We start from the raw sequence: 144179 nt of genomic DNA on the forward strand, positions 1-144179 counted from the left end.
CTGTTGTCTGTGGTCTACAAACTGGTCACTTGAGTCATCCTGAATAGAATTGGCAGAACACTAGATGAAGCAAAACCATGTGAGCTAGCTGGGTTCCAAGAAAGATTCAGCATGATCGACCATATCCACATGATAACCAAGCTCAGTGAGGTTTCTCAGGAGTTCTAGATGCTATTCTGTCTAACGTTCATTGATTTAAAGAAGGCCTTTGGCATTCAAACTCAATACATCAGGATCCTCCATGAGTAGTATTACGGATTCACTACCAGGATCTCACCATTTACAAGGAAGCGATCATCCATGTCAAGACAGGGGTTTGCCAGGGTGATACCATTTCATTGAAACTCTTCAGTGCCACCCTCAGGAACGTCATGCAATGACTGGAATGTGAAAAAATGGGAGTGAAGATAGATGGTCGGCAACTACACCACCTCCACTTTGCTGATGACTTTGTTCTAATAATACCAAACATTAGCCAAGCAGCACAAATGTTGGCTGACTTCGACCATGAGTGTGGAAAGGTTGGACTACAGCTGAATCTCATGAAGACAATGTTTATAAGTAACGGTCTCATTCCTGACCGCTCTCAACAGAACGACCATCTCCGAATGCAACAGTTATGTGTACCAAGGTCGAGAAGTCAACATGATGAATGACCTGGTATCTGAGTTGCACAGGAGGAAGAGAGCAGCTTGGAACGCCTTCCAGAGCTTAGAAGAAATAGCTAACAGGACAAAGAACCTTGGGCTCAGGGCACATTTCTTTGGTTCCACTGTTCTTCCTGCATGAACGTATGCTTCAGAGACCTGGACCCTATAAAAACAGAATAAGAACACTATTTGGGTCTCCCAAAGAGGAATCAAAAGAGCTATGCTTGGAGTATCACACTTCACTCCAATGAGAGAAAGAATCTGGAGTTCCAACCTCTGTCAACGATCAAGAATCAGGGATGCAGTTTTGTTTGCCAAGGCGTCGAAAATCAGATGGGCTGAACACATAATGAGATTTGGAGATGACCACTGGACTAGAGTTATTACTGACTGGATTCCACGGGACATCAAAATATTGTGTGGCTGCCCACCTATGAAATGGCCAGACTTCTTTTTCAATATCCTGAAAGATCAATTTGAGGCTCTTCATGTTCCTAGAACGAGGAGATGCCATTGGGCTACACTAGCACGTGACAGGGACAAATGGAGACATTACTGGCTCCCGCTCAAGCAAATTTATGAGTAACAGGATGTCAAGTGATCAAGTGATATTCATCTAACTTATTTACACTGGGATGTTCTGGGTTGATGTTCTGGTTTCTTTGTACTCTAATGAATGCACTTACTAACATATGCTCTTAGATTACCAATATAATATTCACGGGTGAAAATATCAGATCTCCAAAAATTCCAAGAAAATATCAATTTTATAATTCATAATTGTTTTCTAATTAATCTTAGCTATTAACAAAATAAAATTAAATTGCATCAAAGTATTTAATAACTTTATGCCAAGGTTAATTTTTTTATACATTATGATCAATATAAAATGCTTATCCTTTTTTTTTCTTTCTGGGTCACACTCAGTGATGCACAAGGGTTATTCCTAGTTCTGCATTCAGGAATTACTCCTGGAAATGCTTGGGGGACCAAATGGGATGCTGGGAATCGAACCCTGCTTGGCCACGTGCAAGGCAAATGCTCTACCCGCTGTGCTATCACTCCAGCCCCAATGCTGTATGTCTTATAGAAAACATTTGTTACCAGTGATGAACAAAATATAGCTTTTATACCCACATGGCCTGCATTCTCAGTTACTTTTCAATCTTCTCCAAAAGACTTGATTTTCCTGTGTTTGCTCAAAAAATATGTTTCCTGCTCTGCTAATGAGCTAACTTTTAGAAAACATCCAACTATGGCCTCTGTTCTGGAATATTTTGGGAAACTAACAGCTTTAAAGATGGAACTTTTCTAGTTCCATCCCTTTAAACTTATGGAAGGACCTGAATTAAATTCAGCTGCCAATGATTGAACAATCATGCTTGTATGATGAAGTCTGTATTTTCACAGAATTAAAGGAGGGGATTTTGGAGAGCTTAAGGTTTGGGGCTGACATGGAAAACAGGATGGTGAAGCTGGAGAGGTTATGGATACATCCCCATCATGTCTTCCTTTGTCCTTCTAATGGATCCTTGATTCATACCTTTGTAATTAATTTGTGACATTGTGAGTAAGCAGGTTATCTTACAGACACTAATAAGCACAGTAAGCACAGACACTAATCTGGATTTTCAGGGGACATCTATAGATGGGGAGGAGGGACATCTGTAGTCGGTCAGAAATATGGTCATGTGAGGTGGAGAATTGTGTGCAGAGACAAAGTCTTGAACCTGCAAGGCTTGATGCTCTGTCTCAGAGACAATATCAGAATAATCTGAATTCAATACTCTCTGCTGGTATCAGTTCTTAGGAATTGAGTTCAGGACCCAGCAATGCAAAACATATATGGAAAGACTTCCACTACTATTACAGTTAGATGGCAATTCCAATATGGGTCCCATCCAAAATAATCAAATCATAACAGTAATAAAAAATACAACAGTTAAGACAAAATTGTCAAACTGACAACTGGAATGCAATGCAGTAAAATTTTTCTTATATTATTCCTAGAATATCTGCAAGCTAAAACATGTTATTCGTATGATATACTGTAGCTAATAGTTTTTCTTTATTAACATGTTCAGAAAATGTCTCCTTAAGGTTAATGCTAGAATTCTCATTAGATAAACTTTGTCCTTAGCCAGCTTATAATGTCAGGTCATGTTTTGGTTTTAAAATGTTATTCAGCAAAGATAAATTCTTTACTTTGTGTCTGCATTTCTAGTTAGAGATAGATTCCAGAGGAAAGACACAAAATTAATTTCCATCCAAAAGTATAATTTAATCTTTTTTGAAATAAGTACATTAACATTTAAATTCATTACAGCATTTGTTACAATATTATGCTTTACAGATTTGAGAAAATAAAAATGATATACTAAGGAGCTTCCATTTATAACTTATAACTTAAGATTTGTAAATACTACTCTTTTTAATGTTCTCCAGCTGAACACAAAGTCCCAGTTTGACACATGAAAATTGGTAAAAGCAGCAACTGAAAAAGAAGCTTTGCTATAGTATATATTAGGGAATAGAATTTTGTAAATTATGATTATTTTTCTGAACTCTGTTTTGATGTTTCTGAATCATCTATATATAGCCAACACAATAAATAGTCCATGTAAACAAATAGAATGAATTCTAATTCCTTAACTATAAGAAATAATACAGTTTTATCATACATGTATAAAGGTTGATTTTGTAAAATTGTATTAGATACTCTGTATACTATATATATGTGAGTTTTATTAAATCTCACCCTTTTTGGTGCTGGAGAGATAGTACAGTGACTAAAGCACTTCCTTGGATGTGGTAGACTGTATGGGTCCACTGAGCACAAGGTAAGCCGTGAGATGTATTTTTCAGCCAGTTTGGCTTATTCATCTAAGAACATTGTTTATCATTATTGTCACTCAGAAATGTTCTTAGTAAGTACCGTGTGGATGACCCTGATAATTATTTGAGTGCTTGTCTAGGACAATATTGTCTAGGACAATAAGGATCTGTCTGGAGGAATAAGGCTTCAAAAGTCCATCCATGTTTTTAGGATAGTATCACGTGATCAGTTTTTATCAGTAATACCTCCTTTCACCAAGAATAGTGTACGATTTTAGGAGTGAAATACTAAGGGCAGTCAAGAACTCTTGGCAGCAGCTTCGTCAAAACAAATACTTCAGTTTTTTAACATGGTTAAAATAATTATAGAATTTTGTCCTATATTTTTTATGAAATGCGATGGAGCACCTTGTCTAGTTTTTGGTTAGACAAGTGTTGGTCTGATACTCTGGATTTCTACTTCACAGTCAAATTAGGATTTTAGAATTTGATGCTTCTGAAGACTAAAAGACAGGATAAAAGCAGCAGTTAAAGAGTCAAAGTTTGGTTGGGGTTAGGCTGCAAAGTCTTTTTTTTTTTTTGGCCACACCAAAAAGTGCTCAGGAGTTACTCCTGGCTCTGCACTCATGGATCACTCCTGGCAGTGTTCAGGGGACCATGTGGGATAGTGGGATGCCGGGGATTGAACCCAGGTCAGCTGCGTTACCTGCTATACTATTGCTCTGGCCCCAAGGCTGCAAATCCTTGAGACTCAGGACATGGAAGGATTAAGATTGACTCCTGTTTGGAGACTTTACCTCCTTTACTAGATTTGTTTTTCTGGAGCTGATGTAGACAAAAGCTCACTATTCACAATCCTAAATTTTAGTCACACAACATACATCTGAGAAAATACTGTGTATCTGTATTACAAGGCTTAAATATGTACTTGGATACTGGATAATATTTGACTAACCTCTCAGAATTTTTTTTCCTTTTCCTCAAATAGAAAACCTATAACTGCTAAGATTGCAAGCAGAAAGTAGCATGGGGGTGAACTGGAAAAAAAGGGAAAAGGTGATTAACTAATGAGAATGTCATCTGCAATCTTGCTAACATGTTGCTAAAGGAATGTATGTGACTTGCCATATATTTTGAGAAGGAAGCTGAGAATAAAATGTATAAACACACATCATCCAGTACAATCTGACAAAGAAATAAATTTAGATCTTTACTTTTTTTCCCAAATGTTGACATTTAAAGCATGAAAATTCTGATGAATGGATAAATTCATGCTGGTATCTGTATTTTTTAATTTAATGGCCAAATATTAAATCAGAATATAGCTAGATAAATGCTTTCTATACAATTCTAAAAATCTTAGAGTAGAACATACAATTTTCTGATTACACTAACACATAGGACATAGTTCATAGAGACTTAGTAGATTATGAACAAATGCATAAAAATATAACTTAGTATGCTGTTGAGAAGCAAATTCTAAAATCAAAATTGTAACTCAAAACAATAATACTGTTTTTAGAGCAAACCTCTTGGTTACTGTGAAGTTAGGTAAATAACTTTCATAAAACAGTATACATTAAAAAGTAGTGTGTATTTATTTTATGGACCAAATATTGGGAAAGGACTATACAGGTAGTATGCCTAGAATTCATTAACCATTACCCAGGGTGACATACTTGATCGCATTTCAATATTTAATCATCCAAGTACAAATATTTATATATTATATATAATATATACTTATAAATATTATATATATTGCTCCTCATTCTTGGGTTTACTTCCTCCATATCTGATCCTGTGGGGCCTTTGCATGTTTTTGTCCAGAATGGGGGGTATTAGAGGTTTTTTAGGTGGTTATCAGCTTCTAAGAAGGCAAGGCAGTAGCACCCCAACCTGGCATTGGCTAACTATAATTGCATCATTTTGCCATACTCACTTGATACAAAAATCACAGACCAGGCAAGATTCCAGGGGAGTCTCACTCAATGGGTTTGGTAAAAACTGCAGACATCTTCAATCTGTCTCTCTTTCTTACTCCCCAAAAGTAATGACTACTCTTATAAGATATTTTTTAATTTTTTTTAATTGTTACATTAGATACTGGGAGATGACTCAAAGCTGAGTGCTCGCTTTGCACACAAGAGACCTGGGCTCAGTGTTTCAGCAACACATCACCAGGATATTACTGGGTGTGAAACAAACTTCCCACCCTTGTTATACTGTTTGATAATTTTTACAAAAAGTAGGCTGGAGCAATAGCACAGTGGATAGGGCATTTGCCTTGCATGTGGCCAACCCGAGTTCTACTCTTCCGTCACTCTCAGAGAGCCTGGCAAGCTACTGACAGTATCCCGCCCACACGGCAGAGCCTGGGAAGGTTCCCGTGGCATATTCGATATGACAAAAACAGTAACAAGTCTCAAAATGAGACGTTACTGGTGCCTGCTCAAGCAAATCGATGAACAACAGGAGGACAGGGCTACAGTGCTACAGTGCTACAGTGATTATTTTTTATGAGACTGTGTTTGTAGAGACGTTGGCCAGTCTAGCTTGTGTTTCAATGTGAAGGCCCAAGGATGCACTTATGCTCTAATTTTTGTCAATGCTGGGGATTTGACTGAATTTTGCTGAATGCACGGTGTGTGTTAACCCCTTATAAACTGTTATAGATGTATTTTTAAAATAAGCAAACATATCAGAAGCATTCATTCTGCTTTACAGTTGTTCCACTACAGGCTAGTGTGGACAAAAAACAATTCGGGAATATAGAGCTTTGCTTTCATTAATTCCATCTTCTTGGGTTTTAATGTTGAGTTGACCTTTTGTTAGCACAGTCTAATATGTATACTTAATAACACTGGATATTTTTCACTTAGTCATAAGTTATTCACTAAAGTCCTTAAACTGTGTGTTTCCTTGCCTCATAGTTTTCATTAAAACATAAATCTGTCAACCATGTTGAATAAAATAGTTATTTCTCAATCGATTATAACCTAGATAATTTATTTCCAGTTCTGAAAAAAATAAGTACGTCAATTACAAACTCCAAATACAAAGCTATTTCCATAGCTATAGAAAGACACAGATTTGCAGTCATAACTGCTGCACACTTCATATGAAGAGCAACCATGCATGGAAAGAACAGGAATGCAGTGAAGCAAGACATCGTTTAGGCCACAGAGTGTAAATGCAATTATTTTAAAAAGGCAGTTGGATGGAATGAGGTGAAATAGTCAAATCCCCAGTAACATAGTTCTTAAAAACATAAAATACAGTGTTTTCTAAAATATCTACAGCTATAAAACAATTAGTGAAATAAACTGTTAATCAGAAACAAGAAGAATGTGTTTATGAAATGGGGTAACACCAAGTGCTGCAAGAAGCAGCCCAGTTTGCTTCATGCACTAAACTCTTTATATCATTTGAGATAACTTACTGTAATTTTCAGTGTAGTTCACATGATTCTACAGATCCTCTTTGGATTCCTGTAGTCATTTAGCTTGATTTATTCCATGGGAGTCTGACTTTCAGATACCAGGAAAACAACAGGTAAAGAAATGACCCATCTAGCCACTAGAAACACAAACTGCAAATCTTCTTTAAGTGGTTCTGTGCAAAGGACCTGAACATATTGAACTAATTAATGTGTCATATTTCTATATTTGAAAAATAGATTCAAAGTAGAATACCAATCAAAGAGGTTTAATACCAGAGAATTGGGTTTGGCCTAATCCTCAAAATGCAGTGAAATCTGCATTTTTTATTAAATTCTCCTTATTTACAGAACAGTGAACAATATGTAGCTCTGAAGGGGCTGGGCTGAGGCTTTATCATAAATTCTTATGCCTCAATCTTCAAGGATCATCTCCAGAGAGGTGGTGGCAACATTTCCAAAGCTAAGAGAGAACCCTACAGCAACTTCAAATTTTGGATGCTTGCAATGTAATCAATATAAAATAGTCATTCCAGGCCTTATGAGACAGAAAAGGAAACTGTGACAGAGAGGAAGAATATGGAAAATCTCCATATGTGCTTCTCAACTCTTATAAAATCTTAAGAAAATCCCCAAAATGGTCAATCCAGTAAGTTTCCCATTTACCTCATATCTTCCTTTGCCCACTTGGCATCATTTATTTCTCCTATATTTATTGTACTTCATCATTCTGTAAAAATATAATCAAATAATAAAATAAGACACAAAAAAACTTACCAGTAGTAATTTTAAATATATATTTATCTAATAATTTGCCTACATATAATATCTAATATGTAATTAAAATTTCAACATATAAAAGATGATTTGAAAGTTTTACAATTTAACATGTATTTTAGGGAATCGATGGATTTTATAACCCTGATTAAGATTATTTAAAATGAAAAATAGAAATGATAGTATTTTGAATTTTTTCTATTTTTCCATTATACATCTGAGATTAGAATAATTGCAGAAGACTATATTGTAATTCATAAATTCAGTAGTATTTTTTAAAATTACCGAAAAATTTCCTTGTAACTATTTATACATCAAGTAGGCTAATGACTGCAGAGGAAACTACTTCCCCTGCTTTAACCACATTTCAGCTAAAATGCTTGAACATATTCTTCCTCAAGCACAGCATTAAGGCAATTGCTCTGTGAGATTCAAAAATCAATAGACCTCTCAAAATGTTGTAAGTGCAGCATTATGAAAAATACTATTCTCTGTTGGATGGAGTCATAAGATTTCCTGTATTTCACCTCTGACCAAAATTATCTTTAGATCAAAAATATTTCAAGACATGCTTTGAACTTTGCTTTCAAACAATTACACAAAATCTGAATACCACTGAATGGAAATAAATATATTCAAGTATTGGCAACTAATTTGAAACACATTTTAAAATAGTTTTCATTATCCATGCAGGAATGCTATATTATTTTCATGTGTATAATTCTAATTATAGTTTATAAAATGTCACAGTACAACAATTTCTCACATTTTGTGGTAATGATGTATTACTGGCCTTTCTCAAAGCCTTTTCATTTTAAGCAATATTCTTTATGGCTTTCTATGTGGTACCAATTCTCATTTTTGTAACCTCCCTGATTTCATTCAACACCTTACTTCCACTGAGTAATTGCCTTTTTCACAAGTTTTAGCATTAAAAATTTGGTAGTGAACATTTTTCCCAGTTACTAATAATAGCTAAAAAGGTTTTCCCTTCCATTCTATTCTTCACTGATCTTTGGCAGAGGTATATCTGTAAAACTATTTTAGCCTTTAAATATATAGATTTCTCCATCTTCTCTTTTTTTTTCTGGAGTTTTCCTTTCTCAAAAAGTATATACTACAACTACATGTAAAATTATTTTTAAATTATAACCAATTTTCGTGATGAAAAGTTAAAAGTTATTAACAATACTATGTATTGTAGGCAAATACTGAGCTCATCAATGAACTACCTAGTGTTTACACTTTAAGTAGTTCCTTTTATATGGACTCTAGTCTCTGTTTGCTTTTGATTCCACAATGAAAATAGTGCTCAGGGAACTCCTAGGGGAGTACTGATCGAACCTAGGTTGGCTAAGTTCATGACAAGGGTCCTACTTCTTGTTTTCATGGACACAATAGAGGAAGTCACAATTTGATCCATTTTAGGTTCAGGCCTTATCTTGGAAACTTGTGCCCATTTATTTTTGTATTTACTGTTTAAGTCAATACTTTATAAATGCATTCTTTTGTGGTCTTTGCCAGCCTGTATAAAACCCAGACTTATTTCTGAAAAATGGCAGCAGAAAATGAGACACTCTAGCGGAGAGTCGAGGAAAAGCAGTAGGATGCATTCACAACAAACACTGCACCAATCATGGCCCACCTACCTTCTTTCTCTGAAAGAAACTCTAAGAGCAAAGGTAGGCCGGGGAGAGTGATCGAAGGGCTGCTCCGCACAGAACCCAGTGTTGAATCCTTGGCACTTCTTGATCTTCCTAGCACAGCCAGGTATAGATCTCTGTTACCCCCACCTTTCCAGAGATGTTCCTCATTCCCCTCCTCCCCCCCAAAAAGAAAACATTCTCCTGAGTTCCCAGTAAACCCAGATAATCAGTTGTTCTGACTACAGCTGTTTGCACAATCTTTTCAGAGACAAACTGACAACACAGCAAATGGCCTTAATCTGTTCTTCTAACTTTGATACCTTGGGCAGATGCTCGGTAGAACTGGATGAGTCTCAGGGGGAAGAAAAGACGAGAAGAACAATGACCCAACTGTTAATCCAACCTGGACTAAAACTCAAGTCATGTACCCTAAGAGCAGTTAGCAAAACACCCACATTATCAGGGAATGTTTCAAGGGAATCTAATGAATTTGTGAATGGGAGTAAGATTCCTGAGAGGACACTGCAAGATTCACACAATTTCTTCTAGTTTGATACTAAAGATGGGCCGGAGAAATAGCACAGCAAGTAGGGTGTTTGCCTTGCATGCGGCCTGGGTTGGACTCCTCTACCCCTCTTACAGAGCCCAGCAAGCTACTGAGAGTATCCTTCCTGCACAGCAGAGGCTGGCAAGCTCCCCTTGGTGTATTTGATATGCCAAAAAGAGTAACAAGTCTCACAATGGAGATGTTATTGGTGCCCGCTCGAGCAAATTGATGAACAATGGGAGGACAGTGCTACAGTGTAATCTGTACAGTGTACAGATTCTCTTTTTATTGTAATCTTGGCTTGAGGACCACACTTTCCTGTGCTCAGGAATCATTTCTGGTAGTTTTTTGGGACCATATGAAGTGCCATGGATTGAACCTGGGTCAGCTAGATATAAATGACCTACCCATTACACTATCTCTCTGAGTCTGCAAGATGATCTTTATAAAAGGTAAAAGGACATGCTTAGTTTCCAATGGAATTTCAAGGAAATAACCCAGGACTTTCTAGATTCTAAAACAATATTATTTCCCATTCAGAACCCACATATCCCAAAAAACTAAGAATGTCTAGGAGAAAATTTCTTCAAGAAAAAGATCAAATCCAAAACTCTTGAAGTAAGCATAGCCTCAAGGTCAAGTTCAGATAACCCCTCAGTACTGCAAGCCATAATGCAGAAAAGCATAAGGAAGGGGAAGGAGGAAAAGGGAAAGATAGAGAGAGGGGGACAGGGAGAGGGAGAGGAAAAGGAAGAGGGAGAGGTAGGAAAAGTTACTGCCACAGAAGCAGACCATCCATGGTAACTCATAATTCCAGAAGGCCGAGTCTAAACGTTGGACATGGGAGTGTCCCGGTGGATGGTTCCAACAACAAAATTGACCACATCATATTCAACTGATGGTTTTGCCTGACTTATGTTGCTGTTGTTCCAAAATTCCAAACAAGATCAGAACACATTCTCCTTTGTGAAAATTCTACTTAATGGAGTGGGGGAGAAAGGGCTGCAAAGTTTAAGAAGAGAACTCCCAGAACGACCACCAAATGGGAGCTCTTTGGCACTATTGCGGCAACATGGGAAGATGCCATGTTGTTGACAACATTGATGACAAATATGATCAACTGGTTCAGCACCTCCATGATTGTGCGAGGAACACTAAGAGAGAGATAGAAAAAAAACCCACAAAAAAAAACCTGTCTTCGAAAACTCTTGAGCTTATTTGCCAACTTTGCTTGGTGCAAGCCTCAGGCAACCACAAGCGAATGTCCGAGCTCACAAAGCAGTGCAGAAAAGCGTTAAAGAAAGATCTCAAAGAGAGAAGAGCAGCAGTGCTAGCAGATGATGCGGCAGAAGCCAGGAAAAGCATTCGTAATGCCCGCCTGTCGTTCGCTAACTACAAGACCAAGACTGCCGTCCAACGTCCTGATGGATCTATCATATCTTCCAGAAGGGCAATGGACAAGATTATCCATGACTTCTACTTGGATCTCTTGGATAGCTATGTCCACCTGTCCACATACCAAATTCCGCAGGATGCATATGCAATTCCCAATGTTCTCCCTTCTGAAATCCAACACTCAACATTGTTGGTAAAGAAGCGAACAGAACCTAGCCCAGACAAGGTCAGACCCGAACACCTGAAGAACCTGCCATCAGTACTCATAAATACACTGGCTTGGTTCTTCACACGCTACTTATATGAATGCAAGTTTTTGTCCCAGTGGAAACCCAGCAGGACTGTACTACTGTACAAGAAGGAAGACATCTATGACTTTGGCAGCTATCACCTTTCTGTCTGTTGTCTGTTTTCTACAAGCTGTTCACTCGAGTCATCCTGAATAGGATTGGCAGAATACTAGATGAAGGACAACCATGTGAGCGACCATATCCACACAATAACCAAGCTCATTGAGGTTTCTCGGGAGTTCAAAATGCTGCTCTGTCTAAAGTTCATTAATTTAAAGAAGGCCTTTTATTCTGTTGAGACTGAAGTGGTCTTTGAGGCCCTAGCCAAACAGGGTGTTCAAACTCAATACATCAGGATCCTCTGTGAGCTGTATTGCGGATTCACTACCAGGATCTCACCATTCTACAAAGAAGTGATCATCCATGTCAAGAGAGGGGTTCAGCAGGGTGATACCATTTCATCCAAACTCTTCAGTGCCACCCTCAAGAACCTCATGTGACAACCAGAATGGTAAGGAATGGGAGTGAAGATAGACAGTTGGCAATTACACCATCTCTGCTTCACTGATGATATCATTCCAATAACACCAAACATTAGCCAAGCGGCACAAATGCTGGCCAACATTGACCGTGAGTGTTGAAAGGTGGGACTGCAGCTGAATCTCACAAAGACAATCTTTATGAGCTATGCTCTCATAAACATAATGTTTATGATGCTCCATTTGCTCTCAATAGAACAAACATCTCCAAATTCAACATTTATGTGTACCTACATCGAGAAGTCAACATGATGAATGACCTGGCACCTGAGTTTCACAGGAGGAAGAGAGCAGCTTGGAATGCCATCAAGATCGTCAAAGAAATAGCTAGGGGAACAAAGAACCTCTGGCTCCAGGCACATCTCTTCGATTCCACTGTTCTTCCTGCATTAACATATGTCTCAGAGACCTGGGTCCAATGAAAACAGGATGAGAACACTATTCAGGTCTTCCAAAGAGCAATCGAAAGAGCTATACTTGGAGTATCATGCTTCACTGAAATGAGAGAAAGAATCCGGAGTTCTGACTTCCACCAACGGTCAAGAATCAGTGATGCTGTCTCATTTGCCAAAGCATCAAAAATCAGATGGGCTGGACACATAATGCAATTTGGAGATGACCGCTGGACTAGAGCCATTACCGACTGGGTTCCATGGGATGTCAAAAGATCGCATGGCCTCCCACCTGTGTGATGGTCAGACTTCTTTGTGAATACCCTGAAGGGTCGGTTTAAGCCTTCTTGTGTTCCAAGAATAAGCAGACGCGATTGGGGTACACCAGCCCATGACAGGGATGAATGGAGATGTTACTGGCGCCCGCTCAAGCAAATCAATGAGTAACGTGATGTCATGTGATAAAGTGATTAGTCATTTACAATTAAATGCACGGTATTTACCTCTCTTATTAATCAAGTTAATCCTATGTAAAGCTCAGTGGAATAATCTTTGAATATATTCTCAATATAATTATAGTTAAAACCATGGTAGTTTTCACTCTCATTTATTAGGTTACTTTTATAACAGATTTCAAAATTCAGTGCACAAAGTAGAAAGGATGTCCTGAGTAATGTTTATGTAGGGACCTCATTTTGTGATCAGTAGTTTTATTTTTACTTTATAATCTAACGCGTTAATGTTATTAAAAACATTTTTTTAATTTTTATTTTTATTACTGAAACACCTTGAGGTATAATGGTAGACATTACAAATTTTTGTGCTTGGGTTTTAATTATACAATCTTTGAGTGCCCCTCCCTCCACCAATGCCCATTCTCCACCCTCAGTGATCCCAGTATCCCTCCCACCCCTTCCATTCCCCCATTGCATCCAGTCTCTGTGGCAGGGCATTCCCTTTTGTTCTCTCTCTCCTTTTGGGTGCTGTGGTTTGCAAAAGAGGCATTGAGTATCAATCATGTTCTGTACATAATTTACTTTCAGCATGCATTTCCCATGTTGGGAGGATCCTCCCAACACCCTTTATTTGGTGCTCCCTTCTCTATCTGACCTGCCTTTTCCCCTAGCATCAGTGGCTGGCCTCCAAGCCATGGAGTGAACCTCCTGGTACTTATCTTGGCTATCCTTGGGTGTTAGTCTCCTATTTTGTTACTCAATGTTCCCCAGATGAATGCAATCTTTCTATGTCTCTCCCTCTCTTTCTGACTCATTTCACTTAGCTTGATACTTTCCACGTAGTGCCACTTTTATGTAAATTTCATGACTTCTTCTTTTCTAACAGCTACATACTACTCCATTGTGTAGATGTACCAAAATTTCTTTAACCAGTCATCTGTTCTGAGGCACTCAAGTTTTTTTCCAGATTCTGGGTATTGTAAACAGTGCTCCAATGAACAAACAAGTGCAGATATCACTTCCACTATACTTTTTTTCCTCTCTGAGATATATTCTCAGAAGTGGTATTGCTGGGTCAAATGGGAGCTCAATTTCTAATATTTTGAGAATCGTCCATACTGTTTTCCAAAAGGGCTGAACCAGTCGGCATTCCCACCAGCAGTAAAGGACAGTCCCTTTCTTGCCACATCTGCATCAACACTGGTTGGAATAGTTTTTTGTAGTTTTCATTGTAGAGGTTCTTTACCTCTTTAGTTATGCAATTTCGTGGTCTTTAGTTTTCAAAGGCACAATTGTGAAAGGTTTTTTTTTTTAGTCACTTTCCTCTGTCCCATTATTTGCATATAGGAAGGCCATGAATTTGGGGGCATTGATTTTATAGCCTTTGACTTTACTGTACAAGTCTATTGTTTATAGGAGTTTTCTTGGTAGAGGATTGAGGGTTCTCGAGATATAGTGTCATATCATCTGTGAATAGTGTGAGCTTGATTTCTTCCTTTCCTATATGATGCATTTAATGTCTTTTTCTTTCCTAATCCCTATTGCAAGTACTTCCAGTACTATTTTGAACAGAAATGGTGATAGTGGGCATTCTTGTCTTGTCCCTGATCTTAGAGGAAAGGCCCTTAGTTTTTCCACATTGAGGATAATGCTTGCCATGGGTTTGTTGTAGATGGCATTGACTATCTTCAGGAAAGTTCCCTCAAAACCCATTTTGGTGAGAATTTTTCATCATAAATGGGGGCTGTATCTTTTCAAAAGCATTCTCTGCATATATTGATGTTATCACATGGATTTTATCTTTACTTTTGCTGATACGATGGATTATGTTGATTGATTTCCGAAAGTTAAATCATCCTTGCATCCCCGGGATGAATCCCACTTGTTCATGGTGTATGATCTTTTTGATGAGTTGTTGGATTCTATCTGTAATGTTTTGTTGAGGATCTTCACATCCGTTTTCATCAGGAATATTGGCCTATAGTTTTCTTTGTTGGTGGTGTTTTTTTTTTTTTTTTTTGCTTTTGCGGGTAGGGCATTCGCCTTACAAACGGCCAACATGGCCGACCCGAGTGCGATTCCTCCGCCCCTCTCGGAGAGCCCGGCAAGCTACCGAGAGTATTAGATATGCCAAACACAGTAACAACAAAGTCTCCAATGGAGACGTTACTGGGCCCGCTCGAGCAAATCGACGATCAACAGGAGGGCCTTTACCTTTACCTTTTACCTTGCTTTTGTTTTTAGGGAGATTGTGCCTCATAGAAGCTGTTTAAGGAGATTACCTGTTTTTTCAATTTCCTGGAAAAGCTTGAGGAGAACTGGCAGAAGGTCTTCTTTAAATGTTTGGAAGAATTCACTCCTGTATCCTTCTGGTCCTATGCTTTTGTTTTTGGGAGGACTTTTGATTACCACTTCAATTTCCTTGATATGAATGGGTCTATTCAAGTTTCCCAAGTCTTCTTGGTTCAATCTTGGGAGATTATAGGAATCAAGGAATTTATCCATTTTTTCTAGGTTCTCTTGTTTTGTGGCATACAGACTCAACATAGACTCTGATGAACTTTTGAATTTCATTGGTTTCTGTTGTGATGTCCCCTTTTTCACTTCTGTTTTGGTTTATTAGGGTTCTCTCTCTTTCTTTGTGAGTCTTGCTAGTGGTTAACAATCTTGTTTATTTTCTCAAAGAACCAGCTCTTGGTTTCATTGACCTTTCAGATTGTTTTTTGGGTTTCCGTGTGGTTAAATTCTGCTCTAAATTTTATTATTTCTTTCCATCGGCCAATTTTGCGTTCCTTTTGTTGGTCTTTTTCTAAGATGTTGAGCAGTGCGGTTAGGTTATCTATTTAGACCCTTTCTTCTTTCTTTAGGAATGCTTGCAACGCTATAAATTTTCCTCTTAGCATGGCTTTAGCTGCGTCCCATAGGTTCTGATTGCTCGTGTCTTCATTCTCATTTGTTTCCAGGTATCTTTTAATTTCATCCTTGACTTTCTTCCTGACCCACTTGTTGTTCAAAATTGAGTTGTTTAATTTCCAGGTGTTTGATTTGTCTCTCAATGTCTTTATGTGATTTGCTTCTATCTTCAGTGCATCGTGGTCTGAAAAGATTGTTGATACTACATCTATCTTCCTGATTCTATTGAGGTATGTTTTGCAGCCTAGCACGTGGTCTATTTTGTAATATGTTCCATGTGCACTAAAGAAGAATGTGCATTCTTTATTTTTGCGGTGTAAAGACCTGTATATGTCTTTTAGCCCTCTCTCTTCTATTTATTCCTTCAAAGCCAATATTTCCTTGCTGAGATTTGTTCTTGTTGATCTATCCAGACGTAATAAGGCGATGTTGAAGTCTCCGACTACTATTGTGTTGCTAGCAATGTCCTCCTTAAAATCTGTTAGCAGTTGTTTTTAAGTATTTAGCTGTTCCCTCATTAGGTGTGTATACATTTAAGAGTGTGATCTCTTCCTGTTGTACGTATGCCTTAATAAATAGAAAATGACCTTTGCTGTCCCTTCTAATCTTTTTCAACCTGAAATTTATGTTGTCGGATACTACTATGGCCACCTCAGTTTTTTTTGAGGGAGCTGTTTGCTTGCAGGATTGTTTTCCATCCTTTAACTGTGAGTCTGTGTTTGCTCTTATTTTTCAGATGTGTTTCTTGTAGACAGAAGAATGTTGCTTTCAGTTTCTGGATCCATATTACCACTCTGTGTCTCTTGATTGGTGCATTTAGACCATTGACAATGAGAGAGATTATTGTCTTCGAGTTTTGTTCCATCTTTCTGTAGGGGTTGGTTTTGTTTATAAGTGTTTTCCCTCTTATCTTACAGGAATCCCTTTAATCCTTCTTTTAGATTTGGTTTTGAGTTTATGAAGTTCCTGAGCTATTGTTTATCTACAAAATGGTGTATAGTTTCATCGAGTTTGAGTGAGAATTTATCTGAATAAAGTATTCCTGGTGATGCACTCAGTTCATTGAGTTTTTTCACTATATCCCACCATTGTCTTCAGGCTTGGAGGGTTTCCTCTGATAGGTCTTCTGTAAACCTAAGGGGTGCTCCATTGTATGTGATTTCCTTTCTTGATCTTGCCACTTGCAGTATTATGTCTCTGTGTAAAGTATCCCTCATTCTGTCTATGATATGCCTTGGAGTGTTTTTATTAGGGTCTCCTTTAGGTGGCACTCTTATTGCTCCTTGCATCTGGATGTCTGCATTTTTTAACTCTGGAAACCTTTCAGCAATGATTTCTTTGACTGTGGCTTTTTCATTGGGGTTGCCTCCCTTTCCTTCTGGTACTCTGATGATTCTTATGTTGTTCCTCTCGGCATCATTCCCTAGGTCTCTGATCCTCCTCAGAGCTATTTTGAGATCTTTTCCCATTGTTTGTTGTTCCCTATGAGATTTCTGTTGCTCATCTTCAAGCTCACTGATCCCGTGTTCAGCTGTATTCATCCTAGTGTTGTGGACACCTACTGAGTTTTTAATTTTATCTACTGAATCCTTTGTGACATTTCTTTTTGTTGCTTTTTTATTTCTGCTCTTATTTCTTCCTGTATTCTCCCGACTATCTGTTCTACTGCTTCTTTCGATTCTTCCTTTCATTTTCTGGATATCTCCTCTATTGATTCTTTGAGTAGTTCCTTGAACATCTTCTGCATTTCATCTCGGAATTCTTTATCAGAGAGAGCATATTTATGGATAATGTCAGTTGAGAATTTGGCACTCTTTTCTTTGTCCTCTCCTTGTAGTGGAGATGTGCACTGTTTCTTCATGTTGTTTTGGTTGTCTAAAGGTAAAACCCTGGAATTCACTAGCACTGTTCCCTCTTATCATGGGAAAGTATTCTGGATAATGTTGGTTGATGGTGATCAAGCTTCTCCCTTTCTAGAATCTGACATTTCTCTCAGGCATTATTTTTTGTCTATGACAGGCATCTAGTGAAGCTTTGGAGGAGGTGCTCTTTAATATTGAGCTTGTACAGCTTCCTGTGTACTGGTCTTTTGTTAGAATTGGAGTAGGCCAGTGGATTATCATTGTATTGTACTTGAGGCAGCCAGGATTTTTTCAACAGAATTAGGTGATAAAGGCTGGGATGTGAGTCAAGAGTGCTGGGAGTGGGAAATGTAACTGTGGCCACGTGAGCGGTCACCCACCTCGGAGAAGGCCACACCCTCTTCTGGCGAGGCCATGCCCCCTACCTGGAGGCCATGGCTCCAACCTGTCCCAGTGACTTGCTTACCGGGGAATCTGCAGAGGAGGGTGGGGCCCTGAATAGGTGGGTAGGAGGTCTGGCGGAACTTGGGCAGGTGTTCCCCAAAGTCTCCTCTGGCTGCCATGCAGATGGGGTCCAGTGCTGTGGGGAAAGGGGGTACACATGGGGTACAGGAATGGGATGTGCTCCTGGCTCCCCTACGAACCCTAAAAACTTTTCAATACATTTATTTTTCAGAGAAACGAACTTGAATGTGGAGTTTAAAGTGCATTCCTTTTCTTATAAAAACACAACCTTTGAGGGTGGAAGTAAGAGGAGGATGAGAAATAATGGGGATGGGTTGGGGACATCAGGCACGTTGGTGATGTAGAGGTAAGGCATATATATTCATCTAAGCCTGGGAGCTTGTAACAATGAAACTCAAACAAAAATGTGTCTAATTACAAAGACAGGCTGGTGGTTGGGAGGGACCCTGGGGACCCTGGGTGTGATGTTGGTGCTAAAACATTGTGTGCCTGAAACTCTATTATGATGAACTTTGTAAATTACCCTGAATAATATATAAAAACTAAACACAAGTAAAACCTTTCTGTGGTTCAAGAAATTGTTGAGTCCTCCTCATTTTTCTCCCTTAGTGTTCTAAACAAATGCAGTATTTTAAAGTACATTATACCATTCATTCAGTATTTAAAAGAATACAATTTTGCCTGGAGCTTAAACTGTCCAGTAACCCATTATCATTACAAATATAAATTTTTGACATTACAAATTATAGTTAGTGTTTTGTGTATAATTATGGGTGTAAGAGTTGTTTTGGGGGGACACACCAGGTGAGGTTTGAAGAACCATATCAGATGCTGGATGTAACCTAGCTTGGCTGCATGCAAGGCAAACACCTATTAGCTGTACTCTAGCTTTGACCTGGATATAAAAATTTTTGACTAGAAATTCTAGAAATGTTTTGGCTAGATGCCCATAAGTTCATTTCTCAAGATTTATCTCTAACAGTATTTTATCACGGTATCGATCACAATCCTCCCATTGTTCATCGATTTGCTCGAGCGGGCCCAGTAACGTCTCCATTGGAGACTTTGTTGTTACTGTGTTTGGCATATCAAATACATCATGGGTAGCTTGCCAGGCTCTGTCATGCGGGCAAGATACTCTCGGTAGCTTGCTGGGCTCTCCGAGAGGGGCAGAGGAATCGAACTCGGGTCGGCCATGTTGGCTGTGTGCAAGGCAAACGCCCTACCGCTGTACTATTGCTCCAGTATTTTATATTTAAAATATGATTTTATGTGCAGTGTTTTAAAGGAAATGGGTTATGTCTTGATCCACCTTGACCCCAAGGTACAGGGAAGAGAAGGAAAGAGTGCTGGGGAAGGGAAGAAGAGACATATGAAAAGAACAGGGGAGTCAGGTAGGTACTTACGTAGTGTTAAGGAATGATAGAGTCAAGTATCTAAAACACACAGTCAACAACACTGACACCAAGAGATCCAAACACTAACAACCAAACTTACAAAGATACCTGTTCAGAGGGCAGATTGGTGGGTGGGAGGGTTAAGGGCAGGAACCTGGGAACATGGAGGACGAAGTTGACAGTGGTAGTGGGATTGGTGCTGCAATACTGTACCTCTAAAAATCAACTATGACTAACTTTGTAAATCACAGTGCTTTAATTTTTTTTAATGTGGAAAAAGAAAAGAAACATTTTTTTTAGTTTTAACTGAAATTCTTTTTTCTAGATCATTTTCAGTTAATGTCCTATATTAATCTGCACAAACAGATATCCATAACAATGAAAGTGATTTTCTTCTATACTCACACACTAAAAACAATTAGAAATATTTTAATGATTAAATAATTCTTTAGGTTTTTTTCTTTGGGGTGGGAGTGTTGGGCCACATTCAGTGGTGCAAAAGCCCAGGGAGTTCATCACCCTTCATGATGAGTAATTATCTCTTACTATAGCATAAAAGTTAGAGGTGAAAGCATTAAACTATACTGAATATATACAAAATTAATACATATGAACTTTCTGTATAGATTGGTTTATAGTTTGAAAATCTATCTTACTTTGATTTAATCATATTGTGTAAACCCTTAAATTAACCTCACACCCTCAAAATAGTTACAAAAGTTAAAAGAGAAATGAAAAGAGAAGTGAATGAAAGATTATCAGTAGAAAGAGTCAATAAAACACAAGATCAAGGCGTTCCAAACACAATACCGCTACACAGTATAGTTAAAATGGCAAGAGCCATTAGATAGAGGTACAACTCTAAAGCGGAAAAATGAAGTCACCAATAATGGAAACTTCCCTCTTCCCATATAATACTCACATACATCTACCAAGTGAAGATATATGCTTTATCCCCTGAGAATATTTTTTTGAATTGAATTTATATGAATATTTCTTTATATGATTTTAAATTAAAAAATGAGCATACAAGTCAAACACTCCAGCTATATTTGATAGCTATAATTTTTCACCACCTTACTTTAGAAAGAGAACAGGAGTAAAGAAAAGACACTTACAGTGGTGGATAAACATTGGCACTCTAGTGGCAATTGGGACACAGCATTGTAAGCATAAAACAATAATTTTAGCGTTCACCTGGCACCCTGATTTTTAAAATCACCTTAAGGAGCTGGATAGTACAGCAGATAAGGTTCCTGCCTTGCAAGTGACTTCTCCTGGGTTCAATTCTTGGCACCCTGAGTCTACCAAGAGTGATCTCCGATCATGGCTGTGTGTGCCCCTGAAAAAAATGTACTAAAAGAATTTGCTTTCTAAGCCTGAGAACATGGCTCAACTGATATAAGCATGTACAGGATGCTGAGTACAATCTGTGGCACTTAAAGGCCCTTGAATACTACCAGATGTGTATGTGGTGATTCCCAAACATTATTGGGACCAACAAAAGAAATAGATGTGCTATATGACACAACCTATGGAAATTGATATGACCGAGAAGTTTCAAATCATATCAAGCATCTCTGCTGATTACAATGGAATGAAACTATCAATAGCAGAAAAAGGTGGAAAATATGTGTACATTCCTAAACAAACTGAAAAAGAAGCAATGTACACATGTTATTTCTAGACGAACCAACAGGAACAGTACAGCACATGCATTCCTACCTCAAATATCTATTAATAATCAAATAAAATGCTAATTTTATTTTGAAGGATCAAAAGTTATAATAGAAGGTAGGAGATAGGACAGATCAGAATATAAACAACTGCAACATTTTCTAAAAGGTATAGAATTTTAAAACCAAGAGAAATCCAAAAATCAAAAATAAAAGGAAAAGCAATAATAATTGAGTGGGGAGGGCACTTGCTTTACATGAATCCAACTAGATCCCTAAAACCATAATTGTTCCCTGAATCCCATCAGGAATGATCCCTGAGCACAGAGTCTGGAGTAAGGACTGTTGGTTGTGACCCACCAAAACTAAAATAAGAAATAAGATCAGTTATAACTATGAAAACAATAAATGTAATAATCTCTTATAAATAATTATATGCCAAAGTTTATAAAATTTATTAATCTAAAAATTGATAATTATTACAGATGTACATGTCAAGGCTAAATTACGAGCATAGAAAGCCTTAACATACCTACAATTAGCCAGTGATTGTATAAACCTCCCAACAACCACCAAAAAACCAATTCCAGTACTACATAGTTTCAATGATGAATGGTTAATTTTACCATAAATATAATACAATTCTCCTCCAATTCCATAAAGAAAGAAACAATTCCATCGTCACTTTATAAGGTGAGTGTTAGCAACATCAAAGCAAAGATGTTAAACTACATGCTAAGGTTCCTGATGAACAAAGATGAAACAGATAATCAAAATTTTCAAGCATTTGTTGAAAAACACTGTCACTGTCACTGTCTCTGTCACTGTCTTCCCGTTGTTCATTGATTTGCTCCAACGAGCCCAGCAACATTGTGAGATTGTTACTGTGTTTGGCATATAGAATACGTCATGGGTAGCTTGCCAGGCTTTGCCGTGTGGGTGCTATACTCTCAGTAGCTTGCCGGGCAAACACATTCTTTCAAAAATACATGGAATTTATCTCTAGGTTGCATATATGTTTCAGCCTATTGAAATTAATGGGATATACCACATTAGAAAAATAAAGAGAAAGATCATTTAAAAATTAAATAAGCTTACGGCAGAAAATTTTATGAAACTTTATTTTAGGTAGGTACAACTTGATAAAGGTAAAGGTAAAGGTAAAGGCCCTCCCGTTGTTCGTCGATTTGCTCGAGCGGGCCCAGTAACGTCTCCATTGGAGACTTTGTTGTTACTGTGTCTGGCATATCGAATACATCACGGGGAGCTTGCCAGGCTCTGCCGTGCTGGCGGGATACTCTCGGCAGCTTGCTGGGCTCTCTGAGAGGGGCGGAGGAATCGAACTCGGGTCGGCCATGTTGGCTGCGTGCAAGGCAAATGCCCTACCGCTGTGCTAGTTTTCATTTTTATTAACTATTTTACTTCACCTAGAATTTATTTTTTGATTCTTTACATGAAAGGCAGGGCAACTTGAAGTACATGAACCTCCTTTTCATTTCACTTTATTTATTGTAAGTCAGCTGCCGTTACTTACTGCTTAAATGCATCTGTTTCATTAGCAAATCCTATAGCAATATATTGACTAAATTATAAATATAGTTTTTAAATATATTACATCTGGTTGAGAAGATTCTGTAACTTTTCATGAAAGTGTAAATAAAATCTGTAATTATTGAAATATTAAAATAGTAACTATTAAAATATTTTAAAAATGTAAATAAATGCTCAAATGTAGACTTCCCCATATCATATTTGAAATACTAGTTAATGATTTTGCCATTGTTTCAAAATTATGGTATAAAAAGAGCAGACAAATATTTTATGTAAAGGGCTAATTAGAAATATGTCAACTTCATAATCCACTGTGTGCCACAGCTTTCCAAGTTCGTTGTTTATCAGAAAACCAGTCATACACTTTTTTAAAGTAAACCTTTATGTGCAATAATTAGAGTCATTCAGACTGTGGCTTATGCCATTGCAGAAATGCGGCATAAGGAGTAAAGAATCATTTCCAAAATGTTCAGTTAAGTATCAGAAACTGAACATCTAATATAAAATTCTAAGAAAGTTAAAGGCTCAAGAAAATCTGACAGAAACACAAAGATTTTACAATTTGTTTCTTTTAATAAGCACTCATAAATGATTCGATTGCTAATGAGAAAACTTGATAAGAACAGAGAAATTATGGCTTTGCTTCTAGAGAGTTTTGACTTTTAAGGACTGGTATTGAAACAAAACAGATGTCTTTAGGGCACAAAATAACTTGCACACTATTCATTAAACAGAACACAAGGAAAGTATTTTAATGACTGACTCAACAGTCAATGTTAGAGAAAGCCTTGTGACAAAGGATAGGGATGGATGATTAAATAAAATAATTAAGAATCATGATTCAATCTTAAATACCCATTTTTAGAGTGTATTTCTTTATTTTTGAATAATCTTGGTATGTAAATTATAAGAATCCATAAGAAGTTTATTTTGATATTTTAATTAGTGGGAAGGAAAATGCTCACATTCATAAATAAAAAGAGTGACTATCTGTAATCAAAAGGGTCGAGTGAAGAACAAGAACTTAAGTGCTATAGATAGAATGATACAAAAATGGTCCAGAGAATTTAAAAGAAAATGAAATTATATAAACCAGACATATCATATGGAAAAGAGCAAATAAGAGGCAAAATAAAAAGTAAAGTAAAGGCCCTCCCGTTGATCATCGATTTGCTCGAGCGGGCCCAGTAACGTCTCCATTGGAGACTTTGTTGTTACTGTGTCTGGCATATCAAATACTCTCGGTAGCTTGCCGGGCTCTCCGAGAGGGGCGGAGGAAGAGGCAAAATAAAATATGTATATAAGGAAAGTAAATGATTCTGAACTTACTTGAAGATTTTTTTTGGGGGGGGGGGTTGTGTGTGGGAGGGACTGGATAGATAGCACAGCAGTAGGGCGTTTGTCTTGTGCACAGCTGGCCTGGCCAAGCTGGGTTCGATTCCTCCCCCCTACTCAGAGAGCCCAGCAAGCTATAAGAGTATCTCGCCCACGTGGCAAAGCCTTGCAAGCTACCCATGACGTATTCAATATGCCAAACTCAGTAACAACAAGTCTCATGATGGAGACGTTACTGGGCCTGTTCCAGCAAATCGATGAACAACGGGAGGACTGTGACCGTGACCGTGTGTGTGTGTGTGTGTGTGTGTGTGTGTGTGTGGGAGGGCTACACATAGCAGTGTTCAAGGCTTACTCCTAACTCTGTGCTCAGGAATTACCCACAACAGTTTGTGGGACCATATTCTGTGCCAGAATATAGAACCCAGGTCAGGGTATTTAGCTTCTTGTAAACAGGAGAGTCTCAATCAATTAATGAAGTAAAAAACATATTAAACATATTAAGATAATGAATTCATTTTTAAGTGCACAATTCAGAAGCATTAAGTACATATGAAATGTACAACACCGGGGCAGCAGGAAGGGCATTTGTCTTGCTTGCGGCCGACCCGGGTTCGATTTCCAGTATCCCATATGGTCCCCCAGCATCGCCAGGAGTAATTACTGAGTTCAGAGACAGGAGTAACCCCTGAGCATTGCTGGGTGTGACTCAAAAAGAAAAAAAACACAATGAAATGTAGAACAGACCTCTATATTCTTTTCATCATGGGTTGTGGGAAGTTTGTTTCTGCTAAGTACTTGCCTTTAAAACTTTGTGCCCTGCTTCTGTGGTTTGACTACTTTAGATGCTTCCAATGAATGGACTCATAGAATTCTTGTCTTTTTGTGAGTGGCATATTTTGCTTAAAATAAAATCTTGGGGATTCATTTATATTGCAACTTGTATGGGATCTACTTCCTTTTCAAGACTGAACCACATTTTACTACATATTAAAGTGCATGTCTTCAGAAGTTATCAGTTCTATCATTGTAGGCAGGTTATAAAAGTCCGACTTTTGAGAAAGATAATTCTATGTAATAGTACATACATAAAGAGTTTATTGACCCAATGTATTAAACTTTATTTTTGAAGATATACTAAGAGCATTAGAAATGAAATTAGAATGAATAAAAAGGCTTTTATTTTTGTTGTCAATTAACATTATTAAAAACACTTAAAATGAAGTAAAATTTAAATTTTAAGATTTATGATTTTTTAATTTTAAAAGAAAATCAATTCAAGGACATTCTCAGAAAATTGCACATAATGAAGTAATGCAATTCAATAATAAAGTAATATAATTCATACTTCCATTTGCCTATTTCCCACTGAGATTCTGTTACTCGACCTCTGAGATATAAAGCTGCATTGACCAACTTGTTCTCAAATCCTTGGTTCTATTTTTAATTTTGTAATTAACTAGCACAGTAATCACTCATTTGCTTTTCCACCTCAGCTCACACATGCTGTTACCCTCTTTCAAAACTAATTACTCCTGGAAGTTTGCAACATTGACTGAGGTAGTTCTCCATAAATGTGAAAACTGACTGGTTTAATTCCTCTCTCATGATTTCCCTCATTTTCGACAAAATAGTCTTTTTTTTTTATTTTATACCTCTGCTGGAGCAATAGCACAGCAGGTAGGGCATTTGCCTTGCATGAGGCCAACCCAGGTTTGATTCCTCCACCCCTCTTGGAGAGCCCCGCAAGCTACTTAGAGTATTTCGCCCGCATGGCAGCCTGGCAAGCTCCCCATAGGGTATTCAATATGCTGAAAACAGTAACAACAAGTCTCACAATGGAGACGTTACTGGTGCCTGCTCAGGCAAATAGATGAACAATGGGAGGACGGTGCTATAGTGCTATATACTTTATAAACTAGAGTTACAAAAGTACTTTGCTTCCATTCCATGAGGATTCAGTCCAACATAAAACTAAAGAAACAAAATTTGTCTCACCAATTCTGGTTCTGGAGACTGGGGAGGAAATGAGTGGTGGGGACAGTCTTCTCTGTAGCCAAAGCTTTCTGGGAACCCCTGGGCTGAGGTTACCTGCGGAGCTTTGAAACTCACCTTTAGTGCCAGAACTAAGAAGACTTGCACACTGGCTCTGCTGACAAAGCACGTGTCCTCTGTGGCTTAGCCACTGTGTGGTTTTCCAAATAGCCAAATATAATTTCTAGAAATTCAACGGCAACAAAAAATACCTTGTCACACGAGCTCCACATTCATATAACTCATTGATAACAGCAAGATGACAAATCTTTTCCCCATCAATTAGCATTTTCCTTCCATTCTCATTGCTCAAGAACAGCCTAACCTGAGATGATGTATTTTTCTTCTTATTGCCGCTGCTCTTGTTTTACTTGGAGGCCACACCTGGCAGTGTGTTCAGGGGACTATGTGTGGTGCTGGGGATCAAACACAGGTAAGCCACATGCAAGGGCAAGTGCTATACTTGCTGAAATATAGCTCTGGCCCAAATCAGAAAGCTTAGTCCCATAAGAAAAACATAAAAATTAACTTAAGTGATTATATTATGTACAAAAAAATACCTTCACACTTTAAGGGATAGTTCAATTTGAAAATAAATGTTAGCATCTTCAAACACAATGATCTATGATTGTGGTTTCAGATAATTAAATACTTAAAATTAATTATTGAATTAAATATATCACTTCAGTGTTACTGCTATGAATCTTACATAACATGGTATCTGTTTCTTTGTACTCTTGCTAGCTAAAATGTGATAAAATTTTGTAATTAGAAATTCTTATTCTTTTTAAAACTTGTCTTCTTTAAGAATGAAATTATGTATTATCTCACCTAATGTAAAAACAGCATGGAAAGTTGTTCCAGAATATATATTTTTGATATTGATTTCTAAAGATAGAATTGTTTTGAGGAAGGAATTGAATCAAAAATTATATGGTGCAATCTATAGAATTTTTTATAATTAGATATCATAGTAGTTCCAAAAATTCTAATTTATACAGTGCATTTTATGTAGTAAATAATCATAAATAAAAAAGTGAAATACTGCCAAGTGATAATTCAAAACTTTAAAATCTAATTTGTTGTTTGGGGTATCACCACCATGTTGTTTGGGGTACACCACCATATTGTGATACTGAAAACATTATTTTCTTATTCTTTGAATGCATCTTCTACCCTCAACTCTGCTCTTAAATGGTCTCTGATATAATTCATAAATCAGACTTCAGACTGTGAATTCAAATTCTTGCCTGAATTGCATAAAGGACAGAAATTTTGATTTTTTTAAAACCTAACTTTAGTGCCCAAAGACAGTCAATACGTCATCCTGCAATTCTCAGATATATATGAACATTTCCAGAACATAAGATGTATATATGCAATGAATATTAAAGGCCGTTTGTTCAGAAAAACAGTATATAACTATGGAAACTTGGTGCACTATTTCCAGAATCACACAGCTAAATAAATTCTTGTCATCCCCTCAGGGAATGCTCCCTCACTTTTCTTAGTTACTCCCTCTTTCATCCTAGAATTAAAGCAGCAGCATCTATAGTCAGTTCACAAATGGTTAGATTTATCCTCTCAACAGTTTCATTTATTAACAATGCATATAATGTTTTACATCACTTGTTATATAGTATGGTTAGACATCTATTATTAATATACATATTACACATTTAATAAGCTGACAACACATTATACTATAGTGATTTAAAGAATGATTCCATAACATAAAAAATGTTTTATCGTAAAGAAGTCCATTATGGCATTAACCCGCCCTGGACGATCCAAAAATGTGCTAGTGTAGGTATTTCAATATCATAAATTGCATATAAAGAGGAAAAGATGTTGGAAAAATTCATTTCTTAAAGCATATCGTTTCTAACAATTATTTTCTGAGTTCATCTGTTGAAATAAAATTATGTCCATTCTTTAAGTAGAAAATATGCAATATATAGTTTGAAATAATGAGAATAATGAGAATATATTAGGGTACAAAGTAAAGAACTTCTTTCAATTACATTTTATGATTATGACATTTGTTGTGACAATTTAGCATTTTAATTAAATCAGCACCTCCATTTCAAAAAGATGTCCTCTTTCCTTTAGTATTAAGTTCATTAAATGCCTTTCCATGGCAAATCACTATAGTTGTATATAGATTTTAATCTTTTCTTCGTGATTTATATTTATAATATTAACCTACTATAAGCTCGGACTACCAAAAGTTTTGAAACAGTTCATACCTTTATATTTACTTGACTATATTTTAGGTATATGTTTGTTCTTAAATATGAAAGTTTTATTCAAAGTTTATGGCACAAAGAATAATATTTTAAAACACCTAAGGAGCACTACATAAAATCTGTATCATTTTGGTAGTTGTTAGCATTTAACAGATATGATAAAAGACTGGGGCAATGGTATGGTGGGCAGGGTGTTTGTCTTGCACACATCCAATCCAAGTTCAGTCCCTTATACCCTACTGGGTCTCCCAAGCACCACCTAGAGTGATCCCTGATCATAGAGCCAGGAGTAAACCCTAAGTACAACTGAGTGTGGCCCCAAATCGACATAAAGTAAACACACACATAAATAAGTTTGGGTAATCAAAATACACATCAGACAGTATTTCCCTTTATAGTCTCCAAATATTAAGTCAAAATTAAACACTAGTATTTAGTCATATGCTCACATATGCATATTTGCATTACATATGCATGCAATAAAGACACATTTCCTTTTTAACTAAATAAAACATGTTTTTCTTGCAATTAATATTCTGGGTGAACTTATGTTTAAGGTGACTTTCAAAGATCTCCACCCTCCACATATTCAAGTCCTTGGTTTTTTTGTTCTGTTTTATTTTGCTTTGGGTCACACTAGTGATGCTCAGGTATTACTCCTGGCCCTGCTTGGGGAACCAAATGGGATGCCAGGAATCCAACCTGAGTCGGGTCGACTTCATGCAAGTCAAAATACCTTATCCACTATACTATCACTCTGGCCCTCAAGTCCTTGTTTAATCCCCTTTTTTCCTGAACGTGGGTTGGCTAGTAACTTGCTTTTCAAACACAAAATGTGATAAGGAGACCACTTTGGGAGTTATGTTACAGAAGAGTTATGTTTTAGTCTCCCTGGCTAGCATATATGAAGAAAGTTGCCACTGTCGGTGAGTACTATGTGACAAGGAGGGTAATAATCAGATGAAAGACTGGTAGAGAGTCGTCAGTGGCTCATAGTTCATTAAAATTTTTCCTACAAAAAAAAAAAGAAAAGAAAATGAAGCCTTCAGCCCAGCAGCCACTAACAAAGTGAATTCTGGCAATAGCTATCTGGATGAATTTGGATTTGAATCTTTACCTATTCGTGACTTCAGATAGAATCTACGGCCTAGTTGGCACCTTGAATGTGGTGTAATGAAAGAACCCAGAAGCAAAGAATCAATCTAAAGCATGTACAGATGCCCAGTTCACAGGAATATGAAAGTGTATGTACACTTAAGTTCTTAAGATTAACATGTTTTTGAACCGGAGAGATTGTATATATAGTGGTTAGGGCATTACGTGTCCAGCGCATGGCTCACATCAATTTGATTCATGGCATGACAGATGATCCCCTAAGCCTACCAGGACTATTCCCTGAGCTCAGAGCCAGGAATAAGCCTGAACATAAACCAGCTGTGACCCCAAAACAAAACAAAAAGGAATAAAAGATGTCACATAGCTCAGGTGTGATGAATAGGAATATGCATTTTTTACCAGTTTTAGGAAGAAATATATCAGTTTATCCATTTTTCTCCATTCCCAACCTATTGGTCACTTGATCACTTGACATCCCTTTACTCATCAATTTGCTTGAGTGGATGCCAGTAACATCTCTGTATGTCCCTGTCACATGCTAGTGTAGCCGAATGGGGCCTGCTCACTCCAGGAACATGAAAAGCCTTAAACCGATCCTTCAGGATCTTGATGAAGAAGTCTGACCATCTCTTAGGTGGGCAGCCACATGATCTTTTGAAGTCCCGTGGAATCCAGTCAGTAATGGCTATAGTCCAGCAGTCGTCTCCAAATTGCATTATGTATCCAGCCCATCTGATCTTCAGTGCCTTGGCAAACGAGACAGCGTTCCTGATTCTTGATCGTCGATAGAGGTCGGAACTCTGGATTCTTTCTCTCACTTGAGTGAAGCGTGATACTCCAAGCATTGCTCTTTCTATTCCTTTTTGAGAGACCCAAATAGCGTTCTCATGCTGTTTTCATAGGGCCCAGGTCTCTGAGGCATATGTTAATGCAGGAAGAACAGTGGAATTGAAAAGATGTGCCTGAAGTTGGAGTTCTTTGTCCTCTTAGCTATTTCTTTGATGCTCTTGAAGGTGTGGCAAGCTGCTCTTTTCCTCCTGCACAACTCAGGTGCCAGGTCATTCATCTTGTTGATGTCTCACCTAGGTACACATAACTGTTGCATTCAGAGATGTTCGTTCCATTGAGAGCAAATGGAACGTTAGGAACAAGACCATTTCTCATAACTACTGTCTTTGTGAGATTTAGCTGTAGTCTGATCTTTCCACTCTCATGGTTGAAGTTGGCTAGCATTTGTGCTGCTTGGCTAATGTTTGGTGTTATTAAAATGATGTCATCAGCAAAGCGGAGGTGGTGTAGTTGCTGACTGTCTATCTTCACTCCCATTCCTTCCCACTCCAGTCATTGCATGACATTCCTGAAGGTGGCACTGAACAGCTTTGGTGAAATGGTATCACCCTGCTGAACCCCTCTCTTGACATCGGTGATCACTTCCTTGGAAATGGTGAGATCCTGGTAGTGAATCTGTAATACAGCTCACGGAGTATCCTGATGTATTGAGTTTGAATGCCCTGTTTGGCTAGGGCTTCAATGACTGCTTCCATCTCAATAGAATCAAATGTTAGACAGAGTGGCATCTTGAACTCCCGAGAAACCTCAATGAGCTTGGTTATTGTGTGGATATGGTCAATCGTGCTGAATCCTTTTCGAAAACCAGCTTACTCACATGGTTGTCCTTCATCTAGTGTTCTGCCAATCCTATTCAGGATGACTCAAATGAACAGCTTGTAGACGACAGACAACAGACAGATCAGGTGTTAGCTGCCAATGTCATGGATGTCTCTCTTCTTGTACAGTAGTACAGTCCTGCTGGTTTTCCACTGGGATGGAACCTTGCATTCAGACAGGCAGCATGTGAAAAACCAAGGCAGTGTATTGATGAGTACTTACAGCAGTTTCTTCAGACGTTCGAGTCTGACCTTGGCTTGGCCAAGTGCTGTTCCCTTCTTTACCGATGAAATGCCATTTTGGATTTCAGAAGGGAGAACATTGAGAATGATATATCTATCCAGCAGAATTTTGTCTGTCGGCAGGTGGGCATGGCTATGGAAGACATACAAGTAGAAGTCATGAATAATCTTCTCCACTGCTCTTCTGGAAGATGTGATAAATCCATCAGGACATTGGAGGGCAGTCATCTTGGTCTTGTAGTTGGTGAAGGACAGGCAGGTGTTAAGAATGCTTTTCCTGACTTCTGCTGCATCTGCCAGCACTGCTGCTCTTCTCTCTTTGAGATCTTCCTTGATTGCTTCTCTGCACTGCTTTGTGAGCTTGGATGTTTGCTTGTGTTTGCCAGAGGCTTGTTCCAGGTTACATTGGCGAATGAGCTTGAGAGTTTTTGAAGACAGGCATCTTTTTGTGGCTATCTATCTCTCGGTGTTCCTCTTACAATGCTGAACCAGTCTATTTTAATCCTTGTCAATGTTGTCAACAATGAGATCTTCCCATGAGGCCTCAATAGTGCCAAAGAACTCCCAGTTGGTGGTCGTTCTGGGAGTTCTCTTCTTAAATTTTGCAGCCCTTGCTCCCCACACTGTGAAGTAGAATTTTGCACTAAAGAGGCGGTGGTTCAATCCCGTTTGGAATTTTAGGACAACAGCGACATTGGTTAGGCAAAACCATTGATTAAATATGATGCGGTCAATTACGTTGTGGATCCGTCCACCAGGAGACTCCCATGTCTAATGTTTAGATTCGGCCTTCTAGAACTGTGATTTACCATGGATGGTCTTGGTCAACACGATGAACTCAGATAGTCTCTCACCCTGTTTATTCCATCCCAGGCAATGGGTCTGATGTAGAGTTCTTCAGCTGATCTTCTCAGTCCTATCTTGGCATTAAAATCACCAACAATGATCTTGTAGAAGGGGTGGTCTTCTTTATAGAAGATAAAGAAGATCCATGATCCATGTAGAACTTCTCAATTTCTTCTTCATCATAATTGGATTTTGGTGCATAGCAAATAAAAAGATAGAAATTACTGGCAGTGAGCCACATCTATTCAAGTATAATCATCCAATTCAGGTTGTTAGGCATTCACATGAATCAATGCTCATGACCAAGTTCATGTTGACAAGGACACCAACACCACCAATGCCTCTTTTGTCACATGTTTCGAGAAACAATTCTACTCCAGTGTTGAAAATGGAGTGATGTGATTGATGCCTTCTCGTCTCAGTCAGAACAACGATGTCGTACTTGATCTTTTGTGCTTGTACCATCAGGTCCTCAATGGATGCATTTGATGCCAGCATATATACATTGAAAGTTCAGTCATTTTTGTCTTTCTTCATTTTGGCAGCCTAGTTCAGCCTTGAGATTTTATCAGCCTCTCCTTCCTCATCCTTCTTAACGCTGTCATATTGGTGGCTCTTTCAGGGTCAGGGGAATGAGACCCATTGTATTTACTGGTTTTGACACAGCAAATATGCCACAGATAGCTTGTCAGGCTCTGCCTTTCATGTGGGATACTCTCAAATGTGTGCATTTGTCAGATTCCTACTTAGATAACCTATTGCTATTCACTAATTTTCAAATGGATTGCATCTCATAAACTCAAAAAAGTAGTAAATAGTTATACAGAATAATGTTTACAGTTTATCATCTATCACTGTAATTGAGTTTATATGAAATATGAGCACTTTGACAAATATTAAATAAAAAAGGTTGGTCTGATTATGAGAATTCAATTTACTGATAATTTATAGGTAGTAAAAAAATATTTCACCTGAATCAAAATAGACCCAATCTCAAATATTTATATTAAATGAAAAGGGAAAAATATAGTATTAAGTTCTTTCAGATGTAATAGCATTTTTTACTGTTAATATATATCTTCATAATGTTGAATTATGTTAAGAATGTTGAATTATGTTAAGAATGCCAGTCACCATGAATTTGATTATATATCTTTATAATGTTAAATTATGTTAATGTTGAATGTTGAATTATGTTAAGAATGCCAGTCACCATGCATTTGATTACTCAGAAGAGCCTTCAGAGTATTAGGAACCATGAATGCTGTTATCAAAGTCGACCAGTGTTGTACAAATTAAATACAGTATTAATCGAAAATGCTGAATCACTGATTTCTTTTTATTTCTGTTAATCTGCTAAATGCAGCCTTGGTCCCCTTATCATAATTTCTTCTGTCATTGATAGATTTAATACTCCATTTGAAAATACATAAAATTTTGAATGAATTGAATTTCACAATTCTTTATTCATTTAGTGGTTTTTAAAAGGAGGCACAACGAAGTAATCACACTTGGCTTCAGCACTGAGAAAATCTGACTCAAGAAAAAAGAAAATACATTCCTGCGTAGCAAAACTGCTTATAACATATAAAGTAAATAGTCTTCTACAAGGAAAAACATTTTTAAAGATGAAAGTGCTTACCCTATTAAAATGAAGAAACTTGGTGGCAGCAAAGGTCAGAAGGACCTGTAAGATATTTATTTGAACATTCAAATTAAGTGAGGCAGGTCAAGTGATTTGCATGTGCTTGAATGAAATCAACTACTTGGATTTATTCTTCACCCTGGATTTTGGCCACCTTGAGTATTTTTTCCTCCTTTGGAGAAACCCATGTTCTCTCTTGAATATGCCTCTCTCTCTGTCTCTCTCTCTCCCTCTTTCACTCTCTTTCTCTGCTCTTCCTTCCCATCGCATTTCTCTAAATTTCTCTAAATAAAAACATTTTATTCACTAAAAAGAGTAAGCAGTTGTTCACCTTGTCTGTTGCTAGAACATTATATAGGCGAATTGTATAGACATTATGTTAGGGCGCAGATCGTGATCTCCCTTTAACGACAAAGAGACTCCAGAGACTGCAAACAGCAAGCAAGGTTTATTGTAAGACTGGCTAGCCAGGGTCAAGCCGCCTACACAGACACGCAGGTCAGTTAGGTGAGGCAAGACCCCGAACTTCTTCAAAGGGGATCTTATATAGGCCTTCACTGGCCGTTACAGCAAAGCCCGCGCATTTCATAGCCAATAGATTTGTAACAACATATGCTTTCTTAACCAATCCGTGTAGAAGTACATCACTCCTTAGCCTATAGATTCAAAGATCAGCATTTACGTACATAGGCATTGTGACTAGTGGGCATCAGGTAACTTGGACATTTGGTTATCACCTTGCTTCCTCTGATTCTCAGCCCTGCATTCCGGAGGTGGATAAGGGAATAGTTCTTAAGGGAGGTAACAGATAAGGAGGGCAGGAAAGGGAGAGTTACTAATTTATAGAGTTTTAACTCTGGAATCTCCCTCAGGGTCCCTAGGGACCTAACATTCCTCCCTTTCTCTACTTCATATTGAGGAATCTTCCTCAGTGGGCTCTTCATACAGAGGAGTAATTTCCTCAGTGGGCAGGGTCCAGTATTGTTACCCAGAATTAGGAGGATTTTCAAGACTCAAACCAATTCTCCCAGGCCTCCCTTTCTCTCCGACGTTGTTCAAGGCCCTCCCCGAGCTTGGCCGTGAAGTCTCAGACCATTCCTGTGTGATCAGTATAGAGTAGCAGCATTTTTCTCCCAACATCACACATAAATCCCCATTCTTCATTGCCTTGGGAGGGGGCCTTCCCTATCTACCTGCCTACATCCTATTGCCCACCCCCCCAGAGATTCCACCACCTTGAATCTTTAAGGGAGAATGGCAGAAGGTCCATCTTCTGGAGCTGCTTCATGCTGACAATGGGGCGCTAGCCCTGCCTACACAAGGGGTGAAATCTCATGCTACCTCAGCTTTTTAGTGGCCCTCAGCAATGAATTGGTTGGGTTCCTGAAGTTATCTGAAAGAAAAGATCAGTTCGATTAGACTGAGGGATATCACTTTGAAAGGGTTAGACCCTGGAGGAGTAGAAGTTCCTTTCTGACCCAGTAAGGACAGAGTTCTCTACCCACAGGTTTGGCTGATAGAAAAATGACTTCCTGTGTCCAGATTTTTCTACTGGACACAGAAACACCAAGCCATTCTCTGGCTTTCTCAGTGCAGATTGGAAAAGCTTCTGCCCATACACTGAAGCTATCAATAAGAACCAACAGATATTTATACCTTGAACATATGAGCATTTGATCATTTGCATAAAGCCAAGCTGCGATCCTCCTCTAAGTTCCTTGATGCTGAACAGGTGTTAGGAGAGAAGGATCAAGATTTCCACTAGGTTCATTAATGGCACAGAAAGCACAGTTCTGAGTTACTTCTACCTTACTTGCTATTGAGTCCCTTTAATAATATTCCACTGCATTGGTCCAGGAGTTAGCAACTTTCCTTGTTGGTAAATCATCCATCATCTTCCTTTTGGAAACCTCCAATGTCCATCGTTCCTCTTCTGCAGAGCATTCTGGCTTAGAGGAAACATTCTCTGGTGTTAATCCCATGATGCAACAAAAATTAAGAGCTGTTAACATCCTTGTTCTCTCCAAATGACTGTTCACAGAAAATGAGATGCAATACAGAAAGTATAGAAAGAAAATTCACAGTATTTTAGAACTAGATATAAATCCATTCTAATTTAACCAGTTTAGATGCCCTTTCTTGACACTTTGGCCAATTCACAGACTGGGGGAAAGCAATTCTGCACTTTGAGATGAGCTTCACCCTAGTAAAGCTCTGATCGAACTAGTGACAGCATGCATAACATTGAGTTCCTTTATACATTAGGCTGTTTACCTACAGAGAGTAACCAAGTTTTATCTAAATTTCCCAAAGAGGGGTACCTTTTAGACCAAGATTAAATACATTTATTCAATCACCTCTGTAGAATTAGAATCTGATTCTTAAAAAAGCATGTTACTGAAACATGGTTTTCTCTCCACCTTCATTTTAAAACTTTGCAAGATAGCTTAACAAATCTGGCTTGTTCTTTTGCATAAACACAGTAAGATTAGAGAACTCTCCATTTGGGATACCCCATTATTTACTGAGAAGTCCTGGGGATTGGCTAAAGACAGGAGACACACCAAAAGTGACATTAATCTTATCTGGCACGTCAGAGCTACCCAGGCCTGGCCAGAAGATGTCCCACGATGAACTGTATTGATGGCCTTGAGCCTTCGGGCCTCATTTTCCACAGAGATGTCCTGGCAGAAAGGAATCCATCCCATCCCTTCTTCAGGGCTGGGAGAAATCCTGGTTTCCAGGTTTTTCCTTGACGCTGAGAGTAGGCCCAGACTGAGATAGTCATTGCAGAGTCCTGGATTCCTCATTCTCCATAGCAGTGGTGATTTCCAGTCTTTCCTTGAGCTGGCCTGCCTGTAGGGTCGCCCTGAGGTTTGTAGGGTACTTGAAAACAGTACCTGTTAAATCCCTGCTCCTGTCATTTAGACAGATCCCCTGACTGTTCCCTTGAAGAGGGCTTTGGGGTCCCATAGTTGGTTTTTCCTGTCTGCATGAGGGGTAGACCCTATTACAGAGAGGAAAGACTTATCTGGATTTATGCAAACCAACATAGTGCCATGAAACATCAAAAAAACATACTGAAGGTACAAAAGAAGAGAAAACCAAGCATTTCACTTTACTCACAGAGATGTAATACACCCGTTTGCTGTGGGTCCTAGTCAGAGAAGCTAAAATCTGTAGAGATAAAGCATACCGTTTAACATGTTTTCAATCCCACATGGAAAAACTTTAACTTCCCATTAATAAGAGCACTGTACCAGGAGTCCAGTGTACAGTTTAACATGTCTAATTCATTTAACCCCATGTCAAAAACCCTTGATGTCCTGCAACTTTTGAAAAATTCAATTATCTAAGAGCACTGTAACAGGAGTCCGGATAATCCACCTATCGTCTTTTCCATAGATCTTACTGAAAAGGTATTAGAACAATTCTGCATATGATTTAAAGAGTTTCTTATAACAAAACAATTTGATCAGTTCCTTTTCTTAAACCAACCTCAAACCTCATATACACATTTCTTTTACAAACATTCTATAACTGAATTCCTTTTCTTTTTCCCACTGATATCTCCATCAATTATCTTTCTGACTTAAGACACACATCTATATTCCTAATAGTCATCCCACAAGTTTAACCTCTTATTTTACTGAACTTAGTACAACATGATCTTCCAAGTTTAGACACTAGTTACCAATCATCTCATTTAACATTGACAAAAATACTCTGAAGTACCATTTCAAAAGCATTATATCAGTTCTATAGGTATGCAAAAGGCTTTAGAGATGCTCACAACTAAAGTTCTTACAACATACATTCACTGGGCAAAAGTTCACTTCACATTAGAAATTAACCAAGAGACATCTTAGAATTCTGATTTCTAGGAAAACACAAATACAAAAAGATTAAAACACTCATAGATGACCATGAAACAGAAAGAATTTCACACTTAGGTACAAAGTTCTGTGAATGTCAGGACTAGGTTGATACCTGGAGACAAAGCTTGGCATGAAATAAAATTATCAAAATAATAGCATGCACTTTTAAGCACTAGACAGGCTGATTAACAACATAGTAAAATTTCCCACATTTTCCATGCAATTCTCCATTCTCAGAAACTATTACAGAAGGCTGACATCTGAGGTGAACCCATTTTATAACTCTTAGTAGTTCTAGAAATTTTAGTTACCAAGAGTCTCAGAGATCATATAGAGCACTGGTAGGACAAACTTTGCAATCAATTTTATAACTCTAGAAACTCAAGTTTAAACTAAACCATTATTTTTTGAACCTGTTTTCATGTGTCATTTTAACTCCTACTATGTCAAATATTCTAATCCAATCCAGATACAAATATGTACATTAACATAACAGCAAAAGACCTATAAACAATCAATTTTTATAGAACATGATAAAACTTTCTTTGGCTTAATTTCAATAGTTCTTGTACCTTAATTATTTAAAATCATGAGCTCTCTATACCAGACATTTTTAACAATTCCACAAAAATACAAACATGCTTTCAGACACAGAAAAAGCCCTTTGGATTTTTTTTTTAACCAAACTTTGATATCAGCATAAGAAATATTTGAATTGCTGTGTGAGCACAAAAAGGATGGCAACAATCTATCTTTCCCACCGCCCGCGTTCGGTAGTTTCCCCCACTCCAGGGAGGTAGATGGAGATGGGCAAGAAAAGGAAGGAAATCTTATGGCCAGGTTGCTTGATCTTAGTTGCAGTTTATTCCAATCCTCTCTCCATTCACTCCCGTATCTCTCCTGCCTCTCCTAGCCACCCATTCTTACAGTCTCATTATATCCCATAAAAGGAACTCAGGTTCTCTCAAGCATGTTTTCCCCTGTTCTCTCAGACCTAGTAGAGAGCCCCAAAATCTCATGGTACTTCTAAAGGGGCAAAAAGGAGAAAGAACATTGAGGCAGCAAAACATACATTGCTTCTTTACATCTGCAGGCCAGTACCAAAGACTAGCCTGGCTAGAGCTGGGAATCTACATCCCAAAGATCAGGCCTGGCTAGCACCTGAGATCTGCTCTGTGAGATAAGGGAAGCTGCCTCTTGCAGTATACTGAAATTATTTACTGAAGGCAGTTTGAAAGGGAAAAATGTTTAACCTCATCCAAACTAGTCAGGACATTCTTCTAGGACAGATTCTTACTTAACAGATCGACTCACAATTTACAATACAAGTTCAGTGTCCTGGAAGGATCTGATCTTACAAAATAACAGATTCTGACTAGGGTGAAAGCTGATTATCTGGTTGGGGAGGAGAGCATAGAGAAGTGGTTACAGAAAAACAAAGGAATGGAAGTGACTCAGGAGCACTGTGATGGGTGTAACATGATAAACCTTAGCTCCTTCTGTCAAGGAGGAATGGACAAGTCCAATTGTTATCCTATAAATTGCCACAGTTTAGGAAAACAAGGAAACTTAATTTTAATGGCTTCTGTACCTCTGTAGTTTGTAAAAGCGGCCTAATTTTTCATTAAAGTTAGCTGAGGCTTGTAAGATAAGGTCTTGCTTTCTCTGAACTCTTATTTCACTTTAGTTTCAGTCTCTAGTTCCATAGCTCTTCTAAATAGAACAGGATTCTTAAGTTCAAAAGGATTTCAACTGTTAATCACATAATCATTAACGTTCTTCTAATAAGAAATCAAGATTGAGAATTCTGCTTTCTCTGTAGGCTCAAACTTCTGATAAGAAATCTTCGTTTAAACCACCTTGTCTAGCAAGTTCCAAAAACAACTGCATTCCTTAAATCACTGAGTTGCATATCACTGACTTCTCTAGAATTTCTACTTCTGATTTCAGCCTGGTCCCAACACTCTAGCGTTTCACATAGAGAGACAGATAGACAGACACAGACAGACAGACAGACAAACAAGACAATGAACTGACTAAAACACCACACATACATGTGCACATATCTGTAGTTGATCGATCAATCTGACCCTTCAAAAAAATGGCAGGGAGAAACTGATGGACTGAGAAAGGAAGGGACTGTCCCCAGGGCGAAGAAACCTTATCGCTGATTGGGAACTCTGCTCCCCATTTCCCAGTCTCCCGCTTGTTAAAAATGGGTCAAGAAAGCGCTTTTGTTGATATAAGCCGGCAAAATAAACTATGACAAAGATGTTACCATATTTTGGCCAAGGCTAAATCTGAGGCAGGGAGCTAGTATCATGATCTTGCATTTTCCTGCCTCCTCTGCTTTGATAATCCTATTTCTTTTGTTACCTACAAAGATCTGACTGCAGAATGATCTGGTAATGCAAACTGCTATTCACTGTATATCCTTCCCAATATTCTAACTTATACTCAGGCCACGTGGTGTTACAGAGGTCAACAAGATATTCCTTATCTAAACTACCTACTTGGAAGCTCTTCCGGTGTTTTAAGAGCAACCCAAAGGAGAATATTTAGGTACTGATGTAGAATTTCCCATATCTCAGCAATATCTCAGCAATATCTCAGCCAATATCTCAGCAAGAGTCAGCAATAACCTATGAAAGGGAGGGAAAAGAAAAATCCAGGGTAGGATAAGTCCTTAGCAAGCTCTCCTCCTAATAGTTTCTAGTGTTGTGGTTCTAGAGAGAGCACGGACACGACCACAACTGCATGCCAGCCCATCAGAAAAATCTCTCTTTAAAGGATGTCTCCTTTAGAGATTTCTGAGTCACCCTAGGAATCCCTGGGTCCTGCCTCCCGAGCGTCCACACAACCATGGCTTGCACATGTGGAGCCATACCTAGAGTGCCATGGGTTTCCAATAAGCCTATTAAGGGGAGAAGAGAAAAGTTCTGCCTTTCTTAGCTTGCCACATATTCCAATGTACCCTGCTGGCGCTTTCTTCCACAAACTTCTTGTCTGTCTTTTTACCTTTTTTTTTTTCTCTGCTTCACTTTGCCTAGGGCTAAACCTGCTGACTGCCTCCATTAGCATTTGAATTGACCTCTAGCTGATTCTGCTGGTTAGAATGCTTAAGAAAGGGATTTCTAACTAGAAATTGATCTGCCTTAGTTTACCAGGATCTTCTCACTAGTGGGCTCTCCTCCCATTCCTCCCATAGTGGACGGTGACGCGAGACAGACAAAGGAGGGGTGCCTCTTTGCAGAGACCATTCAGATGCTTGCCTGGCCGGAGGAGAACTTAGCCTTAGTGGTTCAGCATTGTGACTTGCGACTGGCAACTATGCCAGTGCCACCATTGACCGTATGTTCTCCATGGAATCTCAGGCAGCCCACTCGAGCTCCGTGACTTTAGAGGGACTTTAAGAGTGCCAGGTCGTGGAGCTACAAAATCACGCCCGATAGGAGGACCTATCAGGGTGCTTAGACACACACACATTCACACAGAGGTTATCACATTCCTCCCCCAGTCCCCCTAGAGATTTCCAAGGGAGCATACCTTCACAGCAGATCTTCCACAGATTGCCTCCTTTATCCGAGCCACAAGGTTTGGAGAGAAGGAACCTCCTGGGGGCCAATCCACACCAAAGGAAGGCCATTCTGATGAACAATAATTGGCAAACTTACCTTTCTTGATCATCAAGCCCAGATTCTGAGCTTTCCTGTGGATCTCAGAGAAGTGATCAAGAATTAAAGCTTTGGGGGTCGATTGATTCTGACCCATATTAAACAATCTCAATAAACAGAACTAAGAGAAGGATAATAAGACAAATACACACACTAAGGACACACGCACAGATCACACTCCTGCACTCGCTCGGACCGGTCCACTCTCTCACACGGGTGCGCACCACACTCACCAGTCACCCTGGGACTCCCGAATATGCCCAAAGGGCGTGCACGTGATTTTCACCTCCGGAGGGTTCAGCTCTTCCAGGTCTTCTCCCGGCGCCGGATTTTCCAGAACAGATGAGGCCTCCAGAACAGACAGACGAGGACCCGAGGAAACCCTATGTCCCCCCAAGTCCTCCCAGTCAGGGTTGGCCACTTCCCTGCCGCGGTCCAGAACAGACGAGGCCTCCAGAACAGACAGACGAGGACCCGAGGAAACCCTATGTCCCCCCAAGTCCTCACAGGGTTAGCTACTTCCCTGCCGCGGTCCAGAAGGGGACACTGTCCCCCCACAGAACAGACGGAATATTCCCCAGAAATTTTTTTTTTTTTTAAGGCCTTTTCAAAACCCGCTCTCTGGGCCCGTTTGCCGTCGGGAGATCTCACTGGGGCCTCCAAATGTTAGGGCGCAGATCGTGATCTCCCTTTAACGACAAAGAGACTCCAGAGACTGCAAACAGCAAGCAAGGTTTATTGTAAGACTGGCTAGCCAGGGTCAAGCCGCCTACACAGACACGCAGGTCAGTTAGGTGAGGCAAGACCCCGAACTTCTTCAAAGGGGATCTTATATAGGCCTTCACTGGCCGTTACAGCAAAGCCCGCGCATTTCATAGCCAATAGATTTGTAACAACATATGCTTTCTTAACCAATCCGTGTAGAAGTACATCACTCCTTAGCCTATAGATTCAAAGATCAGCATTTACGTACATAGGCATTGTGACTAGTGGGCATCAGGTAACTTGGACATTTGGTTATCACCTTGCTTCCTCTGATTCTCAGCCCTGCATTCCGGAGGTGGATAAGGGAATAGTTCTTAAGGGAGGTAACAGATAAGGAGGGCAGGAAAGGGAGAGTTACTAATTTATAGAGTTTTAACTCTGGAATCTCCCTCAGGATCCCTAGGGACCTAACAATTATATAGACACAAGTCAACTATCAATAACTTTATAAATCACTGTTCTTTAATAAAATTTAAAACTATACATCCTCCGCATTCATGGCTATGGCCCATATTAATTTATAATCTGTGAAGGGGTTATCAATTTGGAGGGAAAAGTATAAATGTTTGTATGAGCAAAATGAGCAACAATAGGTGTTAATTTATTTACAATAGGGAACCCTCCAATAATACCCATTCAAATTTAAAGTGGGCTGAGTTCAAATTGAGTGTGCTTTCTCTTCACAATGAAGATGAAGAAAGATTCCATTAAGCACATCCTTCCACAGGATAGGTCAACTCTCCATACAATTGGGAAAATTTCCTCTGCAGGGACCTCCAAACTGATCTACTTGACAAAGACTGAGTAAGGAAATGCCCACATAAATGGGATGCTAGAGGCTAAAGGAACATTTTCACCATTAACCCCACTTTAAGCACCATGGTCCATGATCACACAGTCAATAAAAGTCCCCAGAGGGTTTGAAACTCACATCTGGTACTGTGCTTAGTGCATCTAAGATGCAATAAAGCCTACAAAACACCCAACATCTGAAACCAACAGGCTTTCTGAAAAGGCACAAAGGCATAGAAAAACCAAGAAAAGGTCTTTAAAGATCTTATACATGTGAAATATGCTAAGTGAGAATACATCACACCAGAAACTATGTTTTATAGTTCTGCAGAACTATGAAAACTATAAAAAAAATAAAAAGGCAACTTGCAGAATGAGAGGAAAATATTTCTAAGCCATGAATCTGATAAGGGGTTAGTATTTAAATAATATAAAATCCCTTACTATCTAAATAGCAAAAAAATAAAGGAGATTAAAAAGTGTGCAGAGCATCTGAATAAACATTTATCCAATGAAGACAATTCAATAGTAAACATTAAAAATGCACATCATCAATGATTATCAGTGAAATGTAAATTAAAATATCCTTAGATTTCTTCTTGATATCTTTTAATATCTCTAAGAGTGTCTATTAAAATAAGAAATAACATATATGGGGAAAAATTAAATACTTGTACACTATTGGTGGGAATATTAATTTTTTATGAGACCACTATTAAACTATTGTATTATCCAGCAGTTACACTTATAGGTATTTATTCGATGGAATTGAAAAACACTAATTTGAAAATTTATGTGCACCCAGATATTTCTTTTATAGTAGTGAAGAGTTTACTGGAATTACATGTCATTTGACACAGGAATGACTACACACACACATAAAGGAATATTTTTTTCATTAAATAAAGGTAATATTCCTATTTTAAAAGTAGGTCTTATGGGTGTTGTATTTAGTAAAATTAGTACAACAGAGAAGAAATCTACTGTGTGATACCACTAATATCTGGAACCTTAAAAATAATTTTAAAAACTCAAACATGAATATTAGACTGAAGGTTTCCAGAGTAGGTTAGCCGGTGTGGACAGATTGGGTAAAGGGGAGCACATGAGTCAAACCAAGTTATAAAATAAGTTATGGACATGCGATATTCAGCATGGTGTGAATAATAGTGTGTTTTGCATTTGAAAGTTGTGAAGAATAGGTCCTAAAATTCTCATTCAGAAATTACATAGAAATAGATATTGGCTTAAAAATGTGCCACATCTCTAGGCTAGTGTTAAGCAATGAGTACAAAATTCAGTTATAGATTCTATAGGAGATGAAAATATTCAAGGAAAATTAAATGTATAATATTAATGAAGGACAATAGCATTGTAGCACTGTCCTCCTGTTCATGGATTTGCTCGAGTGGGTACAGTAATGTCTCCATTGTGAGACTTGTTGTTACTATGTTTGGCACATAGAATATTCCACAGCGAGCTTGCCAGGTTCTGCTGTGTGAGGGCAGGATACTCTCAGTAGCTTGCCAGGCTGTTTGAGAGGGACCAAGGAATTGAACTCGGGTCGGTCTTGTGCAAGGCAAAATGCCCTACCTGCTGTCATATCAATCCAGTCCAATGAAGGATAAAAGGAAAATAATCACCTGGCATCTATCAAATGATCATTCATCTATTTGACCACATCTAGATTTGATTCAGGAATTCAGAAAAGCTTACTTCATCTGATCTTAGTTGTCTCTCATCTACATCAATTATATTACAGAGAAAAATAATTATAAGGCATAATTACATTATGTCTTGTAAGTTCACAAAGAACTTTGATCATAGAATATGAACTCTTACAATTACAATCTTATCAAGTTATCTTCAAAAATATAAACTTTCAAACTATCAGTTTGTCTCATATGCAGTGCCAATTTTTTAATTTATAAACTTATTTTAAATATCCTTAATAAGGGTAGATGAGCATTTGTTTATTACATATTTTCAAAAAGAAGTTTTGTGCCAGATTAAAATCTATAGGAGAAAAATGGTTACATAAAATGACTCTGAATTCTCTTTCTAAGCTAAAAGTGTCTAGTTTACGATTTTCTATGTAAAGCTCATATATTAATCCACTACTCGTCAATACACACACAAAATATCAGTGAAATTCTATTTTGGATATTTAATGCCACCTAGTTAAATTTAATATTCATGTGTTTTTTGACATTCTTTTACAATTCTTCCACATTTTAATTCCATTACTGTAAGAGAAAAATGAGGAATAAAGAAAATTCAAAGGAAGTATGCTTATCTATCATTAGTTCAAAATATGTTTAAGATTCAAGGATGTTTTTATAGAACCAGAAACCCTTGCTTTTAATAGCATCCTCTTTCTTGCACATTTCTGGCATTTTCAAGCATTTATTTCCCGAGTCCTTTCTGTCTTCCTAAATCCCTGCTGAGAAGTGAGTGAGTTTGGTGAATGAAGGGAGCGTTCAGGACATGCTGGTAGGTGATTTTCAGAAAGGCTTTCTCAAGTGTGCTGGGTAAACTAATGAAAATCAATATTCTCTCATAAAAGACTAAAAGCTTTTTAAGTCCTTAGGAATATTTGAGTTTCTATATAGATTTGGATGTTTTTTCAGTTCATGTAATTACTTTCCCAGTGGCATTTCTTGCTCATAGGTAAGGCTTTGCTGCTTTGCAGACACAGCTGATGGTTGCTCTGAGTGCAACATCCTGCCTCCTTTTCACCAAACCTCACCCAGTGATTTAATAACAGTCCAGGGGGAGGGGGCTTGCAGAATTTATAGAAAACAATTTTTTTTTTCTGCACAGCATGTGAGAAAGAACTGGGATATGGAGGGAATGATTCCCCATTTTGTTTGAAAAATGTAAGACCATGTTGTGTGGAAAACCAAAGAAAAAGAACCACTGGCTTCCCAGGTTGCCATGAAAAATATCACATTTTTCCATCGATTTTAACTCATCTGCCTCCCCCTGTATGCTTCATACAGGCATAGTTATTGCTGTGCTTATAATATTTCTTTTATAACAACAATAGCCAAATGATCCTGGGATATGCTTACGTATTTTTGTTAACCTGTGAGAAACAAATCTATAGACACACATAAAATACACACACACACACATACACACACACACACACACACAGAGAAAAAGCAGCGAAGTTAGTTATGCCTTACTATCCAGTTTTTATAATATAGTCAAGTAGGGACATCAGATTTTCCATAATTATCACACTAATATTAAATATTAATATAATAGACCCATATAAAATCTAATTTTAGTTATATTTCTTTAGTAATTACACAGATCTCTTCTTTTTTCCACATTCTTGCTGAGTATATTGAATATAATTTTGTCTGTCCTGAGACTATTGGAATAACAGGCTGAAAAAATATTTTAAAAGAGGTATTATTCTGGGAAAACTTGCCCTCCACTTGTTTTGAAGGATACTTAGGGCTTCAATAAATACCATAACAGCTATCCAGCCATAATAATTGTCTTATTAGTATTTTATAAATGGATGGTTTATTTACTGGAAGCAAACATGCACTCTCCAGAGAAGGATTATAATTTTGTTTCTTAAAATTTTGATCAGCAATGTCATATTTTTAAAACTGTAATCTTAATATGGAAAAATGGTATGTTTTCACCTTATTTCATATCACTTTATTAAGCAGAGCTCATTTATAGGCTAGATAATAAAGGTAATAGAGATTAACTATATGAAAGGGAGAAATCATTTTATTATTTTTAAAGATCAAGTTATAATAATATTATCATTAAGTATAATTATATATGTTTTAATTATTTATTATTATTTTTTTGTTTAGTGCCAGGAATCAAATTCAAGGCTGCATTCTACCACTGAATTACTGTGCCCTTGTTCTATTATGTCTATCATTTCCTATTGAGAGTTAAAGACTTAAACTAAGTCCAGAAAATTGGGAAATTTGTGATAACTTGTTACTTTTTTTCCTGCAAGTTTTCAATTTGTATATTGATTTATGAAGAAGATAATACTTTTTAATTCAATACTTCTAGAGTAATAATTTTGGTAATTCTTATTTTGTAGATACACTTATCTCATTTAATTCATTTTAAATACAAAGTTGGGAATAGTTCATAGAAATTATAATATATTAGAAAATTGTCTTCTCACCAATACAAACTTGAATGCTTCTGTATCAGTTCAATAAGCCACAGTCTGGTGACTCCAATTATTGGACATAAAGGTTTACTTTAAAAAAGTGTATGCCTGGTTTTCTGATAAACAACGAACTTGGAGAGCTGTGGCACACAGTGTATTATGAAGTTGACATATTTCTAATTAGCCCTTTACATAAAATATTTGTCTGCTCTTTTTATACCATAATTTTGAAACAATGCCAATGCATTTGACTGTATTATGTTGTTGAAAAGATGGATACATTTCAATATACTTTTACATAAATAAAAATGGACAAAGCAATGTTTAAGCAAAACTAGACTTTAGTACCATTGTAAATAAAATACTAATGAATTCTTTTAAGGCAATCAAGTGATTTTGCAAATAACAACAATTTCAGATAATCCAATTAGAACTGTTACCTATGTCTCTATTGGTATGCCTTACAACTTAAATTGTATGTTTTATCAGTCCTTGACTATCTAAAACCAAATATACGAATCAATGAAGAGAACCTTTGGCACATCATAAATACCTAGAATAGAATTTTTAAATACATACTTGTCTATTATAAATGTATCAGTCATCCCAGATTTAATTAGCAACTGGAATATTCTTCCTCTCAAAGAATATTAAACTTTGTAATTTTATATTGCTTAAAGTGGTAATTGGCAGTAAAAATTCTAATTTGTAGGCCAGAGTGATGATGTAGCAGTAGATGCCTTGCCTTGTACACAGTCAAACCAGATTAGATCCCCAGAACACTCTATGATCCACAGAGCATCACCAGGACTGATCCCTGAGGGCAGGGTCATGAATAAGCCCTGAGCACTTCCTGGTGTAGCCCAAAACACACAAAAAAATTTTTTTAAGTTCCATTTGATAACAAATTTAAGTAGAGATTGAACTTGTTGTTGAAATCATTTACAGATTTTTTTAATCTTAATTCCACTAGAATCCCAGTATTTCCTTTGATTCTACAAAACAGATAAAAACAGAGAACTTAGTATTTTTTGCCCATATTGACTAAAGCTGTTTTAGTCCTTTGTGTTTGAATTTTATCCAGACAATATATGTGTAAATGAAATGATATGACAATGAAATACAATGAAATTACTTATATGCATAAAAGTAATTTGATAATTACATGTGAAATTAAAATAATTCTGGGTCTAGCACTTTGGTGGCGATATTTTGTACTACAAAACCAAGTAAATTACCATTTTCATAACCATGTTTCATAAGTACAATAAATTTAATTTAAAAATTAATTAGAATGAATCTTATAATGTATATATATATTTCTCAGACTTCTGAAATGCTTTATTGAAACTCATTTTAAACATATTTACATGATGGTGCTGGAAAAAATAGTACAGTGGGCTGGGCAATTGTCTTTCACACAGACAACCATGTTTCAATCTCCAATGCCCTATATGATTTCTCAGGTATGATCCCAAAAACATTGTTAAAAATTCTTTTTTCCTATGTAAACGTTTTTTCATTATGATTACTGCTATGTTAAGCAACCTTATGGAGCTCCATTTTTTTACATTTCTCCCTTCTCAGTTCATTATTTTATATTGATGGACTATCATTCTCCCTAATGAATACATTTGATTGTCAACCTGTAAAGTCATTTCAACAACCTCTTTGTTAAACTGATACTTGGGATATTATTTTGGATGCCAGTTTATGATTTTAGAAAGTCAAAAGTTTGGTAAGGAAAGATGCAGAGATATCAGGTAAACTGATTAATTTTCAGAAAAAATTAAATAAGTTGACTAGTAAGTACACAATTTCTATTTTTTACATAAGATTTTTTCCTATTATTTTTCTAGTTACCTTAACAATAAGGAATGATTTAAGAGACAATTTCAAACCACTTTACCATCTTTATTTCTACTACATAACCACAAAGTATCAATATCCAGATATTTTTTAAGTAACAATATTACATGGTTTAGGTCTTTTCCCTTTATTGACTGCAGGTAATTTTAGTAAAATTATCTTTGAGTCACCAGATCCTGACCTCTGGTTTAAAATATTACAAATAAACCTGGGGAAAATGTGAAACTCTTAACTTGTATTAAACAAATCCATAAATCATATATTCAGAAGCATCAGTTCTGACTTGTCATAACAATAAATTCCTGTGAATTACTAAAGCACCTAGGGCTGTATAAACATAAAATAATGTACAAATCTATAAATGGAAAGTAAATTAAGATGAAATAACATATTTCTAACCTGCCCCCAAATTAACAATGCTTTCCAAGGACTAGCTTTAGAAAATATTAAAATTACTATCCTATTTCTACCCTGGGATTATCCTTATTTTCTGGATAAAATAGAGATATATTTATCAATAAACAACTCAATGACAATCAAGAACATAGCTATTTCATTTGATTACCAGAATTGGATATATTGTTCTAAACTGAGAGGTAAGCAAAAGAGCAAAAATGAACAGAAGTTACATCTGTAAGTTTGACTTTAACAGTTCAGAGTTGTGATTGTCGGAACTCACATAGTGATGAGAGTATTAAAAGCTTATTCATTACTTCGAAAAGGTAAGAATGGGTGGTTTAAAACATAAGATACAATGATGGATTTAATTCAACTTCCATTAAAGATTTTAAATGATGGTGGTATCTAGAAAGATGACTTCCGGGCATAAGAAATCATCAATTGAAAAAAAAAACACATTGTAAACAAATGGCCAAGAGTAAATGACAATACAAATGTACTGATGGGTTTAATGACAAGAAGTTGGATACTACTTTTTGCTGAGAAGATACTAAGTTTTTCTGGTAAAAAAAATTGTGGGTCTTATGCTTAGAGAAATTAGAAAATGATTTAAATAGCTATTGTGAAGAATGTCAGTGAAAGAAACCACGGGGCTATAAGATTGAGGGCACAAATGAGATTGACTCCTCTGAATTTAAACTAGCAAAATCTTTAAGGTTATATGGCATATGCCAGAAGTGTTCAGCAACCTCAGTGCAGAAAGAAAATTTAGAACATACATTTGGAGTGTCTGGATGTGGAATTCTTGGCAGGACTATAGGAAGAACTATACTTCTTCTTATAGAAGTAGGAAGAATTATTTTGTTTTTTTTCTTTTTTTTTAATTTATTTATTTATTGAATCACTGTGGGAAAGGTTACAAAGCTTTCAGGTTTAGGTCTCAGTCATGCAAATATCAAACACATTTCCCTTTACCAATACTTACTTTTTACCATGAAGAACCCCAATAAGACCCCACCCCCTCACCCCTCCCAGTCCCTGTGAGGCAGATGAATTCTAGTTAACACTCTATCTGCTTTGATTAGATTCATTGTTTCATTAAAAGATTCACCACTGTTATTTATAATTTACCCCCCCCCCCAAATCAGAAATGCTGAAAAAGCATTGTGAAGTGATTTGCTTTCTACAGCTGTGTTCAAGAATTAAATGTTGGTTTTGGATTTCTGCTATTTTACTTATTGACCCTGGAAGTATTTCTACTGAAAGTCAGATAGTTAAGAAATTGGTTTCTGTGCTCTGGAGTCGTGGCCGTGCTGGAGAGCCGCTCGTGGGGGGCAACTGTTGGCTTCGGAAGGGCGTGAAGGGCGGACCGAAACGCCCCCCTTCCCATGAAGTTTTAGTCGCCCCCAAACCCCCGGCTCATACCTGCTGTCCACAAGGCTCCCATGCGGCCACCATCTTTCTTTCCAGGGAGGAAAGGGCAAATGGGCAACACCCTTTCCCCTCCGGACAGACATGATGGCCTGGATTAACACATAGTCCGTTCACTTTTCTGCTCCAAGCTGCCGGGCTCTGCATTAAGTCCTTGTGCTTCTGGGGCCATGGCTGTGCTGGAGAGCCGCTCGCGGGGGGCAAATGGTGACCCCGGTAGGGCGTGAAGGACGGACCGGAACGCCCCCCTTCCCATGAGGTTTTAGTCGCCCCCACACCCCCGGCTCATACCTGCTGTCCACAAGGCTCCCATGTGGCCACCATCTTTCTTTCCAGAGGGAGGAGGGCGGAAGGGAGCAACACCCTTTCCCCTCCGGGCTGACGTGATGGCCTGGATTAGTGCATAGTCCTTTCTGCTCCAAGCTGCCGGGTTCTGCATTAAGTCCTTGTGCTTCTGGGGCCGTGGCTGTGCTGGAGAGCCGCTCGAGGGGGACAACTGGTGACCTCGGTAGGGCATGAAGGACGGACTGTAACGCCCCCCTTCCCATGAGGTTTTAGTTGCCCCCACACCCCCGGCTCATACCTGCTTTCCACAAGGCTCCCATGCGGCCGCCATCCTTCTTTCCAGAGAAGAAGGGGCGAATGGGGCAACACCCTTTCCCCTCCGGGCAGACATGATGGCCTGCATTAACGCATAGTCCATTAACTTTTCTGCTCCAAGCTGCTGGGTTCTACATTAAGTCCTTGTGTTTCTGGGGCTGTGGCCGTGCTCCAAACTTAACTCTGATTTTCAGGGAGAAACGTTGGGTGGTTTACTTCCCATTGATCACTTTGTATATAGAGAGATGGTGCGCGGCTGTGCAGTTTTGAGGATAAGTCCTAGTTCCCGCATACTCGAGCTGTGCTTGTAGAGGCTTCTGGTCACCGGGTTTCCATCTGGGGGAGGCGGGATGCGGTACCTACCCCATCTGGGACTTCCCGATGATCTAGGCTCTTTTTGGAACCTTTTTTTTTCTTTTTCTCCGGGATCTGTGGGTCCCGCCCTCCATGTGGCCCTTCTCTTCTGGCTGTATGCTGTAAAGATGGCGCTGGGGGCGGGCTGTGGGCGTGACTTCTGGAATCAGAGGTTACCTGGGAGCTGTAGTCCCGGCAGATTTGAGGAAAAGTCCTAGTTCCCGCATACTCGAGCTGTGCTTGTAGAGGCTTCTGGTCACCAGGGTTCCATCTGGGGGAGGCGGGATGCGGTACCTACCCTATCTGGGACTTCCCGATGATCTAGGCTCTTTTTGGAACCTGTTTTTTTTCTTTTTCTCCGGGAGCTGTGGGCCCCGCCTTCCATGTGGCCCTTCTCTTCTGGCTGTATGCTGTAAAGATGGCGCTGGGGGGCGGGTTTTTGGATGCAAGCTTATGCAACAGTACTGATGTTATTGATCAAGTGTTTCAATTGAAATTTAAGAAATGTAGTGGTAGTAATATTAAAAAATTAGAAAATGAAATAAACATAAACAAAAATTTATTAAAATATTTATAAAAATAAAAATATAAAAAATAAAAATAAAAAAACAGAATGATCTAAAATAGTTTGAACTCAGTAGTTATGAAATGTAAGATGTAAATGCTTTTAACAAGAACTAAATTGTTAAAAATTTAGTAAGGAGTCTTGTTTGATTGTTGTGGATAATTATTGATAGAAAACAAATTTGAACTTAGCAAAGGTGAGAATAATTCTTAAAAAAAATGAAAAAACTTGTAAAAGCTACAAATATCAAGTCTGGTTTATTTGAAGACAATTTGAAGAGGATACTGTTATAACTGAATGATCTAACTCTCAGTGAGGCCAGATTATTTTAGAGGGTTAGGTCAACGGGTCTAGAATTAACATGGCATCAATCAGGACTCAGCCATTAGAAGCAAACTAATTAGCCTCAGGTACAGAAGATAGATGAACAATGAATTAGAAAATAGTTACTAAGGGCCAGAGGACCTATCGTTTGATAGTGAAATTATCTGAGTATAAAAGGAGAGAGAGATTTAACTGCAATAATCTGGTCATTATGGGAACAGACATGAAGGAGAAGACATGGCATCAGAGAAAAGTCCAGTCAAGGTTAAAGAGTATTGAATATCAGAAATAAAAATCTGATTGATTGGCTAAATCACTTCTTAGGAATATTCAAGAACAAGTATTTAGAAGATGCTGAGCAGTGACCTGAATAAGCAGCACGTCTGGTAGTTCGGAGATTTCAGTTCACTGGAAGGAAAGTACTTTAGATTCATGACTTGTCTTTGCTGTATAATAAACCCATTGTTAGAGGCTCGGTGTGTATTATGACTTACAACTGGGCTCACATAATCAGATACCCTATTTTGTATACAGACATATATAAACATATATTTGATATTACACTGGTTTAAAGGACTATATAGGCTTTACAGATATAGATTTATACCTTCTCAAAGTATATATTCCACATCACCACCAAAATATCAATAACTCTCAGGATCAAGTGAGATTGATCCCAGGGATGCAAGGATAATACAGCTCACCAATTAACAGAACACACCATATAAACAAAGGAAAGGGGGAAAGCCACATTATCCTATCTATAGAGACTGAGAATGCTTTTAGCATGATTCAACATAAGTTTATAATAAAAACTCATTAAAATTGGTATGGAAAAAACACATCTCAACACACAAAAAGGCTGTAAATGACAAATTTACCACTAATACTATACTTAATGTTGGAACACCGAAAGATTTTTTTCATAAGGTCAGGCAAAAAGATAAATGGATGTTCACTATCATCTTTGTAATTCAACATATATTGGAAGTGCTAGTCATAGCAGATAGTTAAGAAATAAAGAAATCCAAATTGAAAAAGAAGTAAAATTGCCACTATTTTCAGATGTTTTATATTAAAAGCCCTACTACACACACACATACACAAGAAAATGATTAGTAAAAAGGAAGTCTATTAAAGAAATCTGTTGCGTGACCAAAATACAAAGACAGTCTACAGAATGGGAAAGGATATTCGCCAAATACACATCTGACAAGGGGTTGATATCAAAGATATACAAAATACTGGTTGAACTCCACAAGAAGAAAACATCCAACCCCATCAAAAAATGGGGCAATGAAATGAACAGAAACTTTCTCAAAGAAGAAATCCAAATGGCAAAAAAGCACATGAGAAAATGTTCTACATCATTAATTATCAGGGAGATGTAGATCAAAACTGAGATCTCCAAGCCTGTACAGTTTGGGACTGGACCTGCCAGTAACTAGACAGTTACACCCACCAACTGCCGTGTAACTCCAACAATGGCCAGGATCCAGAGATCATCACACTTAGCTCCTGGGAGAGAACAAGACAGAGTCTCCTACCCTATGCCTGACTGTCTCCACCAGGGCCCAACAGCTGAAGACCACCGAGGCCCAGCCAAGGCCATGCTGAGAGCACTCTCCACACACTTGGATGAGCCTCACGCATAAAAGAACTGACAGAGGAACCCAGGTGTGTGGGACCCGGGGCTGAGATCTCCAAGCCTGTACAGTTTGGGACTGGACCTGCCAGTAACTAGACAGTTACACCCACCAACTGCCGTGTAACTCCAACAACGGCCAGGATCCAGAGATCATCACACTCAGCTCCCGGAAGCGCGCAGCCGCTTATGACATCTTTATCATCTCATTCCTAATTCGGTCAAACTGGCAGGCTACCAAATGTAACATGCCCACACGGCAGAGTCTGGCAAACTCCCCATGGTATACCCAATATGCCAAATACCAGTAACAATGATGGGTCTCATTCTCCTAACCCTGAAAAAGCCTTGAATATGGCACTTTAAAAAAAAAAAATCTCAGGGCTAGGACGAAGAAGACGTTACTGGCACCTGCTCGAGGCAATCGACGAACAACAGGGTAGTCGTGATCGTCGTGATGTAGATCAAAACCACACCTCAGAGACTGGCCTACACACCTACCATCTCACACCTCAGAGACTGGCCTACATCCAAAAGAACAAAAGCAACTGATGCTGGCACGGATGTGGCAAGAAAGGGACACTGTTTCACTGTTGGTGGGAATGTCGACTGGTTCAGCCTTTCTGGAAAACAGTATGGACGATTCTCAAAATATTAGAAATTGAGCTCCCATTTGACCCAGTAATACCACTCCTGGGAATATATCCCAGAGAGGCAAAAAGGTATAGTCGAAGTGATATCTGCACTTGTTTGTTCATTGCAGCACTCTTTACAATAGCCAGAACCTGGAAGAAACCTGAATGCCCAAGAACAGATGACTGGTTAAAGAAACTTTGGTACATCTACACAATGGAGTACTATGTAGCTCTTAGAAAAGATGAAGTCATGAAATTTGTATACAAGTGGTACAACATGGAAAGTATCATGCTAAGCGAAATGAGTCAGAAAGAGAGGGATAGACATAGAAAGATTGCATTCATCTGGGGAATATAAGTAAACAAAATATGAGATTAATACCCAAGAATAGCTGAGATCAACACCAGGAGGATTACTCCATAGCTTAGAGGCCAGCCAGGCATTCTAGGGGAAAGGGCAGCTCAGATAGAGAAGGGAGCACCAAATAAAGGGTGTTTGGAGGATCCTCCCAGGAGGGGAGATGCATGTTGAAAGTAGACTATGGACTGAACATGTTTGCCACTCAAAGCCTCTTTTGCAGACCACAACACTCAAAAGGAGAGAGAGAGAGAACACAAGGGATTGCCCTGCCAGAATAAATTCTGTCCAACATTATGTTAATTATTGCAAAGTACAATTGGACATGGAAAACGTCCCAGTGTTGCTCAGAGTGCTAATCAGTTAACAGGGAGATTAAACCATAACTAAAGAACCAGCCTGCACCCACATACATACGCGTGTACACACACACACACACACACACACACACACACGCACACCAGAAACCTAGGGTTTGCTCCAACAATAAAAGTAATGAAAGCTGAGGCTGCAGAGATAGTATGGCAGGTAGGGTGCTTGCTTTGCACATAGCTGATCCAAGTTCGATCATTGGCTCCCCATATGGCGTGCCAGGCCGTACCAGGAGTGATCCCTAAGCAGAGAGCCAAGAGTAAGCCCTGCTGGGTAAGAAAAAAAGAAAGAAAGGAAGGAGGGCAGAAAGAAGGAAGAAAGGCAGGGTGAGATGGGAGGGATGGGGGTGGGAGGGATAATATCCATGGTGGTGGAAAATGGGCACTGGTGGAGGGATGGGTATTTGATCATTGTATAATCGAAACCCAAGCACAAAAAATTGTAAATCTACAACTGTACCTCATAGTGTTTCACTAAAAATAAAAAAATAAATAAATTTAAAAAAAAAGAAATCTGTTGCATGGTATATAGGAAATTAATTTTCCTCCTTTATAAGAGAAATTAAATTTTAATCCCATTAATACCATAATATTTTGATCCTAGGCAGAGTATAAATAAACTTAATAAAGAATTAGACAATCCCCAAGGGAAATAAGCCCTGACATCAGAGAAACAAAACTATAACCTAAGAATGCTAATGAGATAGTAGAAATGGACCTTGGTAGAATGGTGTAGGGGTCTTTGCATTCTGGTGCTAGATATGATAGAGCAGAACTGCAAGAATGAAACTATAATGTTGCTACTATTGTAGATAAGTATTTTTAAATAATAAAAATTACAAATAAAAACCTATTTGTACTAACACTTTAAATAATTTAGTACTTAGGAATTTAAAAAGGAGGTAAAAGACTTGTACAGAGAAACCACAAGTCACTAGTAAAAGAAATAGAAAATACAAGAAGATAGAAAGCTATTCAGAGATAATTGATTAAAGGTCAACATTATTAAAAATGATTAATGTTAGACTCAAATCCATTAACACATTAAATGGAACACAGGCAAGCATCCCATGATATTGAGGTTGGAGCAATACAATGGGTAGGGTGTTTGCCCTGTACCCACCCAACCCATATGGTCCTCTGAGCACTGCCAGGAGTGATCCCTGGAGAAGATTGAGAGTAAGTATTGAGGACCACTCAGTGTGGCTCAAAAGCAAAACAAAAAATAAAACTAAAACAACAATAAAATATGATAATAGCTTCAGTGATACAACTCCATTGGCAAGATAAACCAAAAATTATAATTAAAGGAGGAATAAATAAAATGAAGTTTTCTGCAATAGTGAAACTATCATTAAAATAGAACTATTCTACAGACTGGAAAAAATATCCACTCAACCATATATTTTATTAAAATGCAAATATATAAAACAAATGCTGTAGATTAAAATCCAAATACATAGAGCACATACAAAACTCAACCCAAAAAACAATCCCCAGCAAAAAGAGCTAAATGGAACACTTCACCAAAATGAGAGATATACACGTATATGGGAAGCATAAAAAGGAAACAAAAGAAAACCCCAAAATAGATCACTATAACTTATTGGGTAAATGCAAAATAAAATAACAAAGATAATCACTTCATACCTCTGAAAATGTTCTACTCAATGAGACCAGAGATAGAAAGTTCTGGCAGTGGGTGTGGTGAAGTAGGAATCCACACAAAGTTGGCACTGTAGCACTGTAGCACTGTCGTCCCATTGTTCATCGATTTGCTCAAGCAGGCACCAGTAACGTCTCCACTGTGAGACTTGTTGTTACTGTTTTTGGCATATCAAATATGCCCTGGGTAGCTTGCCAGGCTCTGCCATGCAGGTGGGATACTCTTGGTAGCTTCTCGGGCTCTCTGAGAGGGATGGAGGAATTGAACCTGGGTTGGCCGCGTGGCAGGCAAATGCCCTACCCACTGTGCAAAGTTGGCAGGGATATACATTGGTTCCGTCTCTATGGAATCAATACCTAGAACTCTCAAAATATGAAAAATGGAACTTCCATAATATTTGAAAATTTTAAATCTGAATCTCTCTTATCTTGGGACAATGAAAAAACTCCCATACAGCAAAACCCCTTACAGTGCAAACATTAGCTAATTCCCTCCGGTACTCTGGAACTCTTTCATATTTGAAAATTAGACTCTGAAAAAAAAACCAGTTATTTAATTTTATATAATTTACTATGTCTAACAAAGATTATGTGTACACATTACCTGGATTATATCTAGCTACCCCATAGAAATACATTTAGTGAAATTCACTTTATTTTCTTAATCATTCTCGACACAGTGTGGTGTGGGGGAAAAAATCACTATGATTATAAAGATAAAATCTGTTTACATAATAAGTATGCTATTGAAAAGATTCCATTTATTTCAGACTCTCAATGAGGAGAATGCAAAATAAGACTTTTCACTAAGGTCTTTGGAATATTCTATGTGTGTTGAAAATCATGGAACAGATGTGCTGGGAAATGAGGTTGCACATTTGGAATTTAAAATAAGATTTTGTTGTTCTTTGCAAAGGACCAAATGCAGACAACAAAAATAAAGTGAACATACAGAGTATTGAAGAAGAGATCCACAATAACTAAACCAAGATCTTGTTTCTAACTTTCACACCTGAGCTCCTGAGGCAGACATGCCTTTTCCCAGCCTTCTCTGAGACAGTCACACAGCACCTTGTGTCCTGCAGTTCCTGGTGGTCATGTGACCTGCAATAAAGTCTGTGTAGGTGAGGTGTAGCTCTTTTAGTCTCTACCTTCTGCCACCTCGGTCATCATCCCATTTTGAATCATGTGACTGAATGTGAAGGTCATTCAAAATGTTGTGTCAATATAAAGGTTCTTAATGTGCAAGACCCAAAAATTCAATCAAAAACTATTCACGTGTTGACACTGAGGTGTTGCTGGAAACCTTCATTCAAGTTGCATTTCTTTGATGGAAAGAGACATGAAGGGTTGGCATGATGGCAGGTAGGGTGTTTTCCTTGTACATGGCCAACCTGAGTTGGATCTCTGGAAACCCCATATGCCACCAAGGAAGATATCTGAGTACAGAGTCAAGGGCAAGCCCTGAATACTGCCAATACAAGAAGAAGAAAAAGGAGTCATCAGTAGAAAACAGTTTAAGAAACCCTGTTCTAGACCTTGTTTTTTTGAAACAAATGTTTCCTATATTCATGTACAGTGTCCTTAGTGCCCAGATGTTAAGTCTTTCAGAAATAGATGCATCCTTAGAAAAGACCAATGGTCTGAAACAGCATTTCCAAGAGAAACAGTTCACATTCACAGTTGAAATTTTGTAAATGGAGAGTAATGCAATAAGACAGAGAACAAACCATACAACAGAGGAACCCCAAAGGAAACTTCAGAAATATGGCAAATCTACTAAGCTTATGATTCAAAACAGTACTAGAATGTTCCTTGCTATTATCATCTGGCCATTTTGACTACAATGAATTACTCAATTATGTTTCTATATTAATCTCTCCTGAATTTGTAGAGTTTGATTTATCTGGGTTTTTCTTTACTGAACTGACATCTCCTTAGGCATTCTCTCCTTAGGCATTCTCCAAAGTGGAAGTAAACCTGGAGTACAAAAAGTGCCCAGTGAAGTGTAGAGCTTTTAATACATGTGGCAAAACCAGCACTAAATTCTCCTAATCCCTCTAAATCATGTTGAATAGGCCACAAATATCTAAAGAATGTTTTGTTACTTCTTGAATCAATTTTCTTTTTGTTTCACAAATTTTGCTTTTCTAAGGTCCCAATTTGTCTATGGGACTCTATTATTCAAGGTGCAAAAGAAAACATTGGTTTCTTTTGATTGTGGCAACAATTTACAGCTTTGCTTCAGTATAATGAATTAGCAGGGGAAGGGATCACATAAGATGTTGAGAACAAAGCATCAATCAAAGGAAGGAAACTACTGCCTCCCTTGCTGGTATAGTCACTATGAGCCCGTGATGCTCACAGGGCATCATAGTGGGCCACCTGGGGTGGGCCACCTGGGGTGGGGGCGGGAGAGGAGGGAAAAGATATGATGAAGAAATAAGAAGAATGAACATGACAATTTCTTCCAGACTAAAATCTGGAAGAAATTACTATGATGAACAAAGGACAATTGATGGGTAACTGCATCTACTGTGAGAATGTTTACGCCTGTGCAGAAGAGATTATGACATTGCTCCCTAGAAAAGACAAAGCATTCCCAGCAAAGCATCTCCGCAGTACGTTATGGTAAAGGCCCACAGCAGTATGGGCGGTACTCAGACTTTTTTCATCAAGTTTGAGACCCATTGGGGGTATTTATCAATGGACATGATTTTGATGAAACAAGATTGTAACTACAGCTTGGGAAGTCTGGGGAGGTGAAAGGGGTAGAAATGAGGAAGGATGGTACGATTTCACCCAAACTAAGAAAGTATGTTCTTTGCAGATGAAGTGAGAATGTGTGAGAAAAATCACAACTATTGCAGTTCTTACTTTGTGTTTGGTTTTGTTGTTGGCCCACAGCTGGCAGTGACAAGGTGTGGCCCTGTGCTCAGGGCTCAAGCCTGGCAGTACTCAAAGGCAACAAGTGGTGCCAGAAATCAAACTGGGTAAGCCATGTACAAGGCAAGCAATTGACCTGCTGTGCTATATTTCAGCTAACATTTTTTTTTATTTCATTCTGCCTTTAAAAAAATGAGGTGAAATTGGTTTATAAGACTATAATGTTTTAGGGGCATCATTTTACATAATTCTAGATATATTTCATTTAAATAATATATTGTCTTCAAGATGGCTGGTGAAAAGTATACATTTTTGCCAAATGCTACATACATGTACTTATATTTCAAATAAACGAAGATTAAGGAACCAAGGCCAGGCCAAAGTGCTCTGTTTGGATGTAGGCAATGGTGCTGACAAAGGCCAGAGATCTTGGCTCTGCATTTTTATGATGTGGAAATTAGCTGCTTTGACGCAGTCTAGCGGGGAGGCTCCTACCCTGCCTGTGGCAAACCTAGGTCAATCCCTGGCACCACGTGCGGTTCCTCATGCCCTGCTAGGAATAAGACCCTTGAGCACAAGAGCCAGGAGAAAGTCCCGAATACTGCTGGATGTGGCCCCCAAACAAACAAATAAACAAAAAAAATCAAAAAAAAAAAAAAAGAAGGCCTTCATACTAATATCACATTCTCATTACTACACTTTTGCACTGCAGGACTCAGGCAAATCTTTTTAGCAAATACTACAAAATTCTAGCTGCATTTTTTATTTAGTTTCCTGGTTGATTGATTTTTTTGTTTTGTGTTTTTTCCTTCAAAAGCTAGAAATAAGGTTGGTGATGTATCTTAGCAGCAGAATATACGGCTCACAAGAGTCAGCCTCAAGGTTTGAACACCACAACCACAGAAGAAAGAAAAATCACCTCACTCCCCCCACACGAAGATGACAGTTTGAGAGTAGTCCAGTAAGAAAGAGAGACTTTGGGGCACTAACTTGGCTGTGTCGTGATATGTACATTATTTCGTCCATTTTAGCGAATTTAGTGATAAACACAAAAAGCCAGCCTGCCCAAGTGTCTGGTGTGAGTGAACTAAAACTCATCTATGTTCACTGGTAAAGCAACAAATGTGTTTCTTTCAGAGAGTACTAGGAAAACTGCTCAGATGTTATCTCAGACCACATTAGGTTCCTCTAAGTTTACCCGATGTCAGACGGGTGTAGTTCAGATGATAAGAAGTCATTTTATTTTATATTTATAAGGGATTCGCGGGTTGGCTCTGCTCTAAATTGGGCATGAAATAAATGTATTACTGCCAAAGTAGGGGAACAAAATCTATTATGAACTTGAAATGAGTCTAGAAAAGGCAAATCATTTTCTGTGGTGCGGTATTTTCTCGGCTGCTGTTTTGCTTTATTCATTTTGAAAGCTTCGCTGAAAGGCAATTACTTTATTCTTTTTCTTGCCTTGCTTATGAATTCAATATTAACTCTACCTCATCAGCATTTAGTCTTATTCTTAAAAAAAAACCACCGGAGCTTTGAGGAATTTAAAGATGCTTAATTTGGTGACAGTGTTACACATTTTCGATTCAAGTATCTTTTCACAGACTTAACCTGGCATAATCTATGGTTCTTAAAATGCACAATTTAAAAGTATAATAGAATTCCTTGATGATTACCATATGATGGGTCAACACCCACATTATAAATAACAAAAGCAATCAAGTAACAGCTGTTTTTATCTATAACAGATTATTTCATTTACATCATAACTTTTACATTCCATTTCTATTTAAGACAACTTACAGATGCATGTTAGTGCTTTTTAGTTGCCAATTAGTTTGTTTTTAAGTTCAATGTTTTCATGACTCATTGACTGCTATGATGAAAACATTTGGGCTATAGATTCATGTAGAGAAGTGTGTCCTTTTTTTTTCTTTTGAAAATGTATTTTGTTTATTTTTCACACCTAAACCCTTTTCTTTACCTCCCCCATATTTGGTTGAGGTTATTGGATTTTTGTTCCTGAGCTTTATGAGTTCATTATAGATCTTGAATTGAAAAGGTATTTCACACAGACTAATTTGCATATATTAAAACTTCTTTGCCATCCTGGGATAAATCCCACTTGATCATGGTGAATGATCCTTTTAATGTATTGTTGGATTTAATTAAATAATATTTTACTGAGGAGTTTTGTGTCCATCAGGGAAGACTTCTCTGCAATTTTCATTTTCAGTGATGCCTCAGTTGCTTTTGGTACATGGTATTATTTGTCCCATAGAACCCATTTGGGAGAATTCCTGTTCCTTCATCTTTCTGGAAAAATCTAAGAAGGATAGCACATAGGTCTTACTTCAAGTTTGAAAACTAGTGAACCCGTCTGTGGAAAAAGTATTATAAAAGTCACCGATACCAGACCTGACGATAGTCCAGCAACTAAGGCACTTTCCTCGCACACGACTGACCCAGGTTAAGAGCCCAGACACTGGATATGGTTTCCCAAGCACTGTCAGGAGAGAGCCCCTAAGCACAGCTGGATGTGCCCTCCTGCTCCCCCTCTGCACCAAAACTTAATGAAGTCTTTTTGCAATATGTAAAAAGGCCAAATGAGCTGGAATTTGCAGAGTAAAGGGAGACTCCATAGCAGTTCTCAGGGGATCCAGAAAATACTCCCTGCGATTCACTACAACTGAGCTTGCAGTTTAACTCAGGGCCAATTGAAAATGTGGTGTTCCCTGAGCACTGCAGTGCTGTGACCACCAAGTGGTGCTGAAGATCAAGCCCAGGAGGGATGCAGGCCTTGCAGAGTATACTATTTCCCGGACCCTTAGAGTTTCTTTTTTTTTTTTAATTCTACTTACTATCACCCTAATTTCTGCTTGTAAATAATTTCAGGAAAAGTTAATGAATAGAGTAAAAGGGCCAGAGCATAGACAAAAGTCAAGCAATTAAAAGGATGCAATCAAAAGTCTTAGTCAATAGAGAGTATCTAGTAATAATCTAATTGACCTCAGAAATGGAATGTGAAGGGGCTTGAGCACAGTGGGAATGGCACTTGCCTTGCATGAGGCCTACCTAGATTTGATCCCTGGTACCATATATGGTCACCAAGCCTGTCAGGATTGATCCTGGAGCAGAGACAAGAACAAGCCCAGAACACCGCAGGGTGTGAGGAAGGAAGAATAGAAATGTGAAGATGATTTGACAGGAATGTGAAGGGGGACCCTGGGATGCAGAGTGAGAGAAACAAGATCGGAGACGCTCTGGTGAGGGACAGTAAGACTCCCCAAAAAGAGCGGAAAGGAGGGAATGTGACCTATTGTGTTCTTTGGTTTTCTTTGCACATACAGGGAAAATAAGCTCCTTTCTCACCCCAGAGCTACTTGCCTGGCCTTACAATTCCTGTAGGCCGAACTCACTGTCTACAGCTGCTAAGGAAACCAAGTTTTTGCTCACCTGCTGGTACTTTGTACTGAAAAGCTTTCATGCCCAAGGGGAAAATACACGAGTAATGCTGCTTCTGACATTATTCATGTATTTATCCATTACCTTTATTCTTTGAATATAGGGTCAGGTACTGTTGAAAACCAGACTGTTTGTTTTAAGGAATTAAACTGCACTCTCCCCTTTAATATAAAATTGAGTTTTAAAACTTCCCCTGCTGTCTAGACAGAATGTAGGGGAGTTATTGCGTCGTTTACATTGCTTGTAGCTGATCCTGATTTGTTCAATAAATGATCCAGGGAGCACCACTTGAGTGATAGTCCCAAATCCTCCCAAATTTTCATGTGAAATTCATGTCCTTTACATAAAAATTTCAAACAATTCTCAGATTGATGATAGCATCCCATTTATGATGCTACTGTAACACTCAAAAATAAAGTGGCCCTGCATTTTGGGAATTAATTACAAGGTCAGCATTTCAAAATCAGTTTAATGAACTCTCTGTAGATACTGACATAAGAAAGTGAAACGCTTCTTTTAATGCTTCTAGATTAAATGTGAATCAGCTTCATGCATTGCAGTGAGTGAATGCTATAGTTAAAATCCCTCATCTTCCCAGTTCAAAATGTGTGAGAAAACACCAACATTTTTAATTCCATAATTGCTGAAACGTATTATTATATTAGGAACTGATTAACAATGTTACTGTGTATTTGAGATAAAAATTAATAGGCACATTTTGAATTCTCAACATAAAACGTAAAAGAAATATCACAGAGACTTTAGTCGAATCTGAAAATCTAAGTATTAATTCAAGTTAAAAATAAACCAAAATTAATAAAATTATGAACAATGTAAGTGCACATTACAATTTTAATACCCTCTTTCAATAACTGAGAGATTAAAAACATCTCAAAGGATATAGGGCATTTGGAAATTATTGTCAATCAACCTACCTTATTTACAAATGGAAAGTTATTGATAATAGTAAGAAAAAACACATTCAGTTTAAGTACACATAGAACTTTTACTCAAAAAACGCAAAACCAAAACTCTTTGCTTAGCCCAAAATGAACCCCAAGATTTTAGCTGTCTTAAAACACATGTTTAAAATTTTACAAAAGCTGATCTCTGATTAGAATTGTATGAAATTAGAAATGAGTGTTTTTAAAATATTTAGAAAAATATCTGAGGTTTGAAATTAACACCACACAATTTGAATATACTTATGTACAAAATAATCACTAAGCAAATTATAAAACTGAGTTAGTGAAGATTAAAAGGTAATTAAAAGAAAACTGTCTATAGCTGAATTATTCTACCGAGGGAAAGTCTGAGCTTTGGGGATTTGTATTAAATAAATGCATTCATTTCCTGGTACTGCTGTAGTGAATTAGTACTAAGCAGGTGAGTTAAAGTTCATCCATTTATTCTCTTTCCATTCTGGAGGTCAAATATCCAAATTCAGTGTCTCCGGGTAGAAATCAGCATTGGCAGACTCTGTTCTGTGTGGAGGATTACAAGGATCACTTCCTTGCTCTTTACAGTTTCAGGATGACATTATTAGTACCCCAAGACCTCTGGCTGTTTTTCCATCTCTCTAGAGTCAGGAATCTAACACCCTGCTTCAGCACACCCAAAGCTGCATTCTGTCTCTGTCCTCATGAGCGATTCCTCCCCTCTCCCCTCATCACTCTTATAAAGGATTTCTATGATTACATCATTGCACCAATCTGGAGAATCTAGGCTTCTCTTCCCCATCAGAACATCTCTAACTCTATTACCTACAAAGCATCATATTCAGAAGCACTGAGAGTTAGGACATCTACATCTTGGGGCTCATTATTCAGCACACTGACTGGTCAGTAGAATGGCTACTACATGAACCATACTGGGTGGGGTTCATAAAGACTAGTCCTTCAACTTCCCCCAGTGATCCTTTGGCCCAGAGGAGACGGAAGTGTGAAAGATCACATATAAGTAGACCAGGGGCATTGCAGCAACAAGTATGTAAGCAGAGGACAAATTACCAGTCATTCTGAGATTTATCTTTTACTTCCTTCACAAACAGGCACTTTAGGGGCACGAGTTGGGCCACACACTGCTATGTTCAGGGGCTAATTTGTAGGCTGGTAGGATACTTCACTAACTACTATTAGAATGTCTCTCTTTTTCTCTCTCTCTCTGTCTTTATGTATCTTCATGCTTAGTTTGATCCGATTGTTTACCTCGTGTGTCTATTAACATTTCTTTTTTATGTGTAGAAGCCGTGGTAGAGATCACTAAAGTCTTAGCACCGGTTTATCTTCACCTAAAGATTTGATTAGTTTCTGGAGGCAGCCTGGAGGCATTAGACAGTCCAAACCACCACATTCCAGGGTTTCTGGACTACAGGAGTATTACCCATTGCGTATTGCTTTTGAAATCTTCAGTAGCCTCTCTGGTTTCTAGAAGGCAATATGATCCCCCAGCATAATAATACAGAAGTACCAGATATGTATAAATATCCACTGAGAAACAAAATAGAACACTTCCTATTATTTACCTGACCCAATCAGAAATTCAGGTCCTGCAGTGGGTAGCAAAGCGGGGATATGCCATTCTCAGTGGTACTAAGAGGCTGTTTCTCGCTTTCTGTTCAGGAGTGATTCCTGGTACTCAGGGGGAAGACTTGAGGTGACAATTAGGTTGGCAGCAGGCAAGGCAAGATTCTTACTTTGCATTTTAACTCTCCTGTCCCAATAAACTAAGGCCTTTTGAATATAAATATTAAATTCTACAAAAAGATCCACCTATTCATATTCACACTAACAACTTCAGGATTCCAACTCAGTTCTTGGTTTGATTTGGTTTTGCTTCTTAAATCATTATTGCTAGAGGTGCTGTGATTTCCAATACTGTGAAAAATAGTTTCACATGTACATAATTCCAACACACACCTTTCATCTGTGATAGAATTTTTTTTATCTTCACGTATTTGGAATCACAGATAAACAAGTTTCCTGAATATAAATTTCTCTGTGTAACACAATAAGAAAATGTGGTAAAAAAGAAGACTTAATTGCAGGCTTAAAGCCTAATCAAATACATTCATACAATTCATGATATATGATTGATTTAAAATATTGCATATAATTATAGGTATACATCTATATTGCATATAATTATAGGAATATATACATATAATGCCAAGTTTACACTTCGGTGTCATTTATTTAATGTATCTTCGTACTTCAGATGCCAAAAAGTTATTTTTAGAAGGGTTCCTACCTATTTGGAAGAAACATAGAAGACTAAATATTAGTTTCTAAAATTGTTGAATCTCAGATATAGTTCAGTGGCAGAGCACTTGCCGTACAAGTATGAGTTTGTAAGTTTGATTCCAGCACCACACACACACACACAAGAGTTCAAAATATTATTATATTTTTAGGCTGTCTGAAGGAAGAAAATGAATCTTTCATCCCAAAATAGTGCTAAGATATTTTAGTCAATATTTCATATAGAAAAGAATGTCTTCCTCCCACCTATCAATCGACTACATCTATTTCTCATCGCATTAAATTTATCCCCTGTAAAATATCTCTGGGGGGCAGCCAGGGAGAGGCCCCAGTGGCTCCACCCCTCCCAGTTCACATTCTGGGTGGACCCGGGACCACTCTCCCAGCCAGGGGAGCCCGGGTCATGGGGCAGAAGGTTGCTGAAATGAAGGCCAAGTTGGTTGATTGATCAGATGCCGTTTATTCCATTCTCCCCAAGCACCTGCCCCAGTCTCTCTGAGCCTCCCTTCTAGTCTCACACTGCCCCTCATTCCCGTCTCTTCCTGTCTCTCCAGCTCATCTCTCTGTGCTCCATCTCACAGCCTGGGCTCACTCTCTCCATGTGCTTGCCCCTATATTCTTCTTCTACATTCTTCTCTCTCTGTCCCCCTTGCTAGCCTCTCTGCGGTCCATCTTGCTGCCCTGCTCTTTCTCTCATGTCTACCCTGCTCTCTTGTCTCTCCAACACCCCAGCACTCTGGGCTGACACTTCAAGCAGCCTGGTAGTTAAATCAACATAAGAAAACCCTTTCTGAGGGCCCACCAAGTTCAAAAGGAACACCACCTAAGAGGTATTCCAAAACCCTTCCTGGCTGCCTCAGGCAAAATACCTCTTAAGGTGTTTTTCTCCTTTCCTCAGTCCAATTACTCTATCAACATATTAATATTAGTTATTTTTTGTATGAACACAGTAAGAGATACATTGAGGCTTGTAAGGCAGCTCTCCTGGGAACATCTTGCCATAGACTCAGACTACAGAGCTCAGGCCAGATTAAACCTTCCTATCCCTAGCAGGGTCCTAGTCTCATCATTACTTTTGGTTCCAGTCTCGTCGTTACTTTTAGATCATGACAACATTTGTCCATGACAGAGCTCTTAACTTATAGTTAAGCATTAGACACTTTGGCCAGGCCCATCTCCATGCCAGGGTAGCACACAGCTGACCGCTTGCCCTGGTTCCATCCAGTCCCTGGTCAGGACCCTGTTTTGGGGTGTGCTAATAAGTAAGGGCAGCTGAAGCTTAGGTGGAGAGAACAGATGCCCAGGAGGAAAATAACACTGAGAGTCACATTACAAAAGCATAGCAAATACTGTCTTCTTGTGTTCATACAAAAAGGACATTGCTCTGAAAAAACTATGTAAAGAACTTAGGGAGAAGAGAAAAACAGTATTTACAAGTTAACAGAGCACAAAGAAAGAACTTAGAAATAAACACAGAGGAAAGGGTGTACTGTGATGGGAGCAACCCAATAAACCTAAACTACCTGAGGTTATGCAGGAAGGACAAAACAGTGTTATCCTACAATCCATATTATTTAGAATCAGGATTTCTTAAAGTCGAATCAGCAAAGCACACAGGGATGTGGGTTATACACATCAGCAGCAAACTTGAGTTTTTATTCACTTGTGACCCTCTCCAGCTCCTCTTTTTCCATGAATTCAGACACCCGCTCATAACCATACTCCATTATATCACCAACTTCATTCAATTAGTATTGTCAAATTTGTTGCTTTCATAAGTAAATTCCTTTTTTATACAATATTTGTATCTGAATTTTAGTGTGTTATGGTGACTCTCGTTGTATGGAAAGATTGGTTATATGGAAAGATCAATGCGCTAAATTGAACAATTAGTGTTTAGAAACAATGAATTGTTCATTGTTTCTGAACAAATGGTTTGATTTCTTTGAGCAGCAAATGTTTTCATTATCACTGTCACCTTGTTGTTCATCGATCTTCTCAAGTGGGCCCAGTAATATCTCTATGGGTGTTATACTTGTTACTGTGTTTGGCATATTGAATACCCCATGGGTAGCTTGACAGGCTTTTCTGTGTGGGCAGAATACTCTTGAAAGCTTGCCAGGCTCTCCGAGAGGGGTGGAAGAATAGAACCTGGGTCGGCCAGGTCGGCCGCATGCAAGGCAAATGCCCTACCCGCTGTGCTATTGCTCCAGCCTTATGCCTTACCTACCTTATAGAACTGTTAACATATGTGAAAATTCTTGTTAAAAGGGGGAAATGTAAAGCACAGCCACGGCCTCAGAAGCACAAGGACTTAATGCAGAACCCGGCAGCTTGGAGCAGAAAAGTGAAAGGACTATGCACTAATCCAGGCCATCATGTCTGCCCGGAGGGGAAAGGGTGTTGCTCCCTTCCGCCCTCCTCCCTCTGGAAAGAAAGATGGTGGCCACATGGGAGCCTTGTGGACAGCAGGTATGAGCCGGGGGTGTGGGGGCGACTAAAACCTCATGGGAAGGGGGGCGTTCCGGTCCGTCCTTCACGCCCTACCGGGGTCACCATTTGCCCCCCGCGAGCGGCTCTCCAGCACAGCCACGGCCCCAGAAGCACAAGGACTAAATGCAGAACCCGGCAGCTTGGAGCAGAAAAGTGAACGACCATGCGTTAATCCAGGCCATCATGTCTGTCCGGAGGGGAAAGGGTGTTGCCCCATTCGCCCTTTCCTCCCTGGAAAGAAAGATGGCGGCCGCATGGGAGCCTTGTGGACAGCAGGTATGAGCCGGGGGTGTGGGGGCGACTAAAACCTCATGGGAAGGGGGTCATTTCCGTCCGCCCTTCACGCCCTACCGAGGCCACCAGTTGCCCCCCACAAGCGGCTCTCCAGCACGGCCACGACTCCAGAGCACAGAAACCAATTTCTTAACTATCTGACTTTCAGTAGAAATACTTCCAGGGTCAATAAGTAAAATAGCAGAAATCCAAAACCAACATTTAATTCTTGAACACAGCTGTAGAAAGCAAATCACTTCACAATGCTTTTTCAGCATTTCTGATTTGGGGGGGGGGGGTAAACTCTAAATAATAGTGGTGAATCTTTTAATGAAACAATGAATCTAATCAAAGCAGATAGAGTGTTAACTAGAATTCATCTGCCTCACAGGGACTGGGAGGGGTGGGGGGTGGGGTCTTATTGGGGTTCTTCATGGTAAAAAATAAGTATTGGTAAAGGGAAATGTGTTTGATAATTGCATGACTGAGACCTAAATCTGAAAGCTTTGTAACCTTTCCCACAGTGATTCAATAAATAAATAAATTTTTTTTAAAAAAAGGGGGTGAGGAATGTGAGTGAAGGAAAATTCTTAGCTGAAGATACTATATAGAAGAGATGTTTAAATATTGATACTGTAAGTACTAATTTGAGGCAGATTCAAAAACTGCCTATAGTCCTAGGAGATTTATGTCTGGCTTCAATTACTGACTAATCAATTATGTGACCCTGGGTAAGATATTTTAGCAATTTCTATATTTGTAACATATACACTGGAGCATTATAATTTTATAGTAAAATGCATGTAAACTGATAAAAATTCTGCCACAAAATAAGTGTTAAAATTTATGTAATCACTAGATTGTCCCACTGCATTTCTGGCCTCTTTAGGTAGAAATTCATTTTTCAGTTTTGTACTTCCTAGATTTTTCTACATTATTTTTTTTGCTTGGCCACCTTACATTTTAATTCTTGTTTATATTTTTTTTGTGATTTAGATAAATTTAATTACATTGAGGCATTTTTTTGTAAAATACTTGTCAGCAGAAGCAGCCAATATCCTACAATTTTGAGACATTTGCTTATCCTTGATTAAAAGCCAGGAAAATATTTCACCTGATAATAAACTAAATAATTGATAATAATAATAATAACTAAATAATTGATTTATTATAAATAAAATTATATAAATTATTCATATAATTTAGGAATATTATATTCATATAATTTTATATACTAAATGAATGGAATGACGAAGAAAATTTATATAAAACTCAGAAATACATTATAAATCATAGTATAATTATAGGAGATAGAGATTAAAAGTATAGGATTGAAACAAATTTATTGATGTGGAGGACTGCTGAGATAATTAACACAGGGGTTAAGATTCTTTCTTTTTTTTTCTTTCTTTCTTTACTTATTTATTGAATCGCTGTGGGAAAAGTTACAAAGCTTTCAGGTTTAGGTCTCGGTCATGCAAATATCAATCACATTTCCCTTTACCAATACTTACTTTTCACCACGAAGAACCCCAATAAACCCCCCCATGCCTGTGGGGCAGATGAATTCTAGTTAACACTCTATCTACTTTGACTAGCTTCATTGTTTCGATAAAAGTTGCACCATTATTATTTAGACTTTACCTCCCCCCCCCCCAAATCAGCCATAATGAAAAAGCATTGTGAAATGATTTGCTTTCTACAGCTGGGTTCAAGAATTAAATGATGTTTTGGATTTCTGCTATTTTACTTATTAACCCTGGAAGTATTTCTACTGAGAGTCAGATAATTAAGAGATTGGTTTCTGTGCTTTGGAGTCATGGCCGTGCCGGGGAGTCGCTCGTGGGGGGCAATTGGTGACCTCGATAGGGCGTGAAGGACGGGCCGGAACGCCCCCCTTCCCATGAGGTTTTTGTCGCCCCTGACCCCCCCCCCCCCACAGCCATCTTTCTTTCCAGAGAGGAGAGGGCGAATGGAGCAACACCCTTTCCCCTCCGGGCAGGCATGATGGCCTGGATCAATGCATAGTCCGTTCGCTTTTCTGCTCCAAGCTGCTGGTTTTCTGCATTACGTTCTTGTGCTTCTGGGGCCGTGGCTGTGCGGGAGAGCCGCTCGTGGGGGGCAACTGGTGACCTCGATAGGGAGTGAAAGACGGACCGGAACTTCCCCCTGTCCCATGAGGTTTCAGTCGCGACCCACCCCCGGCTCATACCTACTCTCCACAAGGCTCCCATGCGGCCGCCATCTTTCTATCACTTGTTTATATTTTTAAGGAATTTCTAGTACAATGTAAATACGCTAAGAATTAATATGTTTAGATTAAAGAAGGGAAAAGAGGGCAAAAGAACCTCATTCCTTCTCTCTGTTATACTATATTTTAACACAGTACTGTCAGCACTTTCCAGAAAAATATCATGCTCATTTCTGCATTCATTTCACAAAATATAACATTTTCTGAAAAGACTTCTATTACTCATGTAAACAAATTAATTCATAGATTACCTATATTATAAATGCTCCATTTTGAGGATTACTATAGTTTATGAGCATCTCTAGGTTTTTTTTTTTCCAGTGGGATGAGGTCACATCTAACTGTGCTTGGGGCTTACTACTGGCTGTGGGCTCAGGAGACCATAAGTGGTTCTGACATTGAACCAGTGTCAGCTATGTGCAAGGGAAAAACTGTACTATCCCTCTGGTCACATCTAGTCTTTCTGCAGTAGTTATTAAAATGTGTGCTCTTGAAAGTCAATGTATTGCTAGGGGAAAAGGTAGCTCAGATAGAGAAGGGAGCACCAAATAAAGGTGTTGGGAGGATCCTCCCAGGATGGGAGATGCATGCTGAAAGTAGACTATAGACCAAACATGATTGTCACTCATGCAAACAACAGCGCCCAAATGGAGAGAGAGAACAAAAGGGAATGCCCTGCCACAGAGGCAGGATGGGATGGGGGATGGGGGTGGGAGGGATACTGGGATCAGTGGTGGTGGAAAATGGGCACTGGTGGAAGGATGAGTACTCGATCATTGTATAATTAAAACTCAAGCACAAAAATTTGTAAGTCTACAACTGTACTTCATGGTATTTCACTAATAAAAATTAAAAAAAATAGAAAATCAATGTGTTTAATGCCTGCTCTACTCTTGATCCCATCCATTTGCTGCTCTGTAGTTGTGAAAGCATCGTGTGACAACAAGGTACCACCAGGCTGAAGCTACTTGAATTTTATGAAACCATGGTATAAGCATGCATGTACATGTACATATAAAGTAAGAGCTTTCACAGTAACAGAGCAATATAAAAGTGTAAAAATATGTTGGTAATTACATATTTGATATTGCCGGTAGAAATGTTATAAAAGAGGGAAGGTGAATTACCTGTTTCCAATAACCAAAGTCAAATATTTCTGAGAATGTTAAATGTTATTTTTAATTGTACAAATGTGTAATACATATTATTTGTCTAAAACTGCCCTACTGTGTGAGCTGGAGTAAAGGATGAATGTGTGCTTACTATGGGAAGTGAGAGGAAATATAAAAATTTAAGCCATATCTAATATGTCAAAAACATTTTTTAGGAAATTAAGGGTAATAAAAGAGTAAGACATAATTAATTCTCTTAAAGATCCCATAGTAGGCGAAAAAAATAGCTCAGTGGACTGAGCACATAAGTATGAGCACATACTTGCATGGGGGATGCTTGGATTCTAATCCTTGTGCCACTTGGTCCCTTGAGCACAGCCAGGAGTAGCCTCCAAGTATAGAGCTGAGAATAGTCCTAGAGTACTGCTAGGTATAGCCCACAAATAAAAAAGAATTTTAAAATAATAATGTTAAACGACCCATATATTGAGAATAAAACAGTAAGTGCTTCATTATAGTAGAAGAAATTTAGTACCATGTTTAAAAGAATCAAAAAACAAATTTAGACCTGAATTGCCCATGGAAATGGCTCTCCAACTGGAGACAAGGAGAAGGAAAGAGGCAATTTCAGGCAGAATAATCTGGGAAAAAGTATAGTGGATGGAATACAGGATGAAATGCTTTGAATTTATAAGACATGCTATGTGACAGCAATAGACGAATGACAAAGAAAATGAAGGGGGCCAAAATGGAGGTACAGTGGGACTCCAATTATCAAAGGCCTTACATGTTTTTAAAGCAATTTGTGACTTACCACTTGAGTACTGAAAGTTTACAGCATGATGTAATAACAATTCTTTTTATTGTTTCATTCTTAAAATAAGTCTGGCAGCATTATGTACTAATGGTTATAATCTGAGAGATGCAGATAAAGAGAGATTCTCCATGAAGCCAATGGAGGCTTAATCAGAGCAACTCATTTATACTGTGGGAAGTCATGTTTTCACATATTCAAACATTTTGATAAAATCTGAAAAATTAAAACCCCAATTATTTAAGGTCACTTTCCATGCTTACTTTTTTTTCATCTCACTTCACTTAATTGAGCATTTTTTCACATTAGCCCAAAATCTTGAAAGATACAGGTTAGTTTATCTTCAATTCATTTTATGATGGAATGCAGGGACAAGTAGTCTGTGATTGTGGTTTGGCATAAACTTCGGGTTTAATCAAGAGAAGTGAGACTTAAGAAATGATTATGAAATACTTTTTTAGTCCTCCAGTATCTAAACAAATAACTTGCAATAAGGTTATTTGAACAGGTTGTTATATTCTGCACACACTTGTAAAAAAACAATTAATATTAGCTACACAAAAGAGCAAAAATAGTAAGCAGTATCCCAAATCATTTCCCATCCTCAGATACAGAATAAATAACTCCAAATGAGCTGCTTAAGGAGTCCATTCTGGTCATTCTGAGTGAGAACCATCATGGACAAAGAGAAGGATCTATGAAATAGATGCATCCTGTTTTGAAACAACTGTTGACATACTTTATTTGACTTGTGTATTCTCATTGGTCTAACAACTCCACAACTTGGTTTCATTGAGAAAAGAAAACCACAGATGGAGAAATGCAGAAATGATATGGTTATCCATTCCTGCATTTTTATCACACAGTTACAAGCTTTAATCACATTTTTATCTGCATTTTTAAAGTGCAGAAATTGGGGCAGAGCTTAGCTGAAACCTCTACATAATATTTAACCAAACTGTTGATCAGGAATTGGGTACTTCCAGAGAGTTGACTGTGACAGCTTACTCTCTTCCTTGGCTCAAGGACTTGGCAGCATTCAGTTCCTTGTCGCTGTAACAGTTATTTCCATTTGCTTCCTCACAGCCAGTGAACACAGGGGAAAGAGACTTTAGAGAAAAAGGCAATGAGTCTTATGCAATCACAGGCATGGTGCTCTATTGTACCATTACACGGCTTTGGCTGAGCGCTGCTGACTCTGAGGAAGGCGCCGGCCTCGACATTGGGAGAAAAGGGTAGCTAAATCCTGGGGTTTGGGGCCAGAGGCTATTCTCCACTCTAGGTGAGGTTCACCTCTGATGTACTGATACAGGAATCCTGACAGCAAATAACTCCAAAAAGAAGTGGGGTTATAACAAGGACTCAAGAATTTGAGATGGGGGCTGGAAGGATAGCCTAGTGGGTAGGACATTTGCTTTGCATGCGGAAGACCTGGTTCAATTCCCAGCATCCCATATGGTCCCCTGAGCACCTCCAGGAGTAATTAATTTCTGAGTGCAGATCCAGGAGTAACCCCTGTGCATCACTGGGTATGACCCAAAAAGAAAAAAAAACAATGTTAAATGAAGCCAGAGAGAGAGAGTACAGAAGTGAAGGCATGCAAACCCCATTCTCCTGAACGTCACTTGGGGTCATCCTGGAGATCCCTGAATACCAACAGGGTGGGCAGGGAGGTCCCTAGCATCACAGTCCTCGACCATGGGCCATCACACTTATGACCACCCTTCCCTTCAAAATTAGAATGATAATTATGGATGGCATCAAATAAGTGGGCTTGGTAAGAATTTCAAAATTAGAAACAAACTCATCACACTGAAAATGAAGAAAACACTCTATAATTTATCCTAGAAAATTTGACTTAGAAATTTCACCAAAATTCAATGATAAATATTTTAATTTCCCCATCCCCCGCATACACACAGTTCCACAGTTATAAACTGGGGCCAGAGATAACACACAACAGTTAAGGTGCTTTCAAAGAGTACAAGCGAGTTTAATCATTGGCACCACACAATAATCTCTCCGCAGAAAGCCAGGACTAAACCCTGAGTACAGCTGGGTGTGACCCCAAAACAAACAAAACAGACTTTGTACTCAATAGAGGAGCAAGACAATCATCGGCCAATGTGAAAATACTTATTTTTCTCAATATTCTCAATTTTCTGTACAAAAAATATAATGGCAAATTAAATTTTTTGGCAGCAAATGTTGTTGGCAGATTTATAAAAATGAATTGAAGAGAATTTGAAGAATCAGGTGTTAAGATAAAAAACAGTATGAGAGATTAAGAGTTTCCTAGAATATCTCAGATTTTCTGGAATTACTTTCAATAATAAAATATTCTAGGAATTGCTTTTTGTCATCAATTAGAGGGAAAAGTACTGTAACAGAATATAGCGAAAAGCATTAGCAAAACATTCCTTGTGTGAAACTATGGGTAAACATTGATGAAGATGTATCTCAAACTTAAACAAACCGTATGGGATATACTCTCAGAATGAGAAAAAGAGGACTATCTGAAGCTTTTTTAAAATTTTCAATGAATTATTCAGTTATTAATTTAGCAAAATACATAAAACATAAAAAGGATATCATAAAAGTATACAAAAGATTGCACCAGTCTAAATTCAAGCATCGTAAAAGTCGTATGTGTTCTCAATGGGTTGTTTTTTTCTGGGATGACAGGGAAAGTTAGAAAATGTATCACGAAGCAGGTAGTTTTAACAGAGTAAATATGCAGATTTTACCCTTTAAGTCAAAACCAAATTTCTCCTGCTTTCCAGGAGAATTTTGTTGAGCGTTTGGAAAGCAGAGGACAGGAGTGTCCAACAGCTAAAAGAATGAGCATGAGGTAAGGACGACGTGGTATCCCAGTCTGCTCATAGGCAGCCAGGAAAATACCCTAGTGCACCAGTTGTAGGGACACGTGCCAAAAACATATAGGGGTATTCTGATCTGGTTAGCAGTCTTTTGTGTCTGAGGGGTATGCAAGAGATGAGGCCAGTGACTCCAGAACAGCGGATGACGGAGGAAAAGCAAGCTGAAGGTAAACTTCATGAAAACCCGAGCACACTTTTTGACCAGCAATGCCAGGAATTTTGGGATATCTTGCAAGATCATAGACCGTTGACTGCTGGGTGGTCATGGTCTTATTCCTACTTCTGTGTCTTTTCCCTAGAGGAACTTGTGTTTTTTCCTTCCATTTGCAATTTCCTGTCAATCAGATATTGAACTTCCCCAAATAATATATCTCTGGGCACTGTTCACAGCAATTTGTATCTTTTAAAAATTTTTTTTAAAAAAAATTTATTTATTTTGAATACCCATCCCTCCACCAGTGACAATTTCCTACCACCACGGATCCCAGTATCCCTCCCCCCCATCTCACCCTGCCTCTGTGGCAGGGCATTCCCTTTTGTTCTCTCTCTCCTATTGGGTGTTGTATAAGAGTTAAGCCTGATTTTCAGGGAGAAACATTGGATGATTTACTTTCCATTGATCAATTTGTATATAGGGAGATGTCACGCGGCGCATAAGTGGCCGCGTGGTTTGAAGTAAAGGTTCTAGTACCCGTATACTCGAGCTATGCTTATAGAGGCTCATGGTCACCGAGGTTCCATCTGGAGGAGGCAGAATGCGGCACCTACACCATCTGGGACTTCCCGGTGATCTGGGGTCTTTTTGGGACCTGGTGCATTCTCCTGGAGCTGTGGAGCCGCCCTGTGGCCTTTCTTCTCTGAGGCTGTGAATAGCAATTTGTGTCTTTGAGGTTTCATACAAGTTTTAGAACCATTCATCCTATTTTCTTGATAAAATGCCATTAATATTTTAGTAGGGATCGTGTTGAATCTGTTGATTTTCTTAGATAAGGTGAACATTTTAATGCTGTTTATTCTTTCAATTCATGAGCACAGGATGTCTTTCAATTTCTTTGGGTCTTACATTTCTATCAGTAGTGTTTGTGTTTATTTTAAAGGTGTCTCGTCTTTCAACATGCAATTGTAAATGAGATTGTTTTCTCAATTTCTCTTTCCTCTACTTCATTTTTTTGCATACAGAAAGAAATGCAACAGATACATTGTGTATTGATTTTGTATCCCATCACTTTAGTGGACTCATTAATTATTTCTAGTAGCTTTTTGGCAGAGTCTTTAGGGTTTTCTATAAATATCATCATGTCATCTCCAAATAGTGATCATTTTGGGCATTTAATCTATATGAAAGGAGCCAAAACTATAAAATAGTAAAGTAAGTAAAGTAAAGACCCTCCCGTTGATCATCGATTTGCTCGAGTGGGCCCAGTAATGTCTCCATTGGAGACTTTGTTGTTACTGTGTCTTGGCATATCAAATACTCTCGGTAGCTTGCCAGGCTCTCCGAGAGGGGCGGAGGAATCGAACTCGAGTCGGCCATGTTGGCTGCATGCAAGGCAGACGCCCTACCCGCTGTGCTATCGCTCCAGGCTGGAGCAATAGCAAAACTATAAAATGGAGTCAAGAAATCCTCTTCAACAAATGGTGTTGGGAAAACTGACAGCTACTTGTTTAAATTTAAACAATCTTTATGTAATACTAACATAAAAATCAACTCTTACTGGATTGATTGGTGAGATATTAGATCCCAAACAATAAAATGAATATAGCAATAGTGACATACTGTAGGAATCAAAATCAGAGATCTATCTAGAGATTGAAACCCAGTCAGTGGATGGAAAAAGAGTAATGAAAAGCATATGGGATTATATATTATTAAATTAATATGTAGCACTGTAGTGCTGTCCTCCAGTCGTTCATCAATTTGCACCAGTAACGTCTCCATTGTGAGACTTGTTGTTACTGTTTTGGGCATATCGAATATGCCAAGGGGAGCTTGCCAAGCTCTGCTGTGCAGTAAGGATACTCTTGATAGATACTTGCAAGAGGGAGGAGGAATTGAACCCTGGTCAGCTGCATGCAAAGCAAATACCTTACCCGCTGTGCTATCGCTCCAGTGGGTTATGTTAGGTAACATAAATTGATAAGTATTAATATATAAGTAATTTAATAAATATATTTTTACAGGGTAAAAGAAACTAGCACAGAACCTAAAAGATAACATGGTGATAAGGGAAAAGGTAGGTACACTCATACAAGAGATTAGTAGCCGGTAAGATTGGATAAGTGTACTTATACAAGGTCACGGTCACGGTCCTCCCACTGTTCATCGATTTGCTCAAGCGGGCCCAGTAATGTCTCCATCATGAGACTTGTTGTTACTGTGTTTGGCATATCGAATACGTCACGGGTAGCTTGCCAAACTCTGCCGTGCAGGCGAGATACTCTGGGTAGCTTGCTGGGCTCTCCGAGAGGGGTGGAGGAATTGAACTCGGGTCGGCCATATAGGCCGCTTGTAAGGCAAACACCCTACCACTGTGCTATCGCTCCACAAGAAAAACAAAAGATTCCCTTAAATGGACAAAATATCTGGATAGACAACTCTCCAAAGAAGGTACACATATAGCCAGCAGACACATGAAAAATGCTCTACTGCACTTTATAATGAAATGCAAACTTGTACCTCAGTGAGATGTGAAAGGCATGTATTAAAGTGACTGGAATCAACAAATGTTGATGAAGATGTGGAAGACAATGAATTCAGGCACACTATTGGTAGCACTGCACTGCACTGTCCTCCGTCATTCATCAGTTTGCTCAAGCAGGCACCAGTAATATCTCACAACAAATTGTGAGAGTTGTTGTTACTGTTTTTGGCGTATTGAATATGTCACGGGGAGCTTGTCAGGCTTTGCTGTGTGGGAGAAATATTCTGGGTAGCTTGCTGGGCTCTCTGAGAGGTGGAGGAATCAAACTAGGGTCAGCCGCGTGAAAGGCAAATGCCCTATCCACTGTGCTATCGCTCCAGTCACCACACTATTGGTAGAAATGTAAATTGATAGCTTCTCCAAGAAGTTTAAAGGATTAGGTTTGAACCCAACAACAGACATTCCATATAGCTCAGCAAAACCCTCTACATTAGATTTTACCAACAAGTCACTAAAACACTCATTGCATGCCTCTATTCAGAACTGCATTATTTACATAATAGCCTAAACATACAATCAATCTAAATGCCCTGGCAGAAAACTGGATGGGGAATCTATGCTATGTATAGGCAACAGAATAGGACTCTGCTGTTAAAAAAGAAATTATTCCCTTCGGAAACAAAATGAATGGCTCTTGAAGTGATTATGCTGAGTGTAATAAGAAAGCAAGCAAAAGACAAATATCAGATGACCCGACTCATATGAATTACTATGAAATAGTAAAGCAAACTGGCAAGAAACAGCAAAACTAATTTCTAGACTCAGTGAAAACAGGGAACAACCCAAAATTTGACAAAAAAATGTTTTACACCCACAAGAATAATAATACTGGAAAAAATATAGGAAAAAATGGGAACAAAAATTATTTACAAAAAAATTTTTTTTGGTCTAGAATATGTCAGTGGGGTTCCTGTGGAACCAATCTTATTTTCTGCAGTGGTAAAGATGTTATTTACCCTGGTTAGGAAAAATGCTGTTTTACTCTTTGAAAAAGCAAATAAAAGCAAGGTGGGAAAAAGCTTTACTGGAGTCCTTACCTTGAGAAAAATTGCATTTCGAGAAGAGAGCAGCTGCTAAGAGATGCTACACTTCCTAGCTAAGGGATGCTCAGTGGCACAGGTAAATTTAAAAGACCTAGAAAATGGTGTGACATTGCATGAAAATATTTTTAGACCTCTTCTTTTTGGGATTTAAAAGGCAGCTCTCATGTAACTGTTATCTCTTCCAGTTAGAAGAGACTAGGGCTTGGAGGTTGGTACTTGGAATGATACGGGGAGTTATTGTTACAGAATCCCAAAGTGGCCAGAAAACAACAGGGTTACTTCCAACTTCATTTTATTCATTCATTTATTGATTTATTTATTTTGCTTTTTGGGTCACGCTTGGCTCTGTACTCAGGAACTACACCATCATATTAATATTTGATAAAAAGTGAGAGTCTTCTACACTAAGGATAACACTAAGTTTTCAATAGTTGTCTTTGGACTTTGAGTCAGCAACAAGAATAAAAGTAACATAAACACATATAATTTCTGTCCATATTTTCAGCCTGTCTTTATTTCTGATGAATGATCTATTCAGAACTATTTGTCACATAATTTAAAGTACACTCTTGTGACTTATGGGAGGGAAACAATCATCGTTTTGACAGTGTCCTGTGATATTTGAGAAGTAGGTTCCTAAATTATTAATCTTGTCATGTAAACAACTTGAGCTAAGTAACTAGTAATGGAATTACGTCATCAAAGAAAGCATTTTTGTCAGGTAATTTCCTTCCATTAGATCATAGCAAGATGTTGAAAGTTGAGGTGAACAGCTGCATGTTATTGCTGCTCTACATCCACTTCTGTGGATACTCAACCTGTGGAGGCATGAAAAAACATGACATACTTCATCCAGCATCTGCTCTAGACTAGAGCTTCTTAAACTCCATCTGTGCCCACTTTTCACCCAGGAAATTTGTATATGACCCCAGGTATATCAGTACATAGGATCGATATTCAAATAAGACATTAATAGTAAGTTATAAAGAATTTATTTTAAAATATTTTAATTGTTTTTGCAACACCTACAACTTATCATGTAACCATAAGACCATCGGACCCACTAAGAATCTAGGTTCCAGATAACAGGTCAGTCTCCTGACTCACAGACTATGTAATATACTTGACCATGTAAAGTGTCATCGTTTATGTGTTAATTAACTTGATCTTGGCAAACATTCTACAATGGCGTGCATACCAAATTATCATGCTATACAAATTAGGTCTATATAATTATGCTTTAAAATTACTTCTCAATGCATTTCATTTTCATTTCATTTCATCATCCTGTTATTCGTCAATTGCCTCGAGCAGGCCCCAGTAACGTCTCTTTCATCCTAGCCCTGAGATTATATTCAAGGCTCTTTAGGAGAATGAGACCCATCATTGTTACTGGTATTTGGCATATTTGGTACGCCACGGGGAGTTTGCCAGACTCTGCCCTGTGGGCAGGCTACATTCGATAGCCTGCAAGTTTGTCCAAAGTAGGAATGAGATAATAAGATGTCATAAAAAGATGTCCTGATAAGATGTCGGTTCCGGGAGCTGGATTTTATAGTCTCTGAGTCTTGGCCACTGATGGGATTACACGGCGCCAGGGGGCCAGGTGGTGGGTGTGACCCCCGCCTACTGGAATTTGGAGGATCTGGGTGGAGGATGCTCGACTCCAATCCGAGTAGGCTTGGAGATCTCAGCCCCGGAACCCACGTGGCTTTGTCCCTCTGCCAGTACCTTCATGTGTGCGGAGAGTGGTCTCAGCATGGTGGTGGCTGGTCCTGGAGGTCTTCGGCTGCCGGAGCCCTGGTCGGGGCGGGGAGGAAAGCTCAATCCGCTCCCCTCCAAGGGACCCTGGCGAGGAACAGCCAGGCGCAGGGGCAGGAGACTGCACTGGTCTCGTTCGGGAGCTGGATTTTATAGTCTCTGAGTCTCAATGCATTAAGATATGAAAAAAATAGAATTGGTACACCATGAATGGGCTGGAGCGATAGCATAGCGGTAGGGCATTTGTCTTGCACGCAGCCAACATGGCCAACCCGAGTTCGATTCCTCCGCCCCTCTCGGAGAGCCCGGCAAGCTACCGAGAATATCTCGCCGGCTCGGCAGAGCCTGGCAAGCTACACGTGATGTATTCGATATGCCAAACACAGTAACAACAAAGTCCCCAATGGAGATGTTACTGGGCTCGCTCGAGCACATCGATGAATAATGGGAGGACAGTGACTGACAGAGACTCACACCATGAATGGGTCTTATGCCCACACAAGGTAACTAATGCTCTGTACAGGTCTATGAGTAAGTGAATATATCCTTTTTATTTATTAAATGGATATTAATTGAGTTAATTGAATACTGAAGATTAAGAGACCAATGCCTCTTAGAATTTACCTATTAAACCAGATTACAGGCAATAAAAGAAATATTCACACACACAAAAAAGATCTTTTGTTCCCAAAGAGTGCTAGGATTCATTTTGACTATTCTGTGTATTTTGTTTGTTTGTTGCTACTGTTTATTTGGGTCACACTCGTGGTGCTCAGGGTATACTCCTGACTCTGTGCCGAGACTCACTCCTGGTGGGCTTAAGAGTTAGGTTGCTGCTGCTATAGTTAGGCAATAACTTTGGTTATTTTTCATATTGATAATGAATGTGACATATAGGGCAACTGTCCAATTGAGGTTAAAAGGTGACTTTAGACTGTGGTCAGCATCAGGGTTATTCTAGTGATGTGGACTTGACTTTTCATTTTGTGATGTGTTATTCATGTTCCTGGACCCATCTAAGAGAAAGAAATGTGCTATGATATTCAAAATCTGTGTCCAGCAATGAACTTGAAAAAAATTAATTAAAAAGACAAATAAGAGAAGGTGAAAATCCTAACTGTGAAGAATACATTTTACAATTGATAAAATATTACTAGGTTCAATACCTAATTGTGTGTATGCCTGAAAACCAGTAAGAAAACAGTCCCTTCAAAAATGGTTAAGGATACTGAAAGTGACAACAAAAATGTAAACATGTTCTGACAACAGTAATAAATTACAAATACGACCAACTTTACTATGCGAGTAAAATAACAGCATTTTAAAATCCAGTCAATAGAACACATATATTTATAACATAAAATTTAGAAAATTTATTTGGGTAAATATTTTTGAGTCTAAAATTGTTATAAAAAACTAACAGGAGTTGGAGGTGAAGCTCAGCAGTTGATCCCTTGTTTTGTCTGTGTAAAGTCCTGGGTTCAATGTCCAGCATAGCTAAAAAGGAAAATAAGGAAACTAGACTAATAATGAGACATTTGGGATTTGTCTTTTTGGGAAACATTTAGTGATACTTAGAAAATCTGTTATCTTTGCTTACCTTCATTAAAGTAGCTTCTAATACTTCATTGTCATCTAACTTCAACTCTATTTTCAACCTTTTTTTCTGATTGTTTTGAAAGAAAAGATATCATTACAGATAAGAAAAAATATTCCAGAAGCAAATACCTTCAATTTTAGGTTTTTGATTCATTCTGGGATATTTTCAATCACATTTCCTATCTGACATACATTTCCACTTCTTTTCATTTACACACACACACAGAAACACACAGACACACACAAGTTCTAAAGTTGCTATTCCTCTGGGCTTCACATAGGATATATAGAAAATATCTGAAAAAAAGATACAAAATATATTCACACATCTTAAAAATAGCAAACAAAGCCCAGAGAGAGAACTCAAAGTGCTTTGGCACATGCTTTGCATAAAAGAATGCCGGGTTTGACCGCAATCTTCACACTATTCTGTGGTCCACCCCTGGGAGCAACATCCCAAGCACAAGGCAGGGAGTGGCTCTTGAGGACTGTCAGGTGTGATTCCAACACACACACACACACACACACACACACACACACACACACACACAAACAGGAAAGCAAATGAATAGGATTGACTCAAGCTTTATGTTGAATAAAGCTATAAATTTTATATTAAATAATTAATCTTATATGAATCACTTTATGGTGAATGGATTTATACTCATATTTACTGGTTAGATTCAAAATAGTTGCAACTAAATTTCTTGGGATCACACAGGTATAAGTGTGCTTTGATTGGAGTCAATCTCAGTCTCATACTAAACCTTCTGCCATTTCGGGAGATTTTCCCAAATGTCAGAGTGAATCAACTCTCAGAGGATCCTTAAGAGTCCAAAAAAAGACCTGCAGTCTCTCAGGAACTAAAGACTGGAAGAGAATTTTCAAGGATTGAAAATCAGCTCCACCACCTCTAATAAAAACTGCTGAGTAGTACAGCAATCTGGAGGGGTGGGGGGGGAAATGGTAAAAAAAAAAAATAACAAGAAACTACCAGAATAGATTTGATTGAGGCAGAGGAGGAAGTGAACATGGCCATGTCAAAGCCAATGCAGAAGGAGAGAATGGAAAGAAAAATTGGGTGACCTCCACATCAATGACCTTTTGAGCTTTGAATGCATCTTGTCAAAAGTAACTTAGTCTTTGCTAAGCTTGGTGGCTTGAGATGGCATTGATTGACAGGATATAAAGGTTTCCCAGGAAGATAACTTGAGAAGGCTACTATTTTGTGACTTCTCACTTAGGCAACGATGACACAGAATTGTTAAGCTCAAATTATTGTCTGCAGTGTGGGGACCTGCAGAAGAGTCAGTGTTGGGAGATAATTATGGGATGCCGAACCATCTAACTAGGCAGAATGAGATGTGACTGCAGGAGAAACAATGAGCTTTCAATAGGAATACAACTGGTGGGATTTTTAGAAGTCATTGGGGACAAGTTGTCTAATATGTATGCTTTCAAGTCGCTTCTCTGTACAGTGATTAAAAATTGCAAAGGTATTTTAAACATACAATTTAATTTCACCCATGAGTCACTCAGCACATTGCCTTGCACAGACTGACTTTTCTTCAGAATTCTATCTGGGGGGCAGGAGTGATAGCACGGCAGGTAGAGAGCTTGCCTTGCATGCAGTTGAACTGAATTTTATCCCCAGTCCCCCAAACGGTCCCCTACCAGGAGTAATCCTTAGGTGCAGGGGCAGGTAGAGCCCTGTGCCCAGCCTGTGATTACCCCAAAACCAAAAAGAATGAACAAAAATATTTGGGGGAGGTCAGCAGATAATGCAGCAGTTCAGGAGTATACAGAATATGAGCACAAGTCAGGATAAATGGTTGGCACTACATAGTTCCCCAAGAACAGCCACTGTAACTCTGGGGGGCCCCAGCTGAGCACACCCAGAGGCAGCCTCACATTCTTGTTCTCCTGTACTTAACAGCTGATTCAGTGGGCCAAGAATCACCAGTGGTGCTCCCATACTATCTGTGATGTCCACCTAAAAATTTATTTCAAGTTTTCCTTTATAAGTGCCCCAAAGAAAAGTATTGACAAGATTTTTATCGGAGAAGTTTATATACAATGAGACTGGACACACAGGTAGATGAAACAGAAACAGCAAGATTTTGTTCATTCAAAGGACAGGTGTTTTTCCAGAAGTAATGTGTTCATTGTAGCAATGTCCGCACAGCGGTTAGGGCATTTGCCTTGCACGTGCTTGAGCCAGCTATGATTCCTCCTTCCCTCTCAGAGAGCCCAGCAAGCTACTGAGAGTGTTTCGCCTCCACGGGAGAACCTGGCATGCTCCCCGTGGCATATTCGATTTGCCAAAAACAGTAACAAGTCTCACAATGGAGACATTACTGGTACCTGCTCGAGCAAATCGATGAACAATGGTCGGACAGTGACAGTGACAATGTATTCATTATCTGTGAGTATAGTAGAAATGAATGTAAATAAAAATGAATGTAAATATGAAACTGTAGATATAACAGGTTTATCAAATAACTATGACATTCCATACTTTTTGTTTTGTTTTGTTTTGTTTTGTTTAGGGGTCACACCCAGAAGTTCTCAGGGCTCACTTCTGGCTCAGGAATCACTCCTGGGACTCAGAGGACCATTTGTCATGCTGGAGAGCAAATTAATTCAGCCACATGCAAAGCAATCACCCTATCTCAGCCTGTCTCAGCTCAAATTTGAAAATTTTCAACAAAGGTAGTTTACTAGCGGTATACAGTGATGTTTTTACATACTGCTGAAATAATAATAAATAATCTTTATTATATCATCATATATGAATCTTTTAGTAAAAATTAATTTAGATTATCTAACGTCCTTACTCTTTTTATTATAAAATCAATTAAATTCGTGACTTAATTATCATTTTGACAAAAAGAAAAAGAAAGATTTGCCAAATTTTTCTTGTTTGACAAAGATATTCTACAATATTCAGGTAAATATCAAGAATATATTACTGTACTATTACATCAAGTAATGACCACAAATAAGTGATCTAAAAAGTTAAAACTTATAAACTGTTTAATAAAAAATATTGCAATGTCTGAAATCTAGGCATCTTAAAATTTTTCTTTTTGCCAAAATTATTTCTGAGGAGAACTATATCATAACTGAAAATGGACCAGGATTGTATATTTCTTCAAACAAGTCTTCAAATTTGACAAGATATAAAAATGGTGTTTAGGGAATGTTCTCAATTTAATGTTTTCAGTTCTAACTCTAAGAAATAGAACTGTGTTTTCACTTCTGTATCTAGTAGAGGAGAAACAAAGATTCTCTTTAAGATCACTTTTTAACAATGCTCTCAAGACTAAGCAATAGCATTTCTTTATTAATACTATAGTAAGAAAGTGGGCCTACATTGCAGAAGTTTACATGCCAGAAGAATAAAATGACAAACTAATATTTCACCAAATAAAAGATGAAGCACTTACTATGTATATATTTTTTTTGTTTCTATGTTAGGAGTCATTTTTTGAATAAAATTAAAACATACCCAAGTGAGCCTAGCACTGTAGCACTGTAGCACTGTTATCCCTTTGTTCATTGATTTACTCTAGCAGGCACCAGTAAGGTCTCACAACAAATTGTGAGACTTGTTGTTACTGGTTTTGGCATATCAAATACAACATGGGTAGCTTGCCAGGCTTTGCCGCACAGGCAGGATACTCTCGGTAGCTTGTGAAGCTCTCCTATAGGGGCAGAGGAATCGAACCTGCATCAGCCACGTGCAAGGCAAATGTCCCTGCTGTGCTATGGCTCCGGCCCACCCAAGTGAGCCTAAGTAAAAATATTTTACTTATTTTTTAGGTCACACCCAGCGATGCTCAGGGGTTATTCCTGCACTCAGGAATTACTCCTGGCAGTGCTTGAGGTACCATATGGGATGCCGGGGATCGAACCCAGGTCAGCTGCCTGCAAGGCAAATGCCCTATCCACTGAGCTATTGCTCTGGCCCCAGTAAAAATATTTTAAGTAAAGGGGATTGTATGCTGAAATATATGGATGGGGATCATTAAGGATGTTTTATAAGAAACAGAAAACATATACCAGAAAAATCAATTCAGTTATTTTTTCTTTTTCCTACTCCATCTAGTTAAATGATCTAGTTCCTAATTTCTATTGAACATCTGCTTATTAATTTTCAGTTTCTGTGGGACCAAACATTCTTATAGGATTTGTCCTGTGGGAAGCTGTTGCTCTTTATTTCCTAAACCAGAGGGATTATATTTTTGGACTCTTTTACACATAATTTCTGACAGTATTAATCATGATAAGGTACATGGTGTGTTCTAGGTACATGGAGACACATTTTGCTGTGACTGTAGGCTATTTGGGGAGCAAGAATTGGTGAAGGAGAGAGCTACGTGGACAAGTTCACTGCTGTACTCTCAAGAGCTCTTTACCTCTTGAACAGTACCAGAATATTTACATATCGAGAAATTTTCTCCAAAATTAAGTTTATTAAAGGTTTCCTTTAAAATATGTAAGTATTTTCCCATTTTCTTTATCCTATTCTAACCCCAATAACTTGGTGGGAGAGCTTTTCTATTCATCATTTCCTCACTGCTATATAGTTTTATGTGTCTGTGCCTCTATGTCTAAATTTCCCTCATAGGTGGTTCTAGGTACACGTCACCACATTTTGATTGGAAATTCTTCATAACATGTATACATATTGTGATCCAAATGACAAAACTATATGTGAAATCAGTTGTTTAGTTTTCTACTGATTTTATTAATTAATGGACAGAAGTGAACTTCTAGGGTTTGAGTCCTATGGGGTGGTGAGGTTTAATGTGTGTTCAGCAGTGGTAACTATATCAATATGATGGGAACAACATACAAGAAAAGAGTGACAAGAGTAAAGTGTTGAAACTTAGAACCAGAGAAACTTAAGAGTATCAGAAGTGAAGTGCTTGCTCTAAATGCAGCGGATTCCAGTCTTAATTCTGCTGACCCCAGGTCTATCCAAAGAAATCATGTATGGTCCCCTGAGCAATACCAGAAATGACCCCTGAGCACAGAATCTGGAGTATCTCTGAGTAGCACAGGGTTTTGATCAACATCCTCCAATAGTAAGTTATTAAATAAATATAAATTACTAAAATTTAGAATCTTATAATCTTGACCAAAAAAATTAGGTATATTAATGAAGTACTATATATTATCTGAAAATTGATAAAAAAAAGAAAATACTCTAAGTCTAAAAGTGAAAAATTAGGAGATGGTTCTAAATTATAGAAGTATAACTTAGATAATCTGACATTTATACTCTTTTCCATGAAGTTGGCCTTTTAATAGTCACTTCATCAAATGGGGCTGGTCAGACTTTAATATATATATTGAGCATGTCACTGTGTGACCAGAGGCACTTTGTATTCATGAGCTTATGTGAAGATGCTTGTTGCAATTAGTGCTTTTAAGAGAGGAGAATTACCCCTGTCAATTATATGTCAGATATAATATATGCAGTTCTGAGAAAGCTAGATGAAAGTTATTTATCAGTCATGTAAAACAGAAGCAACAAAATCACTTCATATCTGAGTAACTGATAGATGCCACTGACAACTGTTTTCTCAGAGATTTTTCACATGTATGATAAATGAAAAGTGGTACTATTATAAATAACATGTTATTTATATGTTAAATAACAGACATGGGTAAATGGTAAGGTTTTAATTACCATTTTTTAAACTGGGGGTGGGGTGGATAGTTTAAGATGGAAAAATAATCATCTTACTTAAAGGTCAAAATAAAAATGAGAAAGCAATATTAAAATGTGTTAGGTGTATTGTGTAAACACAAAAAGACAGCAGCAGTCTATCTCTCCCACCACCCAAGTTCGGTAGTCTCAGGCTGCTTCCTCCACTCCAGGGAGGTCGATGGCGATGGGCAGGTGAAGGAAGGAATGAAGGCCAAGCTGGTTGGTGTCAGTTGTAGTTTATTCCAATCCTCTCTCCATTCACTTCTGTCTCTCTCCTCTGCTTCCTCTTCTACTTCTTCCTACCCCCATGCTGCTTCATTCTCCTTCCCTATCCCCCTTCATCCTGTTTCTGCCTCTGGAAACTGGATCCCCTTTCTCCTTCTTCTTCTGGAGTCTGGATCCCCCAGCCCACTCTTATAGTCTAGTTATATCCCCAACCATGAGGGGTTGGGGTAAAAATTACACATAGGTGTGGTCACAATCAATAGGGGTAAAGTTTTTTCTCTCGGGGAAAACCACTTCTAGGACAGATTCTCATTTAGCTGGCCAACCACCCTAAAATGGAATCCCATGAGTGTGTTTCTCCTCTCCATGTCTAGAAAGATTTGGGGAAAGTGAGCAGACCCCAGACCATGTGGAACTAGACATCCGTCTTCTGAGAACTTCGGGTGCCACTTTTTCCATTTAATTCATAGCAAAATGTTTGGCAAAGAGGGTCAACCCAGAGTGGTGTCACGCAATTGTAGAAACTGGCTTCTAGTTTATGGATTTGGACAGATGTGTCAAGATGAGTAGCAGTGCAATGTGTCTTGATGAAAATCAGTGGATTGATGAGGAAAATTAGCAGATTCTGTGTCCCTAAGGATAAAGGATGGTTAATTGACTGACTTAAGTCCCCAAGTGTTCTTCTTCTTGCCATTTTGATTTCTCCACATCTTTGGTTCCTTGGTTGTAAGTGTTACCCACAGGTTATTTTCCTGGTTCCAGATCTTTTTAATATTTTTCCCCCAGCAGTACCAGGAACTGTTTAGTTTTTTTATTAAAGAATACAAATATTAATGATTTATGCATTTATTTATGTAAGATTATATGAAGAAAGATTGATTCTCTGGCTTTACTCTTTAGACAGTTTAGCAAAAATTTTTCTCATTTTGTAAGTGTAATTTGCATAAAAGATATAAAATTTATATCAATCAATCACTGTCCTCCCGTTGTTCATCAATTTGCTCGAGCAGGTCCAGTAATGTCTCCATTGGAGACTTTGTTGGTACTGTGTTTGGCATATTGAATACACCACGGGTAGCTTGCCAGGCTCTGCCGTGTGGGCGAGATACTCTCGGTAGCTTGCCAGGCTCTCCAAGAGGGGAGATCTGGGGTCGAACTCGGGTCGGCCATCTTGGCTGCATGCAAGGCAAACGCCCTACCGCTGTGCTATTGCTCCAGCCCTATAGCACAGTGGTAGGGCGTTTGCCTTGTGCGCAGCCGGCCCAGCCGAGCCGGGTTCGATTCCTCCGGTCCTCTCGGAGAGCCCGGCAAGCTACCGAGAGTACCTTGCCCTCATGGAAGAGCCTATTCAATATGCCAAACACAGTAACAAGTCTCACAATGTTACTGGGCCCACTCAAGCAAATCGATAAAATTTATAAAAAAGATATAAAATAAAATAACTGCATTTTAATATATGCAGTTCCTACATACAATAATAATTTAAGTCAAAAATAACAAAATAACAAAAGCTACTCAAAGTAATGGATATAATCCAAGTAGCAGAAAATATATTTTCAAAGCCTATTTGTTCTTGTATTACAGTCTGAACCTCAGTTTTCATGAACAAAGAAAATTATAATCATATTTTTGTGAGAATAAAATAATTTCTGTCAATTTTCTCTGTAAGTCGTTAGCATCTATGTGGAGTTAGTTCTAAATTTATCAAATTTATCAAGCTAAACCTATAATCAAAATAATCTGTCATGGAATATATCTGCTGAGCTGGACCATGGTATATCCTGGAATATTCATTTGGCCTAATCTAGCACTGTTAGCATTGTTGTCACGTTTTTCATAGATTTGCTCAAGCGGGCACCAGTAACGTCTCCATTGTGAGACTTGTTGTTACTGGTTTTGGCATTTCGAATATGCCACAGGGAGCTTGCCAGGCTCTGCCCAGGCAGGATACTCTTGGTAGCTTGCCGGGCTTTCCAAGACGGACAGAACAACCAAACCCGGGTCAGCCTCATGAAAGGCAAACACCCTGCGTACTGTGCTATCACTTCAGCACATGTACATAGATACAAGAAAATAGTTTTGATTGCAAGCAGACTTTTTTCTTTGGCGGGGAATAGTGTATCCTTTTCCAGGGTTCTAGAGTTTCTCCCAGTAGGGCTGAGATGGCAGAAAAGAGTACTCACTGCTAATTCCAATTGTGGGCCTGATATCAATGAACTGCAGACACTAGGACAACATGTGGCAGCCCAACTGGGGTCACAGATGTGAGTTCGTATTCAGAGCACCTTTCATTCTAGGCATGTGCTAAGTGACTTGCACTATCTCCCCAGCCCCTCAAGTGACCTCCCTCCAGAAATTGTTTTATTCCTCCTCTCTCTCTAGACCCAAACTAATTTACAGCTTAAATAATTGCTAAGTTCTAAAGGGGGTTTTTGTTCTTATCTGAAATTTGTTTGATGTCAGAAAATCATTGAAGAGAACTTTTGTTGGAAGGTTGGAAAAAGTTAGTAAACCCATTCCTACCAGGAGGAGGGGGAAACAGTAAAGAGTTCTATAAAGTCTAGTCGATGAGACAGCTCATTCATCATACATGGGACTAAAGAGACAGTGCCGGGATAAGGGGATTGTCTTGCATATGACTGGCCTGAGTTTTACTACCTGGCAGTGCATCAGGTACCCTGAGAAATGATCCCTGAGTACTGCTGGGTGTGGTCTGAAAACTAAAATAATATGGGCTGGAGCAATAGCACAGCTGGTAGGGCGTTTGTCTTACACACGTTCAATCTGGCCGACCTGAGTTTGTTTCCTCTGCCTTCAATTCCTCTGCCCCTCTCAGGGAGCCCGGAAAGCTACCGAGAATATCTACCCCACACGGCAAAGCCTGGCAAGCTACCCGTGACTTATTTGATATGCCAGACACAGTAACAACAAGTCTCACAATGTTACTGGGCCCGCTTGAGCAAATTGATGAACAACAGGAGGACAGTGACAGTGACAGAGATGAAGAGCTAAAAAAGGACATCCCCACAAATACTGCATGATAATTGTAGTGAAGACATATGCAGGTTTTGTACATGATATTCTAGTGTATATCTTTCTGTCAGAACTTTTGCAAAGATGGTAATGTTCTATATCTGAGCTATTCTGAGTGTCTGAAATAAAGCCAGAGTGACTAAAGATCTCCATTTCAAATTAATTTAACGCATTTACATTCATTTAAATATTGCACACTTCCAGTGGTTTCTGCATTTCACCAGCAGAAATCAAGGGAATTAATGTGGGGAAAGGAAAACAAATCCCCTCATCTTGAAAATCTGTAAGAAATCCATCAGACATGCCCCAGTAAACTCTCAATGGAGAGAATTTGAAAGTCACACAACCACCTCACAGACCACAATGCCTGGGAGATGCTAATAGCAAGTGATGAAAGGACCTGGGTTTTTACAAATATTTTCATGTACATGTTAGAAAAGCATAGTTTTAAGGCTAAAAATATGTACCGTAGAAATAGTGCCATAACTTGCAGAAAATGGTGGGGTGGGGGGAGGCAGAGAATAAAACAGAAGCAGCAGAAATAAAGTTGGTCCTGTCGAAATGATCATAACCTTAAATATAGTCCTGCAAAGATAGGAAGGAGGTCAACAACCTATATTTCAGAATAATTCTTTTCAAAACACTATCTTATCCAAATGAAACCAATTTTGCTGATAGATTATTTTCCCCTTTCAATTTTAACTAAATAGCCATAAGCTAAGGTAAATTTAAAAAGTGCATCTTAACAACATTTAATAACTGAGTCATACATTTTAGCTGAAATATAATGAACAATACATTCTTCAAACAACAGATATGAAGAGCTTATTATTTCTTCTGGATTAATAAAGTGCAGGCAATCCTATTTCATAGTAATGTTATTTGAATTTCAAGTAACACTAGAAATACACCATGTATTCTACCCATCTAAAAATGGTCAAAGTGCAATGTTTTAACTTGCAAGAAACAACAAACTGAACTTTCAGGAATTCCTTTAAAAAAATGATTTATCTTGCCTTCTGCAAGAAGTAATGGCTAATGTTTTTGATTAAGATTCCATATTGGCAGAGTCAAAGAGCTCGTTTAATAAAGTGTCAAAATCTAAGTAAACTGTTGTACCTGCAAGGAGAAGAAGCTAGCTAGTCTATTGTCAAGTTGAAGGATGGATGTTTCACCGCTTTATTTTTCATATTTATTGATCATGCTTGAGGATGACATTGTTAATGATGTTCAATTTCTTATATGCATCAATCACAGAAATATATTGCTAATGATCTGAGCTACCCATGGCTAAGGATTCCCCAGCAAGTGCCTTAAGCCAGGGTGACAGTCACTCACCCGCATATCTCCCTGCTTCTGACAGAGGAACACATGGCTTTCCTGCCTGCCTTCCAAAGATGGTTTGGGGGTCTCTCTTTGACAACACCTTTATCTGGAAACCAGCTGGCAGAGAACCCCAACCAGGAGGATACACATACTTTCCCTCATTAGCAATGATGGAAAATGTAAAAGGAAGAGAATTCTGCAGGTTGAATAAACAGCACACTGGTTATGGCAGGACAATATTATACAGGGAAGACATTTAAGAGACTTTTGACTTCTCGAAGCAAATCAGCACAGATCAGCTGTAGCAGTGAAGGGAGATATTTAAATGTGAGCTCTTCAGAGTTACAAGATTTACTCCAAGGAACTGGAGTAAGGAAGGTCACTGGTTTTGCAGCTTCTATTTTCCACACCTGTGAGAACTACCAAAAAATAAATCCTTACCTCAGTAGCAAGCAGTAAAGGAAATATATCTGAACCTGCAGTCTCTTAAGATATTTTTGAGAACTCTAGGCATTCACATATTATTTACTAGTAGGCAGTTGAAGGCAGCTTAGTCTATTCCAATGAGAAATTGGAATGAAGTAAAAGAATAAGAATAGAAATGAAATAAGAATAGAAAGCATGAAGACATGTCACAAAAGAAAAATGGGAAAAGTATTATTTTTGATACTTGTATCTCAGTTATAACAAAAGGGCACTTGGGAAAGATCTAGTGTTTGATTAGATCAGGTTTGATGAAAGAAGTACTTACAAATGTGTTTACCTTTGTGCTCAGGGTGACTTCTGTGGTGTTCAGGGGACACGGTGGGGAACTGGGGACTGAACCTGAGTTGGCTGCATGCAAGCAAATGCCTTAACCCATGTCCTATTTCTGTGGCCCATCAGATTTTCTCATTAGGTTCTGTGGCTCTCTGTGGATATTCCAGCCACAGTGTATTCCTTAAAGGAAGGAATTGCCCCCCTCCACGATTCCTAGCCCCCACTCCATAAAGAAGATTCTCAAATGTCAGCAACTGGGAAAACCTGCTCTGTGCAGGGATCTGCTGCATCTCTTACTTCTTGGGAAAAGGCAAACCAGGGGATGGCAACTTGGTTCAGGGCCTCCAGTTTCACTTCTGCTCACTACTAAATGCCACTGAGTAGAGCCAGTGTCTGGGCCTGGCCTGAGAGGGTTGGGCACTCTTGGCGTTTCTTGGGAGAAGCACTGACTCCTTTGTCCCCACTTCTTGGGAGACTGTTCTAGAAGATTCAGAGACCATCCATTTTGGTTCAGGCTCTTCTGGTGAGCTCTGATAAGATTTAACCTGTTCATGGAATTTCAAATTCAATTATAAATATAAAGGATTTGTGTGGGGATAGAGGGAGCAGAGAGATAGTATAGATGGTAAGGAGCTTGCCTTGCACATGGCTAACCTGGGTTGATCTCCTAAGCCCTGCCAGGAGTGAGTCCTTAGCACAGAGTCAAGAGTAAGCCCTGAGTACCACCAGGTATGACCAAACACCCCCAATCCAATTTTAAGATTTTAATAAAAGGGGACTGGAATGATAGTGCAATAGGTAGGGCATTTGCCTTGCATGCGGCCAACCTGGGCTCTATTCATCCACCCCTCTCGGAGAGCACGGCAAGCTACCAAGAATATCCCACCTGCACAGCAGAGCCTGGCAAGCTAGGCAAGTTACCCGTGGAATATTCAATATGTCAAAAACAGTAACAACAAGTCTCACATTGTGGTCCTGGAGCGAGCAGATGCCATTGGGCTACACTAGCATGTGACAGGAATGGATGGAGATGTTACTGGTGCCCGCTTGAGTAAATCGATGAACAATGGAATGACAGTGCTACAGTTATCTTGGTGCAAAATTAAAGAATTACATTCTTGGGGGCTGAGTATGATAGTCCCAGGATTAACATGAGTACTTTGTATACACAGGAGCTCTGGGTTAGATTTCCAGAACCATGTATCCCTGAGCACTGCAGGTATAACCCTGAAACAGAACAACAAAATTGATTATCTTCTCTTGGGAGGGTGTTCATCCTGCTGTGGCCAGGACCTGTTCATAGCTCTGTGCTAAGTCGTCACTTTTGGTGGGGCTGGAGGGATCATATGTGGTGCCAGGGATGTAATCAAGATCTGCTGCGGACAAGGCAAGTGAGAAACTAGACTATAAGGGGCTTCATGCTGTTGGTTGTCTAAAGCTGAGGGGCCACAGTCAGGAAAGCATATTGCCAAGAATAGTTCAGCGAGGACCGCACACTTCTGCCTTCAACCCCAGCCTCCAGGGAATGAGAAATGGGGCACAGCCCTAAGAGCCACAGAAAATTGGAGGTACCTCACAACCTCAAGTACCCTGGAAGGTAAGCGGCTCGAGAGTCTCTTAGAGAAAAGCCCAGAGTCTATATGCATAAGACACAGCCTGGAGGAATGAGCCAATTGTCCCAAATTCTTACTCATTATTATGTGGTAATATGTTTGTGTGGCTGGAATGTAAGTGGAGTTTGTGGTCTTTTACTACACAGCAACAGAAAACTAATGCACATTCTGAACTTAAAAGTTTATCCTTCACATGCTAATTTCACAACTACACAATGACAACTCTTCAATGAAAAGAAATTTTACGGTGACAATGCTTTATATTCTTTGTAATACTCAAAAAGTAACTTAGGCATTGCTTTAAAGAATTGACTGGGAGAGATAGAATTGCCTAAACTATAACCTGTGCTTAAAATTCTCAATGTGATAAAGAGTTATATATTCATTTCCTGCAGTTTTTTCTAATTTTTAAAAAATGGCCAGTCTAGAAACATTGATTTGTTTTAAAATGGATTATACAGATTCTTTCCATGATGAGGCAAGCATAAAATAATCTTTTATTATGAAGAATAAGCATACAACATTGCTTATTCTATCATTCATTTTGAAGTAGTATAACAGATTAAAGACAAGGGAGAAAAAAACTGAGGCGGCCTTTGTTAAAGAAATTATTTGACCTTAACATTTTTTAACATCACTCTCAAATTTGTATATATATATATATATATATACATATATATATATATATATATATATCTTATTTTCCAGCTTACTGTTAAAGTCCTTAGATTTAGAGAATATTGAAATAAGATTTTTTTCTATACTTTTTATTTTAGATGACTCTAAAGAACCTGCAGGAGTACTCAAACCTGGGCCTTGTTCTCACTGGACACAAATTACAGATATAACCTGACCTTTCCTCTCTGAGGTCTCAAATCTTCAGATATGTTATAATACTTCAAGCTCAATATTCAACCTCCCCTTTTATTCACCTAGAAAAGTAAAAGACACAAACACATACATATACAGACATAGAGATAGGAGAGGCCAAATCATCATGACTGTGAGAAAAGAAATAATTTACTATGGATTTTATGAAAGTAAAAAGGTAAAAAGTGGATGATATTAAGTCAGAGAAATAGGACATAAGAAGAGGGGTCAATGCACCTCACACATAAGGAAATTATTGAAACATTTACACTGCTTTCCATAATAAATGTAATTTCCATTTAAAAAATTATTGAAGCTAACTTGGAAAAACTAGCAAGCATCTTGTTTTTCTCTCTACATTAAAGCCACTGGCTTTAGCCCTAGGATTCAGAAAAATATGTTTTTTCCTATTGAGCAAGAAAACAGAACAATGTATGAGATTCTCTCAACATATGCAAAAGAACTAAAAGGAATGATTTTTTTTATTTCTGTAGCTATATTGACAATGTGTGGCAAAATAATTTTAATCTGTATAACTTACCTAATGTACTTTTTTCTTACTTAACTGAAGATTTGCTTTGCCTTTAATTATCCCTTATTTCTTGTTTTTCTGCCAACTATCTACTCTATAGTTAATTAATATTTTAGGGCAAATAAACATTGTATGCAAGTAATATGCATGCAACAACAAGTGTTACATGTGTTTGTTTCATAATCAATTTGAACAATATGTTGAATCTTTGTTTTTGGAAGATTTGATATTAATACAATAAGTATCAATAAGTATTAATAATAATTTACTGACTTTAATAAGTCAATAAAACCAGAATTTCATTCTAAAATAAGAATTAAAAAAGGGCTGGAGTGATAGCACAGCGGCAGGGTGTTTACCTTGCACGCAGCCAACATGGCCTACCCGAGTTCGATTCCTCCACCCCTCTCCGAGAGCCTGGCAAGCTACCGAGAGTATCTCACCCACATGGCAGAGCCTGGCAAGCTACCGGTGACGTATTCAATATGCCAAACACAGTAACAACAAGTCTCATGAAGGAGATGTTACTGGGCCCACTCGAGCAAATCGATGAACAACGGGAGGACCGTGACCGTACTAAAGAATAAAAAATTTGAAGACATATGACATGTAGTGATTGCATAAAAATCATTTAAAATGTAGTAAAAACTGAATAACTAAAATATCATGAGAACAAACAATATGTTAGTTGTACACCAAGCAGTCCCACTGAATGGGAGTAAAACTATTTCTTCTCATGGTAATGTATCGCTAACAGTATGTCATTGACAAGATAAAGATTGAAACCACAAGGGCGTTATGTCAAGAAATGACTTTCCTAGATGCAACAGCATCATTATGCAGAATGAAAGTCATGGGCAGAAGGTCAGCACATAAATGAATTGTCCTTCCACAAGTCATTCTGCTGGAGGGCATGCATTGCATGGGTCAGTTGTCCAGGAAGGCCCTGGATGTCTAACATTGAAACTAATCCTTGGCTCTTATTTATGTGAGGTGAGCTCCGGAGTAGTTCTCCTAGTAAAGAAGAAATTGTTTTCTTGACTCGGCTCTGTCCTGAGGCGCTAGGAACTAGGTTCTGAAAAGAAACTGGGATTAGGTGCAAGCCCTCCTCCAGCTTCTGTGGAAAACACAGTTCAGAGCAGCAACTCCAAAAAGGGTACAAGTCACAGTCCTTAAAATTGTGTTTTCCAGGCAATATGGAAAGAAGCTTCTGAAATGTTCATCACATGTATCCATACCTCTCTCTATGAATGGCAGCAATACACTGTTGTCCTTTACATAAATATCAACCATAAGGACAAAGACATATTTGATAAATTCATTCTGACTAGCAAATAAGAGAGGCAGAGAGTGAAAACAGAGACTTACACCTACTTTTCTAGGCAATGATAATGCTTGCACATACATTTCAGTAGCTTACACTATGTATACTTTTCTACTTACAGCTAGGACAGCAGGGTTGGTTCCTTTAAGAAAAGGAACATAGTTCAGGGGATAAGTGGATTATTTTTGCCATATGGAAAGTAAGATATCAGTTAGAAAATGTTCTGTGCTTTTTTTAGATTACCTTCATTTAAACTGGCTATTGAATGATTTCCTGGGAGGATATTTAGAGTCTTAACAGATATAATTTCCTTAACCTAAACACTGAAGATAACTGTCAAATGGGGTACAGTGTTCCTTGCTGGAGAAAGGATGTGTTTTGTATGCATATCACATATTTAAAAAGTTCTATTTGTGTTTGGTATCCTTTGAAATCAAAACACTAAAAAAGAAGATTTTTTTCCCTACAAGACAGGCTTTTGTAGATAAATCGAATATATGAGATAATTTAACAATTTTAAAGTCCATATCAAAAAAAAGAAGCCAAACTGTACTTGAGTAATGAAGATATTGTTTAAAATATTGGTTATTACTGAGGCATACATCAAGATGTTATAATGCACTGTAACTGTAGTAAGAAAATGAAATCATATGGAGTATATTTTCTAGGCCTACCCTGCTTACGAAGTAAAACTACAAGAATTTTGTATTTTTTTAAAACTTTCAAGAGGAAATATTTTTGTTTTTAAACAACATGCAGATGGTTTGAAATGATAAAAAATCACTTTTAAAAAATAATGTTATTTAAACATAAGCAACAAATATACCACTTTAGACTAAAACAGATAATAAAATTCTACAGATAATAAAAATTCTACTTGTCCAATAACATAAGAAATCAGGAGTGTTTCTCTTAAATTCAGTGAGAAAGAATGACAAAAAGTGCCACACATGAAATATCAGTTACCTTTGTGGAGTTGCTTTATCATGCAGTTTAAGCCAGAACTACTTTCAAAGTGCTATTTCAGAGAATAAGTAGTAATTTTATTTTTAGGGGGAAGATCGACACTTGCAGTTTTAATGAATTACTAAGGAGCAAATTTATCTCACTATACTGAAAAGTAAGAAACTGCCACTTGAAATCTCTCTTTTGAACACTGACATGGATACATCAACACCATTTCATATAAAACAATAAATAACCCAATGATTACAAAGCTAATATAGAGGATTTTTTAGGGGGCGGTTCTCAACCAACCCCAGCTGATGTGCCCCTTGGATTCTTCAGTCCTGGACCTTGCAGGTGTTCTGGGGCGGGCTGCACTAGCGCTCTTGGGGATCAATCCAGATCAGGCACATTGTACTTCTCTGTCCCCTTTTCCTACATTTAAAACATCTCTGGGAAGTATATTTTAGGGTAAAGAATTAAAATAAAAACAAAACTGGAGAACTAAGGTCTCCAGATACTTTATTACAATTATTTTTGAGTCTAAAGAGATAGGATAGTTGTTAGGACACTTATCTTGGACATGTCCAACGCAGAATTGATACCCAGCATCCCCGTCGGCTCCCCCAAGTACTGTCGGAAGTGAAACTTAGCACCCAGCCAGGAGGAATCCTGAGCATCACTGGGTGTGGCCCCCAAACAAAATTATTCCTTTTTTCCTGCCTACCAAGAAATTTCTACTCTTCTGAACACACATCCAGCAAGTAGACAAAAACAGGAGGAAAGATATTTGGAAGCATGACATGCCTTGAGTTTTAGCAGGATTGGGTTTTAGCAGGACCAGGAGATGGCTATAAACTTACCAAGTTGTTCTGAACATTTTTCCAACAATGATTCTAAGTAGTGCTCTGCGTTCTTACTTTCTAAAGTCTCACCATTTCAAAGTATCATGCCTGCACTGTATAAAGCTCCAAGTACTCAGATGACAAATAACAGGATGCAGAAGAAGTGCCTCTGGCGATCATTTTGACCCCAAAACCTATGATGAATGGGACTTTGAGTAAACCACTGAGAAGGTTCAATTCGATCTTGTGGAGAATAATTAACCCTCAGGTCAAACAAAGCTCTATTCTTGCCAAGCAAATTTGAAAAGCAGACCCCAATGTATCAAATAGTTGCTGTAATTTAACTTCATAATAAAATGTGGTTTTTAATCTCAAAATTATTCATAGAAATCCAAATATATACAATTTCCAACAAGTTAAGTTTCATGATATCTAGTATGAATATAAATGCCTGGATATGCAAAGAAGTAGGAAAATGTAATTCATAATGAAGAGGAAATGAGTCAATTAAAGTTGACCTAGAATAACACAAATGTTAGAATTTTTGTACACAATGAGATATATTATGAGGGTAATCCATATGTTCTAAATTCTAGACACAGATATTTTCAACTCAAACTCTAGCAGTTAAAAGTATGTCTATGGCTATTCAGAAAATATGCTTGATAGGTATGTAAACAAACACGTTAGAAAGAAATAAAGATTGGGAGTGTTACCACAGAAAATAACCAGAATTCAACACTGATTGAAAAATTAAAACTATTACAGTATTAATTAGAAAGTTATAGGGATGACAGTGTGTAATATATAAATGGAGTTCTAGCAGGAGAAAGGGAACCCAAAAAATATTTAAACAAATGATATCTTAAAAGTTTCCAGTTTTGACAAAGCAAAAATACTAAAACACAGAAAGTTCAACAGACACAATCTCAGTATAAATCTAGATGGCTATGTAAGACATAATCAAGTTGTTTATAGTTAATCATAACTATAATCCTTAAATGCATATATATTAGAAAAGACAAACAAGAATTATTTGATGATTGTTTCATAATATTGGGGAAAGTGGAGAGTTATATCTGCATGCATATGTGTATATCATCAAAATAAACTTATTTTTAGATCCTAACTTTGTTTGTTAGGATTTGGTTTTCAAACAAAATATGGTACCTGGTATTTGTCTTGCTGATAAATAAATCATGATCACTATCACGATCATCCTTTTGTTCATCGATTGACGTGAGCGGGCACCAGTAACGTCTCCTTTGTCCTAGCTCTGAGATTTTAAAAAGTGCCATGTTCAAGGCTCTTTCAAGGTTAGGAGAATGAGATCCATCATTGTTACTGGTATTTGGCATATTGGGTACACCACGGGGAGTTTGCCAGACTCTGCTGTGTGGGCAGGTTACATTCGGTAGCCTGCAAGGTTGTCCAAAGTAAGAATGAGATAGTAAGATGGCGTGCGGCAGCGAATGCTGGGTTTTATAGTCTCTGATCAGATTCAGAATATCAAATCTGCATTGGACAAGTCCAAGACAAGATCAGATAAATAAATAACTGATTCAAATATTTAGAGCAGAATTAATCTGCTCTATATAATCTAGAATGCAAATATCTCTGCATGTAACCTGAACAACCTAAAATATGTACAAAGCGTGATATAGACATAAGTGAACTTTGGTCTTTTGGTTTTCTATGGAATTTGGCTTTATCATAAATTAAATTGTTAACTCAAATTAAAACTGGAATGATTTCTAACTTTGAAATTATAAAAAAAAAGTTTGTATTTTATTATTCTAGGCATATACACTTTTATTTTTTTGGTGGCATGCAATTTCCCCATATTACATGGTATTGATTAGTAATTACATATGCCTGTCAACAAATGACTCTGACAATTGGACATAAACCCCCAGTTGAGGCTCAGATTGCAGGAAGTTAAAACTCCCTATGTCCATATTAATAATCCTTATTGATGGTTTCCTGATGAATAATAATCAACTTCACTCATTATTTCTTTGCAAAGCGCAAATTACTAAGAAAACAACTTTGAAATATTTTGATTCCAAGTATGCACATGCTTCCAAAAATATTTTATATTGCGATAAACAAACAAAATAAGAATTTGAGACAAATGAATTTTTTAAGGTATTTCCTCATTAGTTTGAGAGAAGATATTAAAGATTAAACAAAACAGCTATAAACATAAAATATGATTCATTTTTATGTTAAGAATGAATCATGCTTTTGTTTTTAAATATTTAATGCTTTCTGAGATTGTTTTGGTACTACATCAACTTTTAGATCCCTAAGAAATTAAGAATATAAATATATTATGTAATTATATGATTTTTCAATAACTAATACTATCTCTTTCAAAAAGGGTTAAGGGGTACAGAGTGAGGAAGAAAAGCTGATTCATAGAGAGGCTAAATCTCAATGTGCTTCACAACTGTTTGGGGGCATTGTTGCAAACAGCGATAATACTTGTCCATGCAGTCATATATCTGTAATTTTCACCACATTTCCAGGAATTCTGGGTTAGTCATAGAAATTCAAATATGTACAATTCCCAACAAGTTAAGTGGAGGTCGACTGCTGGGGCTGGATCCCTTTGGGTGGGGAGGGCTCTCACCTGCCACCCTCTGGGGCACCCCGTGTAAAAACAGCCTGGGGCGGAGTCCAGTGGCATGGTAATGAGGGCCTCATTTTGTGCTCCCTTCTGGAAGAAGCAGACTTGAGTTCTGGAGGGTGGCCAATGAGGAGATTATCTGGCGCCAGCAGGAGGTGGCTTTTGGGTGTGACTCTGGGTCACTGGAGACTGGGGGAGGCAGGCAGAAGATTTATAATTTTTTATTTTATATACAATCTTTACGTAGTGCAACTTATAACAGAACAACCAAAGAAGTTTCGATTCTGTCAAAGTCTCTTGCAATGTTTCCCCTTCTTTCCTCTATCCACAAAGCTTAGAAGGAATCTCTGGGGGTAGAAAAATCTAAAACAGACTGGCCTTCTACCTATCACTTAGAGGGCAACACACCCTCTCCTTGGGGGAAGCCACTTTGTTACTTTTGGCTCTCTCCAGACAGAAACAGAGGCTTCATTAACATTTGCCCTAGTAACTTGAAGAAAATCAACCCAAGAGAATGATCTTGAAAAATCTATGTAAATTAATTTTACAGTTCAATTATTTTGGTCTGAAAATCTATAATCAGATATGCAATATGCTTATCTCTTCTTGGAGAGTATGTATATATGAATGGAAGAATGTACTTTTATTTTATTTAATACTTAGAGCAAAATGTCTTTTTTGGAACTAGTATCAAGCTAACAACCATACTGATTCTAGCCGAAAGAAATCAAGAGCTCAGGTTGGAGAGAGTACAGATAATACATGCCTTGCTTGTGGCCACCAGGTTTGATCCCCAACACCCCATATGGTCCTCAGAGCCTTTCAGGAGTCATCTTTGAGCTCAGAGCTATTGTTGAGCCCAAGAACTGTTGGATATGGCCTTAAGCCCTTCCAGAGCTCCCCATGACAAAATAAAGGTAAGAAATTAAGAATTGAAATCAATGTTCAAAGCTACAAAACTTTCCTTGTCTAGAATAATTGAGTGTTCCTCTCCTCTGTCCTAAAGGATAAGTAGCCATAAAACTCAATAAGAAATTGAAGCTACATTCAAAGTGTCTCAGGAAATCAGCCTGCGAGTGATTTGATTGGTTGCCCTGACACTTGCCAGTCTGTAATCCACTGTTCCGAAAGAAAGCACTTCCATATTCTTTTCTTATTCAGAACTACTTCCTGGGACCATTCAGATAGGATGAATTTGTTTGAACATTATTCCACCATCTCAGGTGGTTTTTCCTCATATCAACTCTTGTCTCGTGCTTTGATCTTCCAGAAGTGAACCCTCAAAATTTGTTTCCATAACAATATCTTGAGATTCTTTCATAGTGATCATACAAATAATAGTAACATAGAACAGTTAACTGGAGAGATCTTAGCTACTGAATCAGAACCTAGATTCCCAACCAGAGTTTATATTTCTTGTGTAAAGACATTTCTATACCTTTGAGGATCTAAATTTGTTTTTCCTTTCTTATATTTATTTTTGCTGTTTTAATTTTTTAGAAAAAGGCTTTTTCAGAAAGAAAACTTTTTTTCTTAATGTTTCTTGTGAAACTAATAAGAATTAGTCTCCGTGATTGTCATCACATATCTGACCCACAACCATCTTCCTTATCAATTTTCATTCTAAAAAACAAAAATGGTTAATGGGGGAGGGGCGATACTCTAAATCAACCCATCACTTTGACAGCAACTTTGGCCAGAAGGGAGAAAGGAAGAGAAGCTAAGAGAGATAGAATAGACACACTTATACCCTTATGCAAATAAGGAGACTGAGCTTAATTGAGCTTATCCGAGAACCTAGTGTACCTGAAAATATTCTCATAAATATAGAAAATTGGATATCCAGAAAATACACGAATATAAATATTATATTTACTCTATATGAAAAATTTTTTCTTGTTACAATATACACATATACTTATATAGCATATATTTATAATATGTATAATTTACACAATTATCTCTGACATAATACAAAGTCCTGAAAGATGACAATACACTATTTTTAAGTCAAAAATAAATGCTAAATATATATAATTATATCTCAGCATTGTATCTTAAAATTGATCTCATTCTTCATTGCTTCTACATTCAAATCTATTTTTCTCCTGCCTCATCACCAATTTAATCAATTATCTGTGACCCAGTCAGTCCAATTTTATTCCATTTTCAAGGCATTTCATAGTCTTTATAGCCTGTGATTTATTTTGCACAGCTATCTTCTCTGCTTCAAACTCATTTTTAAAAACCTATTCCACATTGATTCCTCTACCTTTCATATTATCATTCCGTTTTTAGCACAACTTTCTCCAGGAAATATTAGCAGCTTCTGTCATCTGATATAATTCTGAAAAATCTATGTAGTTTCTCAGAATTTTTGTAATTGCTTGTCTCATTCTCTGATGTTCCTATGAGACTTTTAACTCTTCCAAACCGTTCCCTATTGCTCTTGGAGGTATAGTTCAGTTATTGAGCATCTGATTGTAAAATTGTTCATCATTATGTATTGACTTGATAGCACAGTGCCTGATTAGATATACTTACTAAATATACCCTTCAGAAAGGCTTCCAAATGCACATATTGCAGTTCACTATAGCAAGAAATCTCTAAAATTACATGACAAAAATGTTTGGCTATCAAATATTTTTTTTGTTTTGTTTTTTGGGTCACACCCAGCTGGTGCTCAGGGATTACTCCTGGCTCTGCACTCAGGAATCACTCCTGGCAGTGCTTGGGGGACCATATGGGATGCTGGGAATCAAACTCAGGTCTCACATTCAAGGCAAATGCCCTACCCACTGTGCTATTGTTCCAGACCCAGTAAGCTATCAAGTATTTTAATGAATTGTAAGAAGTGCATTCCTAATATTAGGGTTTGTGTTGCAATCTAGTTCTATCCTGTATAAACTTAAACTTCAAAAACTTATTTTAACTGTCTTTTAACCATCTGAAAAATAACATAATTGTATTATTGTTAGATATAATCTAAACATTAAATGAGATGACACATGCCGGTATCACATAGTCACATCATCTAACCCCATCAAAAAAATGGGGTGATGAAATGAACAGCAAATTTTCCAAAGAAAAAATCTGAATGGCTAAAAGACACCTGAGAAAATGCTCTACATCACTAATCATCAGGGACATGCAGATAAAAACAACAATGAAATATCAACTCACACCACAGAGACTGGCCCATATCCAAAAGAACAAAAGCAACCTGTGTTGGTATGGATGTCGTGAGAAAGGGACTCCCCTTCACTGCTGGTGGGAATGCCAACTGGTTCAGCCCTTTTGGAAAACAGTTTGGACGATTATCAAAAAATTAGAAACTGAGCTCCCATTTGACCTAGCTATACCACTCCTGGGAATATATCCCAGAGAGGCAAAAAAAGTACAGTCGAAATCAGCAAAATGACATCTGCTCTTGTTCGTTCATTGCTGCACTATTCACAATAGCCAAAATCTGGAAAAAACCTGAGTGGCCGAGAACAGATGACTGGTTAAAGAAACTTTGGTACATCTACACAATGGAATACTATGCAGCTGTTATAAATGATGAAGTCATGAAATTTACATACAAGTGGTACTACATGGAAAGTATCACGCTAAGTGAAATGAGTCAGAAAGAGAGGGAGAGACATAAAAAGATTGCATTCATCTGGGGAATATAAAGTAGCAAAATAGGAGACTAACACCCAAGATTAGCCAAGATAAGTATCAGGAGGTTCACTTTATGGCTTGGAGGCCAGCCGCATATGCTAGGGAAAAAGGCAGCTGAGATAGAGAAGGGAGCACTAAATAAAGGGTGTTGGGAGGATCCTCCCAGGATGGGAGATGCATGCTGAAAGTAGACTATAGACTGAACATGATTGCCACTCAGTGCCTCTTTTGCAAACCACAACACCCAAACAGAGAGAGAAAACAAAAGGGAATGCCCTGCCACAGGGGTGGGGTGGGATGGGGGGATGGGGGTGGTGGGAGGGATACTGGGAGCATTGGAGGTAAATAATGGGCACTGGTGGAGGGATGGGTACTCAATCATTGTATAACTGAAACCCAAGCACAAAAATTTGTCAGTCTACAACTGTACCTCATGGTGTTTCATTAATAAAAAAAGCAAATAAATAAATAAATATAAAAATGCTACATAGCTGATTATAAGCTAAACAGCTAATAAAAGTCATAGAATATTTAAGATTACATTTACTTTTTAATTTTTGTGCCATTCCAAATCCAATCGGGAAGACAGTGATATATGAGAAATTAATCTAATAGAAGCAATCATGTAATGTCTTAAAATATTTATGAGTTAGCTGTATTCTATGTAAGATTAAGTCAAATGAGGAACTGAGAAAAAATAACTGGATAGTAGAAGACTTGTTTCATTTTCAAAAAGGAAACACATTATAATTGAGTAGATCAATTACGAAATTAAAGTAAATTTTTGTGAGGAAAAAACAAGATTTTAAGTGGAGTTAGATTCTTAAATCAAGCTAAGGATCATTATGAATACAATGTAATAGCAAGAATGGTTAGTCTTTACATGTTGAGCTGAGAAAAGATAAAGAAGAAAATATCTCTACCTTAAACTGTATGGAAGAAATTATACAAAGTTTTCCATAGAAATCTAAAAAATTAAACATTTTTCTTTATAAATATACATTTTGATCAAGCAAGAATTCACTTCCACATTTGATAATACATAAAGAGAAAAACAGAAAAAATAAAATTACTAATGTAATTATGCTCAAGTAATTCTTTTTACTCTTTAACCATTTAACATGTCGGAATCTGATATTTATTTGGTCAGAGAGGTAGTAGAAAAAATGTAACCTACCCATTTTGTGTTAAACCTAGACCGTTTAAACATTATAGTGTGAAAATAAACATTTTTTCAACTTGCTGATGTTTTGGTTTTCCTTAAAAAAAGAAAAAATGTATTGAAAACTTTGAAAAATCAATTGAGAGTAGTTAAAAAGAAAGAGTGATATAATAAAATGCTTGCTGTGAAAGGAGTGAGCTTTATTCAAACACAGAATTTGGTACATAAAAAGGATGATAGACTGCTTCCTGTATTCCTAAGAGATAACTCAACACAAGTGAGTCAAGCCAAAATTTGAAAGCAGATTGGCCCTGTGTTTTGGCAGCACGCACCTTTCTAAATGGAAGCTGGCAAGCCATGTCCAGACATGCCCACTGCCTGTTGAGGCAGGTACAAAGTGTTTGAGAGTCCAGAACTCAAGAAGATGCTTTGGTTCGAAATGAACAGGACAGGGAACAAGATCTGTCACAATTTACATTCATGGAGGGTCAAGGATATAGTTTTTGAATTCTAATACAAAACAAAAGGTGGGGCAACCAAGAACCAGCCACACTGGACCTGGGAAAAGCCTGATATTTCTCAACAAGAAATAAAAGGTATTTGTCCAGGGTCCAGCCAAGGAAAATGTAAGGACATAGGCATTTTCTGAAAGTGACACCATCTAAAAATAAATGGAACTGAGAATCTAGCAGGAGTAAATTTTTATGTGCTTCCCTTATTTTGCTTTTAAGAATTGGGGTCTATGTTTGCAAAATTATTCACCATGCACATGAATATGTATTTTCACTGGTAATTTATTCCTATTTTCTTGACATATAACTGACCTATAATATTGCATAAGTTTAAGGTGTGCAAAGTGTTGATCTGATACCGCTTATTACCAAATGACCAATGCTAGGGAATTACCAACTAGCTAACACTTATATCAGGTGATACAATTAACATTTTATTTTGTGTTAAGAACACGTAAGATCTATTTTCATATCAAATTTACAGTATGTTTTGTCTTATTAACTAATCACTAGAGTGTATGTGAGATGTCCAGAACTTGTTGGTCATATAATTCGACATTTGTATTCTTGTACCAATACTATGCCCATTATCCTCAGCTTCAAACCCTAAGGAACCACCAAGTTCTTTTCGAAACATTTAAGTCAAGTCCCACTGAATTTTATATCGTATTTGTATGGTAGAAATTATAAGCCGACAACACACAATTATACAGTGATTGATTACAGACTAATCACATTAAGCCGAAGACCTCCAGGACCAGCCACCACCATGCTGAGACCACTCTCCGCACACCTGAAGGTACCGGCAGAGGGACAAAGCCACGTGGGTTCTGGGGCCGAGATCTCCAAGCCTACTCAGATTGGAGTTGAGCATCCTCCACCCAGATCCTCCAAATTCCAGTAGGCGGGGGTCACACCCACCAACTGGCCCCCTGGCGCCGTGTAATCCCATCAGCAGCCAAGACTCTGAGACTATAAAAACCAGCTCCCGGAACTGCGCGGCCGCATTTGCGGCCACACGACATCTTATTATGACATCTCATTCCTACTTTGACAAACTGGCAGGCTACGAACGTAGCCTGCCCACACGGCAGAGTCTGGCAAACTCCCCGTGGCGTACCCAATATGCCAAATACCAGTAACAATGATGGGTCTCATTCTCCTAAAGAGCCTTGAATATATCCTCAGGGCCAGGATGAAGGAGACATTACTGGGGCCTGCTCGAGGCAATTGACGAATAACAGGATGATTTGTGATTTTTTTTTTTTGTGAATCACATATAGTAATGAAGAACAAAGTGAATGTAGTGGATGAAAGAATATTACTCCCCTCTCTATTAATCCCATTCTTGAACTGAAAAAGTATTTGTGTCAAAGTACCAGGAGAAGTTGCCTAAGCCAGTATGATGTAGAGGGAAGGAAACATATAGGATTCTCAGTTGGGGTGGACCTCTTGGTATCTCTATGAAGTGAGAAGACCAGAGTTTTCTGAAAATCCCACAGCTCCACCAGGCAAAAAACATGTCCATACACTCTGACTTGGCCTTGACTTAACCCCAATTCTTTACAATTTTTTTCTAAGAATAATAACCTTTCCATGTCCCTCAATGCCTCATCTTATTTCATCTCAGTTCTTGTTCCTTCTCTAATTGTCAATTATGCTTCTACCTTTTTACACACATTATGACAAGATGGGTGGAGTGATAGCACAGCAGTAGGGCATTTGCCTTGCACGCAGCCAATATGGCTGACCCGAGTTCGATTCCTCCGCCTCTCTTGGAGAGCCCGGCAAGCTACCGAGAGTATCTCGCCCGCATGGCAGAGCCTGGCAAGCTACCCGTGACGTATTCAATATGCCAAACACAGTAACAACAAGTCTCATGAAGGAGATGTTACTGGGCCCGCTCGAGCAAATCGATGAACAACGGGAGGACTATGACCGTATGACAAGATTTTGTCAGCAGTCAGTAACAATACTCCCTCTTAAAATTTTGCAACAATTTAATTTTTACACTATATTTTAACCTGTCAATTAAATTAAAACATATACTTTACACCACATAAAAGTTATACTCACTGTAGTCAAAACAAGCTCTATTTATTTCTATTATAATTATATAATATTCAAAATATAAATATCATTTCTATATTATAGACCTGCTTTAATGGCCTAAATTCCATACCAGACCTCATTCTTCTCAAAATATGCAATTTAATTTACCTATCAATATAAGCACATTTAGAAAGCTAAAATTAAATGTGAAAACTAAAATTTATACACTTATTCAATGAAAAAGTTTTCAATGCCAGAAACACTGTCACATTTCTAATAGTAGAAAAATAGAATTCCTAGAGATTAAAATGATGCAAAAATAAAAATATAATCCACAGAAAAATAAAGTATTATTAAAAAAAAAGGAAAAAACTCAGTAAAGTTTACCAATTGAATTTCTCATAATACCTTAATAGATTGTAGACTCTGAGTTCTGTCCAGAGTTTTGTCCATATTTTATGATCACTTCTGTAATTACTCATATGATCTTCCTATGGTACAAGCAATAAACTCAGTATGCTGAAATGTTTATATATGATTTTTAAAGTTACTTTTGCTCTTCCAGAAAATTATTTTAATCTAGCTAAGAAATCTTTACCAGTTCTTAGAACATGATTGGTGCATATGCATTTTGCAATCTACCATAAATTGCGGGATTCAATAGTCTAGGGAATATTTTACGTAAGGATGAAAACTGCTGTATAAATACTAATATTCTTATGTTTCCTCTATTTCTATATAGTGAAGAAAATGTATTGCAACATTCTCATATACAAAATTGTCACATCCTGATAATTTCATTTATTAAAACTTCTTTTAATAAATGTAAATGTATTTATACCATCCAACTTGTATTTATTAAATGTGAATTTATATATGAAGCTTGTATAATTAAGGTGTTTTTAAAAGGAATTAGCACATTCTGTCTTGGAAACATGAAAATAGAACATAAATTAATGTATTGGAAATTGTTATTGTCTTGAAAATTATTGTCTTGGGAAATAAATTACTCTCTTGGAAACATAAAATAAAATATTTCGTTAAAGATATTTAATATATTTCTTAAAAATAAATTATTGTCTGTTTCCAAGGAATAAACCTGTGGGGCCAGAGTTGTTAAGGTGGTTGCTTTATATGATTCTAAACCTGGTGGGATCTCTGGCATCACTTGTGGACCTCAGGGTACCTCCAGGAGTGATCCTTAGCTCAGATCGAGGAGTAAGCCCTGGATACTGCAGGAGGTAGTACTGACCTCCCTCTGCCACCTCCCCAGGTAATAGAAGAGTTTATTTGTGTAATTAGTGTTGTATTCATATAGAGAGTACACAGAAATACAGTGCAGTACAATTCATTTCTCCCCTTATTGACCTCCCCTGCATTAAGTCTATTCCAACATACTCAGTGTTTTAAATTCTCATGATGTTAGAAACAAATGGGGCACTATACTCAATCTAGTAATTTGTAAAGGAGAGAACAATCTTGAACAAGCCTCGATATTTCCATTTTGGATCACTTTTACAGTTGTGTACTGAAAAACTGTGCGGTCACAAAATGGTTGCTTTAATGAGCAGTGGGGCTGGGGAGAGAGCACCAAGTGCAGGAGTCCCTGCTTTACCTGAACCAGTCCCAGCACAACATGGTCCCAGGAGCACTGTCTGCTGAGGCCCTCAAATGGAAAGGATTAAAAAGAAAAAGGAAGAAAAGGTACATAACAGACCATAACAAAACGTTTATTTCCTCTAAGCAGAAGTGTTGGTTTTATGTTTTTAGTGTTAACATGTTCAGTTTCTTGAGAAAATAATGTCAAGGTTTTATTTATTTTCCAGTTTGGGTTTTTGGGGTACAGTCAGCAGTGCATAGGGGTTACTCTTTGCTCCCAACTATGCTCAGGGGAGCATGGGGATCTGGGATTGAAATCAGGGCTCTGCATGACATGCAAAGCATGCCTCTAGTGCTTTGAGTGATCACCCCATATTTAATATCCAGTTATTTAAGTGGCATTTACTCATATGAAAATGCAACTTTCTATTTTTTTGTATAAATATGTGAGCCTAGAAGGGAGGAGGGAGTTTGGGAAAAGAGAAAGAGGGTATGCGGAGTTAGGGATGGAGGGAGGGAAAGAAGAAAGAGAAGTTGACAGGCGAAAGGAGAGGGAAGGGAGACAGGGTAGGGAGAGGAAGGTTGAAGGAGGGGAGAGAAAAGAAAAGGTTGAGGAGATAGAAAAAATAGTCTGTGAAATATAGTGAGAAGCAACTAGAAAATTGGAAAAAGACAACCAAAGGCAAAGGGTTATAAGGTCATATACAATTGACTTGAAAAAATGATTGGGATTTTTTGGGGTTTTTTATTTTTATGTATTTATTTATTTTTTATTTGGGCCACATCCAGCAGTACTCTGAACTTTTTCCTGGTTTTACACTCAGGGACTGCTCTACTACTCTTCATAGTTTCTCTTTTAAAATTTTTTAAAATTTTATTTTGCTTTTTGGGTCACACCCAGTGATGCTCAGAGGTTACTCCTGGATCTTTACTGAGGAATTACTTCTGGCAGTGCTTGGGGGACCATATGGGATACTGGGAATCGAATCCAGGTCGACTGAGTGCAAGACAAACGCCCTACCCACTGTGAGATCACTCCAGCGCACTCTTGGTAGTTCTTGGGGGACTGTATGGATGCCTGAGACTCAAGCCTGGCCCCCTGCAAGCAAGGCAAGAGTCCCGCTTGCTGTACTATTCTAGACCCTAATATGGAAATTCAAATGAAAGTCATGGAAAATTAAAAGAGCATAAATGATATAATAGATTAACATTCTTGGGAAGAAGAAAAATTTCTGCTAAGGTGAAAAAACCGTGAGTAGCTTGTGTGAAGAATGTAATAATGAATGAGATATTTTCGTCTGCTCTCTTTAGAATGGGTCTTCACAGGACCAAGAGAAAAATTAGAGATGGGTACAAATTCAGAATTGAAATAACTGACTAGTGAAATTTTAATCAATATAGAAGTAATAGTGTTTAAAGTACAAGAATGAAGGATATTTGTAACAAGAATGATAGAGATTAATAGAATTGTGCAATCAATGAGTGTTAATGTTTCATCTGCATGAACATATGGCAAGATAATGTTGAAGAACAGATGTGATGAGCAAATCTGCAATGTCTGTTAATGGTAGCAAATAGAATCATGATGTGGAGCATTCTTTATTTCCCCTGAAGGAATTTCTCCCCAGATGGTTTAGATGGGGTTCAAAATCGATCTTAAAATTAAACTTGTGCTGATATAAACTGTAATCGCAATTTTGTGTTCTCACTTAGATAATATCAATTACAGCCAACTATTACTAAGAAAAATGTTCAACTCTAATATGGTTCATATCTCTCTCTCTATCCGCCCCCCCTCTCTGGAGAGACAGATGCAATGAGTAAATGGAGTGGTCATCTCTACATGAGGTTCTGATCTCATAAATTTGTATGCCCATTTCTTTGGCATAATCCCGGGTGAATAATAGGCTCTCATCACATTGTTGCAGAGAACCCATGTCAACTATGAAATAACATCACAAATCCCTCATTGATGTAAAATAAGTATTTACATCTCCATCATTCTTTATGCCTAAAATCTCTGTTGTATTTTCCTGCGAAGCAATTCTATTTAGGTGTTCTGCAGAGATTTTTAAATCCCTCAGAATAATACATTTTGTACAATGTACAGACATATCTACAAAAAAAAACACCTCTTGAAAATAACAAAGAATGATTAGCGTATATTGCATTTATTGCTAATAATTTCCTATATCCTTAGAGTAGGATGGGATCATATCCAGTGGTTCTGGGAGCTACACCAGGTTCTGTGTTGGGAATTGCTCCCTGTGATACTCATAAACCACGTGATATTAGAGATCAGCAACATACAAGGTAACTCTTTATTCCTATGCTATTTTCCCAGCCCCTCAGATATATTTTAATACATTAGCTGTGGCAAGAAAATAAACATAAAAGTTTCACAAATTTTGTTTCTATTTCACATATTTCAAATTTTCAATAAAATTAGACATTGCCATTTTTTTCCAAAAGATGAATATAAAATTTGCTATACTTCCTAGTCACATCACACATAACACATTTCCCCTCTATTTACATCTTGATTTGTTCCAACTCCCTAACACTTCTCTTAATAAATGTCAGCATTCTCTATCTGGCATCTTTACTTTTATCCTTAACATATAAAATTCATACCCACCCAAAGAAGCAAGTCTCAGTACTCAATCCCTTCACTAAAATGACAGACTCACAGAATAAGGTCAAGGTCTTTTCCTTGACATACAAATCTGAGCACCTTTCTATCACTGCATCCTGTCTCTTCATCCTTCTCTCCCAGTGCTAGATTCCATAACTTTTTTTTATGTTATAGGATGTGTGGCCAAATCCACTGATGACCTTCTCCACCATGACACAATCATGCCCTGTCGCTAACCTCTAGCATTTTGCACAAGATAAAGTAATTTAACTCTAACATGTATATTAATTATGAGAACACATGTAATATAAATAAACAATTCCAGTTATACAATCTGTAAGTATAAATGGGTTTTTCATAAACTTTCTTTTTTCCCATCTATGGTATGACTTTAAAAATAATATTATTTAGAAAGGACAACTATACATGCTGCAGAGTTGCCACTGAACCTTGTGCCAGGCTGTCTCATCTGGGGCAAGCCAGAGGTGGGTGGGTGAGTCGTATCAACTGCCCCAGTAGAAACCCAGCAGCCAAAAGCCTTCAGAACTCAATTGCCACCATGCTCACGGCCAATCTCCATAGGCTCAGATGAGCCTCGTCTATGAGTGAATCTGCTGAAAAAATGCAGGTATATGAATTTTGTGACCAAATTCTCCAAGTTCTTATGGAGTTGGGAATGGGCAACCTTCCCCTATCTCACTGTTCTTCCAGTAGCCTGGAAGTTATGTCCATGAATGCCTTTGATACAATATAAGCTTATTAATGACCATGGTCCAGAGACTTACAAATACACACTGTCACTGTCCTCCTATTGTTCATCAATTTGCTCGAGTGAGTGGGACCAGTAACAACTCCATTGTGACAATTGTTATTGTGTTTGGCATATTGAATATGTCACGAGGAGCTTGCCAGGCTTTGCCATGCAGGCGAGATACTCTCAGTAGCTTGCCAGGCTCTCCAAGAGGGGTGGAGGAATCGAACTCGGGTCAGCTATGTTGGCTGCATGCAAGGCAAACGCCCTACCTGCTGTGCTATTGCTCCAACCCAGACTCACAAATAAGCTCCAGAAAAGGAAGAGAGCAACACGACACAGATATCTTTGTACCCCAAAGTCAACATCCAGTTAAAAATTCAATTCTAGCTGTATCACCCCACTTAAAATCTTCATGACTGTGTGGCAACTCATAATCTATACAAAAGCTTAACGACTCCAAGGTGATAGAACAATCTTCACACACTTTCCTTTAAGGAAACTTTTTTTGGATCATCTTTAGTGGATTATTCATTAAAAGCAATGCAAAATAAACAATTTAGTTCCTGCTTTGGGGGCAGGCTTTGGCGGCTGTTGTGGAATAATTCAAAATATGTTAAAATATGGTGGTGGGATTGGTGTTGGAATATTGAATGTAATCAATGATTGTGAATAACTTTATAAAAATAAAATGTTTTTTAAAAAATAAAGGACCACTGTATTAAAATATTAAGGCATAAAGCCATATATATTTTTAAGTTTTCATATCAATTTTTTTACATACTTCATATTTTTTTCAGTTCCAGGGATCAATCCCAGGGCCTCAGATAAGGTAGATGTTCAACCAGTGAGCTACATTCTCAGGCCAAATTAAAATTTTGAAAGTAGTATTTGAGGCCACAGACATAGTATAGAGAGCAAGGTACTTGCTTTGCATGTGGATGATAATAATAGTTTTAATCCAAGGCACCCTACGTGGTCCCCCAAGTCACAATAGGAGTGATCAGTGAGCACAGGACCAAAAGAATCCCTAGATCCTTGGAGTGTGACCCCAAGCCCCAAACATGATAACTAAATAAAAATAGTATCTATCTCATGTCAGTTAGTTTTTGAAATCATAGGAACATCAGATAAGCAATTGATAAGTATTTTAAATATAGTAAAGTTAACAGCCTACTTGGATCGGGGCTGAGCATCCTCCACCCAGATCCTCCGAATCCCAGTAGGCGGGGGTCACACCCACCAACTTGCTCCCTGGCGCCTGTAATCCCATCAACGGCCAAGACTCAAAGACTATAAAAACCAGCTCCCGGAAGAGAACAGTGCAGTCTCCTGCCCCTGGGCCTGGCTGTCCTCGCCGGGCCCCTTGGAGGAGAGCGGGTTGAGCTTTCCTTCCCGCCCCGACCAGGGCTCTGGCAGCTGAAGACTTCCAGGACCAGCCACCACCATGCTGAGACCACTCTCCGCACACCTGAAGGTACTGGCAGAGCAACAAAGGCAAGTGGGCCCCGGGGCCGAGATCTCCAAGCCTACTTGGATCGGGGCTGAGCATCCTCCACCCAGATCCTCCGAATCCCAGCAGGTGGGGATCACACCCACCAACTGGCCCCCTGGCGCCATGTAATCCCATCAACGGCCAAGACTCAGAGACTATAAAAACCAGCTCCCAGAATTGCAGGCGCGTGACATCTTATTATGACATCTTATTATTTCATTCCTACTTTGGACAAAATGGCAGGCTGCCAAATGTAACCTGCCCACACGGCAGAGTATGGCAAACTCCCCGTGGCGTACCCAATATGCCAAATACCAGTAACAATGATGGGTCTCATTCTCCTAAAGAGCTTTGAATATAGCAGTTTCTTAAAAATCTCAGGGCTAGGGTGAAGGAGACGTTACTGGGGCCTGCTCGAGGCAATCGACGAATAACAGGATGGTCGTGATTTGTGATTCAAGTAAAGTTAACAGAGAATATAAGGAAATTAGAGTATATGCTCTATTCTTATATATGTATATTTTACTACATATGTAACTGTAAAAATTACATATACTTGTAAAAATTATCTACTTACTAAATGTTATCAATCACAATCACAACCATCCTGTTATTCGTCGATTGCCTCGAGCAGGCCCCAGTAATGTCTCCTTCGGTCCTATCCCTGAGATTTTTTTTAAAAAGTGCCATATTCAAGGCTCTTTCAGAGTTAGGTGAATGAGACCCTTCATTGTTACTGGTATTTGGCATATTGGGTACACCACGGGGAGTTTGCCAGACTCTGCCATGTAGGCAGGTTACATTCGGTAGCCTGCCAGTTTGTCCAAAGTAGGAATGAGATTATAAGATGTCACACGGCCGCAAATGCGCGCTTCTGGGAGCTGGGTTTTATAGTCTCTGAGTCTTGGCCATTGATGGGATTACATGGTGCCAGGAGGCCAATTGGTGCGTGTGACCCCTGCCTACTGGAATTTGAAGGATCTGGGTGGAGGATGCTCAGCCCCAATCTGAGTAGGCTTGGAGATCTCAGCCCCGGGACCCGCGTGCCTTTGTTCCTCTGCTGGTACCTTCATGTGTGTGGAGAGTGGTCTCAGCATGGTGTTGTCTGGTTCTGGAGGTCTTCGGCCGCCGGAGCACTGGTCGGGGCAGGAAGGAAAACTCAACCCGCTCCCCTCCAAGGGGCCCCGGCGAGGACAGCCAGGCATGGGGGCAGGAGACTAAATGTTATGTAATCAAGTAATATATTTTAAAAACTATAAGCCACTTATTTTATAATTTAATGTTATAAATTACTCACCACTAAAATTAGTAATTATTTACTAAAGCAGCTAATGATTCCTTGTATTTTCCTGCATCATGGCAAGTTTCATTGCTAACATCACACAATGACATAGCATAATCTGTCTGAAAAAAATTGCTGTTTCATATACATCCATGAATGAAGTAATCAGACTAACTCATATGCAAATTCAAGGCAGAGTATTTGTAACAATTTTATAAGTGAAATCGATTAATTACTCTTTCACACTGTCAAGTTTTCTTCTGCCTATGCAAAAAATGAATTGATTTCATAAATCTAGAGGCAGCCAAAAATACTAGCCCACATATAACATCCTACTTATGCAAATGGTGCATCTGCTACTGGAGGAGTATGCCAAAGACTATTTCCAACTAGACTTACACAGCCACAATACTGTGAAGATTAAATCAATCAAATCCATGTTCTACTAGAAATATTTTTAAAGTCTTAATATATTCATGCAATATAATTAGTACAACTGGCTTATGAAGTGTTTTAATTACCCAGCACATCTGAATGTCAACTCACATTTTGAGTACAAATAGCCAATTGTTCACAAAATCACTGTCCCTCTGAATTTATATGAAGTAGAAATGCTATATTTCCTATTATAAATGTAGAAATGTTTTAGCATATTGAAATGCCCTAGCATTTTAATTTTTAGATTAAACATGCTAACCTTTTTTCTCTTCTAGTTTATTAAAACTCTTCTAGATTTAACTGCTGACCTAAATCAAGGGTAGCAAAACATGAGATTTTTCTTTATTTATGTATCTTGTAGAGCACTCATCTTTGCTATATATAATTTTTCATTGATGTACTATTTTACTTTTTTAATAATATTAAAATATGTATATATAATGTTTCATTGTTTGTAATAAATTTTATATGTCATAAAAGTAAGTCTCAAAATCACTATGAAGAAAACAGATCTACTGACTTTTACTACATGGAAAATAGGGAAGAAAAACATTTGGCAAATGATATAGCCTAGCCTTAAAACTAGTTTTTCTTTTTTCAAAAATAAAAGCATAAACTTCATTGCAGAATGTCACTATGATTTTCTGTATTCTGACTCTGCAGATTTTCTTATGAGCTTACTTAACAACAATTTATTGTCTGCAGGTTAATAATGAGTAATTATTAAATTATTCATGGAATAAATTGTCCTTAAGGGAAACATTCCTGTGTTGACTTTGGCCTTGTAGGTTGTTCAGTAATAAACCATATGAATGATCACTAGATTGTATAATTCATACAAATTCTATTAATGCTAACTTCATTTTAGAAAGATGACTACAGATTCATAAGACTGTCTGCTATGATTGTTTTATTAACTAAACACATAGCACATTTGCATCAATAACTGAATATTCAGTAGAAGATACTTAATTCCAGAGCATAAATATAAAATATAATTCTTACATATATTATATAAGAAATACTTTGGTCTTCGTTTCCATCCTACACTAGGAAATACAAACATATATTTCTCCAATATTCAAAATTATTATTCTACAAAAAATTTTAAGTAAAGAAAATTAACCAAGCACTCAGTATTTTCTTATATTTTGGGGTTTACACTTTTGCTTATTTTATTCATAAATAAAATTCTTCAAGTTTTAAAATTTATAAATCACAGAATAATGTGCACAAACAGTTTCGTTCTTACTTTTGTTCCTCAGGCATCTCACTGCTGAGAGAGTCCATTTTAGTATGCTTTTCCAAAATAAAATTTTGAAAATATATTTCAACTATATTAGCCATTGTATTAATTTACTTTCTGCCCTTTTATTGCAAAGTGGCATATACTACAATGTTAAGATTTTTTTGTTTTTTGTAGTAGATATAAATCATCATAAATATGTGAACACATTCCTCTTTTTTGACAGCTTTGTAACTCTTTCAAAAAAAACTTTTTTAACTACTTTTGATTTTTAAAAAACACCATGATTTACAAATTTGTTCATTACACAGTTGTTTTAAGCATGCAGTTTTCCAACACCACCAATGTGCCCTTTCTTCGCCAATATCCCTAGTTTCTCTAATCAATCCCAACCTGCCCTCTTTGACACATAACAAATTAACTTTGTATTGTTTATTCCAACAAAACTTTAAAGGCTTGAAAATTGACCAAACTGAAAACAAATTAGTAAGCGCCAATTAGTCATTACTATATAATTTTGACCTATGTAAATGAGAAAACTAGAATCATTTAATGCAATATAAAATGCCTATTATCATTTTCATTTATATGTTTTCAACTCTGAAATCTAAAGTATATTAAATTAAATTTTATTTTGTACTTGAATCTCGTTATGCCAATAATCATGTCTCACCTGACATTAATGACATTTTTAAAACAATTCTCTGTTAGTATACTCTGGAGTTTACATAGAATAGGTAAGGCCTACATATGTAAATTTTCACCCTTATACATTATATATGGTTTAATAATTTATTAATAGGTTACAAAATTGTTTGTGTTTCATGTATCATGATGTATTATGCCAACGACCTTTCTTTTTGAGTTCCTGCCATCATTATCCACAGCAAAAGACAGAACAGGATTAATCACAAAAATCTTGATCTGATCATGTAATCCTTTAATGTATTCAAGTGGCTCTTAACTTTGCTCCATCCTTAACTCAATTCTCTTCTTTCATCTTGAGAATGATTGGTTAAAAGGCTAAGATAGGGCTGGAGCCATAGCACAGCGAGTAGTGCGTTTGCTTTGCACGTGGCCAACCCCAGGTTTAATTCCCAGCATTCCTTATGGTACTCAGAGCACTGCCAGGAGTAATTCCTGAGTGCATGAGAGCATGAGACAGGAGTAACCCCTGAGCATTGCCGGGTGTGACACCCCCCAACCAAAAAAAAGCAAAACATAAAAATTCTAAGATAATCATTGTTTCTCCACTTTGAGTTATACCATGACTTCTTCTCTTTGTTGTACTTGTACTTCCCACCTTATGAAGTAATTTCTAGTTCTTATTTTTCTAAACTACAGTTGCAGTGATGCTTAACATTGGTGGTTATTCATCAAGCAGCCCCTCCTAGCCCCTACTCAGTTCTATTAGTTGAGAAAAAACAGAAAACAAAATAACCATTTTCTTTAAATGATGTTTATGTTCACATGAGAAAAGACAGAGAATAACATAAAATATCAAATGATCATGGATTTACAAGTATGTGAATAAAAAGGAGGGAAGAACTTAAAAATATGAGCAGCAGTATATTTCAAGGAGGGCAACAAGAATTTGTTCCTGTAGCTGACAAAGCCTCCTACACAGAAGACAAGCAACGTCCTAAGCTGGGAATAGACTTTATATAAATAGAAAAGAATGTAGCATTGTAGCACTGTCCTCCCGTTGTTCATTGATTTGCTTCAGTGGACATCAGTAACATCTCCATTGTGAGACTTGCTGTTACTGTTTTTGGCATATGGAATATGTCACGGGTAGGTTGCCAGGCTTTTCCGTGCAGATGGGATACTCTTGGTAGTTTGCCAGATTCTCCAAGAGGGATGAAGGAATAGAACTCTTGTCGGTTGTGTGCAAGGCAAACACCCTTCCTGTTGTGCTATCGTTCCAGCCTGATGGACTAGGTAGACATGAGAGGTGGAGAGAAAGCAGGAAACACATAAGAAAATTTCTGAAGAAAAAAAATACTGATGAAAAATATTATGTCATGAACAGGAATAGGGAGTGATATGACTGAAGAGTTTAGTTTAGAATGGAGTTGGAACTAGATTTGCTAATGGGTTGGATGTGACAGACATCAATCAGAACATGAAGACTTTTTGCCTGAGCAAATCTTAGAAGCCAGAGTTTGGGTTTTGTTTTGGGAAGGATAATAAAATTGAGTGTCAGATCCATGACGAATCCAGCAAGAAATTATACGTAGGAGTATGAATGTCATAAAGAGTGCTGAGCTGTCTGCGTGACTTTGGAAATCCTCAAAAAAAAGATGACATATAAAGATACGAATTCAATGCATCTGTCCAAACAGTATTGTTCATGAAGAAGAGGGCCTTATGGATTGGATTTCTGGGAACTCTTTCTTATTTAGAAGTCTGATAAAGGGGACAGGTGGGAAGCAGTCAGTGAAGATGTAGAATGGTGAGTTTCATAGCCTGAGGTCCAAAAGAAACTACTTAGAAAATAAAGGCATAATCAATAGAGTTAAATGTAGCTAACAAGACAAGAGAGGGAAAACAAAGAATGACTATCTGATTAAACAACAGGAAGTCCGGAGTGATGCTGGAATGCAGAGCTTGAGTGGAATGAGGAGATGGGCACCCTGTAGGTTTGAGTGCAGATGGAGAGGCACAAGTGGAAACAAAGTACACTGAACTAACATCTTTAGTTTTCAGTCTGAAATTTTGTAAAGAACAAATATCAAAGGATAGAAGAAAAACAGTCTCCAAACACCAGTTCTCTTTCCAAAGATTTCTATCGAGTATGGCTTATGTATTATAAAGTGTTGTTACTCTGTGTGAAATTTATTATTGCTATAACTTCTAGATTCCTTTATCCTTTTATCAATCTAAACTGCCTCTTTTTTATGTCCTTGTCTTGAAGTCTCCCATATCTAAGAATAATGCCACCCCAAGTCTTCTGTTCACTCCTTGTGATCATTTTCACCTTAAAAATATTTTTTAAGTTAAACTGTTTATTTCACATAGAGTGAATGTAATTTGTGGAATTAATGCTTATACACATAAAGCCATGAAACTTTTTATGACTACTTTCCTGCTATGATGGCAGTCAAAATAGTTTTACAAAGGCCAAATGGCCTTAAAATATTTACTATCTCGCTCATTGTAGAATGAATGTGCTGACCCTTACTTTAATGAATTCAGAGTATTGTTCTGTAGAGCAATAAAATTAGTGGGTCCTCTTAATTTCATGGATTGGTTTTATGCTTCATTAGGACAGAAAATTCTGCTTCTGTTTTGTGCTTAATAATGGTGCTGAAGACTTGAGATATGGTACAGTACAGAAGGTAAGACTTGCATTGCAAGAAGCCAACCCAGGTTTCATTCATGGCACCAGATATGATCCCCCCAGCACTGCCAGGAGTAATCTGTGAACACCGTGCCCGGAATAAGACTTCAGCGCCACCAGATATGGTACCCCAAATCAAAAATAACAATACTGATCCTTTTCTAGGCTACGTTCCTTCCTGTTAAAATATACCTTTCCTGAAGCTTCAGGAACTCAGTAAGGTTCCTCTAATCTGAGATCAAAGTTAAACATCTTCAGCACTTGGTGTGACAATTCAGTTCTCAACCCATCGGCTGCTGTGGTGTTCTGCTTTAGAAAGTTTTACGTGTGTGTGTGTGTGTGTGTGTGTGTGTGTGTGTGTGTGTGTGTGTGTGTGTGTTTGTCCATGGGCATTCCAGAGTTCCACAAAGAATTTAAAAGAAAAATACATGCACCAAAGCCCCCACCTGGGCAATCAGAGCAGCTGTGTTCACAGTTACCCAAACTAGGAATCAACCAAACTTTGTGAATTAATCTGGATCATCATAAACAGAGTGAAATTAGGAAGAGTGGGAGAGACCACACAGAATGATCTCTCATGCATAGTCAGGATGTGAAGAAACATAATGGAATAACGAATACCTAAAAGCACTGGAAACAAAGAATATGAACATGAGATCTGGTCTTCAGTGGGAAGCACTTGGGAAGTTGAGGAATAGGCCAGGAAAGGGCTACAGCTAGGGGGGAGAGAAGTGACCTCTCCCGAGGAGAAGGGGGAGTTGAAGGGAGGAAAAGAGTTAGGCAAGTGGGCCAGAGCGATAGTACAGTGGTAGGGCATTTGTCTTGAATCCAGCCGACCTGGGTTCAATCCCCACTATACCATATGGTTCCCAGAGCATCGCCAGGAGTGATTCCTGAGTGCAGAGCCAGGAGTAATCCCTGAGCCTCACCCATGTGACCAAAAAAGCTAAAAAAAGAGTTAGGCATGAAACCCTATCAGTTACAGTACTGTGAAACACAGTGCAAAAGTTAATTTTTTTTTTAAAAAAAAAAGCTCCTCTCTTGAGGCAGATGGTGGGTGGGAAGCAAACAGGTGGTGGCAGAGGAATTGGTGGAAAGAAGTGGACAGTGATAAAGGGATTGGTGTCAAAACATTGTATGCCTAAAAGCCTATCATAAATAACTTTGTAATTCACATCGACTATTAATTAATTAAATAAATTGAATTAATGTGTGGGGTTTCCTAGTGTCCCATTGAGGAAGTGAGATATTCTTCTGAATGACAGAGAAATAATGTTACACTATAAAAGGACTTGTGAACACCTTAAATGTGAAGAAGCAAATCTGAAAAGAGTATATGCTATGTGATTTCAGTAATTCTCATGATAGGGAACTCTGCAAAGGCAAATAAATGGAGATGATTAAGTCATCTGGCCCCAAAATGAATAGGAATAAGAGAAATGAATGGTTAGAACCCAGAAAGGTCTTTGGGTTGTGAAGCTACTCTGTATAATACTAAAATGGTGGGCACATCAGTTCTGGATCTAAACACAGAGGCTGTGTGTTAATCACAACCATGTAATTTGGGTGGCAACCATATATTGATATAGTTCAACAATTGTAAAATACGTGCTATGTTGATGCTTGGGGGTGGGACTGCTGATAAGAGGGAGGGTTGTGCATGTGTTTGGGTTCTGTGGAATTATATGGCCAATCTAGATTACCCTCAAGTTTGTTGTGATTCCAAATCACTCTAAAAGTAAAATCTAGGAGTTTAAGAATCATCTATAAGGGGCAGAGCATGTGTGTGGCATGCACAAGGCAGTGAGTCTGAACCCAGGCCCTGAATGGCCCAGGGCACTTTGGTTGTAAGTTCTATGGCCTCCAAACACAGCCAGGTAGATGACCAGTGTAGCCCCCAGGCATCCAAATACAACTGGGAATGTCCCCTAACCCCTACCCTAGCCTCCCCCTTCCCCCACACAACACACACATGCATGAAAGTTTAGGCTCAGAAAAATAATCCAGAGACAATAGATAAGTCTTGCCAATGATAAGAGCTCTTAGTAATTATAAACCGTAAGACTTCCAAGTCTCAGTTCTGATCAGTACCTCAACTAACTTTTATTTTACAGTCTATATAGTAAATGTGACTCACCATATAATGAAATAAACATCTCCAATAAATACTTGACCAAAATTGAACTTTCTGCCTTATCTCTTACACTTCATCCTTTGAGTCATGGCCCCTGTATTTAAAAAAAATTAATATTCAAAGTAGTCAACCACGGGGGCCAGGCAGATAATACAGCAAATAGGGTAAATGTCTTGCAGTTTGATCTCTGGCACCTCATGTTGTCCCCCAAGCCCTTTCAGAAGTTATTCCTGAGAAAAGAGCAATAAGTAAATCCTGAGCATAGCGAGGTGTGGCTCAAAAAAAAAAAAGTATTCAAATATTTCAAAGTTGGCTGGGTTGCATAGGATGGAGGCTATATGTTTGAATCTCTTAGTTTCATACAATGTTTCGCAGAGGCTTTAGTGAATATTAACAGTAATATGAAACTACTTTTCTTCACTCCTTACTCTAAAACCATATAGTCATATTCTAAGTGGCCTCTTCTGGTATTTACTTAATGTCGAAGAGTAATGCCTTGTGCATTTACATACATTTATTTATGAAAGTCCTCTCCACTGAACTTTCACCCCAAACAGCATTTCCCTCTAATTTCAATCTTATAACAACTCTCACTAACATGTATGTGTATACTTCTGTCTACAACCATATTGAAATTACCATATTTTGTGATCAGGATGATGCTAAATTTTAAAATCTGACCTAAAACTCTATTATTTATAATAGCTATAGAAATTATAGAAATTGTGTTCATTGAAAAATTACTCTCTAAATGGGTATTTCATTTTCTATACCAATATTTGAGTCTCAAAGTAATACTACACACATTCATTAATATAATTTATGGTTCGGGAGTATGTTTTTTACTTTTTTAAAAAAGGCAGATTCAAGTCCATTACCAGAATCCATTAAGAACACCCACCTCTTCCTCAAAGCAAATCTCATGACCATTAGCAATTCTTCCTCTTTATTCCTTAGCTCTAAGCAATCTACATTGTCTGTTGATTTGCATGTTTTGCATATTTCATGTAAATACAATCACACATTGAGAGGTGGTCAGTGACTACCTTCATTCAGCATCATATTGACAATAGAGAATATCCATATTGCAACAAATATAAAGCACCTCATTCTTTACTACAGAAAATATTCAATAATATGGATATAACATGTTTTACTGATTCACTCATCAGTTGATGGACATTTGTAAGACTTCCATGTTTGCACTATTTTAAAGAGTACATTATAAACATTAGTGTCCAGTTGCTTTGTGGATATATGGCTTAATCTTTCTCTGGTATAGATATACCTTAGAATTAGGATGATCTAATTACTAGGCGATACACATATAGAAGTTTTTGAGAAAAATACCAAATTACTTTCCAAAGCGACTTGTCACCTTAAATTCTTACTCTTGTAAGAGTTTCAATTTCGAAAGCTCACCAATACAGGTCCTGGGTGAGAGGGACCTCTAAGGCAGAGCTCAGGAGCTCTAGGGGGATATCCCACTCGCCAACCTTTCTAGAGTACTTAATGATGGGACAAATATGGAGGTGCTGCTTAGGTCCTGCTGTGTGGAGACTACCATGGTCGTATTCAGTGAGTTGGGGCTTCCAGAGCTCCATTCAGAGATGTGGAAGGGCATTTAATGCCAGGATCAAAGCCAAGGAGGGCCCAGAAAAAGCATTTACTTCCAATCCCTATGATCTCAAGGTCACTTGAGATCTTTTTTATAATTGTGTTCCTCTCAGTGGAGGTGGAGTATACTTGTCTTACTCCTGGCTAATGGCACAGAACACCTTTTCTTGTGCTTATCTCACTGGCCAACTGAAAACAGAGCACCCCTTATGGAGCGGGTGCATTAGACATACCCCAGCTGAAGCAAGAAGCCACAGAATGTAATATGTACAGCCACTGGACCAGTTTTGCACGACTAACACCAAAATTGCATTTATACGTTAAGCACACTCAGGTTACCGATAATAAAGGACAAACTAGAGCAATCGAAATAGTGCACAAGGATAAAAGCTACACAAAAATGTGTTCTCACTGCAGACGGGAGATGATTACACAGCCTGCAGTACGGCCAGAACCTTTCTTTGCAGTTTGCAATACTACAACCAAAAGGGCTTGAGTTGTCACAATTTTATGGACGGGGAATAATTTGTTCTTATGTAGATTTTAACCGCCTCAGCATATCTTTTTTTCTTTTTGGTTCCTCTTGCCTCGTTAAGTCAAGGACATTTTCGCCTTCACTTCACCAATGCATTTAAACGCTATTTTTTTTTCCTTCATCAAAGCATGTTATTACTGTTTGTGCTTTATTATTAAATAAAACAAAGGCTGAAAAACCCAGACAAATTAGTTTTGCAACCCAGGAGGCTACTAAGTGAAAAGACCAGCCTTGTCTCTCAGGTAGCCAAGAAGCCAGAGTGAGGACAGATGTCAGCACTAAACCAGGAGAGGCATGAGTTCTTGAGAGATTCCACCCTGAGGCTCAAATATGCAGTTTAAAATACAGCAATTGGGAACAAAGAGATAGTACAGTGCAGTAGGGCACTAGGGCAATAGGGCCTTGCACAGGCCAACTTGGGTTCCCACCTTCTCATATGGTACCTCAAGTACTCTGCCAAGAGTACATTGCCAGGAACATTGGTACCCCTGAGCATGGCCAGGAGTGACCCAAATACCAAGAAAAACAGAGAACAGAAGAATTGTGTCTTCCTCGAAGTTTCTGTTTAGCATTTTCAGACAGTTGTTTACAGAAACTGAGATGCAGGATATGAGTCTAGGGGTATGGGGAACAAATGAATCTTTGGAGAAATATCTAAAGAAAGTCTTTTTTTCTATGTCCAATTCACCAGTTTTCTTCTTGTGCTTTTGCTAGAGCACATTATGAAATATAAGACCATAGGTGTTTTGGTTTAACTTTTCTTTTTTCTTTCTTTTTTCAGGGGGTGAAGGTGGTTGGATTTGGATATATCCACGGGTGTTCAGGGCTTATGCGGGGCTCTGCACTCAGGGTTCACTCCTCAGGACCAGAAACTGAAATTTATATTTAAAAACATTTTTTCCATGGTGGGAGGGTTGGACCACACCCATCTTTGATCCGAGGTTACTACTGGCTCTGTGCTCTGGAATCACTCCTAGCACACTCAGGAGACCATATGGGATGCTGGGTATCGAAGATGGGTTGGCTGTTTACAAGGCAAACACCCTCCTTGCTGTACTATCACTCCAGCCCCAAAATTTGTACTAATTTTAAAGTTCAAGATACAGATGAAACTTCAGGTTGATTTCATGAAGTCCAAGTGCCCCATAGCACGGTGTACTATCGATAACCCCAGCTCTAGAGTTTTCTTCTTTGGATGCATTTTTATAAGAACATAATAGTTTCAGACCTCTATTGCACTATTTTTGTGTTCATTTTCATTTTTTTGGTAATGAGTTAGGACTCCGACATCATTTTTTTGCACGAAAGAAATATATATATATAGCCCAGCAAGCTACCGAGAGTATTCGATATGCCAGACACAGTAACAACAAAGTCTCCAATGGAGACGTTACTGGGCCCGCTCGAGCAAATCGATGATCAACGGGAGGGCCTTTACCTTACCTTACCTTACCTTACCATATATATATATGTATATATATATATATAGAGAGAGAGAAGTCTGTATTTTGTCTTATTCTAGTGCTCATATTTTTACTATATATTGTCAAGAAGAGGTCTTTTTTTCTTGCAGTTTCTTTCATAGTTCTTGACTCATTTGATAAAAATGTGTTGCTTCAAAGTTGAACAATATTTAATTTAATTTGAAGTCTTTACACCTCCAGCTTGAGATAATTAAATGTCTAATCACAATTTCTGAAGGCATAGTACCTTGTCTGTGGAGGATATATCATCTTCCAAAGAAAAATATGTTATATTTACAACAATTTAATATTTCTTCTTAAAACTAGAGTCTTAGAACCTCTTTGTGACCCAATCCCCTGTAAATGTTGAAGGGTTATATTGGAATATCCTTCCAATATAATAAATAAATGTTAGATATTTATATCATTATTTTTAAAATATACTTTCTATGGAGAATATTAACAGAATAATGCTAGCTCACTATCAAGGAATTCTGGTATCTCAGTTCATGGAGTTTTGAATATCTAAATCAGCATAATATACTTAGACTAAGAACTAGAAAGCATACGATATTAACTTTTATACATTTTTCCAAGCCAAGCTAAGATTTACTGCTTAAATAAAATCAATGATTTATCTACTCTATAAAACTGATTGCTCATTAAAGAACTACAAAGCAGCTATATTCTTGATAATAAAAAGGAAGCTGGCATAGTTAACACTATCACCTGGGAAAATTAAAGCTTCATAGCATTCCCATTTGTGTAACTTCCATCTTTTTTACTAAACATTAGTAACTACAGATTACATGACATGCCCTGATAAGGTAAACAAGCTCATTTAAAGTGCTTGAGGACTCAGTTAATAAAGCACAAGGACATATGCAGTTATGAAAAATACAGAATATAAAAAAGTACAGTCATGTTCTGTATAATAGTAAGTTTTTATAAGTAGTGGAGAATTAAAGTTTGTATGAAAAATTTGGGGGTGAGTAAGGGTTTGGAGCACACCTGCTAGTGTTCAGGGGTCACTTCTGGCTCTTCACTCAGGTATCGCTTCTAGCATGCTCAGGAGATATTATGAGATGCTAGAGCTTGAACATGGATTGGATGTGTGCAAGGCAAATGCCCTACCCATTGTACTATTGCTCCAGCCACAAATTTTGCATTCATTTTAAAGTTAAATATAGTGATTGGGCTGGAGTAGTAGAAAAGGGGTTAAGGCATTTGCATTGAATCCATTTCACCATGATTTCAGCCCCAGCACCATATATGGTATCCTGAGCATGCCTAGGAATAAGTCCTGAACACTGAAACAGGAGTATTCCCATAGCACTGCTGGTGTGCCCACACCAGGCAAATACAGTGATTTTTTAAAAATGCTACATGATTATTGCTACAAATATGAAAATCTTTTTTATTTTTTCTTAAACTTAATGTGCATTTTATTATATTTTATTATATATGATTAATTTGATAATAATTAGGAAACATTTGAAAATTTATTTTAGAGAACACAATATCACAAGAAAAGTGAAATAACTGGCATAGAAACCACTAAAGCAATGACAATTCAGTAAATACCATTATGTGTACTGTTCCTTCACAAATCCCATATGTAAAGTATGTATTTAAATATTACTAAAAAATCCCTGAACTTTCATTATTTCTGACCCTCCTTTTTTACTTTAAATTTCTAGCAAACACCTAATATCATGAAAAATGTCATATATTATTAATCTGAAAATATATTTCCCATGGAAATGATTAACAAATTAATGCTACCTCACACTCAAGAAATTCTGCTATCTTCATGAATGGAGTTTGGAATACCTAAATCAACACAATATAGTTAGTCTAAGAACTAAAATTTCCTGCACAGGTATTCTATTTATTTCAGAATAGTGTTATCCAGAAAAACAGCAATTTTATTTTACAGACAGAAAAATGTAGACCAAAAATAGTTACAAAAATACAAAAAAAAAATGATGAAAACCAAGTACATTACTTGAGACATTTTTTTTCTTTGAAGACAGTTGTTATTCAGTGGTTATTCAGACAAAACAACTCAATTTGAAACAAACTATGTGTTATTTACAATGTTCCTGGGCCAATCGTCATAGTCAAAAGAATCTGTGAGCATTTTTAGCTTCTGCAGTAAGAAAGATTCACAAAGGAGACTTTACTGGTGCCCCCTAGATCAAATCTAGGAATAATGGGAAGACAGTGAGAGTGATAGCAGTAAAAATGACAGTAGCACTTCAAGTTCTATGCTCTTTATTTTTCTTATTTTTTGTTTTCATTTTTTTTATTAGTGAAACACCATGAGGTACAGTTGTAGACTTACAAATTTTTGTGCTTGGGTCTCAGTTATACAATGATCAAGTAGCAATCCATTCACCAGTGCCCATTTTCCACCACCACGGGTCCCAGTATCCCTCCCCCCCATCCTCCTATCCCACCCTGCCTCTGTGGCAGGGCATTCCCTTTTTTTCTCTCTCTCCTTTTGGGTGTTGTGATTTGCATAATGGGCATTGAGTGGCCATCATGTTTGCTCTATAGTCTACTTTTAGCATGTTTCTCCCATCCTGGGAGTATCCTTCCAACACCCTTTATTTGGTGCTCCCTTCTCTACCTGAGCTTCCTTTTCCCCTAGAAGGTGTGGCTGGCCTCCAAACCATGGAGCAAAATTCCTGGTACTAATCTCGGCCACTCTTGGGTGTTAGTCTCCTATTTTGTTACTTTATGTTCCCCAGATGAATGCAATCTTTCTATGCCTATCCCTCTCTTTCTGACTCATTTCGCTTAACATGATACTTTCCATGTAGTACCACTTGTATGTAAATTTCATGACTTCATCCTTTCTGACAGCCACATAGTATTCCATTGTGTAGATGTACCAAAGTTTCTTTAACCAGTCATCTGTTCTTGGGCACTCAGGTTTTTTCCAGATTCTGACTATTGTAAAGAGTGCTGCAATGAACAAACAAGTACAGATGTCACTTTGACTATACTTTATTGCCTCTCTGGGATATTCCCAGGAGTGGCATTGCTGAGTCAAATGGGAACTCAGTTTCTAACTTTTTGAGAGTCGTCCATATTGTTTTCCAAAAGATCCAGGCATTCCCACCAACAGTGAAGGAGGGTCTCTTTCTCACCACATCCGGGCCAGCACCGGTTGCTTTTGTTCTTTTGGATGTGGACCAGTCTCTGTGGTGTGATATGATATCTCATTGTTATTTTGATCTGCATTTCCCTGATGATTAATGATGTAGAGCATTTTCTCATGTGCGTTTTAGCCATTCAGATTTCTTCTTTGAGAAATTTTCTGTTCATTTCATCACCCCATTTTTTGATGGGGTTGATGTTTTCTTCTTGTGGAGTTCAACCAGTACCTTATATATCCTTGATATCAACATCCCTTGTCGGATGTGTATTCGGTGAATATCCTTTCCCATTCTGTAGATTTTCTTTGTATTTTTGTCACTGTTTCTTTTGAGGTGCAGAAGCTTCTTAGTTTAAGATAGTCCCATCTGTCTATCTCTGTTTTTACTTGCTTTGCTAGTGGCGTGACATCTTTGAAGATACTATTAGCTTCAATATCATGGAGGGTTTTACCAACTTTGTCTTCAATGAACTTTATGGATTTTGGTCTGATGTTGAAGTCTTCAATCCATTTTGATCTTACTTTTGTACATGGCGTTAGGCAGAGATCTGAGCCCACTTTTTTTCATGTAGCCATCTAGTTTTGCCAGCACAATTTGTTAAAGAGGCTTTCCTTGCTCCAGTTCACTTTTTTTGGTCCCTTATCGAAGATTAGATGATCATATGCGTGGGGGGAGATGTCAGTATATTCAACCCTGTTCCATTGGTCTACAGCTCTGCCTTTGTTCCAGTACCATGCTGTTTTAATTATTACTGCTTCGTAGTAAAGTTTGAAGTTAGGGAGGTTGATTCCTCCCATTTTCTTTTTCCCAAGGATTGCTTTAGCTATCCATGGGGTCTTATGTTCCATATAAATTTCAGGAGTGTTTGCTCCATTTCTTTGAATAATGTCATGGGGATTGTAATAGGGATTACATTGAATTTGTACAGTGCTTTGGGAAGTATTGCCATTTTGACAATGTTAATTCTCCCCATCCATAAACCGGGGATATTTTTTCATTTAGCGCTGAAACTACCTCCATCTAAAAATAGATTCAGAAAGTTTGAGATTTACAAGTGGTTTTCATAGCTGGGGTAAACCTCAAGAGGAGAGGATAGGGACCCTGGATTTGATCCTTGGCCCTGCAAACCTACCCTCTCAACACTGCTGGGTGTGATCCTGGTAATGTGAGACCACCTTGTATGAGGCCACCATAATTAAAAAGAAATAACACTGTCTTTTCTTGTAGCTGAGTAACATTCCTTTGTATCTATATACACAACTTCTTTGTCCAGCCATCTGTTCTCAGATTGACATTTGTACCCTTTCCAGATTCCAAATATTGTGAATAATACAACAATCAATATAGGAGTGCAAATATCTTTTCTGATTATTGCTTTGGGGTCCCCGGAGCTGATACCCAGAAGTGAAATTTTAATCACTGTATCACTGTCATCCTGTTCATCGATTTCCTCGAGCAGGCCCCAGTAACGTCTCCTTCGTCCTAGCCCTGAGATTTTAGAAAGTGCCACATTCAAGGCTCTTTCAGGGTCAGGAGAATGAGACACATTGTTATTGCTGGTTTTCGGCATATTGAATACACCATGGGGATTTTTCCAGACACTGCCGTGTGGGCAGGATACTTTCAGTTGCCTACCAGGTTCTCCAGAGTAAGAATTATATAATAAGAGGCCGTGAGGCCTCAAATGCAGCCATGTGCTTTCAGGACCTGGGTTTTATAGTCTGTGGGTCTTGGCCGTTGATGGGATTACATGGTGCCAGGGGCAGTTGGTGGGTGTAACGCCTACTACTGGAAGATGAGGGATCTGGGTGGAGGAGACCCAGCGCCGATCCGAGGAGGCTTGGAGATCTACACCCTGGGTCCCGCATACCTGGGTTCCTCTGTTGGTTCCTTCATGCATGAGGCTCATCCAAACATGTGGATAGTGGTCTTAATCATGGCTGTGGCTGGAAACAGAGGTCTTCAACTGCCTGAGCTCTGCTCTGTTGAGAGGAGGCAAACTCAACCGGCCCTCCTCCAAGGGGCCCCAGTGAGGACAGCCAGGCACAGTGGCAGGAGACTCTGCCTAAATTTTAAAATATTACTTAATTGGGCCATATGGAAGCTCAATTCAAAGGACTTTATTTTTCAAAAAGGTTGAACCATTTGACATTCCCACAGCAGTGGATTAAAGTACCTTTCCCTCCTCCATCAGAACTGGTTATTTTTGTGCTTTTTGATGTGTGTAAGTCTCACGGCTGGGAGGTGGTAACTCATTTCTGTTTTGATTTCACTGTGTTTCACTAATTTCACTGTATTTCACTGATGATGAGTGGTGCAGAATACACTATGCTCTGTGGATGGATGTGGAGAGTATCTTGCCCAGAGAAGTTAGTCAGGAGAGGGACAGGCATAGAACCATATCACTCGTATGTGGTTTGCAAAGAAACATAGTAAGAAAAGAACAACTCTTAAACACTAAGGACACAAAGAACTTGTCTATAGAAGTGAGCTTGCCCTGGGTATGGAGTTGAGAAGTGGAATGAGGGGCAGATATTTGAACATTCGTGGAGGGAAGTGTTTGGTGCTGGAATGTTTATGCATGAAACCCTACCACAAAGAGTATTGTAAATTACGGTGCCTAAAATTAAAAAAAAATTATGAAAGTCAGTAAATAAGGCCTTCAGTAACTTTCCTTTCTGCCCCTGTCTAGCTGTTGTTTTTTGTTTTTTATAAATCTTTCAGTAACTTTACTCTCTGCTCTTATCTAATTATTATAAACCACATACCTATTTGCAGTATGAGCAATTGTTTTAACCTCAGAGAAATCCTCAGAGACTAGGTAACTAAATCATCTCTCTTCATCCATTGTCTGTACCTAATTAATGATGCCAATAGCAAGAGCTTTTTTCCTTCCGCGGGCAGTTTCGGTGACTGAGGAATACATTAACTCAAGTTAAGGAGATGTTGATGTCAGGAACAGCTTTTATTTATGCCATTGGGGATAACGTCATGTTGACACTGAAACACATCTTCTTTCCTATGAACTTGGTTTTAATCTTCCGTCAAACTGCTATATGAAGAATGCCAAGATACCTTATTAGAATAATGATTCATTTAATATTTAGAATTGTACTTTGAAAATTGATTTCCCTTTTTTTTACATCACAATTATCAAATTGGAGATTTAAGTTAATCTGAGAACATTCTGGGATGATTTGCAGTCGAGGCTTCCAGGTCATAGCATCTGTAGTATTTCAAGAAATATACTTGGCTACATTAAAGTGTTTATAATAATTTTCAAGTATTTTTAAAAGCTTCAATAGGCCACATTTTATCTCTTTAGTAGTTTCATGTATATACAATCAACATTTATGCTACAATTAGACCTTCACTGAAATAAGTTCAGACAAGGTGGTATGTAATAATTCACTAACTACAGCAGCTTCAGATTTGTCCAAGAATATTATTTCCAGATCACTGCTCTCAGCTAGCCAGAAATGATGATAGAATGTATGCTTCCTTTACTATAGATGTCCTGATGTACTAAAGAGCACCCGTGATCGCTTTTGAACCAGTTAAGCCTTAAAAGTGGCAGGATTAATTTGCAAATGAGCATTAAGAATTTTATAATTCACAGTTAGGAATTTCAGTATGAGGCTGGAGGGATAGCCAATGGGTTGATAGTTGCTTTGCATGTGGGATGTTTCAGTTTTATCTCCAATACCAGAAAGTCCACACATTACAACCAGGAGATCTACACAAGTATACTGCCAGAAGTAGTTCCAAAGAACAGGTAGGTGTGACGCAAAATGCAAATAACAAAAATAGAATTTCTCAGTAATTTTAATGACTTTCATAGTGTTTATTCTAAGAAAATCTAGAGTCCTTTTGTAAGCTGTATATAAACAGGAAATAATAATTTTAATGATAGCAAAAGTTAAAAGATAACTTTATATAAGGTGAAGTAAATCTTTGAGTTCTAGAAGTAATCTACTCAGGTAACCAGGAATTAGTGACATATACCTAGAAAATACTGATTCCTGGGATAGAACAATAGTTCAGCAGGTAATGTGATTGCCTTGCATGAGGCCAACCTGAGTTTGATGCCTGGCACCAAATAATATCTCATAACACTTCCAGAAGTGATCCCTGAGCACAACCAGGAATAAATTCTGAACACTGGTGGGTGTGGTCCCCAAAGAAAACAAACCAAAGGGAAAATTGTCTCCTCAAACATAAATATCAAATATGTCACAAAGAATTTTTGCTCTTATCAGAAATCACAGTAATGTTTTAGAGACAAATATAAGTTTACTCAAGAAGAATTTTATTCAATTCCACTAACATGTGTGCATGGAGCATAGGATTTAAGGGAATACTTTAGCTGGAATAGCTCATTTCACTTTTAAACACAAGTCCTATAGCACTATAGTACTATCCTCCCATTGTTCATTGATTTGCTCAAGCGGGCCCAGTAATGTCTCCATTGTGAGACTTGTTGTTACTGTGTCTGGCATATCAAATACGTCATGGGTAGCTTGCCAGGCTTTGCCGTGCAGGCGAGATACTCTTGGTAGCTTGCCAGACTCTCCGAGAGAGGTGGAAGAATTGAACCTGGCTCTCCCGGGCTGGCCACTTGCAAGGCAAACACTCTACCGCTGTGCTATCGCTCTCTTCCCCAAACACATGCCCATACTAGTATAAATATAGAAGCATTATAATTATTTAGCATTAGCAATTATTTTAATTTTAGAAATATACTCTATTTTTTCATTCCTGTTTTCTGATTGAGGGCTGAGCTGGAGATCCTCCATGCTTGGGAACTATATGGTGTCAGGGGTCAAACTAAGATATCCAGTATGCAAAACATGTGCTCTAGCCTCCGAACTACCCCCCAAGTCCATTAATACTCCTTTATAAAATCCAGAAAAGTTTTTTGGAATGTAGGACTATACCTGGTGTTATCCAGGATTTATTCCTGGTTCTGCAGTAACTCGGGGAATCAATCTTAGCAGGGTTCAGGCGACCACATAGAGTGCCAGCAAATCTGAGTCAGCAACGTGCAAAATAAATGTATTACCTGCTGTACTATCTCTCTGCATTATCCTGAAAACTAGCTTTACTGTATCTATTTTATACTCCTCATTCTCTGTTTATTTAAATGCTGCTATGTATATACTCCAGGGCTACATAGTAACATCAAACAAATTTGTCATAGTTGTTTGTGAGTTCAAGATTGTGTGTGCCCCGTGTGTTTGGTGGCCAAGAGCCGCCTCCTCAGACCTTCTTAGCTGAGAAACAAAGAAATGGGGGACCACAGAATTATGGTCAAAATGTTGCATTTAATGCTGAGCTCTTAGCATACTTATAGCACATCTGAGGAGGTTCAAGGTCTAGGACTGCAGGGAGGTGTGATTGATCATTTACAAAGGTAAAGCATTTAAACGGGGAAAATTCTCTTTGGGGATTAACTGAAGGAGACACTTTGTCTACAAGGGGCTATACAGAGAGATTTGTCCAGGTGTGACAAGCATCAAATTGCTTTCCCGGACCCCTAGATACTGGTAAATGCTAAACAATTAAGTTTAATTTTTATTAATACCTGCAGTTATTTACGCAAACACAGTAAGAAATATAGATTCCAAAACTTAGTTATCTGGGCTCCATGGGCAAGCCCGCTGGTCTTTACTATAAATTTCAGACTAAGTTGTAGGGCTGGTTCAGCTTGTCCTACCCCATGAGGGTTCTGTTACTTAGGTCGTAACGGCTTGCATTAAGACAGTACTTTTATGCTTTCTAGATTGTCCCATTTTGAAGCCGTGGTATCTTTGCCACTCACCCTGGGTCTTTCCAGGCAACCGAAGCATGAGTTAAGTAATTATGACAGATGCACAGGAGCAGATATATTTCAGAGTCAATCAACTCCTAAATATTAGGAGCAAAGCATTAATAGTTTTTCTATGTTTAAGCAAAGAATATTGTTCTATAGTATGAGAGGAGAAATTTTTCTTATTCTCAGAGATACAATTAATATGAAATATTTTTCTTGATGTTTACCTAGCATTCTTCATATTTATACATCAAAAAATAAAATACACATTACAAACCTGCATTGGGAAGAGAAAAATTAGTATGAATTTTGTATATAATACTGTGAGGGAGCTTAAGATGATCCCAAGAGCCCAATTTCCTAAATACCCTTTGCATAAGCAAAAGCTGTTTCTATGATGAGCTTTCTAAATACTTTGATTCTGCTGCGCTCTATCACAAAGAGGATATTCTACTTGGTGAAACTGAACATAAAAGCAACGTTTTCTTCAGCTGGTTGCATGCATTAGAATGATGTCCTTCTAGCTTGGAAGGAAACTGGTGTGTTGACCCAAACAGCAAAAATCAGTCCCAGATGAACAGCTGAAAACAGTCAAGGAATTTAAATCTGGTGAGTTTGCAAGAGGATTTGAATCCAGATGAGGATGACCTGGAATGCTGATACATTGATTTCAGTCTTGTGAGATTCAGCAGTGGACACAAGTAACCCATCCCTAAATTCCTGTGGCATGGGAAAACTGGTAATTAACCTGGTTTAAAGGTGTGTTTGTGTGTGTGTGTGCACATGATTTAAACAATGATATGAAACTTAATCACTTAATCACTTAACTTCCCGTTAGTCGTCGATTTGCTCGAGCGGGCGCCAGTAACGTCTCCATTTGTCCCTGTCGCGTGCTGGTGTAGCCCAATGGCATCTGTTCACTCTGGGAACATGAAGAGCCTCAAACATGAAGAACCTGAAAAACATGAAGAACATGAAGAGCCTTCATGATCTTCACGAAGAAGTCTGACCATCTGGTAGGTGGGCGGCCACGCGGTCTTTTGACATCCCATGGAATCCAGTCAGTAACAGCTCTAGTCCAGCGGTCGTCTTTAAATCTCATTACGTGACCAGCCCATCTGATTTTTGACAACTTGGCAAATGAATATGAAACTAATGCAAATTCAAAGAGTAAGCTCAATCAACCAGTTTTTTTAAAAAAAAATTCAATCAAAATCCTGACTCTGATTTTCTATTTCTTAAAGGATATTCCTTTAAAGGACAATGCTTAAACATATGAATCAAACATATCTTTAATGAAACATTCATGGAATGAAAAAAAAAATTCATGAAATGAATACCTTTATTTTATTAGCTATTTTGAGAAACTCAATTAGCATTTAAAAATAGCTGTTGCTTTGTGAAAGTTTGCCCAGAAAAGTCAAGTTCTGTGGAACGCCCCCCAAAGTTACAAAATGTCTCGGAACTAGTATTTTGTCATTATATCCCATAATTATCAGATATTGTTTTTAAAATGTTGGACAAGCATATGACTTGTGTACCAACCAAAAATTGAATGATGAATTTTTAAGACTTTCAGTGTCTCTTTCAAAAACCCAATACAAAGGTTTTGAACTAAAAGCATTTGCAAATTTTTCTATTTAAAGCAAAGAATCAAAGATTAAAAAAATCTCATTCAAGGATGGTATTGTGTACCTTCACTGAGAACACCAATTCCCCTGTCAGCTCCATCTTCTAAAGATTGTTGTGGTATATTACTTGAATTTATTAATCCCAGTGGGTAGAGCCTTTACCTTGCACATGACTGACCCGGGTTCTATTCCTCCATCCGTCTTAGAAAGCCTGGAAAGCTACCAACAGTATCCTGCCCACAGGGCAGAACCTGGCAAGCTACCAGTGGCAGATTCGATACGCCAAAAATAGTAACAACAAGTCTCACAATGGAGTCATTACTGGTGCCCACTAGAGCAAATCAATGAACAACGGGAGGACAGTGCTACAGTGCTACTTATTTCTGTGTTATTGGTTTGACCATTTCTTCAACCAACGGCCCTTACTTCTTTTAATAAATTAATATCGTGTTAAATAGATAAGTAAAGCAGCCAGTTTTTTAGAACTAAAGGCATTAACTAACTTTTCATTATGTAGTGATGAAATTACCTTAACCGTCAAAGATCAGCCATGTATTTCAGTTGACAAAATAGAAGTCATTTCGAGTATTTTAATTAAGAAGAAATTTAATACAGAGATTTCAAGCATCCAACATAATTGGAGAGACAGAAGAAGCAGCTTTGATGCTAAATGTTCAGCACATAAGCCTGAAGCTTGCACCAGCTGGTAATGCAATCACCTCTAAGTAGCTCAGAAATTGAAGACTGCTCATCAGAAGTGTTACTACAGAACTTTGAGCCATGTTGTGAATGAAAAATTAAACTTTATCCTATTAAGTCACTGAGATATGCTGGTGTTTTTTTGATTGTTTATTTTAGTAGGACTGATACACACAAATGTGTCTTATTATTATTGTCATTTTTAAAACTCATGGTTTGCTTTATTATCATCATTTCAATTTATTATCATTATTATTATTGCTATTATTTTAAACCCATAGTTTAGCTTTGCTTTTATATTTTGAGTGAATATTCAGTTCAGTATATTTAAGCAGAAAGCCAACTATTCAAAGGCCTCAACATTGTAGATAGCTTTTAGAACCATGGACATTCAATGAAATGGTGCGTAACAAAAGCAGGTCCTGAAACACAAGGTTTGGTCAGTCCAGATTTTTCTTTCTCACAAATGACATAATGAAAGATGGCAAAGAAAATGTGTTATTAGAGGGCCTCTTGTAATGGGGTGTTATATACGTGACCCAAATATATAAACTTGCTATGTATATTAGCACATTATAAATGGCTCTGCATTGTAATAATTTAAAGGAGAAAAATCCTATGGTCATATTTCTACTGCAAATAAGGTGGATACCAATACATTTGCAGACATAATATGCAGGTGAGCCTGATCACTGAATCTTTTTCTGAGAGGCCATCACAATTATTATACATTCATAACAGCTTTTATTATGAGTGAATATCAATTGTTTATTATATTACTCTATCTTCCTCTAAAATAGTTCTGAATTTCTCAATTACATGTGATTGTTGGTACTTTTCCAACAAATTGTGAGGTACTAAGTAGGGTGAACATTAGGTTAAGGCCACATCAGATTATCGGTGAGTGGTTCTAGAAGAGTTTCTTAAACAAATTTTAATTTTGGGGGGGGCATGCATGCTCACATGGATATTGATTTTAATTTTTCTCTTAAAAATTTTATTAAATGCAATGCATATATTCATGAAATATTAGCATACATACTTATCTGTATCCTGATATTTCCTTTGACTCAGTTTAAAGCCAAATCTAATAGAAGTTAAGTTGTGATTTTCAAGTTCAAACTGTAACCTACAGTGAAAAGAACTGAGTTATCACATGATAAATAAATGCAGAAAGTAACATGCAAATTTTCTCTATTTAATCTGGAAACCTTCCAACTTTAGAACCTGAGATATTGGGCCAGAGAGGTAGTACAGCAGAGACAGCACTTGCTTTGAGTTCTTCCAACCCAATTTTGCTACTAGGTATCTCATACATTTTCCTGAGCCCCACTAGGAATGATCCCTGAACACAGAGTCAGGAGTAATCCTTGAGCATTTGCTGCGTGTGTCCTCCCCACAAAACCAAAATGCAGAACCTGAGATATTGCTTTTCATTTTACTATTGTCTTCAATGTTGTCTATAAGTTCTCAGAAACAGCATGTTTTAGGAAAACAGCATGAACCCAAACCGAGACCAAGGATAACATCATTTTCTTCCTACTGAATGGGATTCATTTTAATTTGGGGGCATTCAAGTTAAAATGAAACAATGTTGAATGAAGTGATGTTATTAGAATACCTGCTGCACTACCTTGAAACAGTTCATTATAAGGAATTACAATATGATATAAAATTATCTTGGTTGCCAATAATTAAATTAGAAATTCACTTAATACATATTTCAATTAGAGTGAAATGTTAATTCTCTTTGAAGTGTCAGAGCTTTATAAAGTTATTAATAACATATCATCACATTTAGATAATTGATTTAATACGTACTTTGATTAGAGAGGCTTCTTATTTTATTTTAGCCATCAGATAAGTACTTCATAAAGTACATTTATATGTACAGTTGCTAGTGCTCTGGGAGGACCAGTTTTCAGTTCTTATTATGACTATAGGACAACGGTCATCAATAACCATCAGGAAAATTGGGGAGGTGTGAGTGTATTTACAGGACCTGAAATTATATCATTCAACTGGGGCCACATTGCAAGATATTCATGGGGAAGGGGGTGGGAGTTTGAAGGCTGGGGGATAGAGAGAAAGAGGGAGACTAAGATTTTCTGGCTCAGTATTGGTAAGTATTGATAAATTTAAACATTACTCTGGAAATTTGTTTTTTGTTTTTCTACCACACACAGTGATGTTCTGGGCTTACTCCTGGCTCTTCGCCAGGGCCTGGGCTCAATTTAGTTCTGTGATTTACATGGTACTTGTTGGAAAGAGCCCTCTTTGAAGCCATCAAAGCTTAAATCAGGAATTTGCACGATGAAGAGAAAAGATGACCTTAACTTATGTAAACTTAGGGTTTTTATAACTCAATAGAAACAGATTATTTACATGAAAATAATAATATTGAAACTGAGGTTACAGAATTTGATCATTATTACCAACACAAGTGATTATGTGTAGAAAATATCCATTCAGTTATATTTAAATGAAATCACACCATTTTCTATGTTCCTCTAATGCTTGAGTATAGTTTATGTTTAGCTTTGTATTTACAGGCAAGTGATGAGGTTCTGGACAATGGGATCAGTGGAGACAATATATGCAACTTTCCTATCATTGCTGAATGATGCTGTAATTTGTGATAACTGAAACTACAAGCATGAGCCACAGGGGCCACATGCCTGTGTCAACAAGTAACAGGTCTTTTCTACTATTTCACTTCTTTGTTCTAGACCACAGTTGGCAGATTATGGAGTGTTCATAAGTCTCTTGTACAGTGAGGACAATGATATCAAATTATGTTACAATAGCAGACCAGAAATGGTTTGGCAAGGCAGAAAAATGGAGTTTCTGTATCAACCCTGCAGTGCTTCAGTTTCCTTAGAGAAATCAGTTTCGTGCTATTCTTGGACAACCAGTGGGAGCTCTACTAAAGCAGGCAAAACTGTTTCTTGAGGAATAGAGAATCTGACAGTAGTTATAGTAGTGGATGAAATAACTTTAAAAAGCAGTATGGTCATAGATACTGTAGTTTGGATTTTGACGCTTAATTGGCAATGCAAAAGCTATTAGTGAATTTCCCATGTATAAGCTTCACACACTTGAATAGTTCCAAAGTTTGAATGCT

The sequence above is a fragment of the Sorex fumeus genome, unplaced genomic scaffold (assembly GCF_029834395.1).
Source record: "Sorex fumeus unplaced genomic scaffold, SorFum_2.1 ptg000033l, whole genome shotgun sequence".
In the NCBI taxonomy this organism is placed as follows: Eukaryota; Metazoa; Chordata; class Mammalia; order Eulipotyphla; family Soricidae; genus Sorex; species Sorex fumeus.